Below are 141,175 nucleotides of genomic sequence, written 5' to 3'. Positions count from 1 at the left end.
ATCCACAATGTTTTTTTAAACCCCCCCCCCCCCCCCCCCCCCCCCACTTGTAGCAGTATCCTTTTCTCTAGTCCCTTCTCTCCCTTGACTATTTTGTTTGTACCAATCTCAGAAAATGTGGTGAGTTTCATTATGGCCTCTTTTTCCTAAGGGAGGTTCACAAGGTGATAGTATTTTGTGATGAATGGCCACCCAAGGTGCTCTGCAACTCACTACAACAGTTCTTCTATTAATAGGTCTTCTGGCTGCAGCTTTTCAGCGGGGCAATCCTTAGAACACAGGACTAGAAGAGACCCTGGGTTATTAAATGCAACCTCCCATAACAGAGACCACACCAGCTAAAAGGTGATGGAGTGAATAAAACCCACCAGTGTGGGATCCAAGCTTTTAGCCAACTGAAGATCATGGAAAGTGTAACTCATGAGCGTATGGTATGTAATAAGTTGATAATTTAAAACATGTGGTTGCTCTTTGCAGTATCTGATGAAGTCACTTAGACGATGCAAGTAGATGTTGAAAAGGACCAAGAAAATGTGTATGTTGACACTGAACGTCTATATATTATGCATTAATTGGTGAATGTAGTTTCCAACAGCTTTCCTTAGTTGCATTTCTACAAACTAGTTGCTTTCCTTTCTTTTCAGCTTTTGTGAAACTTTCGGGGTGAAAGGATTATCCATCAATGCCAATAAGAATGGGTAAAAGCTTTCTTTAAGTGAATAGATGATCAGAGACTTTAGTGAACAGAGGTTTAATGAAAGAACTCAACTTATCCACTTACCGTAGGACTGAACTCAGTTTTGCAGGGAGAGCAGCCACTTTTTCTCTTACTTCCGCACACTGCCTCATACACCACAGGACAGCCACGTTCCTGTTGCTTTTCAAATTGGTCAACAGGCACAGATTTACATAAAAGTAAGGAAAATAAGCAGTGGCCATGCAGTGTGGAATGTACGGCATAGCTGGAGATGGTATTTGAAGGGAACTCGTAGTGCATTTGGTCAGAACTGGCAAAGCCAGCAGCTGCGTGGTGTAGGCAGCAAATCCTGAGTCAGAGCCCGGGTTGCCTTTGGTGGCAGCTGTTCTGCGATGCTCTGCAGCTTTGCTTTTTACTCCAGTTTCTCAGTTTATCAATGACAGCTTTGAAGATGCATTTGCATAGCCCAGCTGATAAACGTCTCTGTTATTATAGAAAAAAATTTGAAAGTCTGCATTCAGTAAATTACAAAGTACTGTGAGTCTGTTTTGTCATACTCTGGTTTTGTGGTTAGAAAGTAAGTTCTGGTAGCTAGAGCAGTGTTACAAAACAGCCCAATTAAGCAATCATGTTAGACAGAGAGACCAATTCCTGTTTAGATTTAGTTAAGTACATATGGTGAAAGAATAATATTAGCGTAAGTTTTCTTGGTTTTCTTACTCTAGTAATATAGTGACTTCAGACCACAGGAAAAAAGGGGCACTACTTAAGTCAAGAAAACAATAGTTTTCTGTCATTCTTATGCTGTGGCACCCAAAGCTGCCCACAGTACTGAGGTGAGGCCACACCAGTGAAGAGTGGAGTGGGACATTCATTTCCCTCGGCCAGCTAAATGGGGATACTCTTACATGCCTGTGCTCCTTGTACACACAGGCCCAGCACAGCCATCTCCTATCCCTTCCCTTCTGCCTGTAGTCTTTGGTGTGAAGGCCATTTTAGGGATAGGGGAGGTACGTGGTGCATCTCAGTGCACTAGCTCCCAGACAGTCCAGGTCAAGGACCTCTTCTGGGAATGCCATGCCTCCCTTCTAGCCCTTACAGCTGGGTTTTCTCATGAAAAACTGAGATTTCTATGAGAAAATAATGATTTGGGGGAGATGAGGGAAGGTGTGGTGAAGGCTGAGGTCTCACTCTGACATGGAGGTGATACATGAGCAAGCAGAGGATGTGACTGGCCTTACGAGCCTGGAAATGTTCCCGCGACCCGCAGGACAGACATAACCCTGGTCTGTTGTTAGGATTTCAATTTATCCCTAGCCTGAGGGCAGACTGTCTGAATCTGTTCTCAGTTACAATGCCCTTGGATGAAAGCCTGACTTACTGAAATCAGCTGAACAGCTCCAGTCCTCAACAGGACTACAATTTTGGCCTTTATCTTTTGCATTTTTTTTAAAATAAATGCATATATATGTGTGTGTGCAAAAGAAAGAAGTCGGAGATGCTGCTGTTCTGTGTTCATTGAATAACTGAACATATTTCAGTCTTGCCATCTCTCCACTCAAACCAGAAACTGAGGCCAAATATTCCTTTTTATTTAAAACAATACCATGATTTTCAAAGAAGAATCACATTTTTTTTTCCTTTTTGCATAATAAATTGGTATTTAAAGTCTTAAAATATGGGTGATAATCAGAACTTTTTATTTAAAGTTATTTATAGTTAATAGTTTCTGAAGAGCAATATTCGTGTCTTGGGGGGGCAACTATCACAGTATCACTGAGACTAAGGTGTGAAGCTTACTCTTGCTGTGACAATTTTACTAGCAACCCTTTGTTATGAGTGGATATAAAACTGTCTTATAGGAAAAGATCTCACCATCTGTTTATGTTCTACAGATTCACCAGTTAAAAGTGTGTAATATCAGACCCCTAAGTATCCATCTGAGTTCTCAGCCCCCTTTCTCTCCTACCTCTGTCAGTACAATTTTTACTTTATGTGAATATTCACATTACTGTTTTCACAAATGTCAACAGAAAAAAAATACTTGTTATTGCTCCTTTTTTTTTTTACATTTATATTAGAGATTCTGTCAGCTGTCTTGGTAACAAAAATCTAAGCTCAGCACGTAACCTAAGGTAATAACCATAACTTTGAAAGACAAAGAGTAAGTTTGTCATGTGAGGAATTTGCAAGTGAGTATCTATTGTTCACATTGTTGATTAATGACTATGTATGAATCACCAGATGTAGAATTCAAGAGAATAGATGATATCAGTTGTCTAAGAGCACGTGACATAAGTGCACTGTAATTTAAAATCATGCTGTTTTTCCAACCGGTACTCCTATGTGTAACTGAAACAAGAACATACAGTAATCACACTTCAGAAAACATGACGGTGCTGAAGGCAACAGCTTGTACATGATAGTTTTACTTTCTGCTGGGTGAATACAGTTGTGGTAGTGTAAACTTCTATGTCAAACTGTTATTCCTAGTGATTCCCTTGTAATTAACCAGATGAAGCTGCACCGAGTATCTGTGCTAAGGAATTCTAAAAAGCACTGATTTTTAACTTCATGTTTTGACATATAAAAACAAGTGCATTATGAAAAATATATTATGGACCTTTGAAAGTTATTTATTTCTGTGTTTGAATAAATATTCATTTAATTTAAAGCCCTTTAATAATATTTATGGAAAAATAATAAAATAAAATAAAATGAAATAATGTGTTGCATTTTAATCCTCCTGATTCTAATTTCTGATTTCCTCCCACTCACTTGTAATCTTTTAAAATATTGAAAAATTTAAAAAGTGAAACCCTTCACTTACATAATAAGGAAAGGGGGGAGGGGGATAAATATTGTAGATTCTATATCCTTTACTCCTCAGAAGTCTGCAGGTATTTGCAGTGCTTGTTTTGCTATGCACACATGTATATGGCTCTCTAATGCCAGGCAATATCAGCATCCCAACTGTTGCATGTATGTAATAAAATTCAGAATGTAGACTGTGTCTACCCGTTCCAAAAAAAAAAAAATAATACAAAATTGAATAAGGCCTTTCCTCCATCAGTTATTATATATTAAACATTATCTTGGTGCCTACGCTTATTCTGCAGGCTCCTGGAAGATCACATATAATGCCTTTGCTAGCTCCAGTAGAGCTTGATATCTGTTCAATCAAGTTTGCCTTCTGGGCATTTCTAGAGATTCTTACGGTCTCTGCACGAACATAGTGCTTTCTGTCTGAAAATGAAACCATTACCACAGTGAGTTTTCAGAACTGCTGAACTCCCAGGCATCTGCGCAGCCTGCGGTATCTTGAGGAAAAGTCATACCATACAGATTGTTCTGCCTTTTGCTTTTATAAGAACTGTGAACAGTTCAGCTGTGGTTTTGTGGACAATGAGATACAAAAAAGAGGCACGCATCTGTAAAATGCAAAGCAGATATGTGGAAGACAGACTAAGGACTGTATGCTATTTTCTCTTTATTTATATGGTATAGAATGGTGTTTGGGATTTTTGTTGACAGGACTGCAGTTAACTTGCAGTTAACTTTAACTTGCAGTTCAACCAATGTGACAAAACAGCACAGGCTTACTTACCCTGTGTCACAACCCCCTGCTGGGCCTCCGTTCTGTTAATTTATTAGTGGCATAAAGGAGCTGAAATTTTAAAACCACGGGGTAAAATGGTTTTCAGAGTATATCATATGTCCTTACACATACAGTTTTCTGAAAACTACCCATCAAACCTTAGGAGACCTATATTGCTGCCATTCTGTGTTCTTTCTAAATTGTTGTAAGCGTTGCTCGGATATTATTTATTTATTTGTTTGTTTGTCTATTTTTGCAATAAGTACAATTTTTTTTTTTAAAGGCATGAGGGAATATTGTTGAACCTGGTTTAGATCCAAGCCTCCCTTTTGAGCAGTGTAATATTCAGCCTTACCCGTGGGATCTGTCCAAACGATTGCCAACCATTCTGTTGTTGCCTGATCCTTTTTTAATCTTGCAGTTCAGTTACATCCTAAAGCTTTCTTTATCTTACTGATATTTCATGTATACAACTCATGGTAATGCTGCTGTCCTTTCAATTAAGGCAGGCTATCGCATTATGCTGTTGATGGACTGTAGTGGCCATCCATCAGAGCTGTGTTCCCCTTATCTTTGAAAGAATGTTTCTCCTCGTTTTTAGAACAGAGATTTGGTTGACACCCCAGATCCCATGTAACACTTTCGGAAATATTAAGGAAATCCTGTGACTAGTCACGGAAAGCTCATGCCAAACACTGTTATCAGTTAAAAAGGGTAAGTGTGTAAAAAAAAAGTCTGTCTGTCAACTCATTGCATATCCTGAGTATTCACCACAAAAAAAAAAAAAAAAAAAAAAAGGAGCCACCACTATCTGGGGACCTGAGCTCCTTGAGAGTCTATGCAAAGCATGAAGGGACTTATTCCTATTTATTCCTTATGCAAATAATATAGTAAACAGGAAAACTGAAAAAGGTCTGGTTTATTGGTAGAGACTTGGAGTGATTTTCCACTATTACCAATCTTATTCTCTGTGAAGCTGGCATTTATAATCTTGGCGTTGACATTTATATCATACTGTGAAGGGGGTTGGAAGTTCTGTTTATCATGTTTGCTCATATTCTGTAATATGCTTTGGATAGATGATTCCCATCTGGGAAGAGTGGGCATAATGCACTCGTCTTGCTCAAAAGGAGGGATTACCTGCTTGAGCCAAAACAATGTGCAGCACAGACATTGGAAAACAAGTGATTACGGAGCTGATGATGCTGTCAGCATTCTAATTACTGTTTTTACCTAAGCCAAGAGGTTAAGATTGTTTTCTGTAAACTGAGATGAGAAAATTCACAGCCTACATTTATGTTCCAAAAATAGGGACTTTTTTTTTGCAAGTTTTCTATTGAAGTATGTAATTTCTGAGTTCATCCATAATATCCAGAGATTGGTTAATTTGAATATAAATGCTAAGACAGTGGGTCTTGGAGCCAGATGTATTGAAATTGCTGCCCCAGTTATTACAGAATTCATAGCTAACATGTTTAATATGTCCTCTGCAGTGACAAATTACCATTTTACTTGGCAGTTTATCGAAATTAATTTCATACCTAAGAAGCCTGTCTTCTCATTTAAATAATTATTGACCTACTTTTTTTTTTTTTTTTTTTTTTTTTTTTTTAAAGCAAACCTGATGGCAAAAACTGCACACTGATGGTAACATAGGGATATCTTTCTGAATAAAATGACTGGCTGTGTTTTAATCAAGCAGAAATTAAAAGAGTTCAGAGGTAAGTGAAAAAAAAAATAGTATCAAAGAAAGGCTTCCATATGAATAAGACATTAAGAGTTTAAGTTCAAAAGAAAATTAATATGAATAAGAGACATGAAGAAACCTGTTAATGATAGGACATTAGCCAACTGTAAGCTGCAGGGATTCTCCTACCTACCTTCCACTTAAGCATCTTTGTGGGGACCCTGTTCAGTTACCTATATCTGCTGTGTCAATCCAAAATTTCCCAAAGTCCCCTTCAACTAAAAAGACTTACAAATGTTGCACCTTTTACCCCACAAAATCTGGAAGTGCTTTGTTACCCCCTTCATTTGTTGTTTTAAACATTCAAACAAAGTTGCTGAGGAGAATGAATGAGCTCCCACAGAAGTGCTGGGCAGAGCCAATGGGCTTCTTCAAACCTGCCTGATAAATGCCCAACAAAGACTTCATAAAGGCTGTCCTTGCTCCCTTCTATGTCAGCTGGACTTTGAGACAAGAGCAGAAACAGGGAGAAGTGGCCCCATCCTGCCTGTTTTGGAAGGAGCCCAAGGACTCTTCTTCCTGCCGCAAGGACATGGCCAGGGCTAGGTCTGCCAGGCAAAATTCTCCACTGCCTGTCCACAAGTGGTGTGGAGTAGTAGCATGTGGCTAGTAGATACCTGGGCAGGCATACTGACCCTTCTTAGGAGGGTTTCGTAGTATACATGGCAAGGGATGACTGAATGTGTACACAGCTGAGCTAAGGACTTCACATGTCAAATATGCTGCTCTCCTTAAGAAATAATACGGATATGTCCATTATCTATTTTCTGACCATTATTGTGATACTACCATACAGGTAGTTTTTATTTTCTGAAAACAACTGTGCAGTCCTTCTTTCACTTGGATTATACAAGTGACATTTAAGGGCAAAGTCCATGTGAAAAGCTGAGTGTAACAGACCAGGACACCACTTCAATGCACTATAAAAGTCAGTCATTATGTGTTGTGCAAACAACTCCTTGAAGAAAGGGACCATAGAAAAGCAGTTGTGCAAGGATATGCATATGAAGGAGGTAAGCATAACTCCTAATCCCCATACTGTCAGTGTTTACAGTTTTTCCAGGGTCTCTGTACCAGAGTACCATGCCTCACCACACCATGCATATACATATATGCTATGTGTGAATAGGTGTGTCTGCATGGATGCGCAGGAAGCAACAAACACGAACAGGTCAGTTGTATTGATAATAATGATGGGTGAAGGTAGATGTACTGTCTTATAAATCTAGGACAACAGGAAATAATGTCTCATTAAAGCCATATGTAAGAAACAGACAACTCAGCCGTTAAGTCATGATTGATTCACGTTCCAAAACTCCCATATCAAAATTCAGAGCAATTACAGCTGAGTCATGCAGACAAGGAGACGACCTCTGAGCTGGAGTAGGTATTGCCAAGACAAGATATAGCAGCAGGGGTGGGGAGAAGGGAGGTGCTGCATCAAAATCTTGGACAGAGCCCAGGGCCACATGATTAGATCAAAGTATCAGTGTTTAATTTAAAAGAAATGTTTCTCCTTCTGTCTGATATGAAGAAAAGATTAAAACTATAACAATCTACCTGTTGCTTGAAATATTAACCTGAAATATGAGCTTTATTAGGAGTAAATTGTTCTGCTGTGCCTCTCTCTACAAACTGTTGCCGGATAAAGGAGGAGCATGTACTGCAGAGGCAAGGGGAAGCAGAAGCAAGGCAAGGCCAACCAATGCAGCTGTATGTAAAGTGTGCCCTACCTTTGGTTTCAGAGGGGCCTACCTTGTGAATCCCGGGTGTGATCTTCTTTGTGAGAAGCCTATCCACTTACATTTTCTTGATTCCCTTCACATGGTGGCTTAGTGAAACCATGAAAAGATGATTTATGCATGAAGTACAGAGGTCTGTGAGTCACAGTCAAGCTGTGCCAGTTCATTCAATGAAGTGTTCCACACTCAACCAGCCATTATCTGTACTGACTATTGGTTGAAGATTTCCCTGCTCCTTTTTTGCAGCATACTAATAAGGCACATATTTAATTAAGCTACCTACCAGGAACACAGCAATGCATCTTTAGAAGGCTTGTCCTGACAGAGCGAAGGGTCAAATAAAGAATGCTCTGGGGACATGGTAGCACTCAGGAGAGTTGAAAGTGTCAAAGTTTCCTGTCAGCACTCTCTAATGACTAAAGTATTTCCAGGCATCTAATCCCCATACCATGAATGTGCAATTCCATTGTAGTTGCAAGGGACAGACGTCTCACTCTCAAGTTGCAGAGTACTGCACTTCTTCCTTGGCCCGCTGCCTCTATCATAATGTCTCTGTGTGCCAGTACTAAGGCTGCCACTGCATAGTAGTGTCCTACAGCTCTGAGAAAGTGCAGACTCTCCATTTCTTATGGATCTTTGGCCTCCGTTCTTTTCTCCAGTAGAACTGTGCCAGTCCTGTTGGCTCATTAAAAAAGTATTTCAAAAAAAGTAAAAAAGTAGCCCCTCACTACAAGAAGGACATGGAGGTGCTTAAGCGAGTCCAGAGAAGGGCAACGAGGCAGGTGAGGGGTCTGGAGAACAAGTCTTACGAGGAGCAGCTGAGGGAGCTGGGATTGTTCAGCCTGGAAAAGAGGAGGCTTAGGGGTGACCTTATCGCACTCCACAGGTACCTTAAAGGAGGCTGTAGCGAGGTGGGGGTTGGTCTATTCTCCCACGTCTGGTGACAGGATGAGGGGGAATGGGCTAAAGTTGCACCAGGGGAGGTTTAGGTTGGATATTAGGAAGAACTTCTTTACTGAACGGGTTGTTGGTCACTGAAATAGGCTGTCCAGGGAAGTGGTTGAGTCACCATCCCTGGAGGTCTTTAAAAGACATTTAGATGTAGAGCTTAGGGATATGGTTGTGGAGGACTTGTTAGTGTTAGGTCAGAGGTTGGACTCGGTGATCTTGGAGGTCTCTTCCACCTAGATGATTCTGTGATTCTGTATTGATAGACCAACAGATTTCTCCTGTACGAGTTTATTGTGGCAGCTTCATTCTTTATTTAAAATATGCATAAGTTTATAGAAATACATACACCCTGACACAATGATTTAAATAAAAAAATCTCAATGTTCTCCAAATATATAATATACTTGAAATACAACAGGCTTAGCAAGATTTTTGTCTTGTTAGTACCTATGTGATTAAATACATCTTGGGGCAATACATTTCCATTATCACTTTGGGACAAAAATTCACTTAACTAAAGTAGAAGTGACATTGTTATTTCCTAAGCAATCCTCACTCTGCATTCTCTGCTTATGTAATGTTGATGAGAGAGTTTGAGAATATGGAAATGGAAAAATCCTAAAAGCTGTGTTTCTGTGTTTGCTGCCTTTTTGGATGTATGGGAATATAGTTACAATGACCACTAACGGAAAAATTGCAGAGCTGTCTTTCCATACGTGGACTAGAAAAGTTCACATGCTACGATAAATGTGTGGTAAAATGTACCTCATAAGAGCAGAAATTACCTAAAAAGAGTTAAATATAGATGCCCTAGAGAAACAAAAGCAGTAGGACAAATTGGAAGAGCTGTTGCCATTGGAAGCTGTTACCTCTGGAGCTGGAGACTGATTTTGTCATATCAGTCTGCTTGTTGGATATAAAAAAAAACACCATGACTGGAATAAAACAACATAATTGATATTGCTTACAATGACTGTTTTGTTATTAACAAAAGGAAATGATACACTGGAAGGAACAGCATTACATGGAATAGATAATTTTGTCTTTTCCATATCCCTCTATAGAAAGTTACTGCTGATGATAGCTTTGAGAGTGAGTCTGTTCTTGGAGGGGCCTAACAAATCTCGTGGGATAAAACACAGGGGAGACAGTGGGATAAAAGCTGTAAAGCTGGGGATAGGACAGAAATCCAGTTACTAGTCCTGAGGAAAATTTTGATCTCTTTGTTAGGGATTCTAATCTCTTTGTTTGGTGAAGGATCTAGAAGGGAAGATGTATGAGGAGAGGTATGAGAAGAGGCTGAGTCCCTCGGTTTGTTCAGCCCAGAGCAGAGCAGGCTGAGGGGAGGCCTCATGGCGGCCTGCAGCTCCCTCACAAGGGGAGCGGAGGGGCAGGCGCTGAGCTCTGCTCTCTGGGGACAGCGACAGGACCCGAGGGAACGGCATGGAGCTGGGACAGGGGAGGGTCAGGCTGGGGGTTAGGGAAAGGTCTGCACCCAGAGGGTGGTCGGGCACTGGGACAGGCTCCCCAGGGAACTGGTCATGGCACCGAGCCTGATGGAGTTCAAGAGGCATTTGGGTAACACTCTAAGGCACATGGTCTGATTTCTGGGTGGTCCTGTGTGGAGCCAGGAGTTGGACTCAGTGATACTTGTGGGCTGGGATATTCTATGATTATATGGTTCCTTCTATAAAAAGTCTACTTATTATGTATTATAAATACCTGAAAAAATATGTAGAAGGTCTGATAAATTATTTTATAGAGAGAGAGATCTTGTTTGCTATCACAGGTAGCTTATACAGTCTATTATCTATATACTCTTAATTAACTGTATGTTATGTATGATATAGACCAGTGAGAGAAATGAGGATCAACTTTTCAGTAAACGTCCTTCATTTAAACTGCATTCAAATGAGCTAGGTTTTGTATTTTAAAATTTAAATTCTGTTTCCAATAAATCCAAATAGCTTTACTCATGCAAATCTTCCAGCTCACCAAGTGAATGGTTTCTGACTTTTAAGTAGCTGTTCAAGAATGCATTATCATTTTTTCATAATCTTTTTTCTCTTACGAGAGTGGGTGTCATGTGAGTCATTTCTTTTTGAGTTGTATAAGCCAAAGGCTTGTGTATGCCAGCTGGCTAAATTAACTTCCCAATTAATATAAATATTCTAACACAAATATCTGTTTTTCTCAGTAACCACTATCACACCTTACTATACTGTACGTAATATTCATTCACACAATAAGGGTACCAGAAAATTACTCTGTGGCATGTGATGAGAAATACAATATTTGCATCTGCAGTCTTAAAAGAGAGATACTGTCTTAAACATTTAAGTAAACAAGATTTTAAAAATACAAATTATACAGAGGTAACAAACAACCTTGGTAGAAAATATTGAATGGTCAAGGCTTGTTTTGAGATGGAGGGATTTTAAAATGTTCCCAGAAGAAAATATTTTCAGCAAGAAATGCTTTAGCATCTTTTAAATATATTTAAATAGAAAATTGGTGCCATGAAAGAAGGTGCCATGGCCTTAAGGCCACTGTGACTGTCCTGACTGTCCATGACCACCCCCCTGGGTCTCTCTCTACCTCCCCCCGGCCTAGGGTACCACACCACCTCCAGGCTCCAGCTCCCTGCAGCCCAGACTTGCCCAGTCACTGGCCCCACTGACCAGGCCCACCTACAGGCCCACATCCCAGCCTGGCCTTGGCCTCTCCCTGCTCCCCAGGAGGTGCCCGGTGCTGGGGCTGCCCCAGTTCCCCCTGCTGCCCTGCTCCTGGCTGGGGCGGTGGGACACCCCTGGTGCCAGGCCCTGCCCTGACAGCCCCTGGGAGCTGTTCCCAGCCCAACCCCAGGGAGCCATCAACCCCCCGGTGCATTTCAGGCCTGCTCTCAGTTCTGCAAAAACATACCTCAGCCATATTTCTTTTTCTTCTTTCTTTCTTCATTTTTTTTTTAATCCACAAATTTCTATTTAAAACATAAATATGCTACAAAGCCTGCTTTCTTGAGATAAAGACCATATGCTTGCCAAACCTTGAAAGGCAGAAATTTCCCATTCTTCACAGAGGAATACCTGTTGTTAGATTTATTGAGTGCTTCTTGACCAAAAAGCAGGTACCTTCAGAGTTTGCTTTTTAATATATTTTTTTACTTACAACTGAAGACTTCATGCAAGTGTGTCTTATGAATCCAAGCTTATCTGGATTTTCTAACAGAGATGAGAGAGAATGGTATGAAAAGTGAAAGCAAGTAAAAACTAACATCTAAAATACAGATTTTAGTGTACCACAGGATCACAGGATAATTTGCATTGGAAAGGACCTCTGGAGGTCATTGAGCCACGCTCCTTGCTCAAAGCAGGGCAAGTTCTCAGACTGGATCAGGTTGCTCAGAGTTTTGTCCAGTCAAGTTTTGTATTTCTCCAAGGATGGGAATCCCACCATTGCTTTGGGATCCTGTCCTAGTACCTGCCCATGCTCATGGGTAAGAAGCCTGAGCCTCCCATCCTCAGGATGAACAAGTCAAACTCCTTCAGCCTCTCCTTGTACATCATGGCCCCCAGACCCCATGGCCTCTATTGCCTTGCAGAGGTCTCACGATACTGCTGGCCAGTTCCCTCAGCATGCTGTCTGAATCTATGGGTTCAGTGTGCTTGAGCAGTCCATAGCTCAGTGCTCTTTTACTACAGGCAGTAACTTCTCTCCCGCAGAGTCAATCAGTCACCATGGATATGCCCGAGGAAATACCTAGTTTGTAAAGATTGAGGCAAAGAAGGTACTTCCTTGTGTTTTCAGGTTCTCTTTTACCCATCCAGTTCAGCAGCTGGACACATACTTGCTGATCTTCATTTTGCTGCTGACATACCTGCAGAAGCCATTTTCCCCTTACACATTTCTCAACAGCTTCAAATCCAGCTGAGCTTTGACTTTTCCCTGCATGCCTGGGCAATGCTGCTATACTCCTCCCAGTTAGCCTGGCCCCACTTCCACCTTTCGTACACATCCTGCTTGTATTTAGACTCAGTGAGGCACTCTTGTCACACCTGGCTCCTAGTCATACCATACACATTGCCTGCTTAAACATATGTAGGACTTTCAGAAAAACAAACAAAATGCTCTAAACTAGTTATATATTCCAAGCATTTTGGTTATAAAATATGTAGCTATTATTGATGGGTATTTTGAATAGCTTTGAAGTGCAGGAATATACCTACTTTGACATTTGGATTCATCAATAAAAATAATTTTAAAATATATTTTTAAATGTCTAAATTTTGTCTTTTTCCTAGATTTTTTGTATTATTTCTTACAGCCAAGATGCCTTTCTCTAAGATTCTTACCCAATTCTCTTCTTTACAGATATATGGTTAAGGTAACATGCCATCAGTCTGTATATTTATTGTGAGAGTAAACGAAAATGGTAAGTCATCCAAGAAATAACACTCCTGTACAGTAGTCATCTTAACTATTTTCTTGACTATTAGAAATTTAAATAGCTTAATTGATTTATCATTATTAGTCATCTATTTAATTTTATTCTAATACTTATTTTATTCTGATACGTCTTTTATTCTGAAACATTTTATATTCTAATCCATTTAATTCATCTTAAAATATAATTCATCTGAGCACAGATCCAAGAGTTTTGTTCATAAAAACTATTGAATCACAAATTGCTAGGAATCATACATATTTTAATGCTTCATTACAACCATTGTAATTTATACACAAATTACATTCTCTTATTTACTCATTTAACTGTCAGATAAGAAAAAAAAATAAGAAAGTTATAGAAAATATGGAAATTGCACTGTTTTATTGTCTGTATTTATGTCATGAAGGTGATTTACCCTATGAACTGAAAACTCCTTAACCACTCATTCCGTCTTCCTCCTCACATCTCACAGACTGATCAGGAGGATGTGTCACCCAGGTAGTATTTCGGCAAGGACAGCAACTGAGAGGATTGCTTGTTCATACATGGCGTGTGGTGACTCAGTGGCTCTTGCTGGAACCTCTGAGGTGAGAGAAAATCTCTCCTATCTGAGTGCCCATTGCACCTAGCTTTATAATTACGATCAGACTTGTATTCTGGTTTTGGTTCTGCTGAATCACAACAATTCCTAATCCTGACCACACTGGAGAATTAAAGGATACTGTTTTGCCTAACTATCCTTTTCCCAGCACTGACACTGATTTATTGGTGTGTCATAAGTGATTTATTTAAAAAGTCTTTATGATGCATGGCTTGCAAAATGTTACAAAACCCAGATACTTTCACAAGGTAAGCTTGTAGCTGCAAGTCAACTCAAGGCGTGAGCTATAACACTTACAGATATGGAAGATTCAGCCTTCTGTTTGCCCTCTTCGTATGTCAAAGGGCAGTCATTCCAAACTAGCCTTAAGATGCCTCATTTGGATTCCCACTCATTTGGAGTGCCCACTGGAGGCACTCATGTAAATTGTTTAGTAACTTAATATTAGTAGATCTAGTCTTTCACTCCTGGATGTATTTAGGTAAGGATCAAAGATGTGCTGGGACAGCACCATGCCCTGTGCAGGCAGTAGGGCCACAGGCCAGGTTTACCTTGCAGACTGACTTGCACAGTGGCTGGGTGCCCTTGGGAAAATAACCTTGGTATGCATCAAGTACTCTTCAGGAAATACATTCATAAAGAACTCAGAAAAAACGTATTCTTCAGGACACAATTCAATAACTAAATACAAGAATAAAGTAAGAACAACCCCTCCACAGTCCACAGATCAGTTTAGTGGATATTTCTGGCTAGATCATGATAGATTTCCATGGGAAAAAAAAAAAAAAGAACAAAAAAAAAAAAAAAAAAAAAAAAAAGAACTGCTTACATCATCTTTGGTTATCAGAATGGATCTCCTAAGCCAACAAATGCAAAAGGGGCACAAAATCTATAAAACTGTGCCCCAGACATTTTTATACTTGACTTATGTAAGATTTCTGACAGAGGATCAGATGAGAGAAAGAAGTGTCTTTTTTTCCATCTACTTCATGCAGTTGACAGTATTTAGCTGACTGCTTTTGTCTAGCGAGGCCTGATCAAGCAGCCACTTGCTTGATTTTACAGACACGGGTAACAAACTCCACTCACTTCAACACCACCTGGCTTTACACACCAGGGTTCTCACCAGCTTGAGGATGATAACATGAATCACCATTGCAGCAGGCCACAAAAGACAGTATAAAATCAGAGACTTTGGAAGACAGCATACATTTTTCACAACAGTTTAAGTGACACCCAGCCATAGCTGCTCAGCGCTTTCCTTTCAGCCCATATATCCCACCACTATGCTGGATATAAGCAGTTCATACAAAGAACCAGTAGAAAGCCATTTTCTTTATATTTTTAGTAGGATTAGTTATCTGATAATTTATTTTCTGGGATAACTCGCCATGGGAGCAGCTCTAGGCTGTTGAAGTGGTAGTGCAGAAATGGTTTGGTTTTGCATTTGTTGCTTATGCAAGACGGGTTACAATATTAAAATAAGCAGATGCATCAGGGGACGTGTCAACATACATCTCTGGGGTTTAAAACAAGCAAACCAGTAAAGTACTTTCTTGACCTAACTGTTCTTTCGATTTTATACTAACTTTGATTTATAAGTACCAGCCGTTTTGGCTCCAAGGCACTGCTAGAAATTATTAAGTCACTTAGCAAAACTTGAAATGATTACATGAAGCACAACGCCTTGAATCATAATTCAGTCAACAGCATCCTCTGAACACCTACTTTGCTTCAGTGTGTTTTCTGCCCCAAATAATATTTCTTGGTGTTAGGATCTATATAAGCTCCTGGAAGCAGGGGTAATGCAGAAGAGACTTAAACTCAAGGAGCAGGGAGTCCCCACCAATTTTTCACTTGTGCAAAAGTCTTTAGGCATGTCTGGTTTTACCACCACAGCCCCTGAGGCAACAACCTATAGCTGTCACTTTTTGTGGACTAAACTGTGCTTCACATTACCTAAACCTATTCGGATCCAACCGCTCGTAGTCCTTCCCTCTAAGTCCCAGTCCAATGGGCAGGTGCAGAATATGTTGCTGGAAACACTTCTCTATCTAATACTAAGCCGTATTGTTGCATTATTAAAAGTCCTTCTCTGGCTTTGGCCTCTCATCTCTCAGACATCAGTAGTTTTCCTGTACACACTAGGCTTTTTTTAAATGTTGCAAAAGTGTGCTTTGTCATGCTCTTAGTCCTGGTTTTATTATACGATTTGACTTCAAGAGAACAATAGGGAACTAGAAGATAGTGCTTGTGCTGTAAATACTTGTAATAAAATTATGTCCTTTCTTCACTATTTCATTTCTCTTTGACAATGTTCAGGTACATTTATTTTCCCTCTTCTTGTTTTCCCTTGAAATGCATCTTCCTTAAAATACGGTAACACTGCCAAGAGTCAGACAGTGTTCCCTTCATTTCTCTGCATTGCATTGTGCCTATTTTTTTTTTAGATATTCATGAAACTGATAGAATATTTGCACTGAAAATTGGAGTCCAACAAAAACAGAGCTATTGGAATTGGGAACAGAAGTATCATCAGGAACCAAATCTTTTAAATGCTCTCAAATGGGGCACAACATCCTGAAAAAGGGGGACAATACCTGTTGTTTAACCATGCTGCTCACTTTCCTGAAGGCTTTACACCTTTTCTTTCCCCCAAACCAAAGCTATTTCAGCTCAACTGACTTTCAAAACCAGATACAATTTCTCATTTATTTATGTGACTTCGTGCTGTTTGGTTTAGGTCTCAGCCACAGGCAGCATTAGCAATTCTAATACTACAAGGACAAACAACATGTACGCGGGCATGGAAGGTTAAAATTAGGTTGTTTGTTACTTGTCACATGCTGTAGTAGATTGTATCAGATCCATTTATGTTACACTATGCAAAGATTAATCAAAGCCAGTGATAGGAAAATATTGAAATTTTAATACACTGTAAAGGAAAAAGAAATAAACTATGTATTGTAACAGTCCAAGCCTTGCTTTCAAGTAATATTTTCAAAATCTTTTCATTGGTGTTTTGCCCACTTTATAAAGTTAAAGCATAATTTTTCCAAAAGCAACTAGTTTGCATGATTACAGTGTTTATACACACAAAGTGAACATAGAACAAAGTGGTTCCACAAAAAGGATAAATGGTTAAATGAGTGCACGATTACCCATAAAAAGCTAAGTCTGAATGTTTGAATCACAGATTCTATTAATGAAAGAGATGTGTTCAGTAAGACCAAACCATCATGACTCATGATTGCATTAATTAATTAATTCAATGCAGTACATTTTTCACAGCAGCTGTAGTTAATAACTCTCAGGAGAAACAAGTGGCCTTTTCAGCATAGACTGCTCAGACAATGACTCCATCTTTTTCTGTTGCTCTTTATGTGCTAAGAAATGAAATGGTGGAGAAAAATCCTGAATAAATTCATGATTAAGTATCAGACCCGGGTTTGCTCAGGGCACTGGGAGAGCTCCAGAGCCAGTACAGAACTGGGCAGAATTCTGACTGGTAAGGTTGATATAATCAGAAAATAATTTTCAAACATTAGGGAAGATGGTTCATACTCACTTCCTAAATATAAAGCTATCAAACAAACAAGTCATTTGAAATGATAATATTCTCTACTGGTCTATCTTTCCTGAATTAAAAATAGTGGCATTATATTGAAACTGGTCTAATATATGGACTTTGTTAATATTACTTAACACGCACACACAAAGAATAATCTATGCCATTATTGGGTGATATTTCATAAATCATGTATGGAAATATCTTTCATAGTTATAATAAGTTTTTCAAATCAAAATCAATTTTTACTGCATCAGAAAAAGTGTTGGGCCAAATGTTTTAATAAATGATTAATTTGCTTAAATAAAGTAGTTTTAGCCAAAAGTAAATGATACTTTCTGATGTAAAAATTAATATACAGTTTCAGAAAAATGGAAATACTATGCTTGAATGTTTTAAATGATTTCAAACCCCATTACTCTTCATTTCCCAAAATATTATTTGTTTAAGAATGTATCTAAATGTACTACTTTGAAATGATACACATCTCGAAGTAGCATTTCATATTCAGCTAAAAGAATATTTTGAAGTGAATTAAACAAATTTTAGATTTTTTTGTCTGTCTGTTTGTTTGTTTGTTTTCAAATACTTACACATAACAGGTAGGAATTTCCATTTCACTTGACCTAGAACAAAAATTTCCAGTTTTCCTGGTTAGTCAAGCAAAAAATACTCAGGAATTTCTACTATATATTTTACATTGAACAACTAGAAAAGAGAGCAGACATGTTCCATGTGCCTTACACCGGTGATTCATTGGCAAATATTAACACAAATGTTAAACAGCATACTATATTCAAATAACGAACACAGCTTACAAATATAGGACTAAGGATGTTAGCATAATGTAAAATTACCAGTGTAATTTCTTAGCATCCTCAGAAAGATATGAAGGCATCAGCAAAATGGAAGTTTGCTGCATAGCTGGTATGTGATAAAACTAATGGAAATCAATAGAAAAGTTATTTATGACATTTTGCAGTGGTTTGTCAGACTAAAAGTAATAGATGATGTTTTTATATCATATATTTAGCCATATTCTAATAAACTAATATAAAAACTAAAAAAGAAAACTATATTAAACCAAAGACCAGAATATGTATCATCTAAAACCAACCTTTTATGATTGCAGTGAGAAGAAAAGGAGAGAAATAAAGACAACTTTATTTACCCACTGAATACAAATATTTTTGTTCATTAATTAATTAAATAAATAACTGTAATGGGTTAAAAATGAGGAAATGACACAGTAATTTGATTGCTAAAAAGAGAAAAACTTGCTGTCCTTTATCAGACTAAACCATTTCTAAAATATCCTGTTTTCAGTAGTAAACAGTTTCAAAAGCTTCAAAAATGCTTAAATAAGAAACATTCAAAACTGTTTAAGTGTTTCATTCTTAGAAATGAGAAATAATTGTAAGCAATTACTTAAATATTTATTGATCAATAAACTGGTAACAGTCTTCAACTGCATGTTCCCCATTTGCAATTCCATTATATAATCAAATCAACACATCTTAAAATATGTTCGTGGTCAAGATTAGCAGATGGCTATCTTTCTCTACTCAAAAAAATCCTTAAAAAGCTGGTCTCTGAATAGCAGTTGGAAAAAACAAACATGCAGATGGCAGAAGTAACTTTAATAGTCATCCATTACTGATATTAAATCATATGGGATAGATAATTTCACAGCATAATCACTTATGATTAATTGCAATCAACAGACAATGCATACATTTCACTTGCTTGTTCTGAAAGTGGACTGCTGAGGCAGCTAGGCATTGAATAAAAAGATTAAATCACAAATTAGATACGCTGTTGGCAAAAACAAACCCAAGAAAAATATCCATAGCCAGTCAATCAGCTGCTCAATAAAATAAATGTCTCTTGCACTGTGCCCTGAAGGGCAGCAGTCTGTGCCTCTGCTGGCACGTCAGGAAGCGTGATTTGCTTCAGCTGAAGGAGTCTGCACACAGCATTCAAGCTCAGGAACTAGTCAGGAGAGCATCTAAACAAATCTGAATTGCCTTTTCCAGGGCAAACATTATCATCATTAAAATATAGCCGGTCTGCTTTACATTTAGATCTCTTCTTCCCTCAGACACACGGGAGGTAATCTGTGCTGTGCACCACACGGGCATGATAAAGAACTTGATGATCAAGCAGGCGTCAGAGAGCTGAAGGAGCTTTAGGCTGTCTTTCCATTTTTCTCGTCTGGGACTATGGAAGTACGGCAGATTCCTAATACCATTCAAAATGGTCAGGGCAGCCATTAGGCTACATGTTGCATTCCAGGCATTTGTATCTCTAGGACTATGCCTGCACTGCAGAGCAAGCAGACCTCTCTTCACCTCAGACTATGCCATCCTCCACACTGCTCCCTCATGCCCGCATCACACGCTCCTTAAGGGTCCTCTTGTCCTCCTCCAGCCTGCTAGCAGTGCTCTCAGGGCTCGTGTGTCCCTCTGACCCTTCAGTGCGATGCAGTTCTTTCCCCAAGACTGCTGGGTCTACAAAGTATACATATGGCAAACACAGCCCCTGTATCTTGGTGATGCTCCAGCCAACATGGTTTCCTTTTCTGATAAGAGGCTTGTAAACATTGGGAAACAATAGTCAGAGCCTAGGGATCACATGTGCAAAAGGTATGAGAAAGGAAGAAGATGGCCACTAAAACTACAAATGGAAAATAAATAAATAAATAAAGATAGTCCAGAAAAGAATAGCCATAACCATTTCTGTGGGTTATTGCAAGTGAATTTCCTACACTTTTTGGTCCTCGGTATCAAAAATAGAGGCAATAATAAATACTGTACTATGCATTTTAATCTTTTTATTTATCATCAGTCCTAAATATTACTGCAATTCCAGTTTGATGCCATATTTTCTGTACCCTTAACTAAATACATTTTAATAGGGAGCAAGGGAAAATGTGGAAAAAGCAACATCTCTCAAAAACGTTTTATTAGAGGAAGGTTCAAGACAATACACTAAACAATGCCATATTTTCTTTTTCAGTAAGGATGAAGTGCCTAATCGCTCTTCAGCTCTTCCTTTCACAAGCAAATGTTAACTATACTCATCAAAAAGGGACCTAATGGGTCTGCACTGCTTTTTATACTCCATCAAACTACCTATCTGTGACGCAGTAATTACTACAGTATCTGAGCACAGCAGAAACCATGGTAGCTTCCCCCTAGTGTGATTAACAGTGTGATCAGCGATATGTTCTTCAGCCCAAGTCAATTTAAAATGTTTACTTACAGCATCCTGAACACCAGTCTTATTAGTTCTGTAGCTGTAGCACTGCTAGTTACATATCACAGCTCCTAAATATTTATCACTGAATATTCCTACTGTGTACCCACAGGAGTGGTGAATCTGAGTTCGGGATTTATTTATTTTTTTTCAAAATACAGCTCTAAAAAGACAAAAGTATTGCTGGAGATAGCATACAATGGATTTGCTAGCAGGAAAAGATAGTTCAGATGCAAAGAGCCATGGTATTTACCTCCCTACTGATGATGTATTCCTATGGGGAAGTCAGGTTTCAGTCACCGTAAAACTAACAATCAAATTTTCTCGATAGCAATCAAAGCAAAGACAATACCCTTCACTTCTTTGGTTTGTTTAAATGTAGTTTCTAGGCCTTTTGAAAGGTTTTGAAACAATGGCTTTCAAAACTTTTTTTAAGTATTGGAAAACAGCATGGTACCTTTGTTTTCTCAAATTTCCGTGCCTCATAGCCATTTTGTCTATTTTTTTCCATCCTCCATTGGTCTATTCAGTTTTACAATGAAATATTTCCTTGAGAAACTTCAGGAAGATTGAATGCACTTAGATTAATCGGGAGAATAAGATTAAACCACTGCCACAAAGTTGGAAGAGCTATAGTTTTGAAGGAAGTTATCGTCTCAGTTTCAAAAACAGCTGGTTTATTGTACAACTGTAGTCTAAAATGCCAAGTTAAATTTATGAGTTTTCCATGAGATTTCAATGAATTTTAGCTTGCCAGCAGGACCTGTGGCATACAGTAGCACTGCACAAGGGTAATTGAACATGAATGACATACTTGCTGGCGTACTGTTGTAGTGTGCCAGTTCCTTCAATTGTCAGATGATGGGAAAATAAAATGGAAGATATAGAGAGTAGAAACAAACAAGTGTATTTAAAACCCTTGGATCGTATTTTCTTTCTGACATTTTAGAACAAAACTTACAAGTATGAATGTCATGAAAGTGATAGCAGCATTGAAATTTAATTTAATATGATTTGTGAGGACAAAGCATGTTCTCAAAGGTATTTATTTCTTAAGCACTGATTTATTTGGGGGAACTTCTCAGCATAAAGGAGAGATACCATTTATGTCTATGTACCCGAAACAAAAAATGCATATGTTTTTTGTTGTTGTTGTTTTTTTTTTGTTTGTTTGTTTTTGTTTTTCTTGAGAATAAAATATATTTGAGGGTATTCAATATCTAGTCATAAATTTGGTTCTGTATATTATCTCAATGACACCTCTGTATAATTTTGCCTCTGAAATACATACATATTTCCTTGAAAAGTTTTATTAATAAGATATGATGATCTTCATGGTAGATAATTGGTTTCACTAAAGAGCATTAATGATTTTCTGTAGAAACAGATAGCAGTGATCAAGCGTAATTTGAAAAATTATGAATGAAATCATTATGAGTTACCCTAAGCCATCCAGAATTTTGATGTAAGAACTCTGTTAGGGAAGTGCATTGATTTAATTGCACTTTTTATACTTTTATTCAAAATGTCAAAGGTATGCTCTGAATTCTATATTATCAAGGGCTTGATTACTTGTTTGTTAATAATTGTATCACTCAGCTGGAAATAAACTCTTCTGACATTTAGCTTCACAGTGTTTGCTTTTAAAAGTGAGACATGATTTAGCAAAGGCAAAGAAAAGAGTATGAAGTAGGAAGCATATGTATATACTTTGTGAAGTAGGAAGCATATATATATATAATACTTTACTCCATAAAAATAAATTTACATTAAACTGTCTCAGACCAAACCAGCTGTGTTTTCTTAAATGCTGACTGACTATGGCTGTGGATGCTGTGCTTTTCTGGATTCATCTGCCCTGGTGCAAGAGATTACCATGCTCTGCCCTCTGCTCTGCGTGCCCTTTGTGTATGCTCCCACCCTACTGGTCTGCCAAAAGAGTTCCTTGCATTTCACTTACAAGCTCCAGTTTAGCAATGACTGAATAGTTTAAGCCATTGTTGCATTGTTTGAGCTAATATAAAGATGTATAGCTAGTAGTATTTAAGCTAATACATGTCACTGCAGTAAAATGGAGTGAGTAGTGCTCACAGGAGCTATTGCTGCTGAGCATAGCAACTTCTTACACACATTTTGGAAAGGATACAGATCCACAAGTAAGGTTTTATGCAGTCTTCAGGGTTCAGTGTGGATAGGTCATACTCTGGTTAGATCACTTCTTTCAGTAATGATGTTACCATCTGGACATAAAATGCTTTGATCATACAAACCCTGAAAACATTGAGCAAGAACAGGGTCTGAGCTGGTTCTCAACACGAGGAACAGAACACAAATCCTAACATGCTTTGGGTTCCTCTGTACTGGGTGTCTAACCATGCTAAATCCAAGCTAGTTTCTGCTGCTTTGACCTGTCCAGGCTTGCTCATCAAATGGAGACTGAATTCAGGAGAAACTGGGGCTGTCAACAGCACAGATAAAATTTAATCACTGCATTTGGTTGCAACATATTTTATTTGAGGAATTATCTTCATCGTGATTATACAATTCCATTTAGTACTGCAGGGTAGACTAGTAGCAGTTATCATTGGGCCTGGATAACCAGTATACAAAATAACTGCCTAATAGGTTACAAGCAGATTGTATTCTATTAATTTCACCAATTGTTAGTTAAATATTAGCAAATTGTTTCCATTGCCTGGGCAGTTAGAAAAAATAAGTGACTGTAACATACCATCTTTCCTGTCACTTTAAGTTGTTCTTGCACAGATAGCTGTTCGTTTAGAGAAGCTAGAAGATCCAGGCTTCTGACAGAGGGCAAACCTTGTACTTCTGTCCTTAACAATATTATTTCTCATATTTTATGTAGTGGATTATAAACATTAATAGATTGTCTCAAGTGAGAAAACTCAGTGCCTTCTGACCCTCTTAGTCATGCCTCATTTCCCACAAGGGCTCGCTCAGTTAAGGATCTTCAAGTTTCATCATAACGTATGTCATCTGAGTCTGAGGTGGAGAATGCCTCGTGTCTCATTACGAGTGCATAGCCCCTCACCAGAGCACTGTGCCTCACGGTCTGAGAAATGCAGAACTAATTAGCTGTTTTCAAGTAATCGTTAGACATATCAGAGAAAACCATTCATGATAATTATTGCATAAATATTTTCTGTTGTTACGCTGAATGCTGAGGGTCTAATATATGATGAATGTGCTGATTTTCCTTTTCAGAAGTGCTGATCTCACATTCATCCCTCTCAGTGAGTGGCTGGTGCTGCACTACTACAGCCAATTTGGACATTGTCGTTAATTTAAATGTAGTTAGATCCCAAATGAGATAAGAAAAAGGGAGAGACATGTTTCCATTTGCTTCTTAATCAAATGCTGTTGTTCAAATGGAAAACACACACACACAAAAACTACCACCACCAACAATAGCAATTAAAACAAAACGGAAAAACTAGGACAGGTATGGCCAAGTCCCAGAATTACTGCATCTGTCTGAGCTAAAGTGCCAAACATATTACCTGACATGGTCTCAGAGGAATTGTGTGTCATCCTGCAATGTCTGGGCTGCTTCTTCCTGCCACCTTTCACCTTCTCCCAAGATGTTGTGAAGAAATACCACGCGCTATTGCATTGGCAAACAAAATGGGTCAGGGCCTGTTCGCTGGTCCCGAGAGAAGGTGGCACAGCACAGCTCATGTTCATACAGCTACCTATATACAGCTATATTTTCCTTCATCATGAGAACAGCCCCGAGCCCCAAGCTCTTCCCTAAACTCTGTTTGGGCATTGCAGGAGAGAATACGAGTTAGTGCAGGCCAGAAACATGCAGAGAAGCACACAACAACTGAACTGAACCCTCCCGTGCCTGTGCCTGCGCACTGTGTGCTGGTCCCGATTAATTTACCGGTATAGGCAGTTATAGGAGCCATGGTGTCGGGTTAGAGAACTTGGTCCGTGGTTTTATGTAGACAAATACGGGACTGTCTGTATCAGAACAGGCCAATTATAGTTGTGGAATATATTACTTTCATTTTTCACTTGTACTAAATGCTTCAAAATAGTTTTTAAAGAACTCAGAATACACTTAGCCAAATTAGCAATATTACAGCATGGTAAAATTTGTTCCCGATACTGTAAAGTTTGGGGATTTTAAAATATTATCTATTTACTGAAAATCCATACACTTTTTGTACTCCTAAAACCCTTTTCCAGTTAATAGAGACCAATCCCCATAGCAGTAGTCATTCAAAATACACTGATCATGATCCATAAGGAAAACAAATAAATCAACTGAAATAACTCATAAAAAGGGAGAGATTTAGTGGATGGAATTATGTCTATATATTTTATAAAACTCTAACGTACCTTTCATTAAGAAATAATACAAAACATTTAGAGGAGATTATCATGCATTAAAAACAAGCTATAAAGCTGGAGAATATCATCTGATGAATCTTTGGCATGCTAAGAGAAATGTAATTTATAATGAAAAAGCTTATTATTCTCAATAGCTTGGGTTTATTGTTAGGAGCTGCACACACGCCCTGCAGTCCAGCAGGGGCAAGGCTGCCAAATGCCGATGTCCCCAGCTGCAGCGAGTAGCAGGGCTGAGCGTGGCTCCCAGCAGGACAGTGTTTAGGCACTAATGGCCCTGACTGTGCCTCCCCACCGCCCTGGGGCTCCCCACTCCCTGTCCAAGGCCCAGGGTCCCACGTCAGCCCCTGCCCCAGCAAGGCTGCAGCAGGGCCAGCCTCCAGCTCCCCGTAACCCAGCCCTGCCCGGCCATGGGCCTCACAGAGCTGGGCCCACTCATGGGCCCACGTCCCGGCCTGGCCTCTGCCCGTCCCCATCCCCATGGCAGTGCCCAATGCTGGGCCTGGGGCTGCCCTGCTCCTGTCTGGGGCAGTGGGACAGGCCCTGGTTTCAGGCCCTGCCCTAACAACCCCAGGGAGCCCCCGGGGCTCCTGGCCCCGGCCCAAGGGAGCTGCTGGCGCTTGCTGTACCCTCACTGCACACTTAACACACAATATATGCATACGTAGACAGATCTGTGCATACGTATACACACCTCTGCCACTGACTCATCTGACAGCTGTCATACCCATAGAAAGGACTGATGGCTTTTTTGGGACAACCATTGACATGGCTGGGCCAGGGGAATCTAATCCATTTCCATGATTAGATTGTGGGGGCCCACACCCGCTGCTATTCCCCTGTGCCTCACTGTGTTTGGGAAGATGAGCACTTCATTATACAACCTTACATTCACGACAAGCCCCAAAAAGCAGCGGTGGTGCTTGAGACCAGAAGGGAGACGTGACCTTTCGCAGACACTGCTGTAAGCCTCAGTGTTGCTCAGACAGTGCTGCAACCTCACAAGGATGATGACAAAGCTATTTTGGGTTATAAAATATCCCATAAAATTCAGCTAGTCATGTCATTCATATTTTCACAGCAGTATTTTCAGGAGTCTTTGGATTACATAATTTTACCTAAGCACAGTATTCCTTCCTTTTTCCATTAAGCATTAAATCCTGAACCATCTGCAGTTCAAAGGCTAGATTTTTTAAAAAGACCACTAAAATGTAGGTGCAGTCTGTAGTTGTGCGTGCACATGTTTACATGATATCACTACATCAGGGTTGCAGGATTAAATAGTTTTGTATGTATATTAGTGCTTTGGCTTAGTTGTGGAGGTGCCATAGCTGGCTCTACTGCTACTACTCACTGTCATGGGATCCCTGTGGTACATTTACAAATTTTTTCGTCCTATTTTACCTGGTGTTTTCCCCACGAAGTCATGACAATCTCATCCCTTACTTGCAAAATATTATGCCTGTAGCTTTTGTGTTACAAAAGTAAATTCTTTAAGGTTCAAAACTGGGGAGGGGGGGGAGGGGGAGGTGATGCAACATACATTATTTTATTTTATTTTATTTTTTTTAAAAATCAACTTTTTTAAAAGCTCCTTATTGGCAATCTAAGGAAAATGTTTTTCAGGTGGCAAACAAGGATTTTCTGCCTGCTTCCTACCCATTTCCTTATATAATAGCCTGTAAACAAGTAGAGGGTATAGGATCCATCAGGCAATTCTTTCATAGTATAGCATAAGATGTAGCACTTGGTCCATTTACAAGAAGCAGATACCAACATACCAAAGGACGAACTGAGCAGGGATCAGGTATAGAAGAAAAAAAACATCTCACACAAGAAAGAAATCTCTGCTTCCTGATTTTGAAAGATTGCTAGCCATACGTATCTGTGGTCTCTTTCCTCTGGTAAACCTTGTGTTCTTGACCACCTCACCCCACAGCGAAGTGGACCTTACATAGTAGGACTAAAGAGAGCATAAGCTTTGAAAAGAAAACAGCCGAACACCTTCCCCCATTCGCCTCTTCATTCCTTTCTCAGAAGACTTTCTTGTGCCATGTTTGAGTGAGGTTTTCGAAATGGCCTCCCCCTTGGAGTTCAACTGAAAATGCGTGCTAGGAGTCATTTAATACTAATTATTTAAGGCATGGTGGCCTGATCCACTACTGAAGGATCACATTATTAATGTAAGTGCACTGATCAATATCAGCACTGTATCCGCATTTGGCCATAACAAGCAGTTCAGCTGACAGAGAGCATGTTCTGTAATCCACAGCATCATAATTCATTGCCTTGCCTCGGTTAACGTTTGTGGAGTGGTCTACAGCAACATATTGTGAACATTTAAACACGAAATGATCTAAGACTGGGAAACATTTTCTGGAAAGACTCGAGTTGATGTGATGGGGAGTCTAACACACTGAAGGTCTGTATTTTTCTCTCTTTCATGCCTTTTTACTGGAAATATTATAGTGGAAATGGAATATGGGTAGCAGTGGGCTCCTGAAATTTCTGCATTCCTGGAACATTTGGGGGGACTTGCCTTAACAATTGTGCCAACCACTCCTCAGAAATGTGTTGCTTTCACTCTGTGGAGCCTGGCAAAACACAACAAAATGAATTGGCCATGAATTCAAGTGTTGGCAATTATATCATTGGCCCAGCAGTCACAGATGTTTTCAAGGCAACTTGTGCTGTGCTGTCCACAAGCATAGTCCAAACCTGAAATATTCCTCAAACAGTTGCCTTGAGTTGGGTTTAAATGGATGGGTTATGGACTGAATGCCTGTGTATCACCATATGCGAAACAAGCAAGTGCATTAACAGAAAAAAAAAAATAAAAAAATAAAAAAAAATTGCAAACTTGAAGGCTACTGCTCTGTGTGAACAGATTAGCAGGATGCAGGATGCCTTCATCATCCAGAGATCTGTTATTATGTCCATGCCAATATGTTGTTTTCTCTTAGCAGCGTCATAAATGCTGTGTCTGTGCCAACTCTGGTTTTAGGCGACCCGAAGAACCATCTGCTGCCTTGATTGCAGACGCCTTCCCCTGATATGTGCCAGCAGGACAAGTGGCAGCATAATGGCACATGGTGGTGGTGGAATGTGACCCCAGCTAAGCGACAACAAAAGGGGCTGTTTGCTTTCTTGTTTCAGTACTGGGCTTGTTTTCCTCTTCATTTTCCTCCTCATCTGTGAACAAAGGAACAGCCTTACAGCCATCAAATGCTTAAAGCTGCTAAGGGTGCATTATCTGTCACAGCAAAGACGAAAAGGAACACCTGTATGCATTTTAAATTCTCAGGTTTATCAGAAATGTGTTGAAAATTGGTCAATAAGATTGCAATTCATTGGTGCACTTGGCTTGTATTTAAATTCAGCATTTTTTCCAGGCATTCAGTGTGAGTGAAATAGCTGTCTGACTGCAGGGAAAAATTATGCAAACATTGCACATAGCTTTGTCATGGAGCTAAAAGCACAAACGTACCTGTCTTCCTCTTGCCATTGGTGTTGAGACAGAGAGCAGTGGAAGCTGCTGATGGTGTGAGGTTCCACACCTCTGGTGCGTGTGGCATTATTATCCACAAATAAAATGATACAGATTTTAAAGCCTGTTTATCAAAGATTCACTCCTGTGGCTAATAAGCCTGAACATTCTTCAACGTACCCCTACAGCACTCCACTTTTTGTGATTATTGCACACACAGTTTCCTGCAGCACTCCTGTGTGCTTTCCTTGCTTGTGCTCCAAACACGTGCACATCCACGCAGTCCTGTCCATATGCAGCTTGACAGTCACTTTGCCCTGGCCATCCATTATTTTGATCTAATTCCTTGAAGGCTGTCACTAACATTGAAGGAACTGATCCTGTTGCATATGAATCTGATAGAGAAAAATACAGTTTGGAAAGATATAATGTAATTTCCTACTTGCAGTATGCAGCCGTAACTGAGAAATAATGACTTTTATCTCAAAAAGAATCCATCGTGCTAGCTGAATCTCTGAGACAGTATATTGTGTATATTGTGAAACTTTGTAACAGAACTGTTTTCTCTAGGAAAGCACCTGAAAAGTTAATTATTAATTATATGTAAATTATCTATCCAAAATATAAATTAGTGTAAGGGTGGAGTCTAGATCTTGGCAGAAAAATCAGCAAGTACCTATTCTAAATCCTTTTCAATCTGCTGCAACTTCATGAATACTGTGCTGTTCAGATACCAGCATGGAGGAAAGATCTTACTTACGAAAGGAAGATATCCATGTGCACAAGGAAAATCTTCCCATGTCTTGACATAAATGAAGTTTCCAGATAAATAGATTTCAAGTTGCAGTGATAGTGAGACACATTCTCTACCAAAATAGCTCAGAAATGCATTGGAATTTTTAATGATCCAAGAGCTATATTTTATTAATCTACAGGAACAGGATGAGTAAGAGCAGCATAGTATGTCTTAATATCTCAGATACAGAAATGGAAGTGACTCTAAGGACTGTTACAGTAAGTCATGCTTTGCTGGGTATGCTCCATGAAGCTGTTTATTTTTGTATTAATACTTTCCATTAAAGGACACTACTGCATACAGTCACTGCTGCCAGTTTGCAGGAAGGTTTTTCCCATCACCACCGTGAGCGTGAGCAAGAAAAAAAGGTTGCATGGAGCTGGTCTGTAAAGTGAGGAAACGTCCTCTGGCTATTGCTGCAGCAGCAGCGAGGGACTGCAGGATAAAACCTATCCAAAATTTCATGCACTTTGGAGAAAACAAGGAAAGGTGAACCTGTCATACCCCATGGTGATGCTCATTTCTTCCTTCTCTCTCAAGCTTGCTCATAGTCTTCCTTGTGCAAATTAAGGAAGAGATCATTTAAACCAAGAGTGATCAGATCAGCCTTTATGGAGGGCTGCATGGAAGGAGAGCCTGGGACATTTCTTTGCAGACACCTCTGTTTTGAACGCGTACTCTGCATTAAATGGGGCTCCTTGCTCACAGCACTGTGTCCTGGTTCACATTGCTGGGGATGTATATCACTCCTAAGAGTGATATATTGATGTTAATTGAGTGCACACCCCAGCAAATTAGTCCCATCAGTGCTAGCTCACAACCTCTGCAGCACACATTGGTAACTAGTACATTATAATTATCAATATTTTGATTCTTGGCATCATCTTTACTTAATTCTCCCACTCATACCCAGTTGCCCTGACACTGCTATAAGCCCCCAGGTGCGTGGAGCTAACACTGGACAATTCAGAGTTGCACTCTGAATAATTAATGCCATGCTTTCTTTTCCCCCTTGCTATCTTTGGGTCACTTTTCAGCTAAGCAGCTGCATGGTGTTACTCCTGGGTCCCTGCACCAGTGCACAGGATGGATATGCATCAGCTCATAAAAGAGCATCATTTTGATCTGAATTTAGCAACAGTGAATTTTATTTAGCACTGGCAGCATATGCTTTTTTGGTGTCTGCCTTGTGTATACAACAGTGGCGTAGCTTTGCAGGCATTCAGAAAGAGATCTGTTAATACAGACCACACTACACTAACTACACGATGTCTACAAAGAAATAAACACATCCAGGAACACCTGAATGTGACAGGCTGCATATGTAGCCTGCATCTTACCTTAAGGTATTGTAATTTGCAGAAATCCTTCTTCTACATAGGCCTGAGAGGTTAATGCCAGCCTGCTTTGGGTCTGTACCAGGAGTAAAGAAAGGCACCTGCTGCTGGCTCTGTTGTTCTGGATAACAACCGTGATGGGGAGAGCCAAGGTGCTGTCTATTTCAGCTCCATCTGCTTAGGTGGAAACATAAAGAAATGCTTAAACCCAATATCTGGGCAACCACAAAGAGGCAGAAAACCAATTACTTTTACTGTCTTGTCTAGACAGTAATAAAAAGACATAATCTTGCCTGGAACCAGCTTTCTTGCCTGGAACCTGTTTGCTTACGTGCAAATATATATATATATTTTTCCATAGTGCTACTTCAATCACCCAAAAGATGTGTAAATTAAAAAAAAAAAAAAATCTGAATTAATGTACTAGTTTAATTTGCATTATAACTTTCTCGGCTTTTGGAGTTCACATTTTCCAGCCTATTTTTATAGGCATAAGAGCAGAGACATTTGGTTTACTGAGAACTGACACTAAGAATGTGTGTTTATAGTCATTTTTCTAGGAGATGTGGCATTTAAAATCCCAGATAATGTGAGATGTGTAATAGAATAATGAAAGAAAAAGCCAATACTTTGTAGCAGACATGGCAAAGGACGAGGACTTTTTCTCCATTTTATTAGTTGAAAATCTTATTTTGTGTCAGAAGTGTCTGAAGCACAGTACAATAGCATAAATTTTAACAACAATCTGCAATGCACTTTTAACTCTGTATTTGTGAGCAATAGTTTTTGCACGACTTTTGGTTTTGACAACCATTCGTGATGTTTTAAAGACTCTTATTTAAAAAATGGGTGTTAGAGCTCTCAACTTCAGCAAAATACCGGGACTAGCTCATACCTGAGACAGATTGAAAATTGAGTAACTGTTCTTCTGTTGGAGATCCAAGCTGGTCCACCCTGACATAGAACCATCTTTTTTTCCTCAATTTTATAGTCGGTTCCAGGGCAACTGAAACCTAGAGCACTATCAGAGTCACAGTGGAGCTGAGAAGATTTCATCAGACAGGGAAATCTGGAAGTAGACCAACTGTAGTAATAATGAAAGTGTTTGCCCTCAGATGCAACTTCCCTTTCATCTTGTAATGACATCTCATGCTACACAAAAGCCATACAACTGTAGAATGTTTTTTTCAACCTCAGTAACCTTGAAAAAATAGAATATTTTATTGCAAAAGCGATTTGTTCTCGCTGATTTTTTTTAATTTTTGGGTGATATTAAAAAAAGAAAGAAGTGTCTCTAAGTGTCTCTTTTGACTTAGTTGTATCAGGCTGGTGTTTTACCTGTAAATTTCCAATGTTACGCCTTTCATATCATTGTGATCATTAGGATCTAAAAACCCCATTATTTCAGAAGCTATTTAAGCAATATTTTATCTCTCAAGACCTAAATTTTTATCCAAAATACAGCATAGGTATACTTAAATAACTGATCCAGCAGTCCTGAAACTGTGCAATTTGAATTGAATTCTGCGAGGATATATTCTTTTTAACAGTTCAGGTTGTAAACTTGACAGTAACTTTGGAAAAAAAAAATCAATAAAAGACCATCTGGATGTCTTAGTGAATTTCATAGTCTCTCTAGTTACACATGACAATTTAAATAAAACATAATTCCCGGCTGTTTGCATACAGAAACTTACATTAACACATTTTAAAATCAGTAATGTCATAGATTTGAGATTATCTACAAATTACCATTCCAATCCCACACTTCAGATTTTTTTTTAATTTTTTTTGCATGCATGTGTGTGCGTGTGTGTCTGTGCGTGATTGCAGTAACGACTGTGGGGATCTCTTCTACCAGTCCTGTAACAAAACAGTACAGTAATTCCTTAAGCTCTGGCCGCGGGGCCCACATTACAGCTCAAGTCCTTGACAAATCCAAAGCAAAGGACTGAGTGAAACACGGTTAAGTTCCCCAAACTTTGTTTCTTCTGTTTTCTTCATGCCTGTTACACCATACCTCCCTCTCTCTGTCATCTTGCCAAGCTTATTATGAGAGTTGAGAGCTCATTTCAGCCATCAATCACATCCTGTAGAAAAGTCAATTTGGATTTATTCTATTTCTGGGCTCCCCAGCTCTCAGAACTATATACTCTTATTAAAAACAATAATAATAAAGAAAATAGCAGTAAATCTCATACTACATAATCAGACAGAAATCTGGGAAAGATACTGTACATGAATACAATGATAAACAGCAACGAAGAACAGGGAAACTAGATGGGGAAAAGCATCTAGCTGAATTTTTTAACTTGTTTTTAGGTTTGGTATTAACAATTTTCAGTTGCATTAAAGAAGGAAAATCAAGCAACACATTAATTACACTTTTAGTAATGATAGCTAAATCAAGAAAAGCAGTCATCACAGAGAAAGTGTATAAAGGATCCAGAGAAACTAGGTATATGGCTGGCAAAAATAAAGTAACAGCAAGCTCAGAAAAATGCCAGCAAATACAGCAAGAAGAAAATACTCCAAAATATGCTGGAGGTGGTAATGGATAGAAAATGGTTCATGAAATACTCATTTGCTATTGCAGAGGAGCACATAAAAAAGCTGGGGGGCATTTGACGGACCCAGCAGCACATGCAGTGGTCTCTCTCCATCCGGCACCAGTGGGGTTGTACCTCAAATGCGATGTTTTGTTCTGTACGAATAACAGAGAAAATGAGAAGGAGTTTGGAAACAACCAAGTTAGCAAGCACAGTTATCTTATGGGAAGAAACGGTAGTCCTAAACACTTGTGCAGCTCATCAAGATGGCAATGGCGATTTCTAGTGGGAACAGAAGTATCTGCAGTATTCACTACATCCTGTAAAACGATAATGACTTGAGCTAAGGGCAGCCTGTGACAAAGCAAAACGTGATCTGAATAGGAGGAAATACACAGTGTTATGGAATAGCCTTCCAAGAGCCAAGGGGATCCAGTGCAGAACTCATTTGACATGTCACCCAACCGCAGGCTCACGGCACGGCTGGGCACGGGGAGAACCCAGCCACGGCTACCCCCAGGTTGGGGGCATTTCGTGGCAGGTCCAGCTGGGACCAGAGGCACAAGCACCACCTCCCTCCAGGACAGGGTCAGAGAACAACCCTTCAGAAACCCTGAAGATCATTAAGCGCTACTTGATTTAGATCTTCACGTTTGATACATCTGAACTTTCTAAATAGCAATGACACTTAATGCAGATATATTTTCTGTAGTCTCTCTTGGCACTAGACTTTTAAAAGCAGATCTCCAAACAGGTAACTTTCATCAGTTCTGGTTAAGAGACTCAGAATTATTTTTTACATCTCCTTCCCTCATTGGTTTTCACTCGATGAACACTGACATAACACACGCTGTGCCTTTCTAACGAATAGTTTGACTCTTCCTTGAAATATTACACCTGTAAACAAAACCAAAACCAAATACAGTTGTCTCTGTAGAATCTGTCTTCCCCGGGATTGCCAGCTGACTATAGCTCTTTTATTCCTACACCCTATGGATTATATTTCTTCTTGTCTTTGTATCTGAAGGATAATTAATATGCCGTATTTAAAATGTTAATTTCCTGTGAGTCTCACATTGCTGTCTTCTCGTGCCTTCTCTCCTTCCCTTTTCCTTTTTGAATGTACTACCAACCTTGGAACATTTTCCTCTCTGTAACTTCAACTTCTCATTAACTGATCTCCTAGCACTAACTCTGTTCCCGTCCTTAATTGCACATTTCCAACACCTAATTTGTGTGTGTTCATTTAACCCTGTACCTAGCTACTTTCTTCAGCACCTCCTGAAGGGCCTTTATTTCAGGTCAGTACATCTAAACCTGAATTCTTGTTGCTTCCTCTGAAACCAGCGACTATAGCAGTGGTTTGAAGGGTTCCCCATGGCACTGTCAGCCCTGTGCTAAAAGAGTGAGTTCCTTATTTTACCTAAAAGCATGCAAGCTGAAGCCAGCTGCAGCACTGAGCTCCCTGTTTTCCATGTAGAGAGCCTCTGCTGACAGGTGAAGATCAATCCTTTAAATTCTGTGGCCGTAGTTTTATACCAGTTATTTATTTTCCATATATGATTCTTCACCCAGAAAGACCAAAAAAGTCTCATTTTTATCATATGAGGAAATGATCACAGTTGTTACAAAGTAGATTTTAACCACTCTTTGGTGAACCCTGTACACATGGCATCCATTTGTTATGTAATAAAGTTTAAAAGCTAATTTTAGATTGTACTAATCAAATTCTTTAAAGTAAAAAAGGACATCCCAATCGTAACACTTTCTATTTTAGTAGCATACTAGTTTAATTACGATTTTGTAATTACATGTTCCAGTGAGAACTCTGAGATCCCTTGAAGTATCTTTCCATTCACTATTTCCAACACAGAGATATCAAAGTGTTCTCAAGATGTAATTAGCTTCTATGTTTTCTCATGGTTAAAGCCATTGCAGAGGATGTTTCACACAAATCTGTTATCCGAAAATGAACATGCCTAGCGCTGTGTATCCTCTATCTAGATATTCGTTTGTGGAACACAGCCAAATTTGGCAGTTGTCTAGAATTTTATTTTCATTGAGCAATCAGTTGAAAGTTCATTCAGCATTTTTCCGTATTTTGACAGCAAAGAAGCACAATCAACAGCTGCTTCTGACAGGAATCGCTCCTCCAGTCATTCAGTTTTAAATCCTAGACACAGAAACACATGAACCACTCATGTGATATAAACTCGACTCAAAATCTGGCAATCTTTATCATTCCGTTCCATGTCCAGTTTTTTCCTCTGTGTTAATTTTTCCTGAGATTCAATCTTTGTCCACCTATACAGACTTCTCTATCAGACTTTTTTTCTCCAGACTCTTCTTGAACATCCCCGACAGACCCATCACTTGTGCACGGTTACCAAGCTTCCTCCACACAGCATCCATTGTTTTCTTTTCTTCTCCCGTGAATCCAGATCAAGCTCCACCCAATTTTCCAAGACTTACGCAGCTCCGCTCTGCCTCACTTTTACCGTGCTGTTCTCTTCCCACAACATGCCTGCTGCACTACATACTGGAGTGCTGTGGAGAGATGCCCAGCTCCTCACTGGTCAGACCAGCTCTGAAACTGGAAGCGGTGTAGCTGCTTTCCTGTGGTATTGTGTTTGGGTTCTCAGTCCTGTTTCTCAGTTCAGCTGCTGGCATTACACGGCTTTTCAGTTCCCTGGGCTGGTCACGCACTGCACGAGTTTGGTGCTAGCTTGAGATACAGCCCAGTATCAGCGCTGTATTAAGCCATGCAGACATGCCCATAAATCGGGGAACTACTCTTTTAATGAACTCCTGGATTAGTAAAAATGCTCAGAGATATGAGTTGAGGATTTGATTTAATTTAATTTCCCATGGAAAAAGCAGCTTCAGCAGAATAATATGGCAGGAGTGAGCAATTAGTGTCTCCTGCATTGTACCTAAGTGACCTCTCTATGCTACTTATTAATGATGATAATCTGCAACTTCCAGATGTGCATCTCTGAATTATCTGCTTGCCAGTGTATCCAGTCTTGAATGGGGTACCCATTTCATGACAGTTTCCATGTATAGCACACCTATACTTTAAAAATCTCCTGGAAATGACAGCAGCTTTGTGTAGCACTCAGTGAGCTGCTATTCCAGAAGGTTGTCTTAATTCAGAAGAGTTGTCAGAGCATCCTTCTTTACATGAGCAAGCAGGGAGGCATTACAAAGGAGGTCAGCAGACCCCATCCCAAGAGTACCTACCCACTGTCACGTACAAAGGAAAGATGTGGTCAGCAGGCGGGCTGATTTGCGAGAGATCTTCACGAGTAGATTTTGGTGAGGGAGCAGCAATGAATCAGATGCCTCTAATGGGAATGCTGCCATTTATGGGAACAAGCTGCCAGTTTTCTGCTTGTATCGGGGGAAAAGGCTGTTGCCAAGAAATGCTTCCTTGACTTGACAGGAAAGAAGCCTGCTAGATACATTTAACTTATAGGAGAAGTCAAGGCAAGCTTCAGGAGAGATAACATACCAGTAAAAATGAGCCAGACAAGTATATGTCTGTGCAAATGTATAAAGCCAATCCAAACTGTCAACCTGACACAGGACTGCTCGGAAACCATACCACCTTCAGCAGAATCTGGCTCTTGAGAGCCATGGACACTATCTGGTGCTAAGCATCTTTTAGTATAAAAATGCTACACTTTTGAGGCAAGTAAGTTGGAGGGGTGTTGTGTTGAGGCCTGGCAGGTCCTTTCGTAAGACATGCACAAACTGCCTCAGTATTTTTTCGCATGTCAGAACTGACTCCACAGGACCACCCAAGCCTGTCCTGAATCAAGGGTAAATAGGCAAAATGGCATGGGTCAATATCAGTGCTTTTGGAATTACCTTTCTAAAAAGCTTTGAGACACTCGGACAGTCCTGCTAAATCAGACCCAAGTTTCATTTAAATCATTAATTTCTCATGAACTGAGATTTCTTTTATGAGAATTAAATTCCCAGATAGCTCCGAGTTCAGCCTGCAGTGAGCAGGTTTCTGCATGTAGTGACCAGAGCACTCTTAGTCACATTTTATAGCAATAAACAGGTGCTGGGAACTCACAAGGGTTACTCACGAAGCTGTATCTCAACACTGCACTGTGATCAGTGTCTCATCCCTCCATCGTTCTTCCAAAGCCTCTCTGGCTGCCTCCTTGGCCGGTCTTGATTTTCTGTGTGCATTTTTGGATGTTGAATCAGTTGATAGAAGTATTACCGAAAGAACCATATCCAAAGACTAACAGATCAAATTCAGCATTGCCGGCAACCTGACTGGCCTAAGACTGTGTGGCTGAAAGACACATTGCAATCAAATAAACGGTAAAAGGCAAACCTACTGCCGATAGGCTGCTTCTAACTTCTTCTAACACAGACTTCTGCAGAACTGCTATGGGTTTAGGTTTGGCTTTCAGAGGGGAAGCCAATGTTGAACTCTGAAGATATATATTTAAGTTTTCTTCACGTGTAGGATTTATTTATTTATTTATTCAGGGACAGGAAAGCAGTGGGAAGTCGATCACAATGATTTTTTTTTTTTTTCTTTTCAGGGCGCCAATCACTTTGTTTTTGGTACTTTTTTGCACCGACTGCCTTCAGGCTGCACTTGCTGACAGGCGGCTGAAGCACCTAGCCTCTCTCCTCCTCGGCACCAGGACGATTCCTGCTGTTCCCCCTTGCAGCCTCGCGTTCTGCTGTCGCACGCTGCTGAAAGCCTTGCCCCAGACACAAGACCTTTGCCCACACAAGGGCCGTGGAAGCCCGGCCACCAGCCCGGGGGGCCGCGGGCCATGGCGGCGGCTCGGGGCAGGCCTCCTCCGCCCGCAGCCGCCGCGGGGGCTCCGGGGGCAGCGGGGCCGGGGCCGAGCGAGGCCCCTCGGGCGTCACCCGGCCCGGCGGCTGCGGGCCTGTCCCGGGCTCCTCCGGAGCGGAGGAGCCGGAGCGAGGCGGCAGGGGGAGCACGAGCCCGAGCCGGGCTCTGCAGCGGGGCCGAGCCGGGGCTCCGGCTGCCAGCGGCCGCCGCGGCGGCGGCGTCTCCCCACGAAGCGGCGCCGGCTCGGGGAAGCGAGGGATGCGTCGGCCGAGAGCTCCGCCGCCCTCCGCCTAACGGCGGGGCCCGGCCCTCCTCCCCCCGGCGCCGGGGAGCAGGAAGCGGCGTGCGGCCGGCTCCCGGCGGCCATCCCCCGGCTCCCCCCCCCAGCACCGCCGCCTCCCCGCCCAGCGCAGAGCGGGCGCCGGCGGCGCGGGGCCGCTCCCGGGAGCAGCGGGCGGCGGATGCCTGCGCCACGCCACCCCGCTGCCGCCGCGGCCTGGGCTCCGCCGGGCCATCGCCGCCCACCGCCGCTGCTCCGGGCCCCAGGTCGGTGCCGGGCACGGGGGGAAGGGGGACGGGAACCGGGGGGCGCCGGGCGGACCCTCCCGGCCGGGCCCGGCCTGCGCCCGACGAGGGGACGGAGGGGGGCGGGGGGGGGGCTTGTTTGTGCCGGCACCCCGCCTCGCCGGGTGACCCGCGAGCGGGAAGTTTGGTTTATTTTCCCTTATTTTTCCTTTATTTTTTTGCCCGGGGAGTGTTCTGACGTTGCCGCCGCTTGTTTATGGCTGCGGAGCGCCGCTGCAAATAGGTTAGGGACGGTTTTCACTTCGCCCCCTGCCCACAGTGCTCCGGCTCCGGACATGTCCGGCGCTGGGGCTCCGTGCCCCGTTGCTCGCCCGCTCCGGGGGCTTTTCTCCAGCGTTTCGGTGCCTGCCCCAAGCCTCCGGGTACCGGGTCCGGCTCTGGGGGGCTCCAGAGGGGCTCCGAGGATTCAGCCATCCCCCTCCAGCACCTCCCGGCGGTGGGGTGAGCTGCCCCAAACCCCCCAAATTGGCACCATCGGGAAGCCCTCTCGTGGAAGCAACTCTTCGCTTTATTCCTGGAGTTGTTGGGGTTTATTCATCTATTTTTTTTCCAGTAGGGTGTAAGTGGAAGCTTTACTTCGTGGCTGAACGTTACCGACATGCCACTTGGAAGGGAAATTGCATGACAAAAAAATTAAAAAATCTATTTTGAGGGATCTATGGTCACGGTAATATTCCAGCTAAAGATGTTTTCATGCCAAGGTGCTCAAGGCCGCTTCCCCTTTCTCCTCGCGGTGGGCTTTTCCGATGGCAAAGTAAACAAACTTCCATCTGAAGGCAATGTTTTATCGAGTGGCGGGGCGTAAATGTCTGTTTTTGGTTCGTTTTGGTTTTTAAGGCAGTCAGTCAGCGACCTTAACGTTGTGTTATCTGTGGGCAAAGTGAGCAGAAACCCCCCCGCGCTGCTTTTCCATTTGTTGGGCCGATAAGTAGGGAACGCTGCTGGCGTGATCCTCAGTGCCCTGGAAGGGAATGTATTACATTTCAGTCCCCTGAATCTCTCTTAGTGTTTGGATTATGAAGCAGAACTCCTTGGCCCTTGCTGAAGGGTAGCCAAGCCTGGTTCGGTCAGGCTGTGTTTTCCTGGAGCGTTACAGCTTTTTCAGGATGAAAAAATTCGTGGTTTGTGGAAGAGCAAATTACGTATTTCAACATAGTTCTCATTATTCCATTCAGCAGTGCTTTGGCAGCTAACACCGAGATGCTGTTTAGTAGGAAGTGAGCGGTAAGCCGGACTTTATTGTATCTTTGCAAATACCCGAAATGAATGAAACGCGGAATCATCGTATTGCCCTGTTTCTTCCATGTGACGGTGGCAGTCACGGTGGCAGCACCCACATTTGAAGGTCAGAGTACAGCTATAGCTCTTACTTAGTCTACACTTCCGTGGTTGGCCAAGCTTATTTTCCCTCTCCTGCCTCTCATTTTTTCCCCCCGTAAGTCAATTCTTCAGCTTACCTACAGTAATCAGGTAAGATTGTAGAACATGAATTAGAACTTATTCTCTGATAAGGTTTACGTTTGTTCTGTGTGAAGCACAGTCCTATAAAACCGGTAAGGGTTTTCTGATATCATATGTGGAAGTACTATTTTTCTTCTTAAATCTACACTTGTTTTGTTAATAAAATGGATTTGTTATCTTCACTCTAAATTACAGTCTGCATGACTGGCCTGGGTAGGGTTTGGCATGCAGAGTAATCAGTAACAGTCAAGTGAACGCAGCAACCGAAATCTGTCTTCAAAACTGTGATTTCTCAAAATGTGCCAGACAGCCCAATACATTTGCTGATTGAATCTAATTCCACTGCTGTAGAATTTAGTTCTGTTTTGAGTTCAGCAAAACCTCAAAAACAGTGTCTCGTGTTCTGTTCAGTCTCCAGTAGAAATAAACTTTGGTGTCTGTCTGCTGTGAAGCCACAGAAACCCTCGTGCAGATGAACTGTTACCTGTCACTGTAGTTTTGTGCTTGTAATGTCAGCTCTCCACCAGGGAAGGCTGACAGCCTCTGGTGGACTTGATTGTTGTGGTTTTCAGACGTTGTTAACACCCTGCAACAGGATGTTTCCATCATTATCTCACTCTCACCAGGTTACAGTCTAATATTTTGGTGCAAGTTTCTCTTTGGCAGTGTTGCAAGTGATTAGGATGGGATATGCGTGCCACAACCATCCTGTGGAACTGGATAGGAAAGCAAATTCTGTCACCTGGGCAAAGCAGATTACTGCGAGTGGCAAAGCCTTGAACTACTGCAGGTAGACGGATAGGGGAGTCCTGTCTGAACTCTGATCCTTGTACTTCTATTTTGTATTTTTGAAGAGAAACTAGATGTCTATGGCAGTGTAGGAGATGGATATATAAATGTTTGTCAATAAAATGCTGAGATTACTGGTGCCTCTGTGTCTCTTTCTCAGTGTGGGTGCTGTCCTGAAGAAACATGAAAGAAAGTTAAGCTGTTAACAAAGGTGGACCTTAATGTGAGAATCACAATAAATTGTGGTGAATTCTTATTACTGTTGACAGCGTTTCAATATTTGAAGTTGTTATTGATAGAGACTAGTGCTTCTCATCCTTGTTTGGTAAAGGATTTATCTTCTCCTTTGTGTCTTCTGTCTTGAAATCTTTTTGTTCTTTTGCAACCCCTGGTCCCTAAAGACTAAAGCATAGCCTTGGATACCCTTTAGTTAGCCAAGGTTGAAGAGCTGTGTTTTTGTTGTGTGGGATTTCTTCCCTCCCCCTTTTTCTCCTTATGGAAAAATACTCTCTCACTGGTGCTTTATATCGTTTTCATGACAGGGTGGACAAGTAGCATCTGTGTATTGACCAGTAATTGTTCACGATGGGTATTTGTTCAGCAAGCCTCCTGTTGTATGTCAGGCACCTCAGACAGGCCGTTGGCTCAGAAAGCATGTAGCCAAAGCATTCGTGTGAAATACAAGCATGTTCCGTTTCTGCTTTGGTTAAACTAAGAACGTAACTTAATGTTTCTTGAGTTATGAATTCCTTAGTCTTACATTCATTCTGCCCTGCTAGTGGAAAAGCTTGGAAAATGTGATTATTTCTTTTAATGAAAAGTTTGTTTATATAGGAGCCTTCAAAAGCTTTATATGTAGGATACAGGAACCTTCAAAGGCTTTGCATTTTCCTGTTTTAAATCAGGAGCAGCAGACTGGTTAAATTGGTTTGATTGGTTAAATACACTCAAAAGCCACTTTTTCATCTCCCTGTGAAGTTACTATAGTCAGACTGTTTTTGAGTAAGTACTACTTCTGCATTTTTCTGCCACAGCTAAGAACAATAAGAAAGGATGTCCTTATGTTCTGGTAATGTTCATGCACCTTATGTTTTCTGCGTGGCACGGCACGTGTTTTCAAGTTCAGGTATTACCTGGTTTTGGCTCACTCTAGCATTTTACTGAACACATTTCGATGGTACTAATTCATGGAATACGTCTCGGAAAGCATTGTGTATAGAAAGCTATGTCACTGTGGAAGTATGAACACGGCAGTTAAATATTTATGCATTCATTTCTAGCAAAAGCAGTTGGTATGCTTGTAATGCAGCGTAGCTGATATTTCTAGAAGCCTGTCTTACAAATTGTCTTCCTCAGAGAACAATACGTGGAACATTTGTGGTAACAAGACTATACAACAAAGAGTATACAAGAAAAAAATCTGAAAGGAAGGAAATAAGTTTGCCATACTTTGGGGTCAGGGAGAAGTGAGGTGAGCAAACTGTGTTTACTTCAAGCAGGAAATCTGTGACAGCACTATTCTTGGAAAGAACAGGCAGGGAAAAGAAACAGAGTGAAGCCTCGTAGAGTTCAATTTATAAGCAGAACAAGAGTTGAAAGTGATAAAGCAGACTGAAATGACGTCAGTTCTATTTTTCATTAGATGGTTTCAGTGCCATATTTTTCTTTTTTTTCATGGATTTGCTTTGGAGATTTTGGAATTGGGAACATTTTCAGTGCTAAGAATCTCAAAGTTTAATATTTTGCCAGCAGTTTTCTTGGAAGCAAGACATGAAGTCACCCTTATCAATATTTCTTACTAAAAATAAATTTGGATTTTCTTCATTTCTAAGCTGCATGGTTTGTACCAGGAAATTTAAAAACCCTTTTTTGTCATACTTCTATTTTTTAAAATTTAAAGTTAGAATTTGTAACCTCTAACATATTTATATATATATATTTATATACATACATACATACATACATATACATACAGTTTGCTGAATCTCATTTACAGAATAAATCACCAATTCCCCCTCCCCCCCCCAAATTCATAGAGTTAAGAAGAAAAAATCTACAGCATTTGTCACTTGTGCAGGAAGCCTTACCTTTAACTTACGGCATTTTGAAATAATAAACAGTCTTGTTTTTCAGATCCAGCTCTGTTTACCATAGTCACAACCTTGTTCACTTGTTTAAAGTTTTTGAATTCATCACTGTTATGTGCTACTGATCATGGCATAGGTCATTTGTTACCTTCTCTATACAGGATGTCAAACTAGATGAGCAAATCATGCTTCCTAGCTATAAAATAAATAAGTTGAATTCTCTTTATGCTTTAGATGCTTCTAAAGTTAAAGCAAGTTTCCATTTAAGGGTTTGAAATTTTGATTTCAGAATGGCTTGCAGTGTATCTTTTATCTTCTTTCTATTAAAGCTCATGAAAGAAATGTAATACTATTTGTTCTACAGTTTCAAGAAGTATTTTTTTTGGAGAACCTACTTTATTCTCAGGCTGTCAGTTCAGATGTCACTTTATGATTTTTCTGCATGGTGATTGCATATTTCCATGTTAAAAACAAACAAACAAACAAACAAAAACACTTTTTTTTTTTTTTTTTTTTTTAAGATTTAATGAATTTTCTTGGCAAATTGAGGTTATACCAACCATCAGGTAATTCCAGGGCCTGTGGTTCCCCATACCTCTGACCTTAAATTCTTCAGCTCAGTGAAATAAGTTGGTGCACAATATGCTGAGCTAGTATCTCTGAGGTGCCAGAACAACGGGGACGTAGCTAATAGAAAACATACCTTTACTGCTTGTGATGCATAGAGAGAAAACCTTATAATGGTTGAGGTCAATACTAGACCTACAAGTGGAAGTGACACCTAGACCTCCAACCTTGTGCCTCTTCTGTCAGACCGGACCTTTTCCAAAGAAACCCCTTGTTGGGCAGGAAGAAGCTGTGTGCCATCGGTTTTCACCTGGTGCTAATTTTACCTTGGATATTCTTGAGATATGGTCTCTTCTGTGAAAAGGACATTGTGTTACTCCGAAATCAATTTGAGTGTCAGCTAAAGCTACAAATATTTGGTTTGGCTGTTGGTTGGCAACAAGGAGATCTGGCAGGTATGTTCTCGTGTTTGATGTGTGAAAGGTATGAAAGCTGGTGGAGTTTAGATGGGAAAATAAATTTGCATGGCCAGTCAGCATGATCATCTGTGGTTTCATCCCTCTCAGCTAGAATAGGAGGTGATGAGGACCTGTTTGAAAACTAACTATGTGTCCACAGGGTAGGGAATACCTGTGATAACTTGGCTCCTGCTTGTTGGGCTTTTTTCCTCTGGATGTGTTATGTTGTATTTAATAGCTGTTTTTCCTTATCCCAGCTGTAGCATACGTGAAAGGAGCGTATAAAGGATTTAATGATTACCAACTGCTAGTATGGTATTTTCTGACTAAATATGACAAGTAAATTGTAGGAAAAAAGGAATGAACAAAAACTACTCCATATAAAACATTGCCAAAAATTGTTTAAATAGCAATGGTGATGGTTCAGGCTAATTTAAAAATCAGTTTGCTGCTTTGTTTTGATGTAACCCTTCAAGTCTACCCGCTGAAGGTGCTGAAGGTACTGAAGGTGATCATTAAGTTTGTTTTATTTTGAACGTGTTGTTTCCGAAACACAGCGATGCCGTTCTGCGCGTCAGCTCTCCTAGCAGCTCATCAAGTGTCAGCTCTATCCTGTCAGTTAAATGGCATGTGGGGAGGAGAGATAAAAGGGGCATAAAGCTATTAAGCCGTAAAATAAACAAAAGCAAAACTTGAATTTGATAAGGTTGCTATATTTGTCTGTTTAACAGGGATTCTGTACGTAACTCTTGTTTCGGCACCGTGCTGGCGGGGGAGGAAGTGCCGGCACCGTGAGGGGCCAGCCTGTGGCTTGGGGCACCCTGGTGTCCAGGGCAGGTACGTCTCTTTCTTTCTCCATTTCGGGGAGAGGAAGAGCCCTTCTTCAGCAGCAGTCGCGCCTGTCGTCTGAGTCTGGCACTGTAAATGAGGGATCCTGTGAGCAGAGTGTGCTTCCAGGCCTGGCGGGACAGAGGGCTGCTGGAAGCTCCTCACGCTTCCTTCAGGAGAGGGACGTCCCCATCTTCAGCTTCCCTCCCTGAAACGCAAGCCCTTGCAAGGAGGGACTGGGACATCCCAAGTGCTGAGCCAAGGAGAAATCAGGTTTGGGCCCACGCTTGGGCTCTTTCGGCTGTATCCATCGCAGCAGGAGGAGTGCTGTGTCCTGCCTTGGCTACTTTCCTCTTCCAGCTTGCTTGGTTGGTATAAGGATGGAGTGCAGGGCTTTTTACCTCTGGAATGATTGTGAAGAGGGAACATCACTCTCAGACTGCTGCCATTCAAGCCTCCTTGCTTGGCCTTGCTTTGCCTTGAAGAGGAGGGTGCCCTGAGGGGTTGCTGTCTCCAGCTGCAGCTCGCCATCCCTTCCCCACCAGTGGTGGTGACACAGCTATTTGTGGAGCTGTGCTTTGAAACAGGATAAGGAAGTGATCCGATCGAGCCCTGCAAAAATAGATTACTCTAAAATGGTAACTAATTCATTTTAAAATGCTGTCCCACGAGCAGTGTGTCGGCATGTTGTGGGGGTGAGGCTCTGATGCTGTGAAGACAGAAATGAGCACCTGGGGCAGGATCTTCTCAAGCTGCTGCTGGTGTTCATGACCAGTGTCATTTCACGAGAAAAGCTGGCTTAAATTCTTGCCGTGTCCTCGCTCACTACTTCAGGGTTAGATGCGAATACTGGCCTGACTGCGGATGGTCCTTTCTCTTCTACAGCTGCAGTGTGTTTTTGAAAACTTGATGTGTCAATGGTTTTGACTCACATTCTGAGATACTTTTCCCATGACCCCATTAGCTTTGTGAGGCCAGCGCTCCCAATGGCAGTCTGTTTAACTGGCATCCAACCGTAACCGAATTGCACTCTTCTAAAATAAGACAGATTTGACTGTAAAGTTAATGCATGTTTTGTGTAACAGAGGAGTTGCATAGAGCATTTTAGAAGATCTGTGATGAGAAAATCATTAACAAAGAACAAAACAAGAAGCGGTGGCATTTCTCTGACCAGTGTTAAAGGCAGTGGACAGAAGTTGAGAAGATGAGAACAATGCTTTGTATTTCCAGAGTTTTAAGATATATTTTTTTTAAATTTAAAATCAAAGAAGCAATCTTTTAACCTAAATTTATGTGACATAATGTTTGCCACGTTTTTTTTTTTGTTGTTGAAATTGTGAAAAACTAGAAGCCAAATCATAAGGGAAAAAGTGATGTTGTAGACTATGTTTTTGTAGACATATTCCTGTAAAGTCAGCTCCAAGTCAACTGGCTTTGTGTTAGGTTATTAACATTATGTGTTAAAAATAGATGAGGCTCTGATACCATGCCCCCATCTGTTTATGAAATAACTTTTCTCTGCATAAAGGGCCTGGTGGAGTCGCTGTTCCTCCGTGCTGGCACATCCAGCCTGTCACCACAGATGGTGTTGCTGTAGGAGCTACCAAGGAAGTGGTTTTGTGATCACTGTTCCTGGATCAGATTTACTATCAGATTATCCTGTAATGTAACTTTGATCAGGTAGGCAAACTATCATGTTTCTTAAGTTTGTAAGAGTACACAATATATCATTTGTGCTGACTTAATGCCTACTGTGGGAGGAAAGACAGTAACTATTTGGCATGAAGCCTTCCAGTATGAAATCGACCTGTCAAATCTAAACTGTATTTACTGCCCTGTCAAACTGTGACCTCAGAAAAGGTATTGGGAACAGTGACTTAAGTTAGTAAATTGTGCTCTCTTTTATTTACAGAATTGCTTAATATGGATTTATTACCTTAGAAGAAATACTTTACTGTATGCTACAGTACCGTTTACTTCATGTACCGTTAGATGTCTTCTTTATTTCTCTTAAGCTTTAGTTTTTTAACAATAAATCTGCTTAGGCTGGGAAGGAAGTTGTGACAACTGGCTCATCTGAGCATTATTCTGATTCATAAAATATGGCAGAGTAATGATAATAACAGTCATTGCAGATATTTTAATGTGAAATTCATTCATGCATATGTGAGAGTTAATTTTCATCTAATGGCATTGCATGGCACATGGAATTCAGAGAACTGCTTATTTTCTTGCTTTCTCTAAGTAGGAAAAGGCCATAAGTACACTTTAAGTACACTGAAATAAACCTGTAGTAAACCCTTTATGAAGAAACTTTTCAGTTGGACAGAATCAAATTAAGTTGGAAAGCTTCCCCCTCCTAGTTTATTAATTCTTACATAGCGCATCCTTCATAAATTCTTGAGGTTATGAGATGGTGAATGTATTGTTATGCAATTTGTTCCTTAAGCCAGAATATTACAACTTGCAGGTTTGTTTGTTTTGTTCTGTTTTGTTTTTTAGTCTTATGTAAGATCATCATGTGCTTTTCGTGTAAGTTCAAGAAGACTTTTAATTATTTAGAGTAAGCACTTATTTTTTCTTTCTCTCCCGTATTGCTCTTCTGGGTAGCTTGTTACGAAAAATAGGTAGATTGTGTTACATAAAAATTATATGCCAAATAGTCTATTCTCTTTGATTTTTAGGACATGAGTGTAGTAGTATTTGCTTCGTTTTTCTCACTTAGCTGGTGGTTCAGACCAAAGTGGGACATGGCCTGTCTTACATCGCAGGACGCATCCAGAACCACCGCCACTTTTCGTGGAAATGCTACATGTTGCTGGGACAGACTTGATTGCAGTCAAATTTCTGCTAGTTATTTCTTACCCTTTTAACCATAATTTTGTTTTTTAACATTTTTTTTTAGGGGAAGTCTTTGTAAAGGACAAACACAACATTCATTTTGGTTTGTTCATGTTCCGTTTCCTCTTTCTGTGCAAATTAGGGCTGGAAACCATTGCTCAATTCAGCCGAATGTGAAAGAGGAGAACGGCTCTCAAAGATGATGAATTGTGTTTTGTGTAAATTGGTGGCTGAAGAGGGAAGACACTGAAATTAGTGCCCTTTCTGGGAGCAAAAATAGAAAAATCAACTGCTATGTGGTTTTGCTGGCCCCTTGCAGTGGGTATATGTTCCTAGTACCTGCAGGCCATGTGATTTTTTGCCTTGTCAAGGTGTCATGACAGATAGGGGGTTATCGTCTTGGAGGGGGAGGAATGTGTCTGCAGGGAAGCAGCTTTTTAACTGTGCTGCTCACAGAACTTCTCATGTTAAACTTCTTAACAAGGAAGCTTTGACAAATGACATGGCATTTCTAAAGCCAGTGTTAGGGTAAAAGAGAATAAGCCTAATAAATGCTCAAGATATGTTGTTATATCAGCTATGTGGTCTACTAATAGGGTAGAAGGAAAGAAATGCAACATATTACAGACTTTTGTGCTTACTGAGAATAATCGAGTTGTCAGCTCAAAGTAGTATGTTGTTTTTAGCAGTGCTGCACAGAGGACCAGATACTGGTGCTAAATTTAAAGATAAAAGTGGGAAAATTTGAGTTTGTATTCTGGTTGATTATCTAGCCCATTGAAGTGTCATAGGTATCCTGCATTAGCTTGGTTAGAAGAGGTGAATGAAACCGTGTCATGGCTGTCTGCGAAGTAATACAGCCTTAGAGAACTGTGCGAGAAGGAAATTGTAATAGCGGGGTTTTGCCCTGAGCCTGTAAAATTGGATTGCTGTTTAACTATGTTTAAGTAGTTGGGGATAGTTATATAGATATGTAGAACCATGTGGATTTGAAAGCAATATAGTTTTCATTAAAATAATAAATCCTAGTATTAAGCAGTCTATTCTGTTGTGTTTTGTTTTTTTTTTTCTGAGTGGTAGTCATGTCATCTTTTTAAAGTTGGGATAATTAATTTGCATAAGGTATCCTAGATACCTCCACCTAACGTTACATTGAGGTTTTTTTCCCCTGTTTTACAACATGATGTTTATGCAACCCAAAATTCAATTAGAACTTTTTTTCCCTTTCCCCCCTCACCTTTTTAATTCTGGAGGAGCAGGATTTATTCGTGGTGCTGGGAAGCTCTAGGCTTCAGCCAGGACACTGTGGCACTGTTCAGCTCCAAAAGGATTTCAGAAGAAGACAAGTTAAGTGATGGTTGATGCAGTAGCCCAGGCTCTCCCTGTGGGGGATGCAGAAGGAGAGGTGAAATGATTGAGATCAGAGGCTGGTTCTTTGCAGCACCAAGCTGGAGTAATACAGCGAATTACACCTTTGCAGCTTAACAGTAATTAAAACACGAGAGGATATTAGCTCGGATGTGTTTTGGCCGTCTGGATAGATAGGACACATTTCTGATCACATGCAGACAAATTTGGCAGGTGTTGTGCGTAGCCTTGCCAAAGTCTATGAGAAACACGAGAAAACTAAATGAAAAACGCTCTCTAGGTTTGCAGTGAGGTTGTGCAGTGGTGCACGCTCCCAAAGTAGGTGTCAGGAGCAGCCGTGCAGGTCACGTTAAGGACTCTGTTTCAGCCACATTGAGCTTCGGCTGAAGGCTGTGTCCAAGAAACAGCTAAAATTGGAACTGAAGACAGTTCTCAGGTGGGGGGGGGACAAATCTGTGAGTCATCAGCACAGAGATAGATGGTGGCGGGGTTTGTGTTGGCAGAGTTTGTACTCAGGGAGGAGAGGACAGGAAGAAAGGTCAGGCAGAGAGGTGCACAAAGCTCCTGCAGGAACTTAGAAGAAAAAAGGTTGTCTGAAGACTTAAATGCTAGAAGAAAACTGGAGGAAAGTAAACATTTTGTTGTATTTTCCTTTGTAGGATTCTGTATTTTTGCATTTGACTTCCACCAAGTATAAAATACTAAATTATGGCACAGCCTGTACTGTGCAGTTAAATGGAATACAAGTAATTTTGATGCAAGGTTATGGTATCAGAATTTCATCAGGGCATTACTGATAATTTGTGGTGTCAAAGATGCAGTATTGCATCTTTGCAAAGATGCAGTATTTTTGCAAAGATGCAGTGCAAAGATGCAGTATTTGCACAAGTGCTTTCTATTAAAAAACAAGCAAACAGGTAATTCATTTTTTATGCTTCAGTGTCTCTGTTTTCTTTGAAGTTGAGGCAAAAACAGTTCAGTTTCACAACTTGCCTGCTCCAGCTGCAATAGGTTTTGTGTTTATATTTCTCTGAAATTCATACAGAAAGGACGCAAGGATCCTCTACGAAAGCATAAATAAGCGTTTTCTTCTCTTTGTGTTTGAAATCTAAAAGATGACAGATAAATTGGAGAATGAATGATTTTTTGTTGTTGTTATTTTAAACGTTCTAATGCTTCAGAAGAATACAGGGGGCAGGCTGATTCTGAGCACGTCCTTTCAAGATGGGGTCAGTGGCAGCTTCAGGAGGGTTTTGGAATAGCCAGGGGCATGGACCTAGCTGTAATGGTTGCTCTACGTTGCTGAGGTTCCGTCTGGAGACCAGGGGGGCTGCAGGGCCCTGTGGGAGCTCAGCTGTGGATGGGATTCCTCAGCAAAGAAGCAAAGACAGGGCTGGTTTGGCTGAACCTGGCAGCATCGGCTTTGGCGGAGCACCGGCTTCAAGGAACTTTGTATTTTTTGGCTTTATTTTGGAAAAATAACTGTCAGGCTGTTAGACTTGTAGAAAGCTGAAAATTTCATTGTAAGAACTGAGGGCAAATGGGAAAATGGTTGTAGAAGGTATGTGCATGTGTTTGTTGGAGAGGACGTGGTAGGGTCTGTTATTAGGACATGGAAAAGAGGATAAAGAACATAAGTACTGAAAAGTTCTAGAGATATTGTGCTTAGTAAAACATTTCTGTTTTTCTTTTCTAGTTCAAGCAGTATGCTTCTGACAGCAATAGTGGAGAACTGGAAGACTGGTTAATTATCGTACTAAAATGGAGTATTTACCTGTAGAGGTAAGATATTCTGTGGATATGCTGCGGTTTCCTTTTTTAGCAGTGTCTTGCAATTCCTAATACAAGGAGCACTGTTACACAAAGATTCCTCTGAGAACAAAGCTGTTTTAGGAGGTTTCTGTGCACCTCCATCTGTCTTTTCATTGCACTCAGAGGTGCTCTGATGCAGCTGCTGTAAAGTATCACTAAAATGATCTATAATTTAAAAAAGAAAAACCAGAATTAAGAAACATTTTTCCCTTTTGGTGGGCTCTAACAATCTGATACACCTTTGATCCATTTTCTGTTGTTGCCCCAGAAAGGATGGGTTTGGGTAACTAAAGAAGCGATGAGCTGGTGTGGGGACAGTGTTGACTGGCAAGGTTATGTAGGAAATTGTCTCCTTAAGAACAGGTTCATATAGATAAACCCCCAGAAGTGTAAAGGAAAGTAAAGTTTTGGTCCTCAGTATAGTATCAAGTGACTTTAATGCTGCTTTAAATATTGGAGATGTTCAGTCTTGGTGCTTTAATGGTAGTGGGTTTTGAAATGCTGTTTTGATTATTCATAAGTTCTAAGTAGCCACGAAGAGTTGTGAAACCCTCTGTTTTCTCTAACCCTCTGTATTAGGATATTCTTCTCATTTACTGTCAGATCCTCTGATGCATGTTTATATGCCGCTGTTGTTCATAATGTTGTTCTTAATGAAGGATTATTCTGTTTCTTGCAGGCAGGACAAGTGTCAGTTTCTTTCTCTGTTTCTTAATGATAATTATATACTTTAAAATACAACAATCAACTCATTAAGTATTGAAATGAGTTGTGGACATGTAATATTATTGAAATTAGTGCAGGTTTAGCTGTAAATTTAAGTGGAATCTGTACAAAGGAACACCTCTACACAAGTTTAACTTTTTGTGTTGGGTTTTCTATGATAAGCAAACAAAAATTAAAGACAACTTCTGCAAGTTTGATTTTCCCCTTTAAAATATTTAGTTTCTGCATAACACTTTCTATTATACAATTCAGAGTACTCTGTTTTACTTTGCACAGTTATGAAAGACTTTGACAGAAAGTAGTGGTTGGGTTTATGTCACACCAGGGCAGTGAAGGCTCCCCTTCACCCAGACTGAACGTGGAACAAGCCGATGCTTGGCAAAGGTCAGCGGATTGACTGCAGTCCCAGACACTCGCAGTGGCACGCCGTACTGCTTGCTGGATGCACAGCGTTGTGAACTGTGGCTCAATAGTTCGTGCTGCTTTAGCAATCGGTACTGGAGCCAGGCAGGGGTGCCACTTTTCCAGATATTGTTGATAGTTGATCGAGGGCTGGGTTACTGCTTTAGAACAGGTGGTGCTTGTTGTGCACACGTATGTGTGTTTGTGTGCAGTCTGCCTTGCTGCCTGCCCAGGTAATTTCTAGTGGGCTGGTTGGGAATGCTGAGTGGGCCCAGCAGAGTAGGGAGGGTCTGGCTCTAGTTAGAGCCATATCAGACCCAACAGAAATATCACGAGTTCATGGGGCAGCCCTTTTGACAGTAATGCCAGATGTGGCTCTCTGTAGCTTTTTTGCTCTTGAAGTAACTCTTTCATAAAATGAGCCTTTAAGTCTGTCTAACCAGGCTAGGTCTGGGTTGTTCCCACCTGGTTTCCTCCTGGGGATTTGAGGGACCTCGAAGCATTTTGGAGGGTTGCCTTGGCTCAACAACTCCTGCAGGAATAATTTTCTCTCCTCAGAGGTAGCCAAACTTCAGGGACAAAGGACAGTGCCATTAGTGCTGGGGAGTCAGAGGCATGTGATGATGTGATGTCTTGAAAATGTAGTTAGCTTCATCAAAATGCAAACTGCCTCAGATAGCTCAATGGCATCCTTTGTCCTCTGAAGTCCTTTCTCTTCTGCCCGAGGACTTTCAGTGGGGCCCTGTCCTTTCTGAGGTATCACCCAGCTTCATCACCCGTTGCATACACTGCCCACAGGGTTTGCTGCCCGGGGTCACAGCAGGTCGAGGATCCCTGCTCGGTGGCAGGTCAGGTTCCATTTGCAGAAGATACACTTGCATCCTGGCACGTGAGGCACGTGTGGTAATGCAGTACTGCAACCCCAGAGAATTAGGGTGCCTGAGAAAAGCAGGACTTCCTGATTCTGGCTTCAGAGACTACAGAGCACATCACTGTGCAATCCTGTAGGCAGAGCAGTGGAAGAAGGAATTGCTGCAAAGTAGTGTCTGTTACCAGTGATAGCCCTTGCACTGCATGCTGTGGCATCATTCAACTAGTCTGTCAAAATCCCTTGATTTGAATTTGGATGGTAATGCAGGATTTTTAGACAAGCTGTGTTAAATGCAGCACCTGTATGCTGTGGTTCTGACCTGGCATGAAGGGTCCTGGATCAGAGTTCTTCATATTGTGGTAACTCAGCTTCAAAAGCAAAATTCCTCTTTCCCTATTCCCTGTTATGTCAGAAGTACCAAGTTACTCTTTCTGTGTTCTTAGTAAAGTATGTGTGGAGTCCTTGTATAGGCTGTTAAACCAAGGTCAGAATTTACTTGTTCATACTTAAAAATCTAAACCTGCGCTGCAAGTACGGCAAGGTAAATCTTATCTTCAGTCCTATGCCAAGATAATTTAGTTGGTAGGCTCGAAGTAGCCCCTTAAGATAACTTTGCTTTCAGGTGACTGATACCTGCTGTGGCTAGGAATTTTCTTTGCCAACCTTCTATTTTGTGTCTCAGTAGTACCACCTGCTGCTTCACAAACTCCCACATGCTTGTTTAAGCTTCTTTTGTAGAAACAAAATAATCCCATATCCCATTCAAGCTCAGGCCAGGCTCGCTATTAGGTTTACTGCTTCTGCACGAGACCCAGAAGGAGGGCTAATGTGCACGAAGGGTTGTCCGTTTTAGTTTTTTTGGTTTGTTTATTTTTCAAACCCGACAGTGCTTGCAGGAGCTAGGAAGTTTGAGGACAAGTGTTTGCAGAAAGAATAGTCTGTTTTATTAATCCACTTGATATTGTTGAAGGAAAACCAGCAGAACTCGTTGAAGTCTGTAATATTTTAATTTAAGTATCAGCAGGCAGCTGTAAATTAGCAGTAAGGTGCCAGTCTGTGGCTGCAAAGAAGACAATGAGAATTAACACTTTGCTACTAACAAAGGTTGACTAAGACTGGGCACGTTGCCCTCCTTAACGCCTGCCTTCCCTCTCCAGTCACTCCATCAAAAATCGTACAGTTCCTGTCAGGCCTTACCCTGCCTCACTTGGCCACGTTCAGATGTCCCTGTCCTCGCGTTGGACTTGAGGTTGTGCTTGCTACCTGTTTGGTCATTCTCCTTCAGCAGGGGCTGGAAGCAGACCAAATACACTCTTTGTCTCCTTCTTGGCAGTGCTTTTTCCTCTCTCCAGCCAAGTACCCGAGCAGAGCTGCAGTACGTAGGTATCAGTAAGTTTAAAGGTGATATTGTGCTGATGGTATCGTGATACTTCTCTGGTAATATTTGATTCCTTCACTACAAAGATAGAAGCTATTGTGGGCAGGATTTGGCATATTCTATATAAATCCTATATTCATGTTTACCCCAGGACATGTATATTTAAGGAAGCTGTGTAAAATTGAGTAGCGTTTTCCTTTTAAGGAGCAGGTAGGCATTGTCCCCAGCTTGTGTTTTAAAAAGTTTGTTTTCTGTTTGTTTCCAGTAACTAAGGTGCTGACAAGCTTTGACTTCTTCATCCTCATAAACATGAGCGAAGTTCAGGCTATGGTAGAATTCTCCGTGGAGCTCCACAAGTTCTTCAATGTGGATTTGTTTCAAAGAGGGTAAGTAGTGTGTTCTTTAAAACTTCACTGTGATGTGTGGCTGATGTTAGAAAGACCTTAATGGGTAGTGTCATGCAGCGTTGCTTCATGTGTTATTGACTGTTTTTACAGTGATTTGAAAGTTGTTAATTGCTTATTGGAAAGGTATATGCTTGCTAGAATCGAAATGCTTGAGTAATTTGGCTTAAAACTTAAGTTGTAACAAGTATTTATTGTCTGATTGGAAAGGAAGGAAGCTCTGTAGAGTTTGAGGATAGGTTATACTCTTACTGGGCTCTTACCCTTTCATATTTTAATTGCTGTGATCCCTTTTGCTTGAAATATGCCAGGCGTCTTTTGAATCTTTTAAAAACATTTCTGCCCCAGTTAACTTATTAATTTATTGATTTGGCAGCAGAGAACTTCACTAGCTTCTGTCGTCATGCTGTGCTGTGCCTCTGCAGTAGCAGAAGGCTCTGTCCTGCATAGGTCTCTTGACTTCCACTTAACCCACGGGGTCTCAGGAGAAGACCCTTTCACATTCCTTTAATTTGCTGTTACCCGGTTGTTTCCAGATTACTAAGGTCCTGCTTTCCTATGGCTACGTAGGAAGTAATCCTTTGTAGCTTTTTTTTGAGTTATTAAAGCTTATTGGTCATCTAGCATTGTGGTACAGTGCCACTCTGTAGATCTTCTTACAGACCACAATAAAAATGCATCAGTGTTTTAGTTATTATGATGTTAGTTTTAGACAAGTCTGTTTGAGGCTGTGCCAGTGCTTACAGACAAGGAACAGTATATATCAGGGTTGATTTGTGATAGCCCTTTCCAAAATATTGTAGAGGAACTCTACTTAGAAACATTTTAGTAATAATGAAATATATTCTTGTTTTTAACCGGGTGATAATGCAAACAATTTTTGTTCAGGGGTGGTGGGAATGTGTGTCTTTGTTTTGTTTTTCCTTGCTGCAATATAAATATCCTTGTATTAAATCTCCGAGGTGGATATTTTGGGGAAGAGTGATGTGAAACAGAATTGGGAAGGAGATCAGGAGAAAGTGGCATAAGATGATGTCGTAAAACACATCTTGGCTAGCTAGGCTCTAACTTTGCTGTGTTACTGTTAGTAACTCTAGAGCTTATTAAAGCCAGCCTTTCTCTAACTTTGACTTGAAGTTGGTACTGAGAAGTGTTGGCTTGTTAGGGTCACTACCGTTTGCAGTCAAGCTATGTGCAGCTAACTAGCTGTGCCCATCTTTTAGGGGAAATTGTAATTTTGCTCTTCATTGGAGGAAGAGGATTAAGGAAGGCTTAAGAGGTCTGGGAAAACACTGAGAATGTTCTAATTACTTTGACAAAAAGTACACTTGCTTGAGTGTCCTTCCTTTCTCTCTCTGAAATCAGTGTGGAATGAGAGGATAGAATATGGAAAAACATTAATAAAGAAGAACCTGAAAAAAATGAAGTCTTTATAAGTCTTCACCCTCTGATTCAAATGATTCCTCAGAAGGGTAGTTTGGAAGCAAAGCACAGTGTTATAATTACCAGTGTTCAACTTGGCTTGTTGCTTTTTAGCTTACTCTTTAAAATGCAGTAAACTCACACAGCAAGCTGAGGGAGGTGAAATGCTGATGTAATGAGAAAAATGACTAGCAGATACTGCCTCTCTGGTTTCAAGCTGCACCTTTAACTCTGGGCACGTTCCCTTAGAAAGCAATGTCAAGAAGGAGAAGAAGCTGCCAGAATAAGTCAAAAGACTGAGTAATGTGAATTCTGTAATTTCTGTCAATTTGGGCAAGTTCTAGCCTTTGTATTTAGTGGAGATAGGAGCGTAATACTTACATGATAATGCCAAAGGAGCTCTTAGAAGATGGATTAAATCAGCAGGAAAAAAAAATCTCAATTTCATTGTTGGCTTTGTGTTTTTGAGCTACGGCTGCATTTAGCCTGGTTTCTCTCACCAGAAGTCAGGTATAGAACAGAGCATTTGTGCGTTCAAGCCTACACGGCTTAGCTTGACTGTCTCATGGTGTTAGAAGCACAATGGACTTCTGAACTGTGTAAAATAAAATTGCAGCCATTTCAAGTAATCACATCAAGCAGATCAAGCTCCTTCTTAAAACTTACCGCATTTTTATCTGAACTATTCAGTTGAAGACTGAGATCGGATTCTCACTCTTGTAATTATTGGAGATGTCATAATGTCCAGCCTCAATTTCCTTCTGATCAATGGCTAGTTGTTTATTTTTTCCCATCAGTTTTGTCCTATGCTTTGAATGACTTTTTTCAGTCTGAATGTTCCCTCTGATGTATTTTTAGATGTCAGTCATTTGTCTCTCCCATTAAGTATAAACTGAATCAGGTTAGTCATCTGAATTTGTGACAAGCTGCTCCCCCCCCCCCCCCCACGTTTCTGTGGGGTCCACATATCCCAATATTCAATCTAGAACAGCGTTATCTCTTCCTGCTTTCATAAGAAATCTGCCATCTATCACATCTAACTGTAGCATGTTTTCTTGGGTCTGTCTGTGTAGTGACATTGTTTCAAGAAGCATTTAAAACTATATTTATGTAACAATTAATTTGGTACATTCAGAATAAATTGCTAGAAGCAATGTTGAGGTCCCTGTATCTATGTGGTTCCAGGATTGCTTCAGACTAGGTTTAGTCTGGTCCTCTGGGCCAGATGTTTTCATCATGAGTGTGTTTTGAAGTTGTTTGTACCAGTGGTTGGTTCAGACCTTTCTGTCCCCTGGGCTGAAGCTTATTTTATGGTATGCAGATGTCACAAACTGGTGGTTTAACTTTCTCTAGGAGAGATCAAGTTCACATATACAGAAAACTCTCAGTGAACTCAAACCAGCATGTAGCAAGTGGGGTCTTTTTTGGGCCTTAATGGCTTTTCCTGAAAATTACACTGCAGCTGTAAGTAGCAGAGGAATGTAATGTAGTTAAAGAACACTTAAGTTCTTATCTAATGTAGCTATCTCATTATGTAATATTTTCTAATAGCTCTGCACTACTTGCTTAAAAACAAACTTGCTCCAGGTTGCTCTGCTGGCTTATTTTAACTGTTGCTACATTTAGATAAGGCTTCACATGGTTTTCCTTTTTAAACCAGCGTGATGTGATCATGGGAGTTTTGCCCAGTCAGTGGTTGATACATGAGTATTGTGTGACAAAATGAATAAAAGAAGATCTATCTGAGATGGCAGGGCTTCAAGCTCTTCTGTTGTCTTACTTCATCAAGGCTCCGTCCGGTTAGAGCTGGGCCCTGTAGTGCTGACCTTTTATAAATACAAAGGGAACTATAATGCAATTTGAGGGAGATATGGACTGGAGAAATGGAGAATGGATGTAAAACTGGCTGGGTGACTGGGCTCCAAGTGTTGTGCTCAAGCGGGGCAAAGTCCAGCTTGTAATTAATGACTAGTGGCATCCCTCACAGATGGATACAGCATCAGTTCTGTTTGGTGTTTTGATTAACAGCCTGGATGATGAGACATCGTGCCTTCTCAGCAAGTTTTTGAATGGTTAAACTTTGCAGGAAATGCTTAGACACAGTGGAAAACAGCTCTTTTTGAAGGACCTACACAAACTGGAGAAAAGGTCTGACATTGTGTTAAAGGCAGAGTGATAGAAATGAGGCCCAGCAACCCCATACAGCAGTGCAGGGTGGGGGCTAACAGGCTGCAAGGTAGCTTTGCAGAGAAGTACCCAGGGGCCCTGGTGGACAGTGAAGTGAACGTGAGGTGAATGGGAGACCTCACTAATTTGTGTGGCTGGAGAAGACAGATTCAGACTGTTCTTGCAGTTTTCTAGTGATAGGATGATAGGCAAGAGGCTGAAGCTGCTGTACGAGGTGTTCAGATTATGCATGAGGAATGCTTTTTCACCAACTGGACCAGGTTGCATGGAAAGCATGTGGAATCTTCAAATGAAAGTCTGACTGGACAGGTGCCAGAACAGCAGGGTCTGATGGGACCTGCTTTGTGCAGGTGTTTGGGCTGGATAACTTCCAGGCTTTGCTTCCAATTTAAATTATTCTGTGCTTCAAGTGGTTCTTTTCAGCCTTTGTTCAAAAAATAATAATTAAAAAAAAAGGAAAATGCAGTGTCTCCCAGCTAAGTGTTTTTTTAATACTCTTATGATTTTGTGTATTGAGGGATCTAGTTTTGTTTTGAAGATTATTTCTCAAACTTTGTGACTGCACCTAAGACATATCAGTGATATTCACTGTCTTCGTGCTTTTTATATTTAAAAATAAATACATAACCTACTGGAATAATCCACAGACCATTGCCCAGCACAGCATGAATTACTCTGTTTTGCTAAGAGACGCCTGTGGAGGTTTATAACTTTGAAAGTATGATGCTTTATTCATGCTGGCTTAGGTCAGCGTGCTGAGTTTTGTCACTGGATGGCAGTCATATTTACTGTGATTTAAGGTCCCCTCATGATGTGATATTTGAGAGCGACAGCCACTCACAGTATGACACATTAACATGTCTGGTGCCCATTTCCCGCCAAAGTTGTCCTAACTGGAGATTGGTTTTGCCCTGAATGGAAGATGTGGCAGCCTTAGGAAGAAGTGTGGATTATGGGCTCACTTCTGTTGTTACCACCAAACTGAGGGGTCAGTCTTGTGATTTATCCTGTTTGTATCAGACTACCTACTTGAATCCGGCTTTTATTTCAATCATGTGAATTCTTTGGGAATGAAGGTATGTAAGATAACATCTTTCCTACCTTGTCCTGTAGTAGAAACTGGCAAATTCCCTTTATGACTTCCATGAATTGTCCTTTGGTCTTGGCATGCGTTATGTTCACCCACTTTCAAGGCTATCATTTTGACCCTGTCAGTCTCCTGACTCCTTTCCTCAGAGCATCAAGCACACTTTGGGAAAGTGAGGTCTCCGTCCTTCCTGTGTTATGCTGCCTGACCCCTGTCAGCAGCTTGATTCTGGTGTCAGGCTCTATTTCTCAGGTAGTTTTGAAAACACAATATTCATTTTTTCATACTAATTTTCCTCTTTGAAAAATCTACAAAGGAGATGCTCAATACATTTAGACTGTGGCAAAAAAATTGTCTCATACACTTGAGAATGATTAGGCATACAGGGTAGCTTTTTTGAGAGAAGTCATTTTTTTCTGTTTGGCCAGTGTCTTTGGGCAAATGCTGTTTCCTGAAATCATTTTTGTAGCACTTATAATTACTGTTTGTGTCATTGTGCCATTTTTATTTCCGTTCACATGTTGTCTCTTTTTCTCTAAGTCCTTTAAAGTAAGGACTCTGTATTTGCACAGCAGACAACTAGTTAACACATAGGCATATTACAGAAAGGCCTATTCTGCCTGCTTTTAATAATCCTTAATAATCACTTTTTCAGTTCTGGATTGTCAAACCTCATTTGCTAGAAGAACTTATCTGATATTTTCTACTTTAGCATAGCACTGGCATTGCTATGAGATCTGCACTGAAAGCAGATTTAGTCTACGTTTTCTCTACCTGATTGCATTCTTAAAATCCCAATGATAAATTCTTATTTTGGCACTATTTTTTTTTTAATTTTGTCAGCAATAGCTGTGCGCACATCTACCAGAAGTGGATTTAGGAGATTTTCAATAGCAATGTCTCTGCTTTGTCTTGTTTTTCCAAGTAGAAGTTTCATTGTGGAGTGCAACATCACTTTTTGGATGCATATCACATCTGAAATTAGGTTATTGGGATGATTTCAGTAGCATTAATTTGCTTGTGAACCTGAGCCTCATTGAAAGGCAAAGGAATTTAAGCTTCAGAGACTATTGGAAAATTAGTGTTACGGTATTCTTCTGTGCTGTAGGTATATGTTGTCTCCCTGTGCAGATGTATGATCTCCCTAGCTGATGTATCTCAGCAGCATTGACATTTTATGCTTCCATGTGTCTGGTTGTGTAAAAGAAAACACACTGAATCAGAGTAGGAATCTTAATGAATCTTACTATGATTACAGGGTAATTTAATGAGAAATCAGGCAACATATGAAAGTTCTTTTTTTTTTTTCCTGGATCCAGTCAGTGAGTTGTCTACATTAATTTTATAATTTGTTAACAGTAAATTAAAATTTGAAGAGTGGGACAACTCGACTTTCTTCTGGCTACATCAGGAGATGAACAGTTTCTGTTCCTAAATAAAGGAGTTTTGTGGTTTGTGCCATTAGCATACATCAAATAACAGACGCGTAGGGTACATGGCACATTCAGGCTGACCTGTTTGGTTTTCTTTGGAATTCTTAAACCTCAGTCAAACTTTTGCTTTCGAACTACATTTGTGTATGACACAGCTTTCTGGAAGTAAGTGTTCTGAATCCCCTTCTGTCATGTAGCACATCTTCTGAAGTATTGTGCTCTGATCTTTCCTTAATGTAATGCGATCTTTTCAAAGGGAGAAGAAAGCTGTCAAATGTGTCTAACAGTTGCAAGATAAGCGCTGTTCTTCAGCTTATGATTGTACAGCAATATGAATAGCAGTAATACTGATTGAAGATTTGGAGCACTGGGCTGTAAAAACGGGAATATTCTGTCTGGGGAAAAAAAAGTGCAGATACTTTTCTTTTTCTGGTTCGGTGGTAGATGCACACACACAGGTCCTTCTTGCTCTGAGGCAAGAGTGGGTAAAACTGGGTAAAATGTCATATTGGGTAAAAAGTCATATTTTATATTGGTAATGCTTCAGAAGTTAAACATTAGTATGATCAAATATCGCATTAGCCCTTCTGATGAAGGATAGATGCCTGAGAGGCCAATGACATGGTGTGGTCCCAAAGAGGAGCAATGCTTTGAAGTACCACATCATGGTCCTTTAGAATCATGCCTTTTAAGAATAAAAAGCCCTACATTTGTTGGGAGTAGAAATTGGAAAAGTAAATGTAAATTGAGCACTGCTCCCTTTGAGTTAGCGGAAAAAAATAAAGCTTTTGAAGTACGCTCAACCAGTTGGTAATTGCAGTTGTACTGGAGGGATGTTTTACAAAATCTTTTTTTTTCTTCCTCCAACCTTCCCCCAGCTAATATTTGTTCAAAAATACATCTCAGGCTTTGTCAAATGTTCATGGGTATTTATTGCATATTTGAGACTTCTCAGATACTGGGCACAAATCTCAAGTCACCTGAGTTTTGTTCAGACTTTAGCTCTTAGACCTATGTTGTCCTTCTGGAAGGAAACTAAACATCATAACATTTGAAGTTCGTTATTTTGAATGAGTCAGACATACCCTCCAGACATTGAGTTCATCAAAATTCACTTTTTAAGAAATAAAGTACTCACATATGTGCTTATGCCATCTTAATGTCCTGCTAGAGCCTGACAACAGTGCGGTAGGTATAGCTATTTTGTGTGACAATAAGGTTAAATGTAATTGTGACACAGCTTATGTCATATGTCCTCCTTTGAGGACTGTGCTTGGAGATCTACATGTAATTCCTTCTTCCTATGATCAAAGAAAGATGTGCCTTGTGTTTGTAAGACCAGGTGCCATTTCACATTGTGGTGTAAAGATCAAGTATCAGCATGGCACAGGGCTGTCCTGCTGTGAAGACTGCCAGCAGAAACATGATCGGTGAGCTCTGTTTAGTGAGGGAGTAAATGACAATGAAGACAGTACTGAATATAAAATGATTTTCTCCAGATATAACCCTTTTTATTTTAACCTTCAGAACAATATAATTAGCTTCTGTGTGTTGTATGAAGGTAGAATGAGAGTAGGTGTTCACTGAGGTGTTGGTTGAAGACATCAGAATAATGGTTTTCTGAGTGTGTGATTTCTCTTTCTAAATCTGACTTTTACTGAGTTGAGTATTCTGCAGTGGCATGTGCCAGCAGTAGCAGCTTTAACGTTGCATTAAGTACATGCTTAGTCATTAAAATTGCTAATTTAGAGATTCTGTTTCACAAGTTCCACAGCATGCTTTTGTAGCATGTAGATTCTGCATCAGCTTACAGTTCAGACCAATCTCTATGTGATGGTAATGAAAACCAGAGAAAAATCTGACATTTATAAGTGTTCTGACCTATTTTTGTGCACTTGGCTATAGCAGAAAGATGATTATGTTAGTCCTTTAAGTTAGCGTGACATCCATTGCTGTCTGAAGGAGCAGAGTTCATTGAGTGTTCCACAGTGCTGACTGCCTTGTGGTACGACAGGAGTTCCTGGCACTGGGTCTTGTTGTGCCCCTTCTGCTGCACGTACATCTACTCATACATTTATGCAGATCTGTATCTGCAGTCACAGGCAGCAGTTTACTGGATGATGTGAGAAATACAACTTCATCTGAATATGGAACCAAGCCCTGTCACACCGCCAGACTAGCTGCTTCTGCTTCCGTCAGGTGCTTTACTCGAGACTCTCCTTGCTTCACATCTCTCCTTAAAATCTTCTTCTTTTACTCCTTAAACCTCCTGGTACTTTTGCTAATTACTGTATGCCATACAAAGTAACTTTTCATACTCTCAGATTTTTAACCATTTTTCATGCTCCCGTACTTGTTCCCCTTTACCAGGTCTGACTTGTCTTGCAGGTAAGAAACTCAAGACGCTTCCACAGGGTTAGAGGCACTCCAGACTAAGGCCACTAAGATGGCTTATGTACATATTTGAGCTCTTCAACACATTCATATTTATCCACATAACTTTGTTTTTCCAGAAAGTTTTAAAATTGCTTTTAAAAATGTTTCTTGTTTCTCAAAAGGGGTGGGGAATATCATACACACGGGGGTCAGGACCTCTGTTGCTACTCACCGTGTATTTTCCTTGTGTTTTTTTAGTTCCTGACTATTGGAGGTGATCAGTCTTGGTCGTTTGTTTCAGCTGTACCAGTTTCTTTGATGTGGATGGTTGTGTAATTGCCTGAGCACTGGTGGTGGTGGAGGGGGAGAACTGTTAGCACCTTGAGCTCGAATCTGTTGTGAAAGTGTTCTCATCTATGGATCTGTAGGTGGCTTCAGCCAGTACAACGGCATGTGTCTGCCAAAGGTGTGAGATGCAGTCATCTCCTGTTGTGTTTGCTTTTGCAGTTGTGCAGTTCTGTGGTCAGTCAGATGGGCTTGCTTTTGGCAGCACTGCAGACAGGGAGGGGATTAAATGGGCCAGGGCATTAGGCTGAGGGTGTAGGTGTTGCTGGTAAGGAGATGTGTTGGATGGCAGCTGCCTGAAAAGCACAGGATATGGTTCTGCTTTTGCCAGTTTGTCTCCCTGGCTCACCTTCCACAAGCTCGGTGCTAGTCGGTGCCAGTGCAGGAGCAGAAGGTAAAACGGAGGAATGGGATCCCTCCTTGTGTCATCAGCCAGCCTCTGAGTCGATTAACTGTACCGCCGGACCTCATTCAGAGAGAGGTGTCTGTAGTTTTGCCTCTGCGTTGGGAAGACATCTCAAACAGGAGAGTCTGCATCAGCACGATCTCAGGCTGAGTGAGAGCAGCCCAGAGATGAGTACGTGTTGAAATAAACCCTCTGCTTGAACTGCTGCCTTCACCTCGGCTGGCATCCCTGCCTGCAGGGTACAGAGTGGTGGCAGACATCAGGTGCGTCAGTTCTGATTTCCCTGAGCTGTCGTTTGGGGATACGGAGCTTGGGTGGCAATGCCAGGTCGCAGGTTCTGCTTTCCTTGCTCCTGGCTGTTTCCTGCCCTCCCCGTTGTGCTGTCAGAGCTGCCCGGAGGAGCGCTGCAGGATCAGTCCGGTGGGCAGGGTTGTCTGCAGGTAGTGTGCTGGTGTAACTGGGAACGGGGTGATACACTGCAGCACAGGGACAGGAGCGAGTGTCTGGGAGGACAGGGCAGAGGGAAAGGGGAAAACAGAGCTCTAATCCTCTTTTTCCCCCCCCTCCAAATCCTTGTATTTTAAAAGTCTAGGCTCATTTTCAAGACATTGTTCTAGGTCTTTCCTTACCACAAACAGGGCTGGGATTTCCTGGATGCCAACTTGCATAAAGGGACAAAGAGAAGGACTCAGACATCTGTAGTGGGCTGAGAGTCCCAAGCCCTGGTATTTTTTGTGGGAAAGGTCCCTAATTATGCCTAGAGTGCCAGGACCCTTTCCAGCGGCCAGCTCTGAAAGGAGGAAGGCAAGTTCGCCAACAGAGAGAGCAGCAGAGACCCCCAGCTCCCTGAGGAGAACCTGGATACTTCTTCAGAGGGTTTTGCAGATCCCAGCTTCCAGGGAGCAGTGGCAGAAGGTCAGCATTAAGCCAGCCCTCAAAAAGGGAGCACAAGCACAAAGATACCCATACCCTTAGAAAGATTGAGGCCCCTCGGTGTATGTGTATGGTAAATCACAGGATTACCTTGATCATCTCTGCACTTCAATCTTATTAGCACTCGTTAGTGCTTCTTCTATGCATGGTCCCTTTTCCCCATCATAGTGTTCTGTCCTCGTCTTTCACCTTACAGTCTTTTTTCACGCCTTCCCTTCAGCAGTCTTTGTTTTCTACCTTCCCTCAAATACAGCCCTATATACAACTTAATTTGTATCAAATTATTTTGGATACCTTCTGAACTTTCCTGCAATGTTCGTTTTAATTTTCTCAAAAATAGAAGCTTGGGCAAGGTAGATTTTAAGAAAATGCTGCGCGCTTTTTTTTTTTTTGGCTTTTTTGTTTGTTTGATTTTTTTTTAGACTTGTTGATTCAGGAATATGGCAAGAGAAAAAGGAGTTTGGCTCCTTCATCTGTTTGTGCCCATGTAATTTGTTTAAATAAACTGGTATCTGAAGGTTAACTCTGGTGAGTCTGGATTTTTAACTTTGTTCTTGTAAAGGTACAGGAGAGACTGAAGATGTTTTAGCTGTAGGAGGTGGCTCCAACTTGGCAAAAATGAAAAACACAAAAAAGTCCATTCAAGAAAAGCAAGTTGTTTCCTTTACATGGACGGGTAAGAAGTGGTGTGTTTAGGAATATCCTGAATTCGTGTCTTGAATGCTCACCTTACTTGTTTGACATTCATGAAGGCTTTGGATCATCTGAATAAGAATTTAGAAAAACAGATCTCGAATTCTGCTGCAGACCTTTGAAAACGTGGCTCTAGCATATTCCGTTCTGGTAATATTCCCTGAGATGACATCTTAAGAGCTATGCTAATAATGAGTGCATAGATATAGTACGCTGAGTAGATCTTCTTCTTTCAATCTTTTTAGAGTTGAAATTCCTGAGGAAAAATAACTTACAGGAATTGGCAGTGCAGTTTAACATTACTTCTGAGTCTGGAGGCACACCGGTGGCCTGACCTAAGCCTGGGCTGTCACTGAATGGGGTGGTCCCACTTCTCTCATTCTCCCCTGGCCACATGTTCCTGCCTGCTCTGATAGCCCCCATTGTATGCTTTTCTCCCCTTTCCAAGTGGGCGTGTGTTGATTTCATTTACCATGCCATTGCTGGAATGTGAGAACTTGTTTGAGGAGGGGCAAAAACATGGAAAAAGGGTGAGTGCAGAATTGCTCCTGTCTTAGGCTGGCTTAAATCTATCATGAAACCACACCTTGCTTGAAGGCAAAAGATGGACGCTTCAGACACTGAAAGGCTATTTTTCTTCCTTAATGTCCAAATAATAGCTAAGAGTAGTTATATTTGAAACTATAGTGATATAAACTTAAAAAAAAAAAAAAGAACTTGAGGATGTGACTTCCTTGAATGATGTAGCTTTCTACAGGGGAGATGAAGATGTTAATAAGGGTTAAAAGAGTAATACCTTTATTTAATGCATCGTGCATACGGCATGATGGACAGTTAATGTGCATTTTAGGGCACAGGTTTTTGTGAGAATTTTCTTTGTGGTACCTGAATTTCAGTTTCTGGTTAAATGTATGATATATTTGCTATTAAAACAGAGATGGCATTTCATGAAAGTAAGTCACAAAGTGAATTGTGAAGCTTGTGTATTTGATTACTGGCAGATCAGAGGAACAGAATTGCACAGCTGCAAAGCTTGAAAAAAAGATTTGAAAGACCATTGGCAGTAAGTACCAGAAAATGAGTTGTCAGACTTGTCTTCTGGTCTCCCATCTGTTGTGTTTGCTAAACCTTGATTTCAAAATTAACATGTTATGATGCGTCTGGATAAGAACCACTGCCTGTTTGCAAGAGGTGGAGCTTTGGAAAAACTGTGGCCATACTTGCCAGGAAAACTCTGCATCCCATACCTTTGTCCCCAGAAAGCTTTCAAGCCAGCCAGTGGATACACACTTGTAATATGTCATTTGCAATGCTAGTATCCTGAATCAAGAAATCAACTGAAAAAAAATTAAAGCTAAATAAATACAGTTAGGAAGTTCTCTTATTAGGGAGTGTAGGAAATTGTTAGCACTGAGGATGAGCTTCGTGGAGCTGTTAGAATTTAAAGAGGCAAGCTAGCGTGATTTCTTTTTTTGTTCCCTTCAGTAATAACAGGAAATAAAAGGGGAACTAAAATTATAAACACAGACTGATACAAGTTAAGAGTCACTTGATAAAATGAGAGCTATTACTATGCATTTATGTGGCTCTTTAAAAATAATTAAAAAAAAAAATCAAGATTTATTTAAGAGTATTCCCCTTTCAAGTTTTTAAATAAACATTGACAGCCACTGCAGGAATTCTGCCCGAGCTTGCTGCTGGTAAGAAAATGGAGAAAAGCTTTGTGTAGTAATAAGGCAAAATCCCTACTGCATTTGTTTTCCAGTCTCTCCTGTCTGATGTATATGATCTCGTTTCATAACAAGCTGCTGTGACTTATTTGAGGTATTCCAAATAAATGCTTCCAAATAAAGGCTTCCAAATAAATGTCATCAGACTTTGGGCTTAATAATTTTTTTGCTCAAGTATATCTTCAATTGTCAGAAGCAATGTGCTCCATAGACATGCAGTCTAGTTGAAAAAGTAAGTCACTTTTGAGCAAAGTTGCTTTCAAGTAAATGTGAACCTTTTGTCAGTCCTGTAAGTTTGCCCCTTTCCTTTGTTTCTTAAGAAAAATTGTCTTACCCGTCTGAGAAATACCTGGATTTTTCATAGATGGGGTTGATAAAAGTTTAAACAAAGTCTTTTGGGCACAACAATTTCTTGTTGTTCAAAGATCTGAAATGGAATTTGTTAAATGGCATAAACCCCACAGTTAGAGCAGAGTGTAATCTCGTGGTGCTATATATTGGAAGCACTCATACAAGGTGAGTGTAGGATAAGAAGTCTTGTTTGTGTTCTATACCTTTATCAAATGATACCCTATCTAGATGAACTCTGTAACTAGTTTTAACTTTAGCAGAATACCAAATAATTCTGAAGAATTTGTGGTAACATTTAAAATAGAGTTTTTGTGCTCCAAGGTCATTTAACATGCTTCAAACATCACAAGCAGGCTCAGATTGCCTTGAAAAATGTGTGGATGCTGGCATTCACCAGTACAGACTTGCGACTGGTCGTGTGAAATGCCAAACATCTTCATTGCTTTTAAGATGGATTTTTGTAAATTATTGAAAGAATTAGTAGTGTAGGATCTCTGTAGTAGCAATGGGCTCAGCCTGTAGGACAGAGATTTTGAACAGAAGTAAAAGATGTTCTTTTTGTCACTGTTGGATTCTTTTAATATGTGGCTGCCTCAAACCCTCACTGCACTGGGGGTTTCTGTTCTGCATTTGCCTGTGCAGCAAGTGAAGCTTGCTTGCCTGAGCTACTGCTCTGCCACAACTGTCTCTTCAATGTCACCTTGGATAACAGAGAAGGAGAGAAGTCTCAGTGGTGGTCTGCACCTGAGCACGTGGATTTCAGCAGGGCCGCGCGTTCAGTAGATCCCAGGAGCTCTCCTGGGAGTGTTACATCTGCAGGGTCACAGCTGTCACCTCGTTCTGAGGACTGATAGATGTAGGAGCTGCCCTGCAGGTGACCCGCTGTGCACGTGAGTACTGCAGTCCAAGATGTTCAGTGTTTGCTCTTGTTAATGTGACTGAAGGCATTTATGTGTGCACTGAGCACGCGGGGACTCAGGGACAAGGAAAGGTCAGAATCTGCTGTGTGCGTTTCTGCCTGTCCTCTTCTTGGCGAGAGGAACTGCATAAGTTTTACCTCAGTGATGAAGTGTATTATAAAGCTTTTTCAGGATGTACGCTTCCCTTGGAATGTGCTTTGGCTGGCAAAGTAAGTGTTTTTCAAGTAAATGCTCATGCGGCAATCTCTGTAAAAGCACATACACTTTCTTATGCATGAGATTTTTGTTTTAATAATGGTTGTTCTTTTTGACTGCATTTGCACACATTACTACCCGTGGTTCCATGTGGAAGCATTAAAAAGTCAAATAACCATTCCTTCTTATATTTCCTTTTCTGTTACTAGCAAGATAAATTCCAATTATTGTCGAACCCACTTCTTGCTCAGATTATAAATGATGTTTTTCAACACATATAATGGAAAAATATTACCCATCTAAATGATGATCCCAGTGAAAAAAGAAACCTGACAATGTTGCTGTGTCAGAAGGTAATTCTGGCTCATATCAGATCCTGAATCTTGGAGATTTTAATGCAGCTCATTTGAAAAAGATGTAATCCATCATACAGTATGGTCAATAAACGTCTCCTCTGTCCACTGGAGAGCAGTAAGTCTAACTGCCTCTTTCAGAAGACTTTTTTTCTACGAGGTCGGTGGTAAGGACACTAAGCTGCAGGTTTACTAACATGGCTATGGATTTGCATATGGTTATGTTCAGCACCAAATGAGACAGTGGACCTCATCAGCACATGCACACATCTAGCACACTACATAGACTTGGGTTGACAAACCTTCCTTGGATATTTGTAAGTCCTCCGTTAGTGACTTCAGCCTTGATTGTTTATGCTGTCTCGGTGAGCACCTCAAATATGTAGGTTAAGTCACGCATCACCTGTCACACATTATCTGTGATTATGAAGTACATGCAAAGGGTGTTTGTGAAACTGTTTCAAGACACTGCTTTTAAGCACTAAGAGATCTGGTGTTCATTCTTGACCTGCTGCTGTCTGTGAGCAGGGTAAGTAAGGGTAAATGCTGGAAATATTTAGAAAAGGAGAGGTTGGCACATTTTTAGAGGTAGTGTTGTATATTGTGTCTTTCTTCCTGTGCTCCAGCCCCAACCAACTTGATGGCTTTCTGCTGAACTTCCTCAAGCCGGGTGTCCTAAAGCTGGATACAGGATTCCAGATGTGGTCAAATGAGTGCTGAGTAAAGAGGGATAATCATTTTTGTCAACACCTGGCTGTGCTTCTGTTGATACAGCCCAGGATGGATTCTGTTGACTTTGTCCACTGACAGGCCCCGCTGGTGGCTTTTGTTCAACTTGATGTCTACCAAGACCCCCAGATCCCTCTCAGCACGGCTTCTCAAGGCAGGCAGCCCCTAGCCTGGGCCATTGTAGGGTGAGGTCTACTGTCGGGACTGAATCCATATTGTCTGTTGATAATGCTTTTTTTTTTTTTTTTTTTTTTTTTTTTTTTTAAGAGAATGTATGCTTACTCACTCTGCATATAAAATATTCCTTCTTGACAGTGTTTGGCAGAGGTACCTCTGTTCTGTGTTGGAGTAACAATTCCAAGTAGGATTAGGGAGCCTTCGTTCACATAGTAATGTTTCTGGATAATAAAGTTTCTGTTTCAGAAGGACTGTTGGCTTACCTAGCTTTAACAAGGCGCGTACCTGGATGGCCTGCCACCGTAGAGCCATGCTAACAGTAGTCAGGGTTTCCTTTGCTGAGGGGCGGATAGGCTGATGATGTTTGGGAAATGAGCAGAATGCATTTCCATAGCTAGTGAGTTACATTATCTATGGGAAGAACAAATAGGGGCCCACAAGGGAGTAAACCCTGTAGTGACCCCTGTCTCCAGTGAATGAATCCTCATTCTCCAGGTAAAGCAGTGTTGTTGTACTGGGTCTGGCTGGGATGTTAACTTTCCCTGCAGCAGCCCATACAGTGCTGCGCTCTGCACTTGTAGCTAGAACAGCAGTGGTATCACACCAGTGTTGTGTCTGCTGCTGAGCAGTGCTGGCACAGCATCAGGTCTCTCTCTGACCCTCCTAGGGGGTGGGCAAAAAAGTGAGAAAGAAACATCACCAGGGCAGCTGACCTAAACCAACCAAAGGGATATTCCATACCATATGATGTCACACTCAGCAATAAAAGGTGGAAAAAGGAAGAAGAGGGGAGGGGTGGACTCTCGTTGCGAAAAAGTCTGTCCTCCTCCCGAACACCGGCTACGTGCGTTGAGGCCCTGCTTCAAGGACGTGGTCAAGCATCACTCATTTGTGGGAAGTAGAGAGTAATTTCTTTCCTCTGCACTTCCACATAGCCTTTACTTGTTTTGTTTAGTTATTCCCTTTCCCCCTCCCTTTTCCCCTTTCCCTTTTTTTTTCCCTTTAGTTGAACTGTTTAATTAATAATAATATTTCCTTAATTATATATATATATATATATATATATTTCCCCCTCTTTAATTAAATCATCCTTATCTCAACCCGTGAGTTGTTCTTTCCTTTACTTCTTCCCCTCCTCATCTGAGGAGGGGGAGTGAGAGAGCGGTTGTGGTGTTCAACTGCCTAGCACGGTAAAACCACCACAGTTATCACGAATAAGTACCGTGCTTCAGCTGTGGAATCTAGGGGAAGTGAGATAATGTAGGAAGAAAATAAACTTTTGTAATTTTGAATGCAGTGATGTCTGTAAAGGTTTCAGAACTGCTTGCTCTTCCTCCAACAAGGTGAAGCTTTTAAAAAGCCTTGGATGAGAATTCCTCTTAGAGGAAGGAAGATCCTCCACAACAGAGCAAGTATCTACCTTATTCCTTCAGACTAAGAATTTCTGCCAAGTGTCCACGGTCTAAAAGGCCTTGGTACAGAGAATTTATTTTTACTATTGAATACTTTTGATGACATCCATCTGAGCTCTTCTGGGTGTTCTTACCCACTAAGATCAAAGTACCTCAAAGATGTGTTGCATATTTGATCACTCATGAGGAGAGCTGTTTTTGCAGCACTTTGTAAATAGCTTCATAAGGCTCAGGAAGGCTGTTTCGAGTCTCACTTTGCTCAGTCTCCCTTTGGAGACTTTCTTTCAAATCATTTGTATCAGCAAGCATCATGCAGCTGTAACCTGTTTGTTTGCTTTTTTGACAAAATGGTGCTGAAGACTTGCTCAAAATCATTTTGTTGTGTAGTGTCAGACCTTCACCCAGCTCTGGCTCTGCTTTTCTTCCCAGATCAGGTTTGGGCACTGCCCATGCTGCAGTGACTCACATTCAGATTCTGCTTCATGAGTTGCTGGTGTAGCCTGGACTTTTAAAATGCCAAAATCACCTTATATCATCAAAGATGATCAAAATTCATCTTGCTGAATTATCAGGTGGTGGGTCTTATAAACATCAATGCGTAATCTATAATGTAATCCAGCAGCTATTGCATATCATGTTGTTGCTTCTGGTCAGGGTTTTTAGCGCGTTTTTCATCACACTGTAAAAATGACTGTCCTTGGTGATATTTCTCTTGGTTTTATTCTCTGTTTAGTTAAATACTTGGTTCATCTCATGGAACAAAATGTAGCAAAGGGTCCTAACATCTGGATGCTGATGTTCTCATATATAGAATCATGGAATGGCCTGTGTTGGAAGGGACCTCAAAGATCATCTAGTTCAGATCATCTAGTAATATATTATGTTTTCCCCTTTTAATACAGTTAAAAGAGGGACTAAGGGAAAGTTATAACACATTTTTTGTTTGTTTGTTTCCAAATATAGTAAAAGAATCATTAATTCTTGTTCAAAAATACCCATCCAGAAAAAATGGAGGCTGGACAAATTCAGTGTTCTCAGCTTCTCCTAAGAGCATGTGTGCCAGCACTGACCATCCTCCGTGACAGCATCTGTAGCATCATTATTGTCTGGGATTTTCCACTATCCAGAATACCTTCGTTCTCCCATTACGTAAGATAATGGAGAGTTGATTGTATTCAGATCTTACTTGCAGAGTATTTTAAGGATATCTGGGATAATTGAATGTGACAAGTCCTTTGGTACTGAATTGTTTTCTGGACTCCCAAGCAGATGCAATTGAATAAATCGGGTTTATGGGTCATTGAACTCCATCAGAACCAGACACTGCTTCAGTTCCATATTCGGATGGGAAGTAGTTGGAAGTGGTTGGTTTGTGTTGGTGTTGTGTTTTTTGTTGTTGTTGTTGTTTTTTTTTTGTTTTTTTTTTTTGTTTTAATAGAAAAGGAAGGATTTTGACACACATTGAGTAGTTGAACCAAACAGAGATGGAAAGATGAGAACAGGGCTGGGGGAGAAGAGAGTAACCACGCTTGACGCATTTTTTGAAATCTCTTTTAGAAACTTGCTGTCGCATGAGGAATGTCTCATTAGCTTTAGAAAATGCTTCCTTATTTTATGCATTACAAATGCAGTTCCATTGTAAATTGAATACCCTGTTTCAGTATCACAGGATTTCATTTGCAGATAGATCCCTAATCTATATGGTATTTAAAGATGAGTGGCAGTGATTAATTTGGGTAAATACTGTGTAGGAGGCTGGGTTTTTCATTCAAATATCTTGATGCAGTTACGTAATTGTTTCAAAGACCTGGGCACAAGATTGGAAATTAAAATTTAAAAATTTGCCCTAAGATGAACTCCTACAGGATTTAAATTTTCAGATTAACAGGTAAATGTTTTATATTATAAACTGCTTAAAGTTTAAATCTGTGCTGAATATCAAAGCCACCTGTCTCAAACAAGCAAACAATACACCTTCATCTCCACATTAACCTCACATCAAAATCCATCGGGTTTACTGGGCAAAGGGTAGAATACTCTGCTTTTGGTGAACTGAAAGTAATAATAGGAAATGTAAGGGTGTCACAGTGGCCTTTGGTTTCACAAATTACATTCTAAGCACGAGCAATTCTATTGATTATTATTCTCTTTGAGGCCCGGTTTGTAAACAGTCATTTAGTAGCATCACCAGGAGAAATGGGTCTTACTGGTTTAACAGGGATATTGCCTTGCATGATACCTTGTTGCAGTCCTAATTCATTCATCTCTCCACATCTGAAAAAGTTTTTAAGCTATAGTTAAAGTCACGCTCTGTAGAGCTGCAGCCTGGCTCCAAAGATGAACTGAGAACGGTGCAGGTTTGGGCTATTTTAAAGGCTGATAAAGGGGTTCAGCTTGGGAGAAGGTTAGCGTGACATGAAGTAAAATCTGTGGCATGTTTCTGAACTACCGAGACACGATATTTAACCACACCAATTATTTTACATTCTTTTGTTAATACCTGAATCAACAAGCGGTCTGTATGTCTGCTAGCACATTCTAGTCATTTGGGTTGTGAGAAGATGCTGCTCATGGGGTGTCAAGCCATTGAGAAATGCTTACTGGGGATCCAGAAATGGCACTGCGAAACCAGAGCTGGTGAGAAGTATCTCCTTGCTGAGGTTATCGTGTATTGTGAGGACATGTGTCCTCGGTGTAGTGAAATGGGTAACTGACTGCATGATGGAAGCTGCATCTGACCCCCAGGAAAGGAGACATCAGAGTACTGGATTGCATCCTGCTGGGGTATTGATCAGAGGGCTCTCCTAATCGCCTCGATGCCTTACACGCTTGTAGAACAAGATAGTGAAAGCTTAATGTTAATATTATACTTTTTTTTATTAAGTGCAAAATTAATTCAGAGTTTACTGTTTGTGAATCACTTAGGATATGTATTTGGAATCTTTGACTTCAGGTTTCTAATGCAAAATATACCATTACTAGTTTGCTGTAGGTTGCTTTCTTCAATTTTTCAATGCTAGGGATGATTTTGCACTCCACTTTTATCTCTAGGCACATCACTGGTTAATTAAGTGTCTTCTGTTCCAAGGCATTCTTTGATTCATAGTTCTGACCAGGCTAAAGTTGACTTATTTATTTTATGGAAGGATTACATTAAGAATTAATTTGATTGATTGATTGTTAAGCTAGTAAATAGATAAATCATTTGCTAGCAAACTACTGGATCATCAGGTATAGCAGAGGTGCTGGTAATCAAAATCAGAACAAGAAATAAGCTGGGATAGCTTGGATAGTCCAGACCATGAAAACAAGAGATGAGATTGAGTGGAATACGGAAGGGAAATTGCATACAAAAGGCATTTGAGGCTGTGCTTCTGCCTCTGCTTGAGAATGTTCTTGCTCCCTCACGTCGGTGGTGTCAGTGTTCGTGCAGGTCAGATCAGCTCACGGAGCTGGCTGCACCTCACCCCTTAAAATAAAAAATTATCTGAAATAGGATGAGAAGGAGAGAACACACCATCTAAGTGTGTATTTATGGGTGCTTGTGTCGTGTGAGGAGTCCCATAACATCAGTATATGAGACAATTAGGGATTGTAGATCAAAAACAAGGTTGGAAACAATATGGAACTGGACAGGTAGGGGCAGAGACTCAGAAAACAAAGACTGAAGACATCTGTTTTTTGTTTTGTTTTGTTTTTCTCTTTTTTAAATTGTATTATTTATTCGATTTGAGTCTGTTTGCCTGCAGCTGCTGCCCTTGCTAGCACAAAGGCAATAGCACTATGTCTTCATACTCAAGTGCTGCCATATTTTGCTCAGTGTGACCCTGTGCTTGCACTGTGTGCTGGTGGTGACAGGCAATGTCGAGAGTGTCTGGCAAGCAGGGTATTTTGTGGGGTTCCTGGTGCTGTGTGCTAGGGTTTCAGAAATAGAGTTTCAGCAGCAGAGCTGGAACAGCCCTATAGATGTGGTACGTGCTAAATCATTACGAGATGGGTGTGTGTGTAGCTGACGATCCTGATTTTTCATTCATATCAATTCTCCAATGTAGTTTACCCTGTATCTACATAAAGACTTACATTTACACTGTGGACTGTGGAAAGTCTAGCCATGTATTCGGACTTCCTTCTTATATTCTTATCCGGCTGGTTGATGACACACAAGAACACAGTTTTAAGCTTTTAGTCTTCTGTGCTCTGTTCCCCTTTCGCACTCTGTTCCTGCCTTTGTCATTGTATGTAATTGCATATGGTAAATGAGATGTACTGTACAGCATGTGTTGCAAATCACTGTCTTTTCCTTCAGCTTTTACCAGATCCGTGCATCTATGAAAATTCCTCCAAGAATTCCACACAAGTTAGAAGCTAGTTTGTTACACGCACCTGGTAAGTGCAAAGCCTTTTAGTAAGTGAGGCCATTATCTTGACGTGTTAATTAAGGGAGCATCCTTTTTGTCTTACATTATTATAACTACTATAAAAGTGATTTAATTTTGTTATTGACACAATTGAAATGTAAATTATTTCATGATGACCTGCTCAAAAATTACTTTGTAGCAATGAGACTCAAATGTTGATTGCAGAATTTGTGTTAACTTTTTTTCCTCTGCTAATTCTTCTTGCTGGTAGTGAAATGTGCTGATTCCTTTGTTAATATCTTTTGTTTTTTCTACTGACATGCTCGGTCTTTCCATGTTTTGGACTAATGTTACAAAGGACAGTTCTTATTTAACTAGATATTCTCAAAGTAGTGGAGTATTTCAGCTACAAACAATTATATAGATTGCTATGTACTGCCTCCCCTTTTCCCTCCTCCAAGAAGACTCTGGAAGGATCCAGTCTTGTTGTTTTCAAACTTGCTGGCTTGCCATCCAGCAGCAAAATTGAAAATTGATTTAACTTCGTGCACAGAATTAGCTACACCCTCTTCCCTTTTTACCTTCCTTCTCCCCCACCTTTTCCCACCACTTCCCCCCCCATTTTTTTTCCCTGTACTTGACCTAGAAAGCAGAACTCCCTTTTGGTTTCTTTGTTGAGGCAAGTTGAACTGGAGAAACCTGTTAGCACTCTTCCAGTTCTGTGAAGCCCACACCTCACTGTGCTGTAGAAATTTGAAAAATGGAAATGAGTGAAGTTTTCAAGTGACAGATGAAATTCCTGGAACTGCCAGTTAAAAGAACCTGCTGCAGTCTGAGAAAATGGGATATAAAACTGGGATACTGAAACCTGAATTTTTGACACTGTTTTAAAAGTAACTCCGAGAAGAACCACAATTTAGACACTGAATTTTAGTCAAGCTTCCTGCATATTTATGTTTGCTTTGATTTATGTGTAAATAAAGAATTCTTGCAAACCATGGCTATTCCGTTTCAGTGTCAAAGTATAGGGTTGTCTGGGGAATTCAGCTATGCTAAACTGATCTTTCACCCTAATAAAACATAATTTTTAATAGCATCGCTTAATAATGTTTAATATTGCTAAAAGAATGTTTTATTTCCATTTCATGGTATATTTTAGAACAGTCTCCAGTTAATTTCAGAAAGCTGCAATCTTGTTAATAAATTCGGTGACGTGTTAGCTCTTTGGTCGCTCATTGCTAGGTGCAGCATTAAAGACTGCAATTTGACAGGAGTTAAGATCAGCAGTGCTGTCAAAACAAATGGGCCTGTGGTTCCCCCAGCTGCTACTCTTTACCTTCGTATTGCTCCATGCACTGTATTGACACAAGTGTCTGATTTGGCCTGGAAAGCCAATTGGGAAACTGAATTCCATTCAGATAAGCAACCATTTCACAAAAATACAAACCCTCCAAACCCTGAAACCAGGGTCCTTTTCAGATAAGTCTCTCAGTTTGGTCAATGAAGGAGTAGGTATCGCTGCCTTTTTTTTTTTTTTCCAGTTAAATGCATGTTAAGCTACAGTTTTGGGTATTTTTGGTGGTAAAGATGCCACTGCGGTGTTAGTTTTCTCTTGTGGATTTGGTTGTGCTTTATTTTGCCAAGGACCTCTGCCTTCCGTTCGTTTCAGCTGCTTGCTGAAAATAGCTGAACAGGGAGCTGTAGGTTTAGGTCTGTAGGTTTAGCTGTAAGTCTCTCCTTCTTGAGAAGGGTGGCTTGTGTTGGCCAGGTGTTTCTTCCTATACTTTCCTACCTTTGTTGTTCTGTTTTCCCAATGCTTACCTCTCTTCTAAATCCCATTCATTCCCTTTGACAGAGTCATGGTTCTCCCACTCTAGTCCAAGTCATCTCTCCTAGCTGTTTCTCGCTCTCCCCAGCCTGTCCACAAGTCACCAACAGTTTCCTTACCCTAGCTGTGTTTTCCCCTCACCTGCAGACTCTCTGATCTAATTCTTCCTTTTGTTTTCCCAGGTTAATTGTATGTGCGCATTTGTTCCCTTCTTCCTTTTATCCTTCCATCCTGTTTCTCCTTCCTTTGCTGCTTCTTCCATCTCTTGCCCAGGCCTTCCCACCTTTTCATGAGGTCCTGTGCTTACTTAAATCCATGTTTCTTCCGTTTCTATTTCCCGTGTCCTACAGTAGTTCCCTTGAGTTACTGCAGACCCAGGCCAAGTGTCATTACAGTGGTGATACGACAAGCCGTTTGCCTTTGGCCCGGACTTGAGAATGTCTCCTGGCATTCTCGTGACTTGAAGGGAGATGGAGGAATCCTCTAGGAAGTTAAAAGAAAAACTTAGGTACTTGTAGTCTGTATGAGGTTATTTCTTATTTGAGGTTCTTCTATATTCCTTCTTCTGTAAGGCAGTTTAGAAAGGAGACGACCACGTTCAAAGGTTCACAGCACAATAATTAATTCAGTCCCCACTGATGTGAGACCTCAACTCCCAGGTGAATGTGGCTCTGCCTGTTCCTGGTGCTAGCTTTGCCTCTTCTCCTCTTCTCTCACTTCCGAGGATGCAGTTTCACGATACTCTCAAGTCAGCAGAACCGAGAGCTATAACTCACAGAGTTGGACGGCACATAGGGAGCGGACCTTGGCCATGTGTCTCCATTACTTCTTTTCTATCAGAATGCAGTGGCAGAATCCCTTCTGCTGATGGTGTGTGGTTCTGTCAGATTACACGTAACGTGAAACCATGCCCTCCCTGCCCTTCACCTGCAGCATGTGACAAGGGCTGATGCAAGGTGAACGTGCCATTATTTAGGGGAATTGCCATTTAATGAGTTGTCCTTTGTAGTTATTTTGTCCAAGAGACCTAAATCCATGATGCATATGAAAGCACTGTAACCAAAAAAAAAATGTTTTTACTGTTTTCTAGTTTCTGTAGGAAGCCTGAACAATAATGAAGGTTATAGAGGGGGAGTGTTTGCTGTACACAGACTCGAGCAGTGATTTTCTGTCAGTGGTCTGTAGACTCCAAATCTATGAAGTGCCAACTTTGCAGATGTCTTTTTCTTTTGTGGACTCCTTTGAAGTCAGTGATTAAAAAGAATCAAAATGTTTTTTAAAAATGTTTCACTCTCCCATTTACACAACTTACCAGACTGTGTTCTGGAAGAGGTTAATGTTGTTGAGGCTACTTGTTGAGGAGTGATAAGAAACTGTCGATATTTCTGTTGACTTAGTTCTTCCAAATTCCGTCTTCCTTTATGTGTTGTTTCACAGGGTAGTGGCCATCATCATATTTCCTGTGTGATAACCCTTTGATATTAATTATTGCTAAATACTTCCTCAGTAACTTCTTAAAACTATTCATTTTCTCATTTCTTCAAAATGTCTTTTGACCTTTCTTGGCAACGGATTCCCCAACCATATATCACACTCTTGTGAACTCTTCATGATGAAAGCAGAAGTATCACCCTGAGCAGGAAATGTAAGGTTCAGGTGATACTTGGAACTAGCCTGGCCAGAGCAGTATGCAAAGATCTGGAAGGAAAGGAGGATCCACCACTGTTCTTGATTAATTCAGTGGAGTGATACATATTAGTTAACCTCTTTACCTCATCGGTAGTTAATTCTGAATTCTTAGTGTGGTTAAACCTTGTAAAACACCTCAAATGGTGAATGAAACAAGACAGATTTCAGGGTTTTTATTAAAATTTCTGATGCCTAGAGCATTTCACTCCAATTTGGAACAACTTAGATTCTTCAATCTACAAATTGTATTAAAAGTAAATTACATTGAAAAATATTGATAAAGCTTTTCTAAGAAACAAAGTGCTTCCCTTCAAACTCCAGGAGTTGCTGACTGAAATGGAAAACCACAGATATTGTTGGTGTTAGGGTTTTAATTGTGGTCATGGAACTGATAGTAACGGTAAATTCACTTATTAGCTGCTCTGGTGTTGCCAGATGCTAGGCCAATAATATTAATACTTGTTTCTCTTTTCAGGTGCAGATCTTGCCTTTCCTGCTTCAATCCATGACAATATAGTTTGCAGTAAAACATTTCAGATTCTTTACAAAAATGAGGAAGTTTCTGTGAACGATGTGATGATTTTCAAAATAAAAATGTTGTTAGATGAGAGGAAGGTAATCTGTCAACCAATTTAACTATATTCAGATACTTAAATCTTTGTTATGTACAATTTGGATTAGTATACATAAGAGACATGGAAAGATTTCACAATTCCACAATTTCTTTTTAGATTGAGGAATCTCTTAATGAAATGAATTTTCTGCTAACATTAGATCTACACTTCACGGATACAGACTATTCGTAAGTTTAAATATAGAAGATTTTATTAAAGCAACAGCATATGTTAACTTTTTAAACTAATTAAATCTGTGCTATACATAGATGTACTGTGCTCATATTAGACGTATATGAGAGTAAGAAAGAAATCCAACACTAAAGTCTGTTAAGATTTCATAACTGGTTTGACTCATTCTGATTTTTTTTCTCTCTTCTGGGGCAGATATTATTGCGTTTCAAAGTATAGACTAATGCTGTATTGTTATCTGCATCAGTTATTAATAACTCGCTTGCAAGTTGCACCTTGAATGTGGTCACTGTAGTTGTTTGCGTTTGTTTTTTTCTTCTTAGACCAGATGACCTGAGCACACTACAGCCAATTAGTAGCCGAACTTTAAAGTTGCACTTTAACTTACACCGGGGCCTTCACCATTACGTCAATGTTATGTTTGATTACTTCCACCTTTCTGTCATATCGGTTGTAGTCCATGCTTCTTTGGTTGCTCTGCATCAGCCCCTGATAAGGTAATCTCTTGTTAATAAAATACAAATAAAGTATTGTGTGTCCAAATGGAAATGTTATGAGAACAGAATACTTGGGAAGAAGTTAAGTCAGTGTAGTTTCCCTTATGATTTTGTAATCCAAGGTTCAGAGGGAGGAGAAGCTTCTTACTTTCTAAGTTACCTCAAACAAAATTTTGAGTTTGTTTTTATTAGAAATAAGAGTATGTAATGTAGTAGAGAGAGAATACCCACAACCAGAGAAGAGAGAAGGAATGTATAAACGTTGGTATTTATACATGTATATTTGTATGTGTAAATATTTATTCATGTTTTTAATCAGTAAGATCTGCTGCTGACTGTAGTTAGTGACTGAAGTAGGTGCTGTTAATAGAATATCCTGAGTTGGAAGCCACCCACAAGGACCATGGAGTCCAATACAAATTGAGCATCTTCTCAATTTTCAGTTGCTACCGTAATGGCAATGATTTCTGCAAACGATACATTTATCTTTCATAAAGTAAATGAAACCAGGGGATTTTGTTTTCTCTTCAAATAAAGTTTTGGCTAATTTTAGTAAAGCTTTCTTCTTTCATTAACTTGTGTCATCCTTTGCAATCGCTGTTTATCTCGCTTACTGGTTCATTTGTGCTTTTTGCAGTTTCCCTCGCCCAGTGAAGAATACGTGGTTGAACAGAAATGCACCAGCACAAAACAGGGACTCTGTGATTCCTTCTCTTGAAAGCGTGGTCTTTGGCAATAACTACACAAAGCAGTTATCAGCAGATGTAAGAATACTTCAGTTGAACATTTCATTTGTATTTTGTTGGGTGGTGTGAATTTTATCTTTTCTGCTGTATTGTTTGACAAAAAACGAACTTTGTTAGAGTTACTTTGCTGTGCCAGGAATATAATATAATGTAGGAAATAATAATATGGGAATCTTATATAAGATAAATATGGGAAAAGAAAATAATTGTTCCAGAAGGCTATGTTACCTGTTTCAAAACTGTGCAAATGGAAAGCTTACAGTATTCAGCATTTAGCCTTATTCTTTTAAGATATTGCAATCCGTGGAGAATTGCAAAAAGATGGATGAGGTTCATAAAAACAGGCAATTTACATTGTTAACACATCCTTTATTGAATGAAATTAGTATATGCATAAATCTTTTTTCTTTTTACTTTTTTTTTTTAGGGATGCAGTTTTGTTGTTTCAGAGTCTTTCCTCAGTCATGCCTATAATTTCCACTATACACTTTGTGCCAGTTTGCTGCTTGCTTTCAAAGGGTTACATAGCTATTTCCTTATGATAACAAAGGAGCTTCCCTCTTCTCACCGAATTGAACTAGGTATGTTGAATTTAATAGAATATATTGCTTTCCTTTTGAAGTTTATTAAAAATAACCCATTTCCTAGGCTAAACTGGCTTTGATTTCATACATCTTGTATATCTAAAATCTTTTTATTCAAACTGAGCTGGAATTTAATAACTCAAGAACAAAAAGGAAGCAAGTGTGTTAAAAATCTGTGCATAGAAAAATAGCAGAAACTGAGGGTTTTCTTTGTAGAAACAAAAGTACTGCTACAGTTAAAGTACAGAGTATTTCTATGTCAGTTATCTTAATCTTGATATGGAGGGAAACACCCTATTATATGAATGACTCAACTCTTAGTCTGCCTTGTAAAGACAAAATGCACTTTTTGCCAAATAGAATCTGTTGGCACTATTGTTGTTGTAAAGATAGGCTAAGACTATTGATAATTAAATGTTTCAGGTAGGACCTTAAATTCCCCTAAAACATTCTTACAAAATACATGTAATAGAAAGAAGCTGACAATCAAATTGCATAGTCAGGAGCAGGAGGTATCTTTTAGTCTTCACTGATGTCACAAAAAAAAAAACCACCTTCAGTAGTTGGATCGGACCTTCAGTCATTTCTCTGGGTGACTTAGCTTACCTTAAGGAAATGCAAGCTTGAAAAGAAACACTCAAAATAAATACATTAAAAGAAAACCAGTACTTCCATTTAACATACATTGTATATATTCTGCTCATGGTTTGTTTCCTGTGTTGTTATGGTATTTTGCTTTTTGTTTTAATTCTTCAGTTTCTGCTATAATTATTTTCTTATTTCTGAATCTTTTTTTTTTTTTTTTCATTTATTGCAGTTATTTTGTATATACATTGATTGGGGAAGTTGATATAACAAAAAGAACTAATAATGTAAATACTAACTATGCTATTATTACTTACTCTTTGCTCATGTAAAATAACCAATGCTTATCATTAACACTAATTTCTCTAAAATCTATGAACAGTTAATAATAATAATTTAAAAAGGAACAAAAAGCCATGTTTCTGTGATGTCTATTAAAAAAAATGAAGCGCTCTAGACTTCACAAAGAACAAAACTGTCTCTTGCATTTATTTTTAACTTTTAAAGTAAATGAACAGTTTTTTGGTGGAGATTTTATGTTAAATTTAAATGACCTTTGCAGAAGAGAATCTCAAGTCCCATTTAAATCTCAAATCATCACTTTTTAATTTTCACTTAAATTATAACTTGCCTAATTTTGTTTCTTCTTTTTACTTTGCTGTTGCTCGCTCATATAATTTTTTAAAAAGACAGTGATTTTGCAGAAGCATGTGGAGACAACTGTTGGACTCAGTAACCGTAATTGACCATTTAAGTATTACTGGTTTCAGAAAATAAAAGAATGCTAGCATAATGTATATCATGAGTGATATCTAATCTAGAAATTACACCAAAATTATATGCTTTCATGTACTGATCTAACTGCACTAATTGCTAGGCTAGCAATAAGCTTTTTTACTAACTTTAAGGCAAATAATAAATCAAAGATGAAAAAAGGAGTGTAGTAACTAGTCATGTGTGTGCAATCCCTATAACTAGCAAAGGCCAGCATGCAGGTCCTTTATGAACGCCTTCTCAGAAGAAAATTTCCACGAACCCAGAGAGACGCCTACCTAGGTATGTTTTCAAAGCTGGTGATACAACCCCTCAGATTTTTATTAATAATATAAAACGTTATATTATTTTGTAAACAGGAACACTATTTCACTATTTAGCCATAGTGAGAGTATGTTGAACTCTGAAGTCTGTAGAATTGAACTACTTATTTTTAGGTTGAGCGTAGATAATAAAATAAGAAAAAATTATGCTTTGTTTTAGTGTTGTTCTACTTTAATAAACAAATGATTGAAGACTTCAGTGAGTTGTCACCATTTAAATAAAATAGCTAAAATTATTTTTATTTCTTTATAATTCATTTTATTTAGTTCATTACAGACTTAGTTGTTGTTTTTGTTTGTTTTTAATAGTTAAAGGCTAGTAGTTATTCTTCCTGTGAAATTTTTCAGATTACTTTTGGTATCTCAAGGTTTGATTCTTCCAAACACTACACAAGACGTTCTTAAAGCTTAGAGTGCATTTGTCCACGTCTAAATGGACAGCCTTCTCTTTGGAGAGAGTCACTGTTGGTTTGATGTTGGACAAAGTACAGTGCTGTTTAAGCACAAGGCAGTTTATAATGAGAGAAGAATAAAATGGCAGTTCAGCCTCATAGGGTGACACTAGCTTAATTGTGAATAACTGCATTTTTGTTTAAAAAATTAGTCAAAACTATTAGTCAAAACTATTTAGCTGAGCCAGTAAAATTTCAACAAATGTATGAACAATGCTGCTATAAAATATTTAATTTTGTTTAGTCTTGTATTGTCTGGTGGCTTTTTTATCGTTTATTTTTGGTATTGCAGTTTTTTTTTTGATAGCATTGTAATTTGGGATTTTCAGAAATGACTTCAGATGGCAGCTTTACCTATTGTATCAAACCTACAATCAGTCGCAGTGTGGCAAACAAGATGACTACTTAATATTGTGTCTCAAAAGTGAACCATCTAATTTTTTCACTAATGACAAAATCTGTGTGGCCACAAACACTCCAAGAGATGTATATAATGTGTATATAAAATGTTTTCAAATATTTTCAGAGCAATTATTAAGTGCTTTCTAGTTAACAGGTACAAGTAGTTTATTTCAAAAACCTTTCTAAACCTTTTTTTCTGAGAACTTCATACATTTCTATATTGCATATTTCCTCAGAACTTTGGGTTGTGAGAGTTCATTTGTCATTAAGTTTAAACCTAGACATAAGGTATTGCAATTATTTGAAAATCAGTATATAATCAGCAAATCCAGATGGTACCATTCAAAGACCAGATGACTAAGTAAGCTATTGCTGTTCTACAAGCCTACGTTCATTATCCATATCCTAAACATATTATTGTGGGTTTGGAAGCATGTTTTTTTGGTGTACATTTTAAGTAAAACTGCTTTTTTTCCCCTTAATACTGTTTTCCAAAAAATAACTTAAATATTTGTCAGAAATAATTTTAGGTTTGTAAATTACTCCCTTGTTACTGGTACCTCAGATGTAGAAGGAAATCTTACCGTAGTACAATGTTATTACTTAATTGATTGGATTTGCTTGAGTAGAAAAGGAATGATTAATAAGGAACTGTATCTTACATGAAGGAATAAAGACATTTGAGGTTCTGATCCAATTTAAGCTGCCATAGCATGGAAGATTGAGTTACTCTTGACATTGAGTGACTGAAAGATTAATTAAAGAACAGTTTTATCTGACCAAACTATGACTCATCAGACAAGAATCTATTTTTACTTATGTAGCTTACAAATCAGGTAAATGATATACCTCTAGAAAAACCGTGCTGAATTAACACGTCTGGAAAATCTGAGGTAGAAGATAAATTGTGTTTCTTGGTTTTGAGTGATAATAATTGCTGCTGCAGAGCTGAGCAGTTCTAATAATGTGCAAACTATATAATCTACAATACAGTGCTTGCAAGTGTAACTTTGAATAAAAAAACTGTATCCTTGATGAGGTCTCATGATAAGTCTTCATGATACCTGGCTGCAAACCATTTTTATTGATCATGTTCTGTCCTCAATCTCAGTCATTAGTAAGAAATTATTTTATCATTTACTTAATTTAAAGTTGATTGTGATATTTAATGTGACATCAAGTTTTATTTGATAGTCTCTTTTCTTTTTAATGTTTTTAAATTGTTTTGTGAGATAATAGGTTTTACTATGCAACTTGGAAAGTATGTTTCTCATAGATATATACTCTCATCTTTCCAGAAAACATAGATGTAGAAGTCCGTCTTACAGAATTGTGTGAAGAAGTAAAGGTACTACTTTACATTTGTTGAATAAGTGAAGAAACTATAGAAGTAGAGTATGCTGGTTTTACATGGTACTTGGGAATAAACTGTTTAGGTGATAACATACAGTATTTTTTTTGCCAATGTTTCTTTTGACTGTTCTTTCAAAGAGTAATCACTCAATTGCCTCAAAAACTTACCTACTGATCTGGTGGCTCAGCATGGCAGTAGTAGCCACGGTAACTGTAACAGGTCATAAAATTGAAGGTTATAGAAAGATGGATGACTTGTATTAAAATCATATTTTGAATTTTATGCATTCATTATTTGAATCCCTTCTTTTTGAAGGTATCAAACAACAGTTCCAAGATCAAGGATGCGTAATAAGTTGTACAAAAGCAGATTCTCCAAGGCATGCTCTCATCTAGAAGGACTTGTCTTGATGCTTTCTCCTTCTGTTTCCCATGCATTCTCAAGGAAATACTGTCCAATATAGATTACTTAGATTTGTCTTCTCAACTCTCTTTCATGTGCACCACACAGAATTAGCCTCAGCTGAAGAGCTGATTTCCTTATCACTGACAAATTTAAAGCAGAAGTTTTGAAAACTTTCATGCAGAATGGTCCATGTTTTGTTGCTGAGTGGGCTAGCTACCCAGCTTTTGTAGTAGACTTAACTTTCGTTCATACTTTCAAAAGTAGTAGCGCAATTGCAAGGAAATGTAATACTGATGTTGAAAGGATGCTGTTTGTTTAACTGGAAACAGAGAAGGCCAACACAGTTAGCTTTCTGTGAGCAACTGATAATCTTATTTTACAAACTAGAAAGACTAGGGAACATAAGCCTAACAATTTACAGTTGACTTGTATGGAACTGGATCACAGGATTACAGTACATTGTTAGAAAGAAAAACTTGTTTTGCACTGAATTTGCATGACCTCATCTAGAAAACCTATTCTTTAACTATCAAATAGTATAACATTGATTCCTGAACATGTTTAAAGTATATGTAGGCATATAGTGCCATATAAGCATTATTGTAAGTTGTTAATGTTCCAAAGTGGAAATGTCTTCGTTAAATTTTTAGGACTGTATCAAATGTGGACTAATATACCTAGAATCAATTTTCTGTTTTCTAATTCCGATTGTTTTCAGGCACTATATTTTTGCATGTTAGAAAATCAAACAGTTGCAACTCGTAGTTATGGTTGCCATTAATGGGTTTGTTGCCTCAATTTAAGATAATGAGTCCTAATGCTAAAAGACATCTAGATGATATTTCAAATACTAATAAAACAATTTGGTAGTGTTGTAATATAAGTTAATTCAATTCTAATACTTTGATAAAAAAGTTCTCGTTTGGAAGTTACTTTTAAAATTAAATTTCTTACTAAGATGAAATACACTTTTTTGATTTTTGTCTGTTCATTGTGGTGTAGTAATCATGTAAATCTTTCTTCCATACTTCAGAAAATGGAAAATCCCGATGAACTGGCAGAACTTATAAATATGAATCTTGCTCAGCTTTGCTCACTTCTAATGGCTCTCTGGGGGCAATTTCTGGAGGTCATTACTTTACAAGAGGAGGTCACAGCATTGCTTGCACAAGAACATCACACATTAAGAGTAAGTATTAACTCTGGTGTTATAAAAGGGATGTCCATAGGCTTACTGGAACACGTTATAAGGGAAATGAGACTCCAAATTGTAAGTTTTCTGGTTTTATTAGGGAAAGGTAGTTGGAATCACAAAGGGAGCTGTTGCATTGCATTGGTTAGTTTGTATATAATGTTGTTAGAGCTTATTCTTGGAATATATATAAAGTACATACACATAAAGTACATTGTTTATGTTTATTCACTGACTTTTTGAATAAGAAACGCATTTCAGAAGGCAAATTGCAGTCTGTGGGAGATGTGTTTGTGTAGAATGATGTGTTTTTCTGCAGGAGCAATGTCTAGTGCCCACTCATTTTCCTTCCCTACTGCAGTTAGGCTGCCAGATTACATCATAAAATTAAATGTATTTTTCTTCTGAATTGAGAACTGATAACATTTGTAAGCTTTGAAAGGGTTTTGAAGTGGGAAAGAAGAGACAATCCAGACATGATTTGGCATTCATGTGTGTGTATGTATAAAAATTGATGCATGGTAACTACACATGCAGTAGATCTGGTGATGTGTATATACGGGTGCTGCTTTCTACATGAAAAACCACAGCACATAGTGAAATATTTTCACGTATGAGCTGAACCTTTGCTTTTCAAGTATGAGCTAAACCTTTGCCCTTCTCATAAATCATCTTTTCCTCCCCTCTTTTGTGGTCAAGGATTTGAAGAAACAAAACATTTTTCAGGGAGTAAAATTCATTAAAACAAACAAACAACACCTCCCACCACCCTTGTTCCCCAGTCACACAACTTGATCTTTATCTAGCATCACATCTTTACTGTCTGACATCATATTCCATACATGCATCACATACATATAAGAGGTCATTGTAAGAGTTTATCTGGAGGCTCTTGTTGTAAAACCATTTGCAGAGAGTTCATTTGTAGGTCTCGTTAGTGAGAGTACATGGTATCAGTGCTTTGTAATAGTGACAATCCAAAATAAAGTCATTTTTAACGTTTTAGTTTGCAGAGATTTGATTTGTTCAACCAGCATTTCTATCACTTGCATCAGAAGCCTTCTTGTTTTGGATCTGTAGGAGAAACTGATTACAAGGGATACTTGGATTGTGGTCTGTAAAAGCCTTGAAAAATCACACTGTAGAGTGAGAGAATTGTGGTTGTGCGAATAGTCTGTTCTGGAGAAAAAGTGAGATCTTTCAGAAAGAGTGCAAGACTTATTTGTTAGAGTGACTATGCTAGCAGTAGCAAGGTGTGAACAGTTTACTGGCTATCTATGAATCTTACTTGCCTTAGTGCTTTTCATACAAATTCTGGAATCCTTCAACTGGGGTAGAAGCTATAAAATGAGAATATTATTTCAATTAACCTGCATTTGCATCCAACTGCTGCTAAGGTAGTGTTTGTACAAGTATATGTTGAATAGAGCCAAAAGTATTAATATTTTTATTTTAATTGGACCAATGTTAAATATATGTGTATGCTAGTAATGATAAGTAATTAGCTTCTTAAATGTGATTTTTAAAGTCTCCGATTTATGTCATTTTCTCTAGCTGTCAAATACTTAAGAACTGAATTTTACTGCAGTTCTTTTAGAGAATATAAATCAAAGTATTTTTGAGATGAATTGAGATACTATGTATTAAAAATATTTTTGTGAAAACTGGAAAGCATCGCAGAAGCTGAATAGGATTTCCCTTCCTCCCTTCCTTCTGATTCCTGATTTGTTGGGATCATGCCTCACCAATCCACAGTCCAGTATTACATCTTGATCTCCAACTTGGAGAGGGATGGATTCAAAGGGTGGACCATTCGCTAGTTAAGGAATTGGCTTGAAGGCTGCACCCAGAGAGTGCTGGTCAATGGCTCAATGTCCAGGTGGAGGCCAGTGATGAGTGATGTCCCTCAGGGGTCTGTCTGGGGACTGGTGCTGATTAATATCTTTACCAGTGACAAAGACAGTGGGATCAAATGCACCCTCAGCAAGTTTGCAGATGACACCAAGCTGAGTGGTGCAGTTGATACAACAGAAGGAAGGGATGCCATCCAAAAGGACCTGGACAAGCTTGAGAAGTGAGTCCGTGTGAACCTAATGATGTTCAACAAGTCCAAGTATAGGGTGCTGCACCTGGGCTGGGGAAATCCCAGACAGTTCAGACACGGAGAAGAACTCATTGAGAGCAGCCCTGCAGAGAAGGACTTGGGGGTTCTGGTGGACAAAAAGCCTGACGTGAGCCAGCAGTGCGTGCTCACAGCCCAGAAGGCCAACTGCGTCCTGGGCTGCACCACCAGAGGGATGGGTGACCAGCAGGGGAATGAGGTGATTGTCTCCCTCTGCTCTGCCCTTGTGAGGCCCCACCTGGAGTGCTGTGTCCAGGTCTGGGTCTCCCAGCACAAGAATGATGTGGGGCTGTTAGAGCAGGTCCAGAGGAGGGCCACGAGGATGATCAGACAGCTGGAGCACTGAAGAAAGGCTGAGAGAGCTGGGGATGTTTAGCCTGGAGAAAAGATGGCTCCAGGGAGGCCTCATTGCAGCTTTTCAGTACTTAAAGGGGGCTTACAAAAAAGAGGGGGAGCAACTTTTTGCTCAGTCAGACAATGAGAGGACAAGGCAGAATGGTTTTAAACTAAAAGAGGGGAGATTTAGATCAGATGTTAGGTGGAAATTCTTCACTCAGAGGGTGGTGAGGCCCTGGCACAGGCTGCCCAGAGAAGCTGTGGATGCCCCATCCCTGGAGGTGTTCAAGGCCAGGCTGGATGGGGCTTTGGGCAGCCTGGTCTGGTGGGAGGTGTCCCTGCCCATGGCAGGGGGCTGGAACTGGGTGGCCTTAAGGTCCCTTCCAACCAAAGCCAGTTAGTGATTCTATGTAAAGTGTCACTTGCTTTCATACCTGCATTTTTCCCCTCCAATTGTTTTTATGCTCTCTTCTCCTGTTAGCTGTCACTCCGCATAAATAATTTTGTTTCAAGCATCACATCATATGCAAATTTTGCTTCTTAATAACAGGAAAAGAAAGCATTTTTCTCTAATAAAAGCAGCAGAAATATTCCTTTCTTTAGGTATGAAGCTACATTTGCAGCATAGTGGTGGGGAGCTGAAGAGGGTTGCATAGTCTTCCATGTAGCTTGTTACTGGGTGATACTTTGTCTTGAAAACTTCTGAGTTTTCAGGGTTGAACTCAGAGCTGACCCTTGTTATTACTGAAAATGTTCTTATTTTTTATTAAATATATGTATATAAAGCTTATTATATTTTTGAAAGAAGTGGCCAGTTGCTATTTCTAATTGAGTTCTGCAGTTACTGGATACTACAGTATCTGTCCAAACATCAGTCTGGAAAAGAGATGCAGGACACAGGTAATCTTAAACTTACCTTTTTATTTAGGGCCTGATAACGAAGAGCAAGTAGGCTGTCTCCAAGGCTGCTGTCTGGCACGAATTGAATAATACAGCATTGAGAACGAAATTTTACCTGAGCCAATTTACATAGAACCAGCAATGTGATCATACTTAATTTTACAAGCACTAATTTGCAGATACCACACTGGTGTCCTGTACTCCCAAGATGTGAAGAGCTGGTGCAAACAATTTGCAAATATGTGCAATTAAATATATGTAAGAAAATATACTGCCAGTTGAGCAGGAGTAAGCACTGGGGAACTTCAGTAAACCTTAAAATTAAAATGGGATGGTAAATTTGAGCCATGATATTTTTAAGAGCATTACTGATTTTGGATACTGTTTTTGGGGGCTTATGATAACATCTTGCAATTTGCATGAATAGTCTTGAGACTATAAACCTTTATATAAACTTTGGGAAAACCTGGAATGCTCATGTTTCACTAGAGGCATTATCTGCATGTTATATGATGTAGACTTTCTGGTTATTGAATGTAGGTGGAATTTGAGAGATGACCTACTAATTATAATTACTCTCTTGAGAGAATATCTGTCTTTTCTGAAATAAGATTTTTGCACTATACGAAATGCTGTCCTTTTATTTTAGAAATTGATGTTCTCATCTGGTCTATATTGGATTCTAAATCTTTTCTAAATTTACCTTTTCATCTTGCAGTATTTGTAGACTTTACTCTCCACTGGAAATTTCTCCCTGGGAAAGTTTTATATTAATCTAAGACAAAAGAATGCTTTTAGGGACTCATTCATCTGACTGGTTTAGATGTTTTAAGTAAAATATCCCCTAGAAATGCCTGTCATCTGTATTTGGTCAAATAATTTTCACATTTTCTGTGCATAAGTGCTTTTGCTGGAGTATTGTTAGAAAATAAGGTCATAATGAAATGCAATATCTTACTTGAGTACAAGTAAGTCTCTGTAAAACACTATACCAGATTTTAATTGCTATATAAAAAGCAAGAAAAATTATGATTAGAACATCCATCAACTACAGTAGTCCACTAACAAGGTTTGCAACTACATTGAAAAAAAAAACTGATTAAGATATTTTATATTACACAAAGTTTGCACACACTCTTTGTTTCATAGTGACATCTTCTGGTAGGTCTGAACACGTTATTCCAAAGTGATTTCTTATGGTTTGATTAGTCCTAAAACAAGAGAACTGAGAACCAAGATCTGAGTGCTGCTACTCATCAGTGTGCCAGGGACTCAGTATGTACTCCACAGCAGTTCTTCTATCCAATTTTTCTTCTGCTTACGTTGGGAGGACCATCGAGTACATAATTTGGGGAAGCCTGTAGGGACTAGGAGCAGTGCCTACAGTTTCCTCCTACAAAGCCATTGCAGAGTCAGCTCAAGTTGGTACTGTGTGAGTCACCAGTGCCAGCTGGTGGGCTCTGCTGCTGCAGAGCGTGCTTAACAGTGTCCTAGCAAACGTCTCAGTCCCTCCATAAGGTACACACTGATTAAACATAATAAACTACTGTTGTGAGTTCTTATTTTGTTTTATTTCTTTAATACTGATTTATCTGGGCATTTGGAGCAATTTTGGAGGTTGCTTCCAACTAGTTTTCTACTGTTGCTGTTATAGTTAGTAGGTGCTGTAAGAGATGAGAATCAGATTTTCTTCAAAAGCACTGGAATTAATTAAGCAATTACAAATGGGATTTATTGCAAACAAAAAAGCCTTATTCTTCTGTTTGAGGTATTGGCAGACATGTAAAGATCTGTTCTCCATGTAAGCCCGCTTGTGTTCCATGGTAGATTGTTTGCATCCAGAACCAAAAGCACTTTGCTCCCCTACTGGGAAACAGCTATATGCCCTTTTCTTGGCTCAAATCACAGACATCTAATTGGGAAATACTCCTGTTATCGTTCTATTTTCTGTTATGTGATCAATTAGGATCTGTAATTAATTTTTAGGTTGTTCAGTTTAGAATGATAACCGGTCCAGTCTTAATAATCAGGTGCTCTGATATCTAGTTTTTTAATAACAAAACAATGTTGTACCTTTCTGGGGGAATTGTTATATGTTATAAATACGTTATGTTATAAAATACCATTATAATATTGTATGGTTTATTAACTTCAGGTGTACAATTGTCTTGAATACAGTGCCTATAATTAGCATACATTCTGTTATTTATCAGTCACAGCTGAAATTTTTACAAACCAAAGATTTTTTGCGCAACGTTTTAGTTGTGGGCTAGAGGGTATTCATGAAATGTTTGAAACATACATCTCAAGCACATGTAATGGGTTCCTGCTTCCAAAGGTAATCCTCAAGCCCATTCAGAAATGTCCATCAAACAGTTATTTCCTTTCCTCTCACTGAAATTTCTAATAGTTTTTTGTGTGTTATTATTTCAGGTGGGTCTGGTTTAGATGATTCATTTCTTGGTAATCAAGTTTTCAGCAGGCAATTGAGTCTAATATAATTCCCCTCAGTCATCTAGTACACGAGTTAAAATTCTCATTTCACTTTCAAGTCTCGTCTATGGCATGTTCTTCCCCCTTTGCCCAGACTGACCATTAAAAAAGCAAACCACCACTACCAAAAACTATACTTATAATTAAGTTCTTATTATATAATTCAATTCAATTTAATGGCATTGCAGTGTAGTAATCCTGGTGAATTTTCAGAACTTGTGTGTAATACACAATTAGCTCTAACATTATTTGGATCTTGCAGGTACGCAGATTTGCAGAAGCATTCTTTTGTCTTGAGCATCCTAGGCAAGCTGCCCTTGCCTATCAAGAACTACAGTGAGTAGCCTTTTGAAGTGCATAACATGTAGCACGTAGTTATTCTGTAGTTAACATTGTGTAGAAGTACTGTCTTGTAAAAATACTTATACGAGTTCAAGAGAAACTTAATGTTCTTAAATAGAGATTTGAACTTTTTTAGTGAAGAACATACAAGGTAAGACAGTGCAATTCAAATGAGTAATGGAATAATTTTTCTGTTAAGTAAGTGATTAGTGGAAAAGCTTCTGCTAAAGGGAATTATACTACAGCTGATTTCTGTTAATATAAAAATAAATAGTTCAATTTTTTCAAGTAGAACTACTTCATTTTTTTCAGTGCTCAGAGTCATCTACAGATGTGTGCAGCTATCAAAAACACTTCCTTCTGCAGTTCTCTTCCACCCCTCCCTATTGAATGCAGCGAACTAGATGGAGATATGAACTCCTTGCCCATAATCTTTGAAGATCGGTATTTAGATTCAATTACTGAAGGTAAACACACCTCACAGTGCAGTTTTCTTTTTAAAAAAAAGAGCAAAAATGATGTAAAACCCAAGTATTTTTCATGTTGTTTCTTGCTGGATTTGAAGGAGTATGTTTGTTTGTAAGGAAATGTTTTTCTAGTTTAAGTTTTGAGGATGTGTAAAATTCTATAATTACCAGTGTTTTATAGCTTCAGCTACTTCCATAATCTTGTTGTAAACAATCATTTTTTTTCTCACTTTTTTTGGTAAAAGATCTGGATGTACCCTGGTTGGTAGTTCAGAATCTTCCAAGGTCAGAGTCCAATAAACTGGATAAATTTGAAGCTGAAGAAGGTTTTGTAGCTGGATTTACTAGCCCGGAACTGAAAATAAGACCTGCAGGTGCTTCCAACCTTTGGCATTCAGAAAGTGATAAGATGCTAACAAAGTCTTTGAAAGGGAAAAATGAAGATGCAAATAAACCTAAAGTTAAGGTTACTAAGCTCATGAAAACAATGAAACCTGAAAACACAAAAAAAGTCATGAAACAGAACTCTAAGGACTCTGTGGTCTTAGTAGGCTACAAATGTTTGAAAAGTGCAGCACTGGAAGATGCCTCTAAAAGCTCAGAAGGCAGGCCTTCATACAATGATAGTGAAGGGCTGGACCCTACGTTAAGTGGATTTCCTTGTGATACAAAGACCTGCACCAGGCAAATAAGTCAAAAAGAATTAAAAGATTTTACATGTGTGTCATCTGGAACTGAGGAAAAGACTGCCAAGACTGAAGGTATTCAATCAAGTCAGGGTAGCCCCGTGCACTGTGAAAACACGGCTCTTTTTGGTAGACTTACCATCTCCCAGGCAGGTCCTGGAACTATACAATTAGATAGTGCTCTGCAACCCAGAGGTACACTTGAAGAAGGTCAACCAGATTCCTCGGGAGTCAGGACGATTGAGGTCAAACCAAGTAATAAGAATCCCTATGAAGGGGAGAAAGTAACTGTTCATATTGGATCGTGGTCTGAGTTTCCGCAAGATGGAGTACAAGGAGAGAATTTGCAGACTCCCAATGTTCAGGCTTCAGAATCTGGAAATAAACTGCATTCAGTAGAATCAGCGATTGAAAAGGAAGACGTCGATGAAAAAAACTTCCGACACACCAGTGATGTCTTGACAAAAATGAAAAATAATCAGCCTAATTTATCTACAAAAGAAAGTCAACTTTCTGTAAGTGGAGACATGACTAAATTACCAGATGTTAGTGTGACATATGCCTCTTCTAGGTTTTCAGATTCTGGTATAGAAAGTGAACCAAGTTCTTTTGCAACTCTTCCCAACCCTGATCAGGTTTTTGAAAATGTTCAAGGGCAAAGTGTATACAACACCGAGAGATTATTTCCTCAGCTTTTGCTAAAACCAGACTATGCTATAAAAAATGCAACGGAAAGCCATTGTACTGAGAGTACCAGCGCTGTAAGTGAAATACAATCATCCCTGACATCCATAAATTCTTTGCCTTCAGATGATGATGAACTCTCACCTGATGAAAATTCAAAGATAACTGTTGTACCTGAATGCCAGCTAAGTGACAGTAAAACTGTATTGGATCTTGGAGTGGTTGACTTGCCAAAATGCGATGACATTAAAAAATCAAATACCAGTTTTCAGCAACAGTGTGTTCTGTTTTCAGGGCATACAGGTAACGAAACTCTGTCTACACATTCCTCTCTCTCAGGAACAAAAGATCTTTTAGGTTTAGTTGTTTCAGATGAAGTTACATCTACTGATTTGAAAAGCAACAGCCCACAGACAGACCTTGGCACAACTTGTAAGGGCTCTCAGGACCTTGAAAGGCATCATAACACTACCGAAGAAACAGTTAAATTGCATTTAGAAATCTCTTGCATGAGTGAGCCATCTGTTGTTTCAGGTTCTTCATCTGTAAGTGCAGGGTATGAGGTTGAAAAAACAAATGAAGGAAAACATAATGAGCCTTTAGAACTAAGGGAAACAGTGGAAGAATTGTCAGCAGCTAAAAGTGAAACTGGTACAGATAATCCTTCTCCCACCAGTAGTACTGATATTGTAAAGCAAGGGCTTGTAGAAAACTATTTTGGCTCTCGAAGCAGCACAGATATTTCAGATATTTGGCCTATGGACAACAGCAATCCTGTTAGCCCTCAAAAAGAAATGTATGAAAAGCAAATTATTTGTTCTTCCCAACAAGATGAGGAAGAAGAGGACGATCAAGAAATGATTGAAAATGGCTATTATGAAGAAACAGACTATGCTATATTAGATGGGGCTTCCAGTGCTGACCAGGATCATGGCTTAGCAGAAGAAAGAGCCCTGAGGTCTGAAAAGATTGATAGTGGGCATCTGCGAGACGGAATGACTGTGCCTCCCGTCTGTACTTCTGGTTGTCTGTCTTTTCCATCTTCTCTGAGAGACTCTCCTTGCAATGTTATCTGTTCTTCAAGGAATAAATCTGATGCAATTACACAGCAGCCAGGCAGCGCATCCTACAGCTCAGCTTCATCTGTTTCCTGGTATGAAAGCTCCCCAAAACCTCAAATGCTAGCGTAAGTTACTGTTTTAAAACAAAGTTTATTTGCTTTTAGAAATGATGTTAATGTAGTATAAAGAGGGGAAAAGAAATGTGGTTATGCTCAAGTGCCCCCAAGACAGTGTCTTGTGGATTCTGTATATTTAAGTAACGTCACATTTTAGATGTTAATATGGAAAATGTGTTAGCACATAATTCCTTGTGTGATTTACATTGCAATTTTATGTGGTTTCACAAACTTCAAGCAAAATGTATGTATCTTGTTTCTTTAATATATTCCTTTCTTAAAAATAAGCATTCAACCAAAAAGTGATGTTGTAGTGGCTACTGAGCATAAAAATGTTGTTTAATGAAATGAAAGCTGTTAAAATAGCATGTACAGAAAAATATGCTTCAAGTTTAAAAACATAAAAGCAAAAAGTATCTGTAACTTACTGTCCATTCCATTTGTTGTGAAGCTATTTTGCAATACTGGCCAAGATTGCAGCCTTATTTTTTAATCTTAACTTCAAATATCCAAAATATAACACCTCTAAATCACACTACAGTTTGGGTACCAGGAGGGTCAAATTTCGAGGAACATTGGGGATCCCAGATGCAAAAACGGGAGTTTAATAATCCCTGCTGCTAACAGAACATGGGAAGCAGCAGCTTAATGTGTTGTGTTGTATTGGAAGCAAAATGTTGCTATCAGAATGAAGAAGGCTTGGAAGAGAAGTAGGAACAAGGAGAAGAATCAGCAGACAAAAGAGATAAAGACCAGATAGTTTGTGGTAAGCTGTTGAGAACAGGAGGAAGGATCTAGTGATTGTGGAGGAAACAAGATTGCAAGTGAGAAGACAGAAATGTAGCTTTGAGATAACGGGGACTGGCATGGACTAGGTTGAAAAGCAGAGACTCTTTATGGCATTCTGTAACAATGAAAGAAAGAGGGCACTCAGAGTAAAATGGAGGACTTGGCCTTGGGGAAAGCAGTCACTTGGAGACCAAACTTGAGTACATCTCATTCATTAAACATTCCTGTGGTTACAAACTAAGTAAACTCTGCTGCAGAGAGATAAGACCAGCTCTCTGCAGTGGTCTCTGTTTAGACTGACTTTATTGAGGTTCGCTCTTACTAGTTAGTAAGGAATGAGCTAAAGAAAAAGCTGGGGAACCAGAGAACAAAAAGCAGAGTGAGAGGAAAACAAGGAGCGGGCAGAAGAAGACAGGCTGTAGGTTGACACCGAGGGGTCCTGTGAAAAAAGACAAATTGAGGAGAGAAAGAAGCATAAAGCGTTTGGCATGAAGCAAGGCTGTTTGAAGTGTTGCAGGGAAAACTGATACACGACTTTGTAGGAAGGTCATACACAAAGAAACTACAGAAAGGAAGAAGCAGGAGGAACTCCTGTCACGTGGGCAGCTTATAGAAGCTATAGTGTAAGCCCTCTCCTAATAGGTAAGAGATCAGAGGTCTGGATCTAGTTTCTTCTGAAGCAAATAACAATTATTCAGCATATTAAAGGAACTTTGTAGTGAGCCAACTCAGCACTAACTCTGCTAACCTATGAAATAGGTTTTAAATTTGGCAAGAATTGTCAGAAGTCACTGGAAATTGTTATCTTGACTTTGCAGGAATTAGAACCAGATCTGATGTTGTTATTGCAGTTAAACAAAGCTGACACTCAAGAATGGAACTAAGCCAGAATCTTCTATGGTTTCAGAAATATTTTATAGTTAGCAGAAATATTCAAAGGATAGAAGAGTTGATCTTGGGGTACAGACTTTGTTACAGAGGAAAGGGGACTTTAGGAAGCTGAAATGAAAAAGTATTTTGAGGAACTGGGTTATTTTGTGAAAATAGTAATTTGATAAATATCTTTTCTGCATATCGATTACATAGAAGACAAAAGTAAAATGTCAATAGAAAACTGTATCCTAGGATACCCTAAATTTGTCTGGCCATAGTAAATGTTATTTTATCATAAATATTGTTTCATTCCAGTTTCCTTCAGGCTAAAGAAGAATTGAAGCAACTTAAACTTCCTGGATTCATGTACAGTGATGTTTTTAAACTGGCTTCTTCAATACCTTACTTCAGTATGGAGGAGGATGACTGTTCAGGAGAAGGAATACATCTTATAGTCTGTGTCCATGGCCTAGATGGTATGCTGGGAAATACGATACTGAATGAGATGGCAGTTCAGATTACCAGTCAGGTTTAACTTTTGTTACTTGAACTGTGAACTGAACACTTCTGGAATAGGTTCACCTAAGGGAGATGGGAATCTGACATTGTATTGCTATGTTTAACAATGTGTTCTAGAAATTGATTTAAATTTAGAATTTTATGTAAGATTTGTCTTGAGTAAAACTTCCACGTGCATAAACGCAATGTATGGCATAGTTCACATTAGTTATATCTTCCAGTTTTTATGTCATCTAGGTGTTTGTCCATACTGTGATAATAGAAGAGAGATAGTAACAAAACAGCTTTATTTAGAATTTGTAGTGTTACATTGTCAAGGAAAATAACGTGTGTGTATTGTTATGTAAAAAAAAAAAAAAACGTTTGTGTAAAATGCAGGCAAGTGTTTATTAGGTTTTAAAAGGTTAGATCACAGAACCACAGAATGGTTGAGGTCCAATTCTCCTGTTCAGAGCAAGGTGGTGTACAGAAGGTTGCCCAGGACCATGTCCAGTGGGTGTTTTGAGTATCTTCAAGGACAGAGACTCTACTGTAGTAGAAATGAGAAAATACCTTGCTAAATGAAAGGAGATAGGAGAACTTAAATAGAGTAGAATAGAACAGTATAGAGTAGTTCAGCTGGATGGGACCTACATTGATCATTGAGTCTAACTGCCTGAATGCTTAAGGGCTAACCAAATGTTAAAGTGTGTTGAGGCCATTGTCCAAATGCCTCTTGAACTCATGACAGGCATGGGGCAACCACCTCACTAGGAAGCCTGCTCCAGTGTTTGACCACCCTCATGGTGAAGAATTTTTTCGTAATATGCAGTCTGAGCATCCCCTGATGCAGCTTTGTGTCATTCCTGGGCATCCTCTCATAGGCTACCAGTGAGAAGAGACTGGCTCCTCTCTTGTCACTTCCCCTCAGGAAGTTGCAGACAGCAGTGAGGTTGCCTCTGAATCTCCTTTTTTTTTCCAGACTAGACAAACTTACTGTCCTTAGTCTGTCCTCACAGGACACGCCTTCTGGCCCTTCTACCAGCTTTGTTGCCCTCCTCTGGGCACATTCAAATTTGAATATATTCACCTGCTGTTAGTTCAAAATATATGTGCCTGCTAAGAAATGGCATCTCCTGTAGTTGGGTTATTTCACATCTTTCTGCCATTAATCTTTTTGTCTCATTTTGAGAAGCTTCTTAAAATAACAATGCAGTAAGACTCAATATATAGAATATTGGCCTGGACTCAAGTTGCACAGCTGTCTTGTTCATTTTTCAAATTCATAAGTTAGAAAAAAAATAAAATAACAAAATAGGTTTTCTTTCCTCCTCTGAGCAGAAGGTATCCATTATTAAGCACTTCTGAAACTGAAGTCAGAAACGTTCCTTCTTACTAGTGTAGATGCTTGTGTGCTATTGTGTGCCTAGAGTTAACCCAAAAGGTAATGTGGCCATAAAAATTGTTGTTGTAAGAACATGTATTCAGAGCCTTAGAATAATCCATAGAGTTAAAATTTTCTTGCAAAATAGAGAGTACATAAAGGTTCTTTCCTATTAATGAGATTTATTTTTTTCTCTAAGGCAGAAAGGGTACCCTTTCTTCAAAAGTATGCATGATCACTGATACAGAGGAATCTTCAGGAGTCTTGTAAACTAGCTTTAGTTGTCTCATATACCAGTCTAAACATATCTTTATCTACTGATGGTCCATTTTGCCTTTTTACTGTATGAAAAACTTCACAACTTGCCATTATTCCTTGCTGCTTCACCGAATCCTTTAAGCTAGCTCTGAGTTCTTTAATTGACTTTTATTAAAGTTAATTAGGTTTTCAAGAATTTAATGTTCACGGTGCTATGTATCTGTTGGATGCTATAAAAAAAATGAAACGCCTTCCTAAATCCTTGCTTTTTTAAAACAGTGTCTGCAATTGAATGTCATTTTCATTTTGGCACTGCATTTGACATTGCAGTTTATTTTCCGGAGTCTCACTGAATTTTAATTAGGTCTGAGAATATCATTAACTGTGTTTAAATATAAACTTGTGCCATAGGTTCATTTCAGTACTCTGAATGCTTTTATTGCAAATTCACTTTGCAGTATATAACTCTTGATTGTTTTTCCTTTTAAGGTAACAGCGCAGATCTAAGATTAGTGAAGACTTACATTGAGCTAGGGCTGCCTGGAGGGAGAATAGATTTTCTTATGTCCGAAAGGAATCAGGTATTTACTAACAAAAGAATTTTAGTAAAGCAATAAGCACTGTATGTTTTCAGACTTGTTTATTTAATAGTACTATTTATGCAGTTTACCACATTCTATATGTTTTTATCGTATTCCAGCAGAACCTGTGATTTGTTCTGTGGCTTGCATTAAAGTAGTTACAAAACCTAGTATGACACTGAAGGAAAATATGTAAGGGGAAGTATTTGGTGTTGCCATTTTAATGTGTATACTGATATCTCCTAAATTCTCAGCATTATCAGTTGGGATTGTTTATAAAATACTTTTTTATATTAATGGTAAAATCACTAATAGTAGAAGCTTGTGTGGCAAGAAGGGAGATGTGTTATTTTGCAGGATGTAATCTTTTGTCAGGGTATTGCAAGATCTGCATCATGAGACTGAATCCATATCAAATGACCTCTGTCTTCATCTTTTGTGAACTTTATTATTTTCAGATGAAGTAAACTTTGAAAAGCACAGAAGACTAATTTTTACATGTTTGTTTTTTTGTGTTACATATTGTATTAAACATACTTCAGGGAAGTATTAGAACAGTCTCTTCAGTGGTTCAGAGGAGAGGTTCATTTAGTGCAGTGGTGTGTTTCCGGAGATAGCTGCTCAGATGCTTTGAGAACAGGCTGGGCAGGCACTGAGCCGTGCTTTCTCTTCTGTAGCCCTATAGTTTTTGGCAGTCAGCAGTTCTGAAACTTTGGGATTTGGGAATTCCGTTGAGACCACTGAGCCTAACAGCTACTGATGGACATCTCTGCTTAATGTTGGCTGATTTGTTTTTGAATGTTTTTACTTACAGTTTACACAGCATACAGTTGAGATTAATTCCTTGGTTCATATACATGAATAATTCAGTTGCAAACAAAGAAATTTAAACCAATCCTACATCTTGTTTGGGGAAAAAAAGTATCAATAATTATTCCCCATTTGCTGCTTCAGTTAATCAAGTATTTCCTAAACAAGTATAATTTCTCCCTCCTAAGGAGGCAACTGAAGAGACCTACTTCATTTAGTATTTCTCAGGAACACATGTGGAACAGTTCCTGAATGATATTCTTCTCTGCCCATTTTCAAACTTCTTGTTATTTAAAATAGGTTGGTCAGAACTTGACAGGGCAGTGAAGATGTTTGTGCACTATGAAATTATAAAATGGTATATCGGTATTTTCTGTTCCTTCCTGACTTTTCTATTGTAGATTATTATATAGAACACAGATACACAGATTACTGATTACATGTGTATTTAGGGCTGTTTTTCACTGTGTAACGATGTTTTGCATTTCTTGCCATTTTCAGTACTATAAGATTCTTCTGAAATTCTGGTCATTTCTAGATTTGATTATCCTGGATATTTGGTTTTGTCTACAAACTCTGATGTCTTGTTATTCTCCTTCTTCCCTTTTTCAGATCGTTTACCAATATGTTGAACACTTCAAATTTTAGCGCAGATCCTTTGAACTAGTGTTGAAAAGTTTTAGGCAACCTTTGCCTACCTTTTTTCAAATTTCTTACTGTTAATCATAGCTATGAATTGGGGATAAGGTTTTAAAGGTTTTTTTATGTTTTGAATAAACAACACTAATGTAGACTCTCTGCTGTTGCAGTAATTGTCTCACATTTTTATTTCATTGGCAGTGTGATTTAGTTTTGAATATGTATTTGGGTCTTCAGTTTTACTAAAGATAAGATTATACGCAGAGGAAGGCATGGAAGTAAGGTTGTGTCATGTTAAGATTTGTTTTGGTGTGTTAGAAGAAAGCCGTCTCACAATAAAATGTATATTACTTTATTCCATGTTACGAGAAAAAAAAAAAAAACTTGAAAAGACAACAATACCTAGCTGTAGTGTTTGTATTCAAAGTTAATATGAATGCTTTTATTTGTGTGTTGTTAATCAAAACACTGGGGAATAAGAATTCAGACTGAATGCAGAATGTATATTGCTGCATTAGAAAACACAGTTGTTATTTTTTATTTCTTTTATTTTACAGAATGATACCTTTGCTGATTTTGATTCCATGACAGATCGCCTTTTAGATGAAATTATACAGTATATACAAATTTATAATCTAACCCTTTCAAAAATCAGGTAATATCTGTTCTATACTATTTATAGAAATAAACTTAACAGTAGAGCCCTTTGTTGTTCTGAACTGTGATGCTCAGAAGCAGGCCACGAGAGAGAAGGGAAAGAGAAATTTATGAAGGGGGAAGAATAGGGAAAAGGAGGATGGAGGAGAGAGGGAGTTCCCAGCTGAAATAAAACTGAACAGTATTGTGAGTTCACTGAGTCCTGTTGGTGGTTGTAGGGCAGAGTGAGTTGCTCATTACGTTTCCGGAACTGCTGTCCTGTGCCTCCTCAGAGATCCTGTGTGGTAGTGGTCTGTGGTAAAACCGATAACATTTTGAGAAAGTAGAAGGAAACCGCAGCAGTGCTATTTCTAGATCAAGTTATCTTTCTTCTGGTTTTAGTCTCCTCACCAAGTATGATACGGCAGTTTGTCATTCCTACAGGAAAGTTCAGTGTGACATGCGACATTAAAGGGAAGCTGCATGGGAAGAATACTTCATTATTTTGATTTTCTGATTGTTCCATCTGCTAAAAAGCATGTTTTGCATCGTAATGCAGAGGGCTCATCCCAGCGCTCTTCTTCACATTTTAGTTATTTTCAGGGTATACCTGTTCTGTTTATTTTTTCACCATAGGGTGCACCATTTGGGCAGACTTTCTTACTGATACAGCTGGAGTTAGCTCACTGTTAGATGACAGGAGCAAATAATGTCCGACTTCACCCATTTGCTTAGACATCCTCAAATTATCCCTCTGTAGTGGGTTTTGACTCACTGGTCACTGTTGCATATCCTACAAGTTTCTGCATACTCATGTATTTGATAGGCCTTGTTCAGCTAGAGAAAACTTCTAACACGTTTAAATGTCATCTCACTTCTTAAACAAATGTTAATGTTTTGAGATATGACATGGTTAATTTTGTCTGATTTGGTGATTTTTTTTTTAAAAAAAAGCATTGTGCGATTGCGTCTGTTGCGCAGAGTGCATGTGAGCACCCTCAGCATCGGAGGCTTCTATACCCACCAGCACACACTGATATTTTTTCTTTCCTGTGGTCAGAAGGCAGTGATGGATATATCCACCCAGTTCCTTCTCATTGTTCATATCTGAGAATTGAAGTCTCTTCTGGTTTGCTGCATATTTTCTCATAAAACTTTTGATTTGTAAATATTTTTTCAGCTTTATTTATTGCCTGACGCATGAAAAAAAAGAAATTACAATTTCTGTTTGAGCTTCCTTTTCAAGATTTACAGTTGTGTTTTGGCTTCACAAAGCAGAAGTCTCCATCTATCAGCTTTTGCTTTTCTTAAGAGAAAGTTATGTCTATCAGCAAATCCTGCAGCTGTTTCCTGGTAGCTGCATGAGAGATCTTTCAGAAAGATGTGCTTATGTGCAAGTCCTTGAAGGGATAACCCAGAAAGCCCAGGAAAGTACTCTTGAGAAAACCTCTGTTGAAGTAGCCACTGCGTTCCTAACTCATTTTGGCTGTCCCACTGTGAAGGAAGCGGGCTGTGTCTAGCTAGCCACGCTCTCCTGAATGGTGCTAGTTTCTCTAAAATCTTCTGTGTACTGAAGGAAATGTTCTCTGTACAAGTGGTACTCAATAGCCAAGTCAAATTAGAAATCAGCCTCCAGACCTGTAACGATTCCATAAGGCAAAAAGTTCTAAGGCAGTGCCCTGTCTTAGAAAAGCCTGCTCTTTTACATCCAAAATCTTATATGCAGAGGTAGGTAGTATCTGTTCTGGAAGGGGCTCCTCAGGGCAGTGGTCACAGCATCGGGCCTGCCAGAGTTCAAGAAGCATTTGGACAACGCACTCAGACACATGGTCTGATTTTTGGGTGGTCCTTTGGGGACCCAGGAGTTGGACTCAACTATCCTTGTGGGTCCCTTCCAACTCGGGATATTCTATGATTCTGAGGAGGTAGGCTCTCCTTCGAGCAGCTGTCAGAGTCCTGAGGTTTGTGGTTTCTCTCTTCCTTCAGCAGAACAGAGACAGAAGGCGTACAGTCAGACATCAGCATCTGGGGCTTCACTGGCAGAAGAATGATGTTCTTGGTGGGGTTTTCTACCCCCTTGGCCTTCGGTCTGCCTGGATTTATTTTCTCATATTTTTGACCTGCCCACATGATCTTTCTTTTCATCGTTACCCCGTTATCAGTTTTTCTGTTCTCTGTTGTCCCTCACACCATTTTTATTTCCTGACTTACAAGACTGTGCTTCTGCGGTGGCCATTAATTGGCTGTTGGGGACCTCAGGCGTATGACAGCTGTGTTTGCACTCTTCCACGCTGTGTTTTATTCTGGTGATACACCTTTCAATCCACACGGAACATCTATGTGTTATTACTAGAAACTACAGAGAAACTAAACCAACTTTAGACCTGAGTTGTTCCTTGACTGCTAGACAATTGTTGTCACAGCTAAAACCAACTAAAATCACCTCAGGCCAAGACAAGTCATGAGAAATTCTGAGATTCTGTACTGGCCAGTCAAAGCAAAGCTTCATATTTAACGTGCTACATTTTTGTACTGAGATGATAAGGGGCTCTCCATGTACCATCAGAACCCTGAGCCACACTGTCTTGTCAACGTAATGAACCGACATGTTTGGTACTGCCAAAGCTAATACCTGTTACCGTATCCATACACCCACCAGCAAGTGCTTTGGTTTGCTTTGAACAAAATCTTTGTTCTTAGAACAATGTGGCTAGGAAGTGTGAACAGGAATCTTCACTGAAACCAACAGCAATCTATTTCTAAGAATCGCAGAATACTTTTTGTTTTAACGGACCACTGAAAGCCAGTTGGGCCAGCTACCCACCCATATGAGTGCCACCTTCAAAGTTAGATCAGGTTTTGATCTACTTTAAGTAAAACCCAACTTTGAAATTGCTCACTTAAGAAACATTCAATTTTTAAATATATGTAAGGATGGAAGCCTTTCCAGGTCATTATCTAACTAGGAAATTAATCACATGCTTTTGCAGCATAGTTTCAGAAACCATTTTCCTCATGTTCGATTCTATATACGTTTCTGATCACCTGTACTGGACTTTGGCCTCAATGGATTTTTCAGCTTGTCATCCTCTTTTAAGTAACATTGGCTCACTCCTCACCTCCAAAAATGCATTTTTTCATGCTCTGCATACATGAAAACATCTGTTCTCTAGTCAGACTCTGGACTCTGTCTAGTGCAGTCAGCAGTGTCTCATGGTGACCAGAGACAAATGTTTAGGTAAAGAGTATAAACAAAGGACATACAATAGGGTATATATACCCTATTATTCATGTACCTCTTGGCACTTTAGATAGAGTTCCTGAGCTTGAGATTGTTTCAGCAATTTCTTTTGTTTCTTTTTGATTATGGCTTTTGATTGATATCTTTTTCTTCCATCATTTTTTTATTCTTGGACATGATCTTTCATGTATTAACACAGAAAAACAAGGTTTTACTGTGTGTAATTTCCCAGTATGATCTGAATTTGGAATCCTGAGGCATAAAGCAAATATAAATACTACACTATAATTCTGTTCCTTTAGTGTGTTGTGTTAGTGATACCTTGTATTCAAAAGACAGTAATATTGCCACCTGCTGTTCAGAAATGCATTGGTTTTTCAGAGCATCCCACAGTTGTAGGTATCTGAAACAATGAGTAGCGTGAGTTACGTTTTTGTCTCGCTTTTTTCAAAGTCTTTCTTACCACACGTGATTTGAGAAAATCCCTGAACCTTTCTCTCTTAGAAAATCCCATTAAAGGCTTATTGCATGTTCACCCAAACACCTGGGTTTGATCACAATACATTACAGTAATTTTTGTTGTTTTTCTAGATCTTTACAAATTAAGAAGTGTTTAATCTCTGAAATATGTTCACATAGCTAATTGCAAGCATGTGTTGTTTTTTTTTTTTCCTTCTTCTCAAATGGGTCTTTCATGTTTCTGAAGTTTTGGTTCAGGTATGCCCATATTCTTAAGGATGATAGGATTGACTGATGGATCACTTTGTTTTCCAGTTTAAAAATTGTCCTTTTTTATGGTATAATACAAGAGTTTCTTATCCCTTTATGCCATTTAGTAAATGGTGGTTGAACTCTCAAAGAGATCATCTCTGCTAATGTTCAGATCTTGTTTAGAAAATAATCTCTTCCAGGAGCTATAACTGTGGTGCAGACCATCTGCAGGATGAACTTACTCAATTTCTGTGGGCATTTTCTTGTTCCTAAAGAAATAATAATAATAGCCTACAGTTTGGGTTTTCTTGTATGGTCTTCATGATGTACTCTAAGAGAATCGTTTTAAATCTTAGTGTTCAAGAGATTCAACAACTCAGTATTTTAGTTTTCAAGCACACCCCTGTTGAGCTTATAATGTGACTGTGACAACACAGAGGATACATGTTTTTTGATTCAAAATTAGGTAAACGTAGCAGGCTGTGGCAAAGAATTTCTGATACCACAGCAATTTTGAAAATCTAATAGTAAAAGTGACCAGAAAAAATATGCATATATTGTTAAACTGTGTTTTGGTAACAAACAAATAGCCTATTCCAATACCCAGAAATGCACAGTTTTTTCACAGTTTAGGAGTGGCTCGGCAATTCTGTGGCCTAATGTTTGACTTTTTTCATTTAGCTTTAAATTGGAATTTTCAGAGCTAGTAGTTCTTGCATGGGAAGAAATCGAATAGTCAAGTAATTTGTTAACAGTATATTTTATATAGATACTAGTAGCTTTGTTGTAGCTATTTTTGTCAAAGAATGCAGTGATGCAAAGCATATTGTAAGGGTGACATTATGGATATAATGTGGCAATTATGTGATTCAGCCACAATAGTTCTAGCAGAGATTTCCTGTATATTTTTGGATGGTGGCTTGTTCTCTCCAAGTCATGAAATTACTTCTGTAAAACAGGAAGACAACTTTTTTCTTTCAATTTTGCCTGTCTTGCCTGTACCATATCCTCCTTAACTCGGTGCCTAAGTTAGTGCGGTCCTTACCTCAGCAGGGATCTGTAAGCATGACTGCATGATAACTAGAAATGCTTTCTTTTGTAGTGTCCTTGCTAAAGAAATGCTTTGTACAGATCTGTAGGTATGACCGCAGGCAACTCAGATGAAGTAATAATTATAGCCACATCAAGTTAAAAGAGTCCTATCAATCTTCCCTCTAGCTTGATTAACCAGGCAAGCAACTAAATGTAACATTCTCTTGGTAGACAGATAACTTCAGTTGCCTACCTCAAGCTGATTATCACTTTTTTTTGGTCAAACTGTTAAGCAGGTTTGAGATGTTGCTTCTACTTTATAATATTCAGATTTGGTTCAGTAATGGTTTTCCCCCTTATAGGAGTACACTTTTGGAATCATTCTCCAGCACGTTGATTCAGTAACTCTCATGCATTTATCATACTGAATGTCATCACGTGTTGAAGCTGTGATTTATTCAGTCCTGTACATCTCAAAATATTTTCTGAATACTTGGTGCTAAGGGAAATAGACCCAGCAATAATCCTGGTTTTGGGTGGGAGGTGTTGGTCAAGGGATAGTTTGTTTTCACAGTTTTTCAAAAACAATGTGTAAAATAACTTTGAAGGAGCTCAGAACATTTTCGTAATGAATTTGTGTGGCTTGGGATGTATGGAAAAGCTGTGTTTCTATTATTTCCTAAAGTACAGGCTTTTGAATGGAAACTTTCATTTTTTTTCCTATGCTCCTTCAGCATTTTATTATACCAGTTTTATTTCTTGCTATCTAAAAGAAAAACATAAGAAGATTGCCATCAAATTCTGTTTTTCTTTTTAAACAGCTTTATTGGACATTCACTGGGTAATTTAATAATCCGTTCAGTGCTCACAAGACCTCGATTTAAATATTACCTCAACAAACTTCACACCTTCCTGTCTCTGTCTGGACCACATCTTGGTACCCTCTACAACAGCAGTGCTCTTGTTAATACAGGTATAATATTATTATTGGTCGTATAAGTTTAGGGAAGGCTTTGTCCTTGAAAAGGATTTAGCAGTTAGATGTAGTGTGCAGGGTTATAAAAGCAAAGTATCGATAAAGATGTGCAGAAGATGGTTGACAAACAAGTTTTCCAGTATGTTTGATTCAGGCTTTTTTGTTACACCTTAAAGAAACTCCAGCTTTAATGTATTGAATTCAATTTATTATAAACTGAATTTTAATACACTTAATCTGCAAAGCAAGTAGGTAAGATGCAGTAAAACAATTCTGAACCATTAGTATTGTTTTCTCTCTCAAAAATATCTTACAGCCTTTTCTTATATTAGCAGAAGAGGAAAGGCTAGATGCCCATGAGTTATCCAGTATGTTCCTGCAGATGTGTCTCGTCAATGTCTGTTTTTCTGAAGACTAAATATTGCTCTAGGAGAACTTGTAGAAAATGCTTTTCAAATAAATTCTAGAAAATATTTTCAAGTAGCATACAAATTTTAAATAAATTAAATATGAAAATTTGTTTCTGAGTTTACCACCTGCCTTGGAGGGTGCAGAAGCAAACTGAGTAACCCTTATTTTCAGTAAATACAAACATGCTCATTAAACTGTTCCGTGTACACGCTAAATCATGAATAAAATTACTTCATTTGGTGCCAGCTTATTTATTGATTGTCCAGTTGCTTCATACAAAAAATAAAAAAAAAAAAAAGAGGAAAAGCTTTTAACTCAAATAGGATGGGCTTAAAAAACGTTAATAGGAATTGTTGGCTAATGGCAGTTATGATGGTACTTTATGGAAGCAAACTAAGATTTTAGAAAATACCAAGAAAGACCTTCAGTAAATTGTTATTTTTAAAAAATAACTATTTCCCTGAGGGTTGAATCAGCACATAAATAAATTTTTGAGGCTATAAGGACTTGGTTGTGTGCTTTTCTTCTGCTTGGCAAGGGATGTAAGTTTTTTTCTGAAAAAACAGCCAGTTGACTTGCTCATTGACCAATAAAGAGGGTACAAAATCATAGTATAAGTATTAGTATGGTTTTCCTCCCAGAAAATTCTGCTTCTTTTGTTATATTCTTCTTCCAAGTTATATTTGATGATTTCAACGCTGCTTTAAAGTTTATTTCTCAGATTTCTAAAAATATGCTTGTTGACAGTGATACTGTCCTGGTTTTTAACTGGTGAAACCACAACAGATACATATTTCAACATTATAATGTTCTAATATTCTGTAAATCACTGAAATAGAGTTTGTACATTGCCTTATGTTGAACACTAATTCACTTTTTGTAAGTACACTTATTTTTGTAGGAGGGCATGTACATTAATTGAAACAATGGTCTTCATGCTTTATACATATAGGCAAGAAAAAAAGGAATAATTTTTTTGACTTTTTAAGTGTTACAGTGCTGACATGAAAAATAATACAGTCACATCTGAGAGGCTAAATGTATGTATGTTACGTACTTTATATTAATTTTTGTATTTTATTTTGGATCCATTCTCATATTGTATCTTACAATGCAGGACTGTGGTTTATGCAGAAGTGGAAGAAGTCTGGCTCTTTGTTGCAGCTGACGTGTCGAGACCATTCGGATCCACGACAAACATTCTTATACAAGCTTAGTAAAAAAGCAGGTACACTTTGTTAATATTGGGTGTCTTCTAAAGACCACTGTGTGTAAATGTGAACAGGAAACCTAGAAAAAAGGTTTCCAACAAGCTCTTGTTTCAGTTTCATCAAGTTATTTTGGTTTTAGTTCCGTATTTTTCAAGTAAGTAAATGGTAAAACCTTTTTTTTCTGGAGATGGACCACATTTAGACTTTCCTTCTTAACTAATGAATCTAAGTTTTGAGTGCAGCCACTACACTGTATATGTCAGCTTCCTCTTCAGCCTCTGAAGCTAGTTATTTCAATGTGATGAGTCAGGTACCTCCACACTTCATAAACTTTGTGAGAGTTCATTTGACAGGTATTTTGAAATGTGTGTCAGCCAAGCAATTGTGGAGCCAAAGGTGTTCATGATGTTTCGTGGAAAATCTGGGCACATTTTTCTGTCAAAATGTTTGTAGCAGCTTGTTACAGCTGAAATTTGGTCGAGAGCTTTGGGCAGCAAGAGATTGACATCCTTGTTCCTGTGATGTCTGATGTATTAAAACTTACAGGACTTGGAAGAAACAGAAAAGAATACGAATAGAAATGATAGATATGTCATAAACAAATCCCTTCCATCTATATCATGCAGCTCTTCCTTTGTACAACTTAAATCCATCTGTCAGTATTTGCTGAATGAATAGTCACCCAGAGCTTATTCTACTCAAGTTCCTTAAGTTCTCTACCTCAGTTTTCCTTCACTGTAAAAATCTTTTGGAAGGATTTTCTTTAAAGCAACCAGTGAAAAAAGAAAAAAGTTTTCCTAACAGTTGTTACAGAGCCTGCTATTCACGTATTGTAATTCATCCTTTGATAGGACTGAATGAAAATTATCCAGTTCTGAGACAAAAAATTAAAAATGTGAAGAACATATGGTTCGTACTCAAGCACTAGGTGCTTATTGTCATTAGTTGTGGTCTGATTTTTGTTCGTTTTAAAAATAGCTGGTGCAAAATTGAGTTTGTTATTTGCCAGAAAACTTGGAGTACATTGATTAAAACCATTTTCATGTTATGTTATGCCTGATAAATATAACTATATGCTGGAATATTCATCTAAGTGACAAAACTTTGTGTTATGAAGTTGATGTTGTCATTACTTGTTATTAGTACCTTTAAGCTAGAAGGAAATGCATCCACCTAAACATGGATATCTATGATTTAGAATGTGTTCATTGGATTGTTTGTGTACAAGTACATCTACATAAGAGTTTTGTTTGCAGAATTCCCTCAGATCTAGTATACAGTTAACTCATTTAGAAAGTGAAGTCTGGGAGCGTATACATTTTATTTTCAATTAAATTGTCAAGGCAGAATGACAGACGGGGTATTTTAACAATCCTCTTTGTATCTTTCTGTTGTATAAATAGGAATTGATTCTTAAATTGTAAGTGCTTTTTGAAATGATTGATTCAATAAATTATAGCAAATGACAAGTGATGATGATAGTGATGAACTAAGTATCTGCTTTTCTGTAGCATTTTATGAGGCTTGTCTTTGAGCTACTTTTGCTTCTCTGCTTTTAATGGAGTGTTATACTTGTAGAATATTTTTAAAGTCCGGTACAACTCATTTATTGCCCGATTACTAAGTGTCTTTGTCAAAGCAGAAAGAACAACATTAAGAAGTTAACTTGTTGTTGAAGCAACCCTAAAAGGATCACTTTTATGTTATCTTCAAGAATTCTGAAAACAAAATAATTTGGGGGGACATGATAAGTTACCCTATGAAAATAAATAGTTATTTTGAAGAATAATAGGGTGCAGCAGGAAGAAATGGAGACTTAAATATTTTGCAATTTCTGATGGGATTGTTATTTAAAAAAATATGTATTTTCTTTCTGGACTTGACCATTCAGAAGTTACTAAGTTAGAACTATTTCATTTCTTACAGTTACCATCATTGGTACTTGCTGATAAGGTGCAAAATCTAAACTGATCTGCTCATTTAAAAAAAAAAAAAAAAAAAGTAGTAGGATAATTCAAAATGAAGAGAGTTCAAGTTTATAATAATTCCTGAATTTTAAGTTACTTAAAGTACTGATCATGTTGGCAGGTGAGGCCAACTTATATTGGCTTTAACTGGTAGAAAACTGAGATTTCTGCTGTTGCTTCTTCGTAATGATATTTCTAAGAATTATCTTCTTTAACAACAATCTCCTTAAAATTTGCTTGTCATGTCTTCAGCAGCCACAATCTGTCTGGTAACTTCTGGGGTCTTGGAAATGATTGTTAGCTTCATACAGCGACAAGAAATGACAGCAGGTTGCCAGCTATGATGACACGCAAGCTGTTCAATACAAAAACAATTGTAGCAGCGCAGATGAAAAAACAAATGAAAATGACTGTGTTCTGTGTAAACAGAATTTCATGTTGTAGTATTAATTATTCAATAAAAACCCAAGACTGGGCTTACTTGAAATTAACTTGATAAGATTTTTGGACAGAAAAATAAAAATATATATAGTATTATTTTCTAATTGCTTGGCTTTTAGACGTTAGTATGGTCTGTTTGCTCAGTGGAAAAGAATGCTTCTTGTAACTGAACACCTAATATTTGCCATAAAACCTCCAAAATGGTAGTAATACAGACCTGTCCTCAGAAGGATAACTGGAAATTAGTGAAGTATTATCTGAAACCAGTGCATGGATGTGTTGCTCAGCACAGCACCGTGTTGTGATTCAGCGACAAGTTCGGAAATTTATACAGCTTCTGATTTCTGCTTCCATTTAATCTACCACTGATCTTCCACTTACTCTGAGAATTGGGCATGCTCAAATTCTACAAGTGATACTGTACCTTCATTTTTTTTCTAACAAAAATGGAAGAGTTAGGTAGTATATGAAATTCTAAGTGCCTATTGGCATATTTTTTTTTCTTTTAATAGATTGAAGAAGGATATGGGTTTGATCAGGGTTTTCAAATACATTATTTTTTCAATTGGAACACATTGTAGTTTTTGTCTGAGGAAGTGGAAAGGCAGTAGCTCAGGTAAAACTGAAGATGGTAGGCTGGTTTTGACGTTCTGATTGTCTAAGAACAGTGCTAGGGATGTGTAGCATTTGGCTTTAGTTTGGTTTCAGACAAATCTTTTGTGTGTGAATACTTGGCTGAGAACTCCAGCACATTGTTCAGTACGGGTATTAAAAGCAGAGTCCAGTTCCGTCAACTGGTCTTTGCTGACAGAAACTTGAGCTTCTCAGTCAGCTCAGACACCAGGAATGAAGACCCTGGAGACAGATCCCAAGTTGATACAAATTTTTATAGGTCATTTGGAATTAAGGACTTCCCAAATAGACTGACTCCAGAACTTCGGACAGAACTTGTTCTCTTAAAATGAATGTTTGTGAGAAGTGTGGCCTGCTGAGACTTGCTTCCAGAAGGAAAACCTCCAAATACTGTTTGCTCATGGGAAGGAGTGCTTCCTGCAACAAACTTTGGAGTTGTGAGTTTTTCTTCTTCAGCTTTATTTATGTATTCTTTTCAGTCCTGTTAGTCAGTCATAGACTATGCCTGCATCAGCACTTTAGTTTGGCTGACGAATGCATTAGGAAGCAAATCTCTTCATCATTCCTGTTTGCTTCATAACACGGTGAGTGAGCATCAGCAGCCAAAGCATGTTCCAGCCACGGCACCAGACAGAGCTGGTCCAAAGTAAACTCTACTGAAATGGGCATTATGATGGATGAGGGATTCCTCACACCAACAGGCTTGCTGTACGGTTCTGTTCCTTTTATGCCACAGAGTTCACAAATGTGAGTGCATAGCTGTGGTCTCTTTCAGGGTATTTTTGTACTTATGTAGGTAGGCTTAGATTCATGTGTCTTAGCACTTCCACAGGTCTTGATTAGCAGGATTCTGATCTGCTTGTTTATTACAGTATCTCCCCCCTTTAAAAATACATGTTTCCCGAGTCTCTGAAAGGAGGAAAGGAAAGTTGTTTGTGTTTCAGTTCATGTCCACATTAACAATAGAAAAGCCATGAATAAGCATGGCTGATGTTTTCTGCTTTGAGATGTCTCTTATGGAGAGTGAATTTTTAAGCCATGATTCCAGCTTTGTGTGTGATGTACTAACTTCACAAAACAGTGCAGAAGACAACCTGCAGGAGAGAGAGCTGCCTTTCACGGCGAGTTTCTGAAGTCTCTATTACAGACTGCATTTTTGGCAAAGCTTCCAGATCCCTTTTTCCAGACAGGTCTGTAAATGGATAGAACTGTAGGAAATGTTTGCAGTACAGTACCTTGACAAAACTGAGGAGTTTCATTCAAGTCAAAGCAGCCAGTTACAATGTGAGCTACTGATCTAACATCAAAGCTGGCCCTGTTTTGAGCAAGCGGATGGGATTAGATGATCTCTAAAGGTCTCTTACAACTTAAATTAATCTATTCTAGGATTCTGTGATTAGTATATTTCTAAACAAAATGGGAGCTTATTAACAAAATCAGATTGCTGTATTTTTTTGAAGCTTATCCTAAGTGATTTTGATCTCCTTATGCTCAAGAACTCTGTGGCATCCACAGTGTATATTATCCATTGCAAATAATTCAAGCCTCGTTTTGAGTTAAAGGGGGGTAGAGAGAATTTTGTCATCCCTTTTGTCATGAAGTGTCAGAGGAAATCACCAGCCCATTCTAGCAGTGGCATTGTCTTCCATTCACTACTTGCACGTTGACTTCAGCTAGAGGGCAGACTTAGCATTAGATTTACGGGCTCCCTGATTCTGGTGCTGGAATTGATATAAGAAAACTATTTTTCTCTGATTGTAGACAGTTTTGGATTGCCAGGTTTGTATACCTACTGCTCCAGAAAGCTTTTTCCACCTGACAAATTATTTTGGAAAAAAAAAAGCCAATAATTTTTAGATATTCATTAATAATGACTAATGCCATTATCATTCACTGATGCACTGACATGAATGGAAAGATAGTTAAATGATAGAAAATGCACTCTCTGTGTGTGCTTAAATTAACTTTGACTGAAAATGAAGTTCCATTAAGTGATGAGAATCATTGTAAAAATTTGAAAAGTCTAGAAGAGGTTTGTTACTACAGAAAAGAACATTCTATTGTATGGGACAAACCTTATTATTTCAACAGTGATCTTTCATTTGGATTGTTTATTTTTCTCCAGGCCGTCTCAAACCTTGTTGAAAAATTTAATCAATGCTTCCTAGTTAATGAAAACATCAGGGTTTTTATAGTGCTCTGCAAAAATGTGATCTGTTTTGCAGATGAGGTGATGTGATGAGTTCAAATATATTCTGTTCTGATAGAATTCAGTTTTAATCTTCTAGTGTTTTGCCTAACTACAGCAATCTAAAAATGTTGGCCTAATGAGATTTTGGGGGTTAGGTTCCCAATTCAGTAGCTGAAAATTTTGCTGAGCAAGTGAGATTGATTCGATGATTACTAAGAATAATTTTGTGTTTGGCTTGTTTGTTTGTTTGTTTTTAATACTTAAGCTCTTTAATAGGTCTTGTATTATGTCTGGTGAGTTGTTTTTTTATTATTTTTGTTCTCTTTTTAGAGGGAAAATTAAGATATGGATCATAGGAATTAATGGAGCTTTATTCTTGTTTTAAATCTATTCAGAAATTTCAAATTTAAAGGCAAGATATATTTGAAGTCTAGGAAGTAAGTGAAAGAACGACAGGGAAAGGTGACTGGTGTCCAGTTTTCACATCTACATAAAAGAAAGATAGTGATAAATGTCTTCTTTGTCCACAAGTATGCTTAATATAGGCACAGTTTAGCACTGCACACTTCCATATTAGAGATCATTTGAAGCCCATGCCCTGAGTAGTCTCACAGACTGTCTGGAGAGCAGAGAAGATGCTGTTGAACACTGTGCAGTTTTTTCTCATTGACAAATGGTTTGAGTTATCTCATGTTGTAGACATCCAAGTGGTTGCCAGGCTCTGTGTGTTTTATATACGCAATTTGACTCCTCTCGTTCTTGGAGTGCACGTTTGTAGTCAACCGTGACAGAAAAAAAACAACTCCAAAGCATAAGCCTTGGACATTTTTTCTTCAAATGATTCTGTTTTTGTTTGAAAGCGAGGCTGAAAAGAGACTATTTAAATGTGGATTGATGTAGACTGATATTCCTCTAAAGATTCCGCAGGACATTTCTTCCTTCCTCAGGAAGGAAGCCTTGATTCTAGGCAACCCACTTCTTTGTACCTTTTACATGAATGCTAACGCATATTTCTTTAGGGAAAGCTCATATCAAAAATACTTAACACAAGATAGAGGATAAATTACCGAGGAATTTATAAAACAATTACAGATTAGCCTGCAGAGAATTCCTGTCTTTGATTCATGCCAAATGCATTGTTTTCAGCTTAGTACCAAGTTTTTGAACTGGTATCTGCATCTTTGTGTAAGATTTAATGCAGTCATTTTTCATCAGATGTCAAATAAAAGATTCCAGTGATTTAGCCGATCTGCTGAGACAGTACTGTTTTTGCAGTGGTCACAGGCAATACAAATAACAAAAAAAAAAAAAAATTAGAAACCTTTCAAAACCACAACAGCCAAAACAAACAAACAGAAAAATGGGATTTCATATTGGAAGGGCACAGCATTTAGTTTGGATGGATTTTTCTCTATGTTATTATAGATACGCAGAATTTTTATTTATCACTTCCTTTGAAATCAGGGAAGGTCCAGTTACTTTCTCACATGTTAAAGTTGTTCAGCATTGTTTTTGTAATTGACTTGGTTTGGACACGTAGCCTTCATCATACAGTCTGTAAAATAATGGAAACTTAGGAAAGAAAATGGTAAAAGGGAAGGATTTTGGGTTGGATGGGGTGCACACCTGGGCTGTACTGTATAGATATTTATGCTGGGCATTAATCCTGGCCCGGCTACGCTGTTGAGTGGAGCATCAGTGAAGACAAGGCATCATTCAGCTCTAGGCTTTGTTAAGCAATGCAGAGCCTTTACTCCCTGCTGTCAGCCAGAAATTGAGCACTTGATTCCTACATCTCCTCCAGCCTAAGAAGACAAAGTTTAAACCATACTGGTTTTGGTAAATAGGAAACATCACACTTGCGTCTCACCTGTATGTGTGCATTAAAATATGTACAGAGAAAAAGGCCAGTACTCAACATTTAATTACTCTGTAGCTCTGTCTTTTGTAACTAATTCTTTCTGCCTTTTCATGCGAGGTCTTATAATAAATCAGTGCCAAACTTCAGCTATAAAACGTTTAATTAGTCTGTAGTAATTGTCAAGTGATTCATTATAATACAAACTTTTTTCTCTTTTCCTGTAGGTCTTCATTACTTCAAAAACATTGTATTAGTAGGATCTCTGCAGGATCGTTATGTTCCTTATCACTCCGCTCGCATTGAGATGTGTAAAACAGCTTTAAAGGATAAACAATCAGGTAATAAATGGAAAAAGACCACTCAGATGAAAGCTTATAGGTTTTGGATTAATCCCATTTAATTTTGAGTGCTTCAGGCACCTCAGCTATGTCTTTAGAGAATTGCTTTCTAAATATGTCCTGCAAAAGATAAGACTGAATAAATTTCTAGTTCATAAACTTCGTTGAAATTTAGCTGGGACAAACACAGCCCCTGATGTGTTACTCCTTGAATAGGGAGGACAAATAGCTTTCAGTTTTTGAAGATGTCAAGTTGTAGCTTCAAGCACATGGGCTTTATTTTGTTGAGGCTTAATACTAGCAGTGAATGAAAATGCAGTTTTACAGTTTCAAGAGATCATGAAATCACAGAATGGTTTGGGCTGGAAGGGACCTTAAAGACAATTTAATTCCAACCGCCCTTGCCATGGGTAGGGACACCTCCCACTAGACTAGATTGCCCAAAGCTCCATCCAGCCTGGCCTCGAACACCTCCAGGGATGGGGCATCCACAGCTTCTCAGGGCAACCTGTGCCAGTGCCTCACCACTCTGCAAGTAAATAATTTCCTCCTTATCTAAACCTACCCTTTTAGTTTAAAGCCATTACCCCTTGTCCTGTCACTGCACCTTGCCCTGACAGAGTCCCTCCGCAACTTTCCTGTAGGCCCCCTTTAGGTATTGGAAGGCCACTGTAAGGTTTCGTCAGAGCCTTCTCTTCCCCAGGCTGAACAACTGCAACTCCCTCAGCCTGTCTTTGCAGGAGAGGTGCTCCAGCTCCTTGATCATCTCCAAGGCCCTCCTCTGGACTCGTATGAATACTTCCATACCCTTCCTGAGCTGGGGGCCCCAGATGCTTGGTTGTTATATTTACTGTTGAGATATCCTAGCGCAGCCATATTCTGATACTATATATTGACAAGTAAATACTTTTTACATAGCCAGTATAAAAAATTAATACTGATGAGCACATTCTCACTCTAAATGTACAAAGAACAAAATGCAAAGTAAATAAAGTGATTTTTTTCCCAGGTATCTGAGGAAATTAAACTGTATTCAATCTTAACAGAAAAGCAGTATAACACATGCTCTGGAATGCATTTGTTTTCAGTTCAAGGTCACAGAACTGTGTTTGTTCCTGGTGATTCATGCAGTGCAATTTTTATTTTCCTCTGCAGGACCAATTTATGCTGAAATGATCCAGAACCTGCTTCTGCCAGTTCTTCAAAATAAGGAATGTAATTTGGTTCGTTATAATGTAATTAACGCATTGCCCAATACGGCAGATTCGCTCATAGGGAGAGCTGCACACATTGCTGTTCTTGATTCAGAAATATTTTTAGAAAAATTCTTCCTTGTCGCTGCCCTAAAATATTTTCAGTAGAGAAAAGCATTGTAAGAGACTTGGTTATTACCTCATTAACAGATGAATCAAATGTTGTGTGGTATTAAAGTATAGCTGCAGCTGTATTTTAAGAGATATTTATACTTTTTATATGGAAGATAATTTATATCATCCACACTTAGGGCTTTTTAACATCAATTTTACTTTCTAGGTAATGTGGCTGTGCAATATTTTTTTTTATTTTATTCTTTTTACTTTTCTATTACTTTTTCTTAATTTGGGGTACCTGATTATTTGGAGATTAAAGCACAGTGTGTACTTTCAGTTTGTTTATTATGGGCTCTTAGACTACAGAAGTCAATGTTACTTGGCTCATTTTACAAGAGGGTTTAGATGCCAAAATTAATTGGATTTAAAAATTCCGATACGGTATTACACATTCAGTCATTGTATTTTAGCACTGCAAGAAGTTTTAACTGGAAACGCAACGAGCTGCTAAAATACTGGGTATTTGAAAATGACTACATCCCTGAGTCTCGCAAAGGCCATTAGTGAGATGTCTGTTCAGATATCACTACATCTTAACAATTTTCTACGAAGTCATTGTCATCGTTATTAAATACGTTATGCCTGTGGGAATATATTTTCTACTGATCTCGAAAACATGTTAGTTTACATATTCAGTTTTATTACTGGAACTTTAGTTTTCAGAAGCAAATGGCAACTAAGGATTTTTGAATGTTTAATGATAGCTGCCTTCAAATAATTGGGGTTTTGCAAACTGTATTAAAATTGCTCCTTTCTCTGTCAGTTCTTCAGATGAACATGGACAGTTTTACATGGACTTCCTTGTATGTACATAACATAAGTAAATGTTATAAATTTCTGCAATACTTTTATGAATTTAATCAATTTTTAAATATTGTTAAAATGTTTTATTGACTACAAAGTATTGTAAATAGAAACCAATACATCTTCAAATGGGACAATATTGTAAACTTTACCTGTTTAGTGATACAGATAAAATGTTTTTGATATACAGGAATGTTAAAGGTCTATTGACTTTCTACTGGTGCTGAACAGCATTACGTTTGATTTCTCCTTCCTTCCCTTTTCTCTGTTTCAAACAATAATTCACTAAAGGTGGGGGGAAATGGGGGTTACATTGTGCATTCACTAATTGTAATGAACATTTTTTTGAAAAATACAAATTTGTTGTATAATGCATGTTTATTTTTAGCCTTGTGTTATTGCATCTGATGTTAATAAAATGAACAAATGGCTCTAATGGAAGCAATTAAAGAAACTGAAATCTTCTGCGAATTACCAAAATTCTGGGGAGGCATTTTGCATATAATTAATAATTTTGTATTATTTGAAATGAATATAGCAATAATAGTTTATAATGACGTGGTTTCTCATTTGATATGGTTTCTTAATACAGTCTTTGTTTTCTTCTCTGTGGCTTCCAAGTTTCAGCGGAGCACCTGCAGCTTGGCAATGTATCCATCCACTTAAGAGGCTTTTATTAGAATTGGGTTAGGCAAGTGCTTATGACACAAAGATACCTTAAATACATTCCCCCTCTAACAAAGTCTAGCTTTATTAATGATTCTTATTATGATGGTGCTACCATATTTGAAATATTTAAATTATGTTCTGGCATCTTGACTGCCTTTTGTTTAAGAGTATTTCAGTAGCTTAATTTTTAATATCAGTTTAGGGAGGTAGATCTACAAATTTTTCCTTGATTCACCATGATGAAGTTAAAATACTGTGAGTACAGAACTGTTTAGACATTTCTGTCACTATTGAAAAATGTTTTTGCCGGATCTCTCTGAAAATTGAAAAGTGTACATCATGCTTTTGTGATTAGCAAAGCAGAAATATCCTGCACTGCAGCCACTTTTTTTTTTTTTTTTTTTTTTTTTTTTGACTTCCTTTTTAATACTTGAGCCCATCCATTTAAGCAGTCTTGAATTTGGTCTGTTCTTTAAGGGAAATGGATGGTATAGAAAATCATATGATATTTGCACGTAAATTTTTCATGGAACAGGGCAAATGAAGAGAACTTCTTTTTCTCCTAATGTGTATTGCTCAGTGCAGTCCGTTTGTAGTCTGGGAGCCCTCTCAGTACTGTAGCCTTCATGGGGGCTGTTTGACATCTTGAAGTCCCAAAGGAATGGCCACTACTTGTTTGTTGTAATACAGCATTGAGTGGCATGATGACCCCAGCGTGTCCTGGAAGTGCATTTCTTAACTGTATGGTATGCTTGCAGTTGCTGTCTGAACAACACATGCACTCATCCATGTTTTGGACAACTGTGTATGTGTTGCACAGCATACTCCCCCTACTCCTGTGTATTTCTACTTTCTATTTACTAGATAGAAGTATGGACTTGTATGCAAAATTAATTCAGTGTTGTGATCCAAAGCAGCCATCAAGTGCTCCATCTCTCCCCTCTTCTGTTTTCAATCAGCTTCATCTTCCTCTGGTGATAGCAACCTCTCCTCCATGCAGGTATCCTACAACCATGTGAAATAGGATTAGGCTGCATCAGATGCTGCCTACAGAATGGGAGTTAAATATTTGGGTCTTATCATTCCTTTATTATCCGTCTCTCATTCCCTGAAGGCAGTATGTTGCTCCTGTTTTTCACAAAGCTCCCAGTGATATTATTAGGATGTCATTGTGTGACATGACTGCAATTTTGCTTGTGTGTAGTGTATATAAATTAATTCCTTGGTTTGTATTTGAATCTTTCATCCAAATGAAGTGTTCTGATCCTACAGATCTGGATACTGATTGGGGGGGGGGGGGGGGAAGATCACTGGGGAAGTCACTAGGCTTTTCAGCAGAGCCACGAAGTTCCACATTGGTGGAAAATGTATTCTGTAGCCACAAAACATTCTTCATTCCAAGCTAATCTTATCAGCACAGCCCCAGCCAGGTATGTGGTTCAGACAGTTAAGGCTTCTTGACTTGATCAGAAAGGAAATGCTTGGAGGGAGCCTTAGGAATTGGCACATCTGTTGGCGACGTGTGACAGTGGTGGATGTGGTGCTTTCCTGATAGCACTCGTGGAAGGCTTATGTTCTGGCCTCTCTGAATTGACCTGCTGGCAGAGTGTATGTTAGCTCCAAGTCTTCTATTCCCTGCTTTTTAGAACAGCAAAATAAATAATGTTTGACTCCGCTTTGCAAGGCAAGCTGGAGAGTAAGAGAGAAATGATCAGTAAATGGGGGGAGGGAAACAACAACAAAGACTTCTTTTAATCACAAAGTCGCAAATTCCTGTGGCATGTGCTAAATTTGTACTTACCTATGTTCAGATTCACAACCTTCTCAACCGCAGGGTCTAGAAATACACAGTTCAGGAGTACAATGTGCATTTTGCATTTTTACAGGAATACAACAAATAAAGAATAGCAAATAATGCTTTGAAGACCTCAGCTTACTTTTTGGTGCAAGAATAGTTCCTAACGAATCCTACATTGCTATTTTATCCTTTACATTTGGGATTGCACGTCAGCATGATTTTCATGGATTTACGTAAAGCTCTCGAGCTTACTGCTGCTTTGGTACCTGCAGACAGCTTGGTATTTTTTAAGGTAAGGATTTCATGATAGCTTTTATTGATGCAACTGCATACATGATTCGTTGTTGAATTTGTCATAGACCTGTGGGCTTTTTCCTTGCTGCTTTTGGTCAGAAGAGCATTTTTCCTGCACGAACCACCAGTATTGCATTTTATTTTCAGTAGTCTAGAAGCCCAGCATCTTGCTGTTAGAATAAGAAAAGGGTTTCCCATTATTTTCAGTCTCTAATGTCCAATTAACCATGTTATTAAAGCTTATTGAGAAAATGTCACACAGAAGGCAGTCAGTTAAATTTAATCACTTCCAGTGTGTAGGCATTGCCAATTGTAGCACAATAAACCCAGCGGAGCATGGCTATTAATTTACTTTCTTAAACTGTTCAAACACAAAACACTATTTTAGACTCCCATCTCCATGAACGGCTGGGTGAGTGAGTTATCTTCTGGGGCTTCCTATCTGTGGAATGAGTTTTGAATTCTAGGAGCAAGTTTTGAATTTCCAGGAGCAAAGCTAGCTGGAGATGTTTGGAGTGACAAAAATGTCGGTATGCTCAAAAAGAAATCAACTGGAGCTAAGAAACTGGAACTCCACCCTGTATGCCCAGACATTATCCGTTCCAGGCTTAGGTCTGTACTGACTGTAGCGTGTTCAAAGCACTTTCTCAGTGTATAAATTGGAAAAAGTGAAAGATGTGGCCTGAAGTACGCCATCAGGTTCGGTGACTGGGCTCTTGCTCAGTTTCTTGCTGCCTTCTTCCCGGGAGGAGGATGATCCCCTACTAAAGTGCAGGAAGAGCAAATTTATTAAATAATGAAACAATTCTGTGAGGGGAAAATGGGGGAAAAGACACGGCAACAGTAATGTTCTATAGCCTTTAATTTATGAGGAGAAAGCCTGTAAATGCTGTGGTGCCAGCCTAATTCCCTCATGGAACCATAGATGGTTTTGGGTTGGGAGGGGCTTTAAAAACGATCTAATTCCAACCCCTCTGCCATGGGCACGGACACCTCCTTATAGACCAGGAGGTCCCACCCACCCTCCGCGTGTTATTTCCACGCTGTATTTTAAGTATTTCTCTTTGTCTCCGCCCTGACCTGCCCCGCGCCTCCCGCCCCGCCCTCAGCGCCCAACGGCCGCCGCGCGAGACCCGCCCGCAGCCGTTGCGCACGCGCCGGGCGCCTGACGGGGCCTGTGGGGGCCATGGCGCTGCGGCTGCTGCGGGGCGCGGCGGGGGCGGCCAGTAAGCGGCGGGCGGGGCGACGGTGGGGAGGGCCCGGGGGTCTCCCCGGCTCCTCCTCCTCCTCCTCCTCCTCCTCCTCCTCCTCCTCTTCCTCACGTAGGGCAGGGGGCGGTTGCCTCGGTGGCTGAAGGGCGCCTGAAATGGCGGCGGGGGCCTGGGGCCGCGTTCTGCCTGCGGCTTGTGGGGGTGAGGGCGTGAGGGGGCCTCTCAGCCCCGTGCCCGGTGTGTGAGGGATTTTTAACTTCTTTTTAAATCCAGCTGTGTAATTAATACATTGCGTGGCTTTGTGACTGCCCTCAGAGGATGAGGGAGTCCGAGGGCAGTTTGCAGAACTTGCTGTACTGATGAGGTTGGTTGTTCAACTTGCCTTTCTCAGAGGTGCTTGGTGTTGAACTTCTCTCACCTCTGTGTCAAGAAGAATGCGTCTTGGTCAGCAATAGCAAGTGTTACAGATGGGAAAAACGGATTTTGTCTCCTCTGTGCTGAGATAATCAATTTCATATCAGTAGCTTAATCTGACTTCTGTTTGAGTTTAGACTAGGATAGCAGCCATAATTTAGCCTTACTTTTCTAAATAGCTTCTCTTTCAGCGTGCTGAAGAGCCAGTTGATTGGCAGGAATAGAAGGATCCAGTGTAAGGAGAATTAAATTCCTCCTGTTTGTAGTCAGCTATGTCATAGCTGAAGGAAAAAAAAGAAAATTCCTTTGGGGCATTGGCAGCGGGTGGCAGGCATGGTGTGGTTTATGTGACTGTAGGGTTTAGTCTTAAGGTTGTGGTATTTTGGGATGAATGGATGCGCTGATGGTGGCAGTGCCGGTGGATCATTGTTGGGCATAGGGGAGGCGGATCCGTGCTGCTTGCGGAGGCCGCCTGCTGTGATCTCGAGCCCGGTGGGATAGTAGTTCTTCACAGTGCATTGCACCTGGGGTGGTACGGGGAGGATTCCTGCTTGAATCCTCCGTAAGAAAGGTCAGAGCCCCTTCAGGCACATGTCCACAGTGAACAAGAACTACTCTCTAAAGATACTTCGGCTGTGGACATTTGGCTTTTTAACCAAGTGTGGAAATACCAGTGATTTTGAGAGGTTTCTAACTTGTTAATGTTAGTTGAAGTAATTTCTAACTTGTTAATGACTTTTGAACGATTTGTGACTTACACTGTCTGTGCACCTCCTTGTTTTTAGACTACTTAACAGAACTTTGAGGTATGGCTGATAATAAGTTTTCTCCTACATTTGTGTTTAAAAATTGTTAGTAGGTCTTTGTTAAAAAAACTTTTTTTTTCTCTTCAAAGCATTTGCACAATTTGCAGTTGTATAAGTGAATGCAAATGTGCTTAAAAGTTTGTCCTGCTTTTGCCTACCAGCTTAAATTATTTCACCATCATAAACGAAGCTCATCTATTCTCTAGCAACCTTCTGGAATGTGTGTTAGTAAGGGAACAATGTTTTTTTCTTTATTATTTTTAATGCTTTCCTCTGGGAAGGCAGAAGCTTCTTCTGACTAAAAAGCTGCTGGAAATGAGCCAGAACCTGGAAATCAGCAGGTTTCTTGGGGAGGTTAGGATTCTTCCAGGAAAACAGAATGTACTGGTCTGTGCTAACACAACTACTATTTAGAGTCTAAAATACAAGAAGGTAATGGTGAAGAGAAGTTCAAGCAGTTTAAAATACACTGTTTATGTGAACTGAATTACACAACTAACACAGTTTTCCCTGCATATGTTTCTAGGACTGAAAATAAGAGTCCGTGCTGATTCCTTAGGTGGTTGTGAGTTGAGTTTTGAACTAGTATTTGGAGAGTTTTTCCTTGGCCTTCACTCCCTAGTTTCTGAAGTTAGGTGGGTTTTTTTGTTTGTTTGTTTGTTTTTCCTTTTTTTTTTTTTTTTTCCCAGAGGTTCTCTATACATTGCTAGAACTGCTCAGTGTTAAAGCTCATGTTTACGTTACACGTGTCCGTTCATTTGACAGGGTCATCGGTGCTTTGCAGCTCTCTGAGGAGCACCAGCTCTAACACAGGAGGAAGACCTGAACCCGCTAAGCAGCCACTTAAGAAACCAAAGTTACCAGTAGGTCGATTTGATGAACCAGAGGAGTCCAGTATAGAGAGGGAACCCCTGGAAAGTAAGTCATGTTTTACAAAATCGAAAGCTGTATTTTAAAGGCAAAGTTTTGAGAAGTGCTGATGTTGGTTTACGAAGAGGAATAGGCGTTCAGCACTCTCAGGATCACTTTCTAAGCTTAACAGTTCTGAAAACAAATGGAGATAGGGCAGTGGGGACAAGTCACAGCAAAGGACGTATGAGCAGAAACTTCTTCAAAACAAGGGTGGTCAAATGCTGTAGGAAGTCACCTAGTGAGGGTGCTGCTAAGTGTCTCTGGAGTAGCCAGCATTAGTCTGTTACCATATAACTCTGACTGGTGGTGGTAAACTCTTGACAGCACCAGCTACTTTCTGTTACCAAAAAGTCAATTTCTGAGTCCACAAAAGATTGCTGCTGTATTTCTTGGTCACTCTTTCTTAGCCTTGCACGGAGCGTTTTGAAGAGCACCAGCAGATGCTGTTTCTTGAGCCCCTCAGTGAGGCCGGGGGCCATGATGAACTGTGGCTGCTGGGGCCTTAGCGTAGCGAGCTTGGCAGCCCCGGGTACCAGCTGTGTCACTGCTGAAAGCCACCATAAACATGTGCTTGTTTACCAGACAGGAGAGTAAAAGAATCTATTTTCTTCTTGTTCTGATGAGCCATCTTTCCTTAAGTAAAAGTGCTAGGCAGACTTGGCTGTTCTGTTAGTGTTTGTTTACCAATAGCGATAGCCTGTGTTTATCCATTCCGAGGTCTCCAGGACAAGCTTTTTCAATGCATCAGTAGATCCATGTGAATATCCAGATGACAGAACAACTGAAAAATTATAGTATGGTGTGTAAACCAGCTGCAGGCAATTCTAGATTGACTTACTTGAGCATTGACTCAGAGTTGGAGTTGTTCTGTAAGCAGTATTTAATTCTTAATTTCTCGTTCTTTTGTTTCTGAGGAAATAAATGCCATCAGTGTTTCATTTAAAACAAATGCATAATTACTATATTTTGCTTTTGGCTTAAGTGTTCTATATTTAGAGCAAAATTGAAGGTTTCTTTTGGCTTTAAATGTAGTCATACCTGGGTATTTTCACACATAACGTTAGTCTGTTCGAATGCTCACTACCCATAGTATTCTTGATGGCTATTAGAAAAAACCTGAGGGTTTGAGATGGCCATTTGCAATTCCCTCTGCTGTGTAACCATCATGGAGAAACCTTCTGACCTTCTGTGTCCGCTGTCAGCACAGCAGTAGCGCTTGGGTATCAGGCTGATGACATCTACAGGATAATGCTAAATGCTTTTGTGCTCCTTGAGCCGTGGGAGGTACTCGAGTACTTGGCATTTCCTGTCAGGGTCCGTGTGAGTGTTTGAACAGGCATCACAGCATGCCATCCTGTATCGCCTGTAGCTATGTGAGCCTGCCTCTGTCACTGCCCTTTTTCATCGCTCTCCAGGATTCCAGTTGTCTTCTCTCATTCTCAGCCCTGCTCGTTGTTACTCGGTTCTCACTGGTGCTGGCTCAGTGATGCAACAGAGGGAGCCCAGAGCTGTGTGAGGCTCTGGAATCACCATGGCAAGGGTGGTGTGAGGTGCAGAGACCTTCAGGGCACTCTGCAGTCTGGCACAGGATGAAAAAATACCCAGCCTAGGGTGGTGCTGAGCCAGAACGTGACTCCTCTGTGGCTTGGCGATGCCTGTGCAGCCGTCCCTGAGTCACTGTGAAGTGAGGTCCCTGTTACAGGAGCACCGAGTAGCATGAGGATGCTGACTGCCAGGGGTGGAACAAAGCTGCGTGGTGGTAAGGGCAGGTGGCATAAATTAGGGAGGTGTTGGGAGCATGACCTTAGCATGCAGCTCAGCACAGAGTTTTCAGGGTCCCATTCACACCCTGCTTAGGAAGGGTTCCCCTCTCCTGACGGGGCATCACAGGACTTAGCAGCCTTATGCTCAGTTTTAAAAGGTAAAAAAGTCTAATTTTAGTTACTTAGGGTTTCATAGTACCTCCTAGGATGGTGGTGTTTAGTCTGTTGATACACCTCAATGCAATATTTACTCAAAAAATATTGTCCATGAAAACACAGTGTTTTAAATTCAAGAACTACGGAATCTTGACCGAAGTTCTCACACCTGTGAGTCTAAAATCAGAAACCTAAACAAACAGAGACACGACCTGATATTTTAGATGTAGCGAACGTACATACAGCATACCTGCATGATGCCAGTTTGTACTCTGAATCCACTGTGGAGCTTTGGACACTGAGTTGCTTTTTTGTTTGCGTGACAGAATTTGATGATACTTTCCCGACTGTAGTCACAGAGCTCTGAAATGGCTCTTTAATTGCTCTGGGAAGTGCTTAACTCAAGGTTGCCTTCAAAAACAAGATAATTGATTTTGTATTTAAGTGTGGACCGAGAGGCAAAGCTTACAGATGATGACAACTTCCATTTTGCAGAACAGTTGGGGTTGGCAGGGCCCTCTGGAGGTCCTCTGCTCCAGCCTCTGCTCGAGCAGGGCCCCCTACAGGTCTCCAGGGGTGGGAGACACCACAATGTCTCTGTGCAACCTGTGCCAGTGCTCTGTCACTCACACAGGTTTTTTTTTTTTTTTTAAGTGTTTCCTGATGTCCAAAGAGAACTTCCTTTGTTTCAGTTTGTGCCCATGTTTGTCACCATTATAGGCATTTTAATGAATTTTCCCTGTCGTTCTAGAGTTCCCTGATGGAATCAATCCTACTACAAAAGAGAGGGGTGGACCTAAAGGCCCTGAACCGACACGTTTCGGAGACTGGGAGAGGAAAGGACGTTGTATAGACTTTTAATGTGTAGATGCATCAATATTGCTAATAATGTTCCTATGAAAAATACATCATGGATAGAAAAACCTTGACTAGATCTGCTGTGAAGCTTCTTGTTTCTGTCATGCTTGTGATGAGTTTTCTGAAAGATATTTTATGTAAATAAACACAATAACATACCAATTTTGGGAGCTGCTACTTGTATGCACACCTGATCTTCTATATTTATCCTATGCCAGTATGAATGCAGGCACAGCGATGTGGAGGTGGCAGAAAAGATAGAGATGTCTGTGTGCAAAACTGGCTAAATGCTGCTTGGGGGAAAAATGACATTTTCTCACACCTTACGTCAAAGGTGAGTATTAGATAAGATCTTAGTATTGCAGGCCTTTAAATATCGCTAAGGTACCTGGCATGGAGCTGAACACCTTTCAGTCAGATTGAACTCAGTCACTTGTTCAAGAATTTGCCTGGTCATAAAATATTTCAGTAGAGTGTGAGCCTGCTGCTTCTTTATTATTAATGTGAGAATAAGGTGGCATTGTTAAAACATCTGAACATACTAACGCGCTAGGTATTTGCTGTGGAAGCTCTTTTTGGTAGACTAGACAAACTGATTTTCTCTAGTCCTCAACAACGGAAAGTGTTTGTTCATTTTTTTTCATCCCTTCGTGTTTCCTTCTCTGTGCTTTGCTGATTTCCCGACCTCTGCCCTTTCGCTCTATGCTCCCTGGCTTATACGCTCACAATTTCTATTACCTGCTTTCGCCATAGCATCACAATGGGCATTAAAACATTAAATAAAGGGAGTTGGAGAGCACAGTGGAGTCTTCCATTTTATGGCCTAAATTTCTCTTTCCTACACAGATCTTTTTGTGCCTTTGGCTATGCCAAAGCAAGTTCAACCTGATTGAAAATCAGCTTCAATCATGATTTATGTTGTTCTGCGTTAACTCAGGCTCTGTAAGAATGTACCAATTCATCCACTTTTACCTCTTGTATGATTTTATTGAAGCACCAAAATGTGTCCTTGTACAGATCAGTAAAACCTCCCTAAAAACCCACCTGACCTCCAAATCTGTCAGTTTGAGTGTGGATTTTATCAATGTAGTATCATGCTAGTTGTGGATTAAGATGTTGGATTCACTGCCACGATGCCCTACAAAAGTAGGGTAGTAGTGTCTGTTTGGTTAGGTTTATCAATCAAATACCTCGCTGAAGAACAAAATTAGGTTTATCGAAGCCTATTTTTTTTATAAAAGATGTTAACTAGTAGCAGTTGTATTTTTGATCCCTTAATCTTCTATAAGTTCTGCAGCATTGCTTGGATATTGGAAAATCAGTCTGTATTTACCTGAGTCACTCTTGTCCTTCTGTAGTACAGCAGATACATATTCCCAAAATCTACTGATTTTTTTAAGTTACCTAAAAATGCACTGGGTAAACTTATTTAATATATGGTGTTTATTAAAATGTCTATTTCTAGTGTTGCTTTTCCTCTTCAGTCGCTAGTAGAGGGGAAAATACATCATCACCTAACACACCACCTACTTCTCACATACGAAGTAGAAATTCTAATTGGAAATTTCTGCCTTTTCTGCATCATTATCAATAGGCGTAACATCTTAATTAGTGAAGAGGCAAGAACACTGCTGCAGTTATTTTACTTCAGTATTCTGAGCTACCCTTCTTACCCGTGGATTGTTGCACAATTTCATTATCTCTTGCCAGATTTTGCCTTTCCCAGCACAAGCTCCGTGAATGTTTATCTTGTTCCACTTCTTGGTGTTCGTGATATTCAGTTCCAATTGCTGCCTTCGTCACAGACAGGTTTCTGGCTGCAGCTACGCTTCTCTCTCATTAAAGAGCAGCACTTTTTGTCTGGCATATAAAAATCGTCCTTACCTGCCTGTGGTTTTCTTTATTTTTCTGTTGTTACCTTTGTGATTAAGAGCTAGATCTACCGATGTCTTTTTGCAAAATGGATATCCCTGTGTCAGAAGTTGCGATCCATCCCATTTGTTGCTATTCTTGAGGAAAGTGAAATTGCTTGGTTCCTCCCTGACATGAAGGCTCTTCAGGCACCTGTGTGTCTGCCTCCAGCCAGGTGATGGCTGTCCCTGCCCTGCCCCTGCCCGAGCCCCAGGAGTTGTTTTCAATGGAGCTCAGGCAAGTCCTAGGCATTCCCTGCCTGCATTCACTGAGTTCCTTCATTTGACAGCTGCTTCTGAAAGCACTGTCCGTACCAATGAGAGCACTTCATCAAGGTGGGGATTTTTTTTTTCCTTCTAAAACCTAAAAAAGCTCCTAATCACTGTAAATACAAGTTGTCAATGGGTAGGCACTCAGGAAATAGAGGAGACCTCTTCAACATGAAGGAACAGCCTTTCTTCACCACCTCCCAAGTCAGCGCTGCTAACCACCAACCAAGTATTTTATTAATTTGTTTAGGGAATGTATCAATAAGAGAGGCCAAATGTTTGGGCAAAATAAATGGCCAAAAGGTGAATGCCAAGGAGCCTTTTGGTCTGGCAATGGGGCATTTACCAAAAAGAGAAGCCCTGGGCTCCTTTATTGATAAGTCCAAAGTTTTGTGGTGCTTCAAGATCCCCATCAAAACCAATAATGGTTTCAGTGCAATAACCAACACAATGACATTGTAGGGTGTAAATTATAATTTCTGTTTTGTTTTCTTGCAGTGTCTGCAGTTGTGAAGGAAGCACTTCAGCACTTTTTCAGTGCTGTCTTCCTGCTCTTTCCAGATGATTAATATTAGCAATTCACTGTGATGTAGCATAAGGATAAAGCTATGACTTGTAGCATTAGCCATTAGATTAACCATAAAGGTATGTCTTTATTGTAAATACCAATTAATCTATTTCTGTAGCTCTTTTTGTTAGTGTAAGAGGGTAGAAAGCATCAGGGGTTTTATTCCTGTTCTGTTCTCTTAAATTTCTGTGAGGCAAAGAGTTGTTTTGCCTGTGTAAGCAAAATCCTGTAATTTTGGAAGATGCTTGTTGCTCTCTTTACTAAAAAGCTGTATGTTGCTTTTCTGCAGTACTTTTTCATTTTTAAACTTGCTTCTGCCAGTTTGTTTACATACATTCAGTGCATTTTTAAATTTTGAAGCCTTCATTGTTTGAAGGAATTGCTCTGTAATTGCTTTGTTACAAAATATATGAAGCTGCACTCTGCAGTTAAAATGTTTGCTATGTGTTGTCATGTTTGGAAAGTATTTATTTCAGTGCTGATTCTACTGAGTTAAAATGCAAGGTTGTATTATATAGTTGAATCAGAGTAAAATTACCCTGTATCGTAGCAGATGTGTTTAAAGGACCGTGGAATGTTGTTATAAAACTTCACTGCTTTTTAAGTTGACTGCAATAAATGGATCACAAGTACCATCAGTCTGTAGCAATGTGGCATTTTTACGATGCTGACTTTGGTTTTGTTGCTTAAAAAGGACCACAACACATTGTTCTGAAGTATCAGGAAAATGATACAAAACGATGTATTAATTTGCGAGAGAAGAGGATTTGGAGATTCTCTGTTATTTGTAACTGTTCATCAATTGTGAACAGCATCCTGCATATCATCAAAGCTAAGGAAATGATTTGAGATTTATTTCTGTGTGCTGACAGTGATCAGAAAACATAAAAAATTTTGATAGCTTTGGTTTTGTAACATGCAGTATGGAAACACCTTTGCTTGGCTGATGGTTGGTGCTTTGTGCCACACCAGCCGAGGCGTGCAGTCTGCACTCTTAATACTGCTACGCTTCTGCTCCCTGGTACGTATTGGTAGTTGGTGGCGGGGCGTAGTCATGTGTGGTCTTCTTAAGGATTGTTGTTGTAGAAAGGGTGGTGCAGTCCAAATAGAAACATAATTATAAAATCTGTTTTTAGCAAATCCTGATAAAAGTTTTCTATTTAAAACAAGTATCGTTAAGAGTAGAACTAATGAAGTCTTGTGTCTTATGAGCTTCTTGAGCCTCCTGTAAATCCAATTTCTTTCCCCATGTTCTCTTGTTGATTGACATTATCTCGACCAGGCAAGAGAAAGGGCATCTTTCTGCTCATCTCTGCCTCCCTGGAGGCGTTACTTGGACTTCTTTCTTCTCTTCCTCCTTCCCCTGCACTGACTTTGACAGAGCTGTTCGGAACTTACTTACCATGGAAACTTTTCTCTCCTTGATACCTTTTCAGAATAGGTTAAAGTTACTCGATGGCTTCTAAAAAAATGGGGCAATGCAGACATTAGCCTTTCATCCTTTGACCATACTTTTTTTTTTTTTGTTGTTACTGTTGGAAATACTCATTATCGTCTCTCTGCATTTTTCTCTCTATTAAAATATGGTATTTTTCCTCTCAAAGAACATTAAAAGTGCCAATTAAAGCTTACGACAGTAAGACTTTGACAGGCTTTTTCCAGACATTAAGTCTCCCAGTCAACTGTAGTCTCGAGCCTTAAAAAAATCACATATTTAAATGGTGTATTTTTAGAATGAGAGTGTTCACAGCTCTTTAAGGTCCTTAATTAACAAATTCATTTATAACAAAGCTGACATACCCGGCCATTAAAACACACAGTTGTAATTTTGAAATGTTAGTCTCTGTCAAAATTAGGTGAGCTATGAAGTGAGTTGGTGGTGAGGTCAGTTCTGGAGGCCAGATAATGAACTATTGTTTGCACTGAGATTCCCACCTCATCAGCTGCTTAAAAACTCGACTCGATGGCGACTTCCCTAGCCATCTGTGCTCCCTTCGTAATGAGCTGCAGTGGAGGAGATGCCTCCCAACGCTAGCCCATCTTAGAGCGTGGAGATGAATTCCTCACTACAGATGGTGAATGGGAGGAAGTTTTAAGAGCATCTTCCCCATTAACTAACTGTAAAAGCTGCCTAAGTAGCTATCTTAAGGTCTCCCTTATCTTAAGACAGCAAGAGCTTATCGACCATTAGATAAATAGAATTGAGTGTCGGCTTTGTGGTCGTGGCAGTAGAGAAGCCAGAGCGCCAGCAAGTGCCACCTCCTCAGAGCGATCTGTGCAAGGAGACGGCAGGACCCGTGGTGCTTTTGCAGCCTGTGCCCTTTCCCAAGTGGTTCTTGTGGGGAAAGGACATCCAGAGCCAACTCGAGCCACCCAGAGCACTTTGTGAACAGGAAATTGCTTCCCTTAAAAGGAGAGAAAAAAAAACACTAGTGTTAAAATAGGCTATATCAAGGAAAGGGTGAAGTGTGTAAAACTAACAACTAAACTCCAATGCCCTGTTAAAAGAGGGGGAACCAACATGAAGGTAAAGCTGGCATACTAGAAAAAAAAATGAATAGATTTGCTCAGCAAAACCTTAATCTGTGTGGTTTCCTTTTAGCAGGGTAAGGAACAAAGGACTGTGTGGTTCCAGTTTTCATTTGAAAGATGGGGAAAATTTCACCGTCTCCCAGAACATACGTTAGCAAATATTGCTTAGCTCAGGGAACATCATGCCTTTAGTTATTTTTTTTCTCCCAGGGCTTTCACTTGCAAGTTCTACAGTGTCTATGTGCAATCGTTAGATTTTATTTTTCCAGTGTTCCACTTGAGATAGGAATGTAGTGTAATAACAGGTAACTGTTGGTCTGGCAGGCATACTGCTTCATCCTTCTTGTATATGGTGATGCCATTTCTTCAGCCTAGTAATGACAGCTACAGCTCTTCTCTTGGCAATTACATGTTACTTAATCCTGCTTTTAATTTTTGACACTGAGGTCATTTTTGATAGGTACCTTTAGTTCCTTTTCGAGTGGTAGCAGTGTGCTTCACAAAAATGAATCACAAATTGCAGATGTTTCTTTCTCTGAAGGAAATCTGATAATTTGTATTTTGTATCTGAAGATCTTGTTGACAAATAAAAATGTTAAGCCCCATGGACTGGAACTCCACCATCTCAGAGCTGTGTCTGAGTCTCACACTCAGATTCATTATCATAGTAAAATGCAGCTCTTGTGGGAAGTCAAAGATGCGAAGAGAGAAAAAAGAGATGCCCCAGCCCTGGAGGTGTTCAAGGCCAGGCTGGATGGGGCTTTGAGCAGCCTGGTCTGGTGGGAGGTGTCCCTGCCCATGGCAGGGGGTTGGGACTGGGGTGGTCCTCAAGGTCTCTTCCAACCCAACTGTTCTCTGACTCTGCGATTCCATAGATGAGTAAGACTGATCACCCTGAGTGTTTTAAACACCAGATCATTTGAAGGCCTCCTTCCTTAATTGGGCACTGGTGAAGATGACTTAGCTGTTACATGTAATGTTGCTGACCTTTTTTCAGAGCGCAGGTAGCTTCCCCTGACACACAGAGTTTCTATTTTGAATATACACTGGGACTTGTACCTACTAAAGCGACGCCTGTACCCACGGTTGCTTTGAGAGACATACTCTGTCCTCTCGTCCCCCAGCTCGGAAGGACCTCTGGTGTGAGAGAACCTGGCAGGGAGAGGCTGGATGACACACTGAACAGGTGCAGGAGGGCAGGCAAACGCACATTTGGACAGCTGGAGACCAGATGGTCCTTCCTATAAAACTATTTCCTATCTGCAGCCAAGTGTGGATAATATCAGGCGTCACAGAGGCCTGCTGTGCTCCGCAGACTATGTGAGGAGAGAGAGCGGGGTAATGCTAAGCTGGATTTGAGCAGCGATTGTGGTGCTTCACAGGAAGCCAGAAAGCACAGCAGTACAAGTATGCAAGGGAAGCAGAGATATTTCCCTGTGTTTTTGATAAGTAAGGGGGGAGAATGAGGTGACTGGAGCATTATGGTAGCATGCTGTGTCCCCATACCTGAAATAACCCTTTGTGTGAGTGTTTATTACTAAGCGCTGGCAATACTGACATACCTGTGCATTGGAATGCCTCGTATTGTCTCTTTCCTGGCCCGTGTCCTCATACACTTTGTGGTGGAAGAGAAAAAGAAAATATTTGGTAGCTACCACCACTAGCAGCTTAGCTGTGATGGGGCAGATGGGCAGCAGAGTGGATGGCAGGGCTGAGTCATGAAGTGGGTGTCCAGTGTTTCACAACGAGCCCATGGGGACACCTCTGTGCCTGCCTTGGGGCACACGGAGCAGCCGCTGCACCTTCACCAGGAGGGGAAGGAGGATGAGGATTTCCCATCCTGGGCTCATCTGTGACGGGCGCTGGAACCTGAAGCCCAGCAAATGCTTCTGCTTCCGGAGCCCTGCCTCCATTCCTGAGGGGCACAGTCACCGTCAAGCCCAGCTGACCTCCCCTCTGGGCCTTTTCTGCATTGCAGCGAGTCCTGTGCTCCTGGGCTGGCAGGGACCCCTGCAGCTCAGGCAAGTGATAGCCCAGAACTACTGATAGTCCTGTGCAGCCTTTGTGTCTGGTCTTCAGAAGAAAATGGAAAACTTACTTGTTTTATACCATAATAAAAATTGCAATTCTTATCTCTTCTGTCTCTGCTTTGACAGAGTCCCAGGGTTTTTGCTGTCACAACAGTGTATGTGCATTTTTCTCGCAGTTTATGGGAACGAATAAGGTTTGTGTCATTTCAGAGTGTGTTGAAACTGATAGCAGAGCAGCACTGCTGATGTTGCTTGCTTTATTTTAGACCACACTGGCACTGGAAAACATTAAGTTAGTTTTTTATCCGTGAGCAGAGGAATGAACAATTGCTCCTGGTGTTTGGAAGAAAACTAAAGCACAGATTTTCATCATTTGCTGATTGCTGGGAGAGAAATTGAAAGGTATAGACTGCTCTGTAGGAAATTCTCATGTAACATAATTTGGGCATAGCAGCTTTGTAGCCCACAGAACCCCTTCCAACTGCTCTTCTGTACTCCATCAGCCAGATCTATTCATAGAATTTCAGAAGTGGTCTGGATTTTGTACTGTTCCTGGATGCACAACAAACTTCTTCTAAGCCTGTGTTGATGTCTTGTTTGTTGTGTTTGTTTTTGTTTTTAATTTAGGCTATCTCCAATTTGCTTTATCAGAGCCAGTTCTAGCACAAATACCCTGCTTTGCTAGCCTCAGGACAGGAGGCCCAGACTTACCAGGAGATTTACCATGAGTCCTGAGAAGGACTCCGTGTACTGGAGACTGGTCACTGAATCCTCGGTCATTTAACCTTGCTGGGTATGCAGGGGTTATTTTTACTTATCCCATGAGAAGTAGAACACGCTGCAGCGAACCAGGGCTGGCACACACAAGAACAAGTTCTGTGGGAAGCTACTCTTAATACAACTTAATTTCCTATGAGCAGTAAGAAATGTACAGTATGACCTAGTACATCACTAAATGTCGCAGCTTCCTCTCACACAACTCCTATGCTGCATCCAATCCCAAACTCATCATCTCTTCCTGTCGCCTCTCTCGCAGCACTGTTAGCTCTTTTCCCCCATTCCTTGGCTGCGGGCTAGGCAAACCCAAGCATACATCTGCAGAATGGGTGAGTCACCGTGATTCCCCGCTGTCCCACATAGATAACCTACAGCCTCACCGAGCAGCGTCCCAGTGCTGTCCTCTGCAGGGGCAGCCGTGGTCTGTAGGTTGTCCTCTGAACTGAGTGCTCTCAGCCACCCTATTGGCAGCAATTTGGACTCCGAGCATTTTCCACTGAGTACAGGCATGCTGTTCTCCTGTGGCAAGACAAAATGCGTGTGTTGTTCCTCTCCATGGAAGGAAATTATTTCACTTACAGCCTCCTACACACAGCTGAAACTGAAAACCATAACCGTTTCTAGAATGTGAATATCTACATACATTGCCATAGCCTAATGCAGAAGTGTTTGCAGCTTTCATCCCTGTGTGGGAGGTTGTCACTTCATGAAACCATTTCACAATGCATCAAAACTCGATAGATAAAAATTATAAGGAAATATTTTATGTAGTAAAACTACAGCTAATAGTTTTTCTTTTGGAGCTTGGCTAGTTTATACATATTTTAGATCATTTTGAAAACTGAAAAAGTTGCTGAAGTAGAAAGTAAATGCTGATGTCTTATCTCCACTCCTGTGAAGTTGTTTACCAGATGCATGTTTTTTTGCAGTCATGAAAGAGGAATCCAGATGGGACATGCCAAATTGTAAGGCACCATGATAACACCTCCTGGAAATATAACCCAAATCCAGCTAGGCCAGCAGCCTTCATCTGATTGATAAAAAGTATCGCCAGGCACTTCGGCAGAAGCCCCTCCTAACAGGCATTGTGGGATGATAACGGGACATTTTTCTGATTCCTTCTTCCATAGAGCCTACCATGGTCATAAAGTTTAGCTTTTAAGCACATTCTACTTTTCAGCACGGTTCTCTTCAAGGCCCCATGTTCCTCAGACAGGCCCACACCTTGTACACAAAATAAATTGACAAGAGACAGAACGAATACAAAGGTATATACTAGCTTTGGAAAAGATTTAAGGAACCGTTTGATCAGCTTCTTTGAATTGTTTCTTACAGTTTATCTTTTAATGCTCTGATTAGTTGAGAGGCCTTGAGTGTTTCCTAAGTAAAAGTCAATAAAAAGATAAACATCATTAAAGAAAGTAATATAGAGAATACATTTAAGATACTATAGACCTGATAAACTGTACTGTTTTTACTGACTTTAACAGATGTGAGTCTGAATTCAATGTGAATAAAGATAATTTTTCCTCTTTGCAAATATTCAATTGAAAGAAGACGTTGGATTTTTTCATATGTAACAGTAATGTCATTATTCTTTTAGAGCATAATTTGAAATGCTGTCAGATGCAGTTATATTTCTCAGTGGAGAAACGACTGGTTTTATCAGGTATAGCTGGGTAAATCTTTTGCTTAGTTTTGCTTTCAAAATTTACACTTGTGGGTGAACACTTACTCTAACCTGTTCATATGGGGCTCAGTCCTATTCATGCTATTTTTTTAACTTTTCTTTCCACATGAAATTCTAATAAAAACAGCATCTAATTTTCATGACCTATATCCCGCCCTCCAATCACATGCACCAAAACCAGAGGTTGTTGTTGGTTTCTCCCCAAGTATGCATAGTTCACTGTATCCCCAGACATTAGAAAACAATTCCCGGCCAAATATACGTCACACTTCTTACTCCTTTTATCCACTTCTTACTCGTCTTACCCACGTCTCACTTCTCTTACCCAGCTGAGGCTCGTGCAGCTCCTGTACCTTGTATTGTTTGCAGTCCTACTTGTAGGCTGTATTGCTGTCCTGCAGCGTTCACGGAACTGGCATAAAATGCTTCTTTTGGCATCATCACTAAACAATGGGAAAAATGTGGCAAGCACGAGTCTAATAGCTGGTAATCAAAGTTTTCTCAGTTTATGCACAACAGTACTTAGAGCACTCTGTCATGCTAAACTTCATGCCAGTGGTGGCTGGAGGGCGTTTAAGAACAAGAGGAGCAAGGAAGAGCGCAAGAAGAATGAAGAACATCTATGTAAATTAAGTAACTCCTTTGGAGACGTATCTGTACACACACCACTTCTCCCTGCAGATGCTTTCTAGTTTAATGTCTGTTGATGTGTAAGGGTCACAATTCAAATATAATAACGTATTTTACATCTCCAAAGAACTGTACTGGTATTAATACTCTCAGACACCAATACGAGAGATTTTTAAAGGCAAAAAAGTGGACACTGAAGTAGACTGAGAAAGTATCAGAGCAAAAACTTTTAAGTGCTGAAGTCCCATTCTCTTTTTGCCACATGTACGTCAGTACATTAACATTAATATGTCTGTCCTCTTCCTCAAGGAGCAGAATTTTGGAGAAATTATTTTTCTAAGTGCTTACGGTAGGAAGAAAGGTTTCTTTTTGTTGCATGTTCATGACAATGCAAGCTGAAATACATGAAGAGAATTGGTGATGAAAGCCAACATCTTGGCCTGATGACACATAAAGTCAACAACAGTTTCCACAAGTGGACACACGTGAACAAAACCTGAGATGGCGCTGTTCAGCCAGGTGAGGGTCAACCTGTTTGTGAACCAGCCAGTGAAGGTCTGTTTCAGAGACTCCCCAACAGCCAGCACGTGCAGCTACTTACTACATGCAGCACCAGGGCACATGTCTGAAAAAAGCTATGTAAGTGGGCTACATCAAAGGCCACACAGAGAGAGAAACTTGGGAGAAGGCCAGTAACAGCATCTCTGCATCAGTGACACTGCGGTAGAAACAGACACACGGTGTCCTCAAGCAAGTGACCCCTTGGAAACGTCAGATAAAACCACTCTCTAGCACGTATGTCACAGTGGAGTTGTCGACAGTGTGTGGGTCCTGTGTCAGTTCTTACATTCTCAGAACAAGTATCTCTGCATGTGACTTGAATAAAACTTATTCTCAAAAGGAGCAATCTCATCAACGCTTATGCAACACCTCAGGCTCTTTTAGCCACTTTAGAGTAATTCTTTAACACTCAATTTTTTTCTTGTTTTTTACCCTTCCTGTAGATTTATTTTTGTGTCAAGGCTTCATTAGCATTAAATTCAGATTGTTTGAAGGAGGAAAAACTCAGTTGCTTCTTAATTTCCATTTACTACCAAGTTCTTCAAGTCTGTAATAACAGCCAATATTTTTTTTGTAGTGTTTATTCTAAAAACATTTTCATTCAAACAAGTTGTATCTATGAAAGCTGTTTATCTTTGAAAATTTACAGGAAAAGACTCCTCACAGCAATCACTCACTAATAATAAGGCTTCAAATTCTACCAACTGTGTAGATTTAATCTGATCTATTTTTAAACATTTTCCTTTGTGCACATCCTCCGCTGGCTCTGCAGTCTTCACTCTGTTTTTTTTTTTGAGGGGCTAGAACTTCCAAAACTTCATCAAATACTGCTGGCTACAAACCAGCTTTTTACTACAGGGTCCTGCAGCTTCTTCCCAGATACTTACCTTGGAGGGTTAAGGACTTGTGCATGAGGTATTTTCAGTCTCAGCCAGAAGTGAGATCAGAAGTCAAAAAAATTTATTTTACAATGCTGCTGCTCTGATAGGTATATCTGGGAGCTGGGGTTCCAGTTCTGTGTTTGGGACAGCTTGGTGCCTTAAAGGGTCAACAAAGTAAGACAGCTGCTCTCAAGTGCAGAAAGCAAGTGCTTCTTTAAACCTGAAAATCCACGCCATCTTCTAAAAATACATAAAAAGCAGCTAGCTATTTCA

At 39.6% G+C, this 141,175-nt stretch overlaps 2 protein-coding genes across 6 annotated transcripts; both read left to right on the top strand.

Moving 5' to 3' along the window:
- Positions 1-38,161: 38,161 nt before the first annotated feature.
- On the top strand, positions 38,162-120,726 carry FAM135A (family with sequence similarity 135 member A). 4 transcript variants are annotated; one of them, XM_035321057.1, is made up of 22 exons: positions 38,162-38,535; positions 50,670-50,755; positions 54,428-54,548; positions 75,622-75,701; positions 79,666-79,805; positions 79,922-79,992; positions 80,320-80,493; positions 81,131-81,257; positions 81,667-81,820; positions 83,387-83,464; positions 85,658-85,707; positions 87,152-87,307; positions 93,424-93,497; positions 93,816-93,970; positions 94,216-96,526; positions 98,495-98,655; positions 100,809-100,900; positions 102,907-103,004; positions 108,791-108,942; positions 110,474-110,584; positions 117,885-117,998; positions 119,154-120,726. In XM_035321057.1, exons 3-22 carry the CDS (start codon positions 54,472-54,474, stop codon positions 119,357-119,359), a joined length of 4,581 nt encoding a protein of 1,526 aa, XP_035176948.1. In that variant the 5' UTR covers positions 38,162-38,535; positions 50,670-50,755; positions 54,428-54,471; the 3' UTR covers positions 119,360-120,726. The 4 variants fall into 4 exon arrangements, with proteins under 4 accessions (XP_035176948.1, XP_035176947.1, XP_035176950.1 ...); XM_035321056.1 differs by lacking the exons at positions 38,162-38,535; positions 50,670-50,755 and adding an exon at positions 51,877-51,895; XM_035321059.1 differs by lacking the exons at positions 38,162-38,535; positions 50,670-50,755; positions 83,387-83,464 and adding an exon at positions 51,877-51,895.
- Positions 120,727-124,003: 3,277 nt separating this feature from the next.
- On the top strand, positions 124,004-132,439 carry SDHAF4 (succinate dehydrogenase complex assembly factor 4). 2 transcript variants are annotated; one of them, XR_004749552.1, is made up of 4 exons: positions 124,004-124,159; positions 126,130-126,282; positions 128,947-129,387; positions 131,732-132,439. XR_004749552.1 is itself a non-coding variant. In XM_035322195.1 (3 exons), exons 1-3 carry the CDS (start codon positions 124,120-124,122, stop codon positions 129,054-129,056), a joined length of 303 nt encoding a protein of 100 aa, XP_035178086.1. In that variant the 5' UTR covers positions 124,004-124,119; the 3' UTR covers positions 129,057-132,439. The 2 variants fall into 2 exon arrangements, 1 of the variants encoding a protein (XP_035178086.1); XM_035322195.1 differs by having other exon boundaries at positions 128,947-132,439.
- The last annotated feature ends 8,736 nt before the right edge of the window (positions 132,440-141,175 follow it).

The sequence above is a fragment of the Oxyura jamaicensis genome, chromosome 3, assembly GCF_011077185.1.
Source record: "Oxyura jamaicensis isolate SHBP4307 breed ruddy duck chromosome 3, BPBGC_Ojam_1.0, whole genome shotgun sequence".
In the NCBI taxonomy this organism is placed as follows: domain Eukaryota; kingdom Metazoa; phylum Chordata; class Aves; order Anseriformes; family Anatidae; genus Oxyura; species Oxyura jamaicensis.
The sequence above is the reverse complement of the archived record's forward strand: the minus strand, read 5'-3'. Positions and strand labels throughout refer to the sequence as shown.

Bases quoted from the DNA above. Each gene is read 5' to 3' on its own strand.
- FAM135A (XM_035321056.1), top strand. The intron at 81,258-81,666 runs GTAAGAATACTT...TTTTTTTTTTAG, and splicing joins CAAAGCAGTTATCAGCAGAT to GGATGCAGTTTTGTTGTTTC. The intron at 117,999-119,153 runs GTAATAAATGGA...TTTCCTCTGCAG, and splicing joins TTTAAAGGATAAACAATCAG to GACCAATTTATGCTGAAATG.
- SDHAF4 (XM_035322195.1), top strand. From the start codon at position 124,120: ATGGCGCTGCGGCTGCTGCGGGGCGCGGCGGGGGCGGCCA. The intron at 124,160-126,129 runs GTAAGCGGCGGG...TTCATTTGACAG, and splicing joins GGGCGCGGCGGGGGCGGCCA to GGTCATCGGTGCTTTGCAGC. The intron at 126,283-128,946 runs GTAAGTCATGTT...CTGTCGTTCTAG, and splicing joins AGAGAGGGAACCCCTGGAAA to AGTTCCCTGATGGAATCAAT.